The 144,179-nt window shown below is 38.7% G+C and overlaps 5 protein-coding genes across 5 annotated transcripts; 2 read left to right on the top strand and 3 right to left on the bottom strand.

The window, feature by feature from the left end:
* Nucleotides 1–2,695: 2,695 nt before the first annotated feature.
* On the bottom strand, nucleotides 2,696–10,489 carry LOC135462450 (procathepsin L-like). The gene is made up of 7 exons (XM_064739678.1): nucleotides 10,479–10,489; nucleotides 8,544–8,708; nucleotides 7,842–7,947; nucleotides 7,083–7,232; nucleotides 5,058–5,187; nucleotides 4,114–4,214; nucleotides 2,696–2,890 (listed from the first exon to the last, which is right to left on the bottom strand). The coding sequence occupies exons 2-7, from the start codon at nucleotides 8,684–8,686 to the stop codon at nucleotides 2,696–2,698; spliced, it is 825 nt and encodes a 274-aa protein (XP_064595748.1). The 5' UTR covers nucleotides 8,687–8,708; nucleotides 10,479–10,489.
* A 2,366-nt stretch (nucleotides 10,490–12,855) lies between these two features.
* LOC135462756 (procathepsin L-like) lies at nucleotides 12,856–23,487 on the bottom strand. Its single transcript, XM_064739998.1, has 9 exons — nucleotides 23,377–23,487; nucleotides 21,498–21,649; nucleotides 18,526–18,631; nucleotides 18,115–18,264; nucleotides 17,069–17,198; nucleotides 16,457–16,557; nucleotides 14,428–14,593; nucleotides 13,462–13,567; nucleotides 12,856–13,037 (listed from the first exon to the last, which is right to left on the bottom strand). Exons 2-9 carry the CDS (start codon nucleotides 21,638–21,640, stop codon nucleotides 12,926–12,928), a joined length of 1,014 nt encoding a protein of 337 aa, XP_064596068.1. The 5' UTR covers nucleotides 21,641–21,649; nucleotides 23,377–23,487; the 3' UTR covers nucleotides 12,856–12,925.
* A 2,113-nt stretch (nucleotides 23,488–25,600) lies between these two features.
* On the bottom strand, nucleotides 25,601–63,215 carry LOC135462877 (fasciclin-1-like). The gene is made up of 13 exons (XM_064740174.1): nucleotides 63,038–63,215; nucleotides 48,260–48,431; nucleotides 46,175–46,281; nucleotides 44,298–44,467; nucleotides 40,292–40,463; nucleotides 39,177–39,312; nucleotides 37,437–37,581; nucleotides 35,741–35,909; nucleotides 32,658–32,790; nucleotides 31,074–31,221; nucleotides 29,199–29,658; nucleotides 28,354–28,483; nucleotides 25,601–27,758 (listed from the first exon to the last, which is right to left on the bottom strand). Exons 1-13 carry the CDS (start codon nucleotides 63,158–63,160, stop codon nucleotides 27,559–27,561), a joined length of 2,265 nt encoding a protein of 754 aa, XP_064596244.1. The 5' UTR covers nucleotides 63,161–63,215; the 3' UTR covers nucleotides 25,601–27,558.
* A 15,172-nt stretch (nucleotides 63,216–78,387) lies between these two features.
* LOC135462451 (sodium-coupled monocarboxylate transporter 2-like) lies at nucleotides 78,388–96,371 on the top strand. Its single transcript, XM_064739679.1, has 16 exons — nucleotides 78,388–78,741; nucleotides 79,511–79,579; nucleotides 83,516–83,567; nucleotides 85,383–85,450; nucleotides 86,689–86,769; nucleotides 87,808–87,881; nucleotides 88,106–88,243; nucleotides 88,514–88,649; nucleotides 89,631–89,719; nucleotides 90,675–90,787; nucleotides 92,063–92,133; nucleotides 92,714–92,872; nucleotides 93,819–94,081; nucleotides 94,437–94,537; nucleotides 95,649–95,776; nucleotides 96,201–96,371. The coding sequence occupies exons 1-16, from the start codon at nucleotides 78,388–78,390 to the stop codon at nucleotides 96,369–96,371; spliced, it is 2,067 nt and encodes a 688-aa protein (XP_064595749.1).
* A 28,528-nt stretch (nucleotides 96,372–124,899) lies between these two features.
* LOC135462453 (sodium-coupled monocarboxylate transporter 2-like) lies at nucleotides 124,900–141,493 on the top strand. Its single transcript, XM_064739680.1, has 15 exons — nucleotides 124,900–125,253; nucleotides 126,369–126,437; nucleotides 127,635–127,686; nucleotides 128,513–128,580; nucleotides 128,753–128,833; nucleotides 129,524–129,597; nucleotides 130,517–130,654; nucleotides 131,964–132,099; nucleotides 133,344–133,432; nucleotides 133,798–133,910; nucleotides 134,324–134,394; nucleotides 137,542–137,804; nucleotides 138,375–138,475; nucleotides 139,511–139,638; nucleotides 141,329–141,493. Exons 1-15 carry the CDS (start codon nucleotides 124,900–124,902, stop codon nucleotides 141,491–141,493), a joined length of 1,902 nt encoding a protein of 633 aa, XP_064595750.1.
* Nucleotides 141,494–144,179: the final 2,686 nt, after the last annotated feature.

Below are 144,179 nucleotides of genomic sequence, written 5' to 3' on the forward strand. Positions count from 1 at the left end.
GGAGTACACCACCTCCCAGGTATTTAACACACTTTCTGGCAGTCACAGCCCAATTAGCGATAGATGGATTCGAACTCGCGAGATCAGTCATCACAGGCGGTTATACCATTGCTATATCAACAGTATAGTCGACTGCCACCGAAATGCTTGCCTCCGGTTATGCCAGTTCCCAAAGCATATGGGCCCTAACCACCGTCATATGGGTAAAGTACTTACATGTATTAGGGTGACACTTATCAACAACCAATGAATTAAATAAATAAATAATAAATAGATACAATAATTATCTTAAAAAATACTTTTTGCATAACCTACAAATCTGCAAAATGTCAGTAGTTGTTTTTCTCACCGAATAATTTAAGTGGGAAACAATTTATCAAAAAAAGTCTAAATAATTAATTCGTCTGATAAATACAGTACCAAAAACTAATTTGATGATATGATAGTCCACCATTTAAGATAATATAATATCTTATAAGATAATATAATATGAGATATTAATATAATTATATCTCAATTCTAAGAAGGGTTCCTTGGGCCCTGTGGGGTTTTTTTCAACCATCATGTAGGATGCCGTCGTATAAGTGAAATAATATTGATTACGACGTTAAGCACCAATCAAATAAATAAATACTATATAACAGTGGCATTGCTGTTCCATTTTTTTTTTAGAATTTAAAAAAGTGAAATTTTAATTTACACTTTCCAAAATACATTTAGAGCATTTTATATAATGCCAATGCTCGACAGGATTTTGCTGTTCTTCAGTATAAAATACATAAAATAATTTCACTTCATAAAATATCAGATTCATCCGTATACATTTTATAATTTATAAATTTCAAATCATTTTAACACCGTAAAAATAAAGGTAATGATATTTTCTGAACGGCAATGATTTGAATCATTTGTGATAAACAGAGAAGATGTTACATGATTGGCCAATATGGACTTTTGGCAAACATCTCCGGTGTAGCCATTCTTAACATGTGCATTTCTATCCATCTTACATGTACAACGGACCTTTTGCTTGAAATGTATTAGATGTAAAATCAAGCTCATATCGTATCGGGTCGCTGTGAGTTCAAGTCCAGCTCATGCTGGCTTCCTCTCCGGCCGTACATGGCAAGGTCTGTCAGAAACATGCGGACGGTCGAGGGTTTCCCCCGGGCTCTACCGGTTTCCCCCAAGCATAATGCTGGCTGTCGTCGTATAAATGATATATTCATGAGTACGGAGTAAAACGCAAATCAAATAAATATGTAAATAAAACATTAATCTAATAAATAAATAAACTTGAGTCAATCAATCAGTCAATCTGTCGCTTTCATACCTGTTTTTGACGATCCAGTATTTCTTGCCGTCCATCACACCATACCCCACAACCAAAGCAGCATGATCCAACTGATTTGGGGTACATTTTGGATCATCGTAAACACCTGAAAACGTCACCATCATTTTTTTTCTTATTAAACATCATTAAAGGCGAAGCCAAGAGAAATGAGCCTTCATCAGCATTCATACGCCCTACTGATTGAAAACTGTGTCTGAAAACATTTGCAATTATTGATTAAAATTCCCAGAAAAGAATTAAATGCATATCTATGTATTCTAACGTAGACAATCCTGATATACGAAAGGCTTCTTGTTCTGTTCGTATGGCTACTAACAATACTTGTCTGAAACAGATTTTTCCGTGTACAGAAATACACATAAATATTAATTTTGGTACATAATTTAAAGCGAAAAGGAGAAGGATGTGATGTCGTCTGGGCTCAATACACAATTAACGTGGCCTAAAAACCCATTTTAGAGTCCAAATCTTAAATGCATTTCATTCAATTCAAGAACGCATCTAAAAGAAATGTAATGATGCCAGATAATGGCGAGATTATTTGTATTTGTATCTTTCTCTTTAACTCATGTTACTTTCTCTACACGCTAGACTTGTTGGCATTTATTTCGACGCCGTGTTTCTGCCTACTCCACAAATTTCGTGTCTGCTCATTTTGATTCCAACACCTAATTACTAATTATATTACTGCCTACTCCTGTCTATTCCTTACCTCTGTACATTCACTCCACACCTCAATTCACTGTTCACCATTCTTCGCTCACAGCCAACCTCTCGCGATTCATCGCGCGATTACTTGTTACAGTGTATCCACGGCACATGCGTGGACAGCTGTGATTCTACCACACGATCAATTTGTGACACCTTCCTTTTCTCTTATCCTCATTTCTCTCTATTGCTCATTTCCGGCTACTTCTCATTTATCCCACTCAGGCCCTACAACTCCTTATTTGCTTCTGTTCCTTATTTCTCTCTATTACTTATTTCTGGCTACTTCTCTGTTCTCTCTTCAACTCATGCTTCTAATGTCCCCTCATTTCTCTACATTAAGCATTTCCGGCTACTTTTCATGTCTCCCTTCCACTCACGCCTCACAACACACTACTTGCCAATCTATCTCTCTCTCTTCCCCGTTTGTGACTAAATGTAGCTTTTTCCTCTCACCTTCTGTTCACTTGGTGGTTAACTCTGCTTCTCTTTATTACTTATTTCCGGCTACTTCTCATGTCTCCCTTCCACTCACGCCTCACAACACACTACTTGCCAAATTCTCTCTTCTATTCCCTGTTTGTGACTAAATGTAGCTTTTTCTGCTCATTGGGTGGATAACTCTGCTTCTCTTCATTGCCCTTTAACTTTGTACAACTTACCAGATTTGTAAAACTCGAAAGAGGGCACAGCGCTGTGAATACCCACTGCCACTGGTCCGCCCGTGAAGAGGATTATCTGTAAGGCGGTCTCGTTACCCTTGGGGAGATCCACACACCCCCGAATATCAGCTCCAATTGTGTTTGGGTTGAAGCGGCATTTGTCATCCTACATAACAGATAAATCCACATCCACGGTTAGAACGACTCTTTCAATTTTCGGTTACGACTACACGTCATTTATTTATTTATCTATCTAATTGATGCTTTATGCCGTACTCAAGGATGTTTCACTTAAACGACTTCGGGCAGGGTTATATCTACAAGTGATGTCCTTCGACTGAAAAAGGCAATGCTTAAACAACCCCCAAGCTTGTCACACACCTGATATCTACACGCAAAAACTGCAGGAGAGATACCACTGAATTCTGTATTTAAAAATACTTTTACCTATTCTTCGTAGATATTTTCACTGGATTAAATGAGATGTCCGATTGCAAGCTGTCGAATTGTAATGTAAGATATCGAATTGTAACGTAAGGTGTCGAATTGTAATGTAAGGTGTCGAATTGTAAAATGTCCAATTGTAAGGAGTCCGACTGTAATGTAAGGTGTCCAATAGCAAGGCTTCCAATTGTATTTATTTATTTATTTATTTATTTATTTATTTATTTATTTATTTATTTATTTATTTATTTATTTATTTATCTATTTATTTATTTATTTATCTATTTGATTGATTGATTGATGTTTTACGCCGTACTCAAAAATATTTCACTTATACGACAGCGGCCAACATCATGGTGGAAGGTAACCGGGCAGAGCCCGGGGGAAACCCGCGACCATCCGTAGGTTGCTGTCAGTCCTTCCCACATACGGCCGGAGAGGATGTCCAATTGTAAGGTGTTCAATTGTAATGTAAGGTGTCCAATCGTAATGTGTTAAATTGTGATATAAGGTGTCCAATCGTAATGTGGTAAATTGTAATGTAAGGTGTCCAATTGTAAAGTGGAGTTTATGAACCATGTTGATGTCGCCAATAGAAATGTTTGCAAAGGTAAGTTTTAACTAGCACGGACTGGTTTACATCAAATGGTTACAAAAAAAACGGACCTCTAGGAGGAACTATGCATTTTCACTTTTTCTGTGCTCTGAAACGAACCAAAAACTCTAACAGTAAATCTGGAAAAATTTCTGATAATGACACACCCAGGCAAGCCCAGAACCAACAGAAGCTTTTCCTACAGTATGGCCGAAAATTTCTTCGTGAAACCATCACCAAGAAATCCGCTCTTTTTTGTGTAGTTTCAAACTATGGGGAGACAACTGCACATGGTGACGGAAACAAGCTTACACTAACGTCACCGAAGCTTCAAAGACAGAGTTACTTACCTTTCCCTCATATGGATAGGACGCCCCGGTGTCAACTCCACCGTTGTCCATGATGTAACCATAGGACGAATCCATAAGACCGCCATTACAGCCGTAATTACCTAAGAACAAAACAAAGAACCAATTCTAATTACCATGGCAACATATCAGACAAACTTGTAGATGTTAACATTTGACTGATAGGTCAGAAATTTGGAATCTTAAATAGTGATAGTAAAAAATATATATCCATTTATTTTTTCGGTTAAATGGTGCCTCATGTCATTCTCAAGACGCCACAGAAATTCCACGATTCACTCAGATTTTAACCCGCAGAATAACGTCAAACGGTAATTCGGACGGCATGTGCTTTCCTTGGAGCTTCTTTTAAAACGACGCCAGGCTTGATCGACGCTGTGCACCAAAGAAGCCGGTAGGGTAAGGCGAAGAATCGACCCCAGGGAGGTATAATAAGAAGGCACAAATCTCAAAACCCCAGCACAATCCTGCAAATTCCCTAATCATAAGTATAAACTTTGGTCGAAACACCCATAAAAGTTATACAGCCATAAAATGAACGAATGAATGAATGAATGAATGATTATGTCTTAACGCCACATCGGCAATATTTCAGCCATATTGTGGCGAGAACAAAGTCTATACCCATAGAACAGATGGTTGTTTAGTAATAACCCACTCTCGATTTAAAAAAAAAAAGGAAACCTCATTTTTTCGTTTAAATCAAGCACTGTGTTTTCAGTTTGAAAATCAACATTAACCAGAAAAATATTTTTATTGGAAGTGTCATGTGTGAATTTCTATGTGATCAGATTTGTCATATGTTTGCAAGTTTAGAATTCGTATTTCTGCTATGGTTTGTAAGGCATCCGTCATAATACAGTGGATTAGCTCAGATAATTCTGTTGACCATCATAACCAACAAAACATATGTCGATCTAACTTACCATATTTGCCAGAACAGTCTACCAGGTTTTGTTCTGAGAGTGAAACAAGTTGATGAGGAGAACAGTATATAGCATTCCGGGACTCGATTGCTCCTATGGCGGCAAACGCCCAAGGGGAGCCGCACATACCCTAAAATGGGCGAAGACAAATATGTTTTACTTTCCAAGTATTTATTTTGATCTTGACTCAACTGCAAGAGTAAAGCAGACACATTCGAACAGCTTCAGAGTGCCTATTCTTCAGTTAGCTGCTTTTGGTTTCATTATGAAATTTCTCTGAAACATGTTGCAAGCAAAGCAACAAGTAACAAACTGTTATTTGATATATGGATTAGTTACACTCAAAGAATTAATCTGCTATTTTAACAGAAAATATGATGTCTGAGTAGTGCTAGAATGTATTGTGTTATTACAACACTATATTGTGCCATATTCAACATAATATACGGTTAGTCTCATAGAATATTGAAGTAATAGAACATGTGTGTTATATTTAACAGGGGGCCTCGGTGGCTCACTTGTTTAGCGCGCCAGCGCGGCGTAATGACCCAGAAGCCGCTCACCAATGCGGACGCTGTAAGTTCAAGTCCAGCTCATGCTGGCTTCCTCTCCGGGCGTACTTGTGAAGGTCTGACAGCAACCTGCGGATGGACGTGGGTTTCCCCAGGGCTCTGCCCGTTTTACACCACCATAATGCTAGCCGCTGTCGTATAAGTGAAATATTCTTGCGTATGGAGTAAAACACCGATCAAATGAATAAATATATAAACTTTTATTTAACAGTTCGATCTTCTACAATAACATAATAGTATGCGATTATCACTCAGGCAACAGATTTTCCGTTAAAATTAACACATTACTTTTTTGTGTGTATTTCATATAAATGAGCTAGATGAATTAATATCCAATAGCTTGGTGCTGGTGGGCGTGTAATTTCACACTACTTAAGGCGTTACATGAACAGATAAAATAAATACTTAACTTAGACGCAGCCTAACTATCGCACTGTCCTCGGCGCTCTGGTTTTACTCGCTGTGTAAATAATTTATATTCTTTTTGATAAATAACGTATATAAAAAAAACACTGCTTCATACCTCATGAAGAGAAGGGCATACTTATAGGCGAGTTCTGTTCATGATTTGATCAGCCAGTTGTCTGGAAAGTGTACATTTCAATGCAAAGTTTCGAAATGGCTATGCATTATGCTGTCCTAATTTCGTACTTTATGTACTTCCTTGGTTATTTCAGTGGTGGATTCTGTCCTTATGGGAATTAACCTTGTCATTATTGACCTGGGAAGTCCATATTGGTTGACCCCTGGAACACGAATGTCTGTTTTGAGGCACAGGTTCCTAACCAGGTCGACTTAACCGTCTTGTAAAACCCCTGCATGGGATTTGGTGTGTTTTAATACTTACCATGGCACAGCATAAACTGTCCTTATTCATTTACATTTATTCAGACGTACTGAGAAACATTTAAGAAACACGAGCTGCAAAATCCACAACTATTGTGAGTATTTATTCATTTATTTACTTATTTATTTACTTATTAATTTATCTCATTGGGGTTTTACGCGGAAATCATTATGGTGAAAGAAACCGGGCATAGCCCGGTGGAAACCCACGACCATATGCAGGTTGTTGGAAGACCTCCTGACGTACGGCCGGAGAGGAAGCCAACATGAGGTGGACTTGACCTCAGAGTGGCCTCACTGGTGAGAGGCTCCTCCGGCATTGCCCCGCGCTGGCGTGCTAACCCTCTTGTACACGTAGGCCCTCATCTCCATCCTACTATATTGAAGAAGAGTATAAAAAACCAAAGCATATTATATGTATTCATTATTTAATCTCTCTTGAGTATACGTTGAAGGTGCTTTGGCCAACCCAGATGAGAATGAGCCTTTGTCTACAACCTGGGTCCTTCTTGACAACGTTTCTATTTGTAGAGGAGCATAACACAACATGCCAAATTCCCTTATGCTCCCACCATCATGTGTAATCAATCATGGTAAAGATTCTTACCTGACTTTTTACTGGTGTGACAAATCCGAAGCTCCTCCAATCCATGCTCTCCGGAAGTTTACCATGACGGTAATCAGGTTTTCCTTTACAGTAATCCGCAGCCTCAGATAGTTCTCCATTTCTTAAGAGAATGTCACGCTCTTTCCTGGTCTAGTAAAAGAAAAAAGTGATTTATTCCATAAATTTAGCAAGTAAATAATGTGGTTAATATGCAGTCAGGTGTTACAAAAATTACCCCGAAAGAACAGCAAGACTATCCCCCAGGTAAGAAAAAAAATCCCCCCTCCGCCCCTCTCCACACACACACCCGCCGTCCACACACACAGACGTTAAGAATGCTGATGAGGTAAGTTTAAGGCAGAATGAATTGTTTTGACATTTCAGTATCTTCTGGAACAGGTAGACCTACTAACAGGTATCAGATTGAGAATAATTATAACCTCTTCAGTACCAAATCCATCACACCGATGTGTTACAAAAAGTTAAGTTCCAGCTACAACTACACAAGCCACAAAAATCCTCCATCACCTGCATCAAACGGGTAACAAATAAAATCTATCACTTAATCAAAATATGCGCGATATTCAACAACAGTTCCAATCCATGTAATTGTATCCAATCTTTTTACAATGTACCCTCGTTGGTCCATTGTGGTGGGTGCTGTGCACTTTGTTTCCCAGCTTTGGACTTTTCTTACAGGTAATGAAACATCCCTTCCGTAAAATACTTTTTGAGTACATATATAGCGTCGTTTCATACCATGTCAGCATATGTGTTCACTCCCAGGCGGTATGAGTGACGCCCCTTGTCTGCCTCTTTGTTGTGACGGTTGATATACGCCAGATTCGTCTTCCAAATCTGGTGCCTTTGGGAAAAACGTAATGACAAAGTATTTACGAAATGTATAAGAGATAACCGCGAACAGAAAAATCTATGATTGAAAATAAAAATAAAAATTATTGTGTGAGTGCTGTTTACAAAATGTTCCATGTAGGACTGACCTGTCAAAGGTGGGCCAACAATCTATTCTTCTTTTGAAAAGATCTAGAGCTTTTCTACTACAATAGAAATACTTCTTGAATGCGGATTAGTCCAGCTCATGATGACTTCCTCTTCCGTTGTACGTGGGAAGGGCTACAGCAACAGTCGAGGGTTTTCCCCAGGCTGGGCTCGATTTCCTTCCACCATAGTGCTGACTGCCGTCATATAAGTGAAATACTCTTGGGTTCTATGTAAACACCAGTCAAATAGATAAATATATCAAGAAACATGGAAAAACGGCTTGGTTAGTGTAATAATTTAATACCTTAAGCTATTATTGAGACAACTTTTCACATGCTAATAAACATTAAAATGTTTGTATCAAGAGAAGGTATAGCTCAGAACCTTGTCGGAATTGTTTTTTTTTTTAATATTTCCCAATACAGCCAACCACAGAGTTTTCAACCAATACACAGTTACCTTTTATCGTCTTCGGTTCCTATGTACACTTTTCCGTAGTTTGCTTTGAACTTCTCCCATTCTTCTTCTTGTGAATCTCCGACCACGTGACCAAGACACTGAACCAATAGCAAGGCCCCACAGAAAGCCACAAGTTCCTTCATCACCAGGGGTATTTCAGGTTTTCTTAATCACGAGACATGTAAAACTGGTTACTGACTGGTAGCAAGACAAACTAAATCATGAATCTGTCTGTAACAGAACTTAGTCCCGCAAAATGTTTCGCAGCACATGGCGGGCTGAATAGTGAAAATAATTGATAAATCAATTCTGCATCTCCTGTCCAGTTGGTTCTCTGCTGTATGACAGGCGCTCAGGCGAACTGTTGTTCTTAGCGAACAGTATATATATAAATTCACGAGAGGAAATCAGGTAGCAAATTAGACTTCACTAACATCATCGTTTTAACACCCTAACGCAAAATGCTGCGGCCACTGAAATATCATACCGAAGACTCAATGCACAGGTAGATCTATTTTTTATTCATGGATTTCTTTATTTACTTTTTTGAATGCTGTTTAACACCAAAATAAACGATTTTTGAATCATTCATACTACAGTAGGTAGTTTTATTGGTACTGGAGAGCCAGGTTTAAACCAACCACCTCTGGCAAGTAGCTAGCGGACATTCTAACATTTTACGTGCAGTTGTGCACACCATATTGGTGGAAAACAATTGATGTTCAGTGAATCTTAGATCGCGCAAACAGCCACACGTGCGCTGTAGACCGCTTTTTGTGGCAAAGGACGCATGAACCGACTTATATACTTACTTACTTTGTTCGTTATATGGGTTGAAGTTGCATTGCACAGTATTTTGAACATAGTACGTGGGTGTGTCAAAGGTGCAGAAATACAACTGGTGACGTCACACTAGCATGCAATGCTAAAGACACCAGTTACTACGTATGACTGATCACAGTGTCATCTTGCACTGACCCTAGGTTCAACACTACTTGTTCTCATTGTAGACAGTCATTGTAGAACTGAAAATGTATTGGATATTGTATGCTTAAACAAGTGTCAAATGAAAAAAAAAGCAGCCAAGGAACGGCCCCTCCGCCAGGGAGTTCTCCAGACGCTCTATCAAACTCTTGTAAACTGTGTGGTACCAGGGATGCTCTGCAACTTGATCTGACATAGACTTAAATTGTTCTTACAGTATATTTATTGGTGTGAGATTTATAATGTCAAAGCAAGTGGGTGGGTAGATACCGGTGAGTGATCTTATCAGAATGTTAAGATCTAGGTTCAATTTTGACAAGTGTCAAAAATAAGATTTTAAAATTGGCAATCAAATAAATTGGTAGTTTTTTTTTACTTGGCGCCCAACAAGTAGTGTTGAACCTAGGGTCAGTGCAAGATGACACTGTGATCAGTCATACATGGTAACTGGTGTCTTTAGCATACTAGTGTGACGTCACCAGTTGTATTTCTGCACCTTCGACACACCCACGTACTATGTTCAAATACTGCGCAATGCAACTTCAACCCATATAACGAACAAAGTAAGTAAGTCTATAAGTCGGTTCATGCGTCCTTTGCCACAAAAAGCGGTCTACAGCGCACGTGTGGCTGTTTGCGCGATCTAAGATTCACTGAACACCAATTGTTTTCCACCAATATGGTGTGCACAACTGCACGTAAAATGTTAGAATGTCCGCTAACAACTTGCCAGAGGTAGTTGGTTTAAACCTGACTCTCCAGTACCAATAAAACTACCTGCTATAGTATGAATGATTCAAAAGTCGTTTACTTTGGTGTTAAACAGCATTCAAATAAATAAATAAAGAAATCCATAAATAAAAAAATAGACCTAGCTGTGCTTTGTTACAGTTTCATATATATATATATATGTTATGGCGCTTATTCTGTGTATCAACTTACATATCTTACCTGTATGTTATCGGTTTATAGGTGTGAACTTAGTGGTAGCAAGTGTATAGCCCTGAGTGATAACGTAAGCACCTATTCGGACACGCCCACTATCACATGACTCAAACCACGTGGTCCTGATACTTATGACCTATAACAGGACGATGCAAAGTATTGTTTATAAGGTTTAGTTTAATATATGTTTGGAGTTTATCAGCGTATTCATAACATTTTCAATGATATGAATATGGTGAGATTTATGGCTCTAAGAAATCGTCGTGCCTGTCTGGGGTAGGCAAAACAGCACGCTTTTTAATAATCATAGTGCCGGTTAAAACCCTTCGTTAAGGGGCGAAACTTGGAGCAATAATTTTATAAAGTGTGCAGTATTAGGGGTCAACTATTTTTGTCGTTCGGATTATTTTTTTTTATAAATGTTGTGAGCCAGCTACAGCCCGACCATTTAAGGGATTGACGTAACATTCTGCAGCAATGTTCCCGTGGTCTTGAACGAGCGAGGAGCAGTTCAGATTTATTAAAGTCAAGTGGTTTGGCGGTTATATTAAATTTTAAGGAAGAAACTTTTCCGTCTTTTTCTATAAAACGAACAAACGAATAGTTGCAAGACTTAAAATGCATGTAGGCCAACCCTAGTTTCAACCAGTGTGTTAATACCATTGACTTCGTTAGAAAGTTTTGGAGCTCGCTATTGGTCGAAATTAGTTTGTACTAAACTGCAGGCCAGGGTATTCTCTGTCTGCGGGTGTAGAGCGGTTTGATATATGAGCAATGGCTTTCTCGCTTATGGCGTTTAAATGACGCCACCATTTCTTCAGAGATACACATGATAGATGTTTAAACCCATTGATTTAACATTTCAATAGAGAGTATATGGATAGATATATGCTCTTTTTACTTCCTGAAACGGCTGACGACGCCTGTGTGGACATTTGTGCAGCCCCGCGTTCGTTGATCACCATCGGTTTCCCTCAAATATGACGTGTTTTCCTATATATCAAGTGCTCGTTGTAAAAGGGGGCCTCGCTGGCTCAGACACCTTAAGCATCGGGGAGCGGCCCTTGACCAGTGCAATGGCTTTGTTTGAATCCAATTCTCGCTGTTTCAATTTCGACTAAAACGTCTGGGGGTATGTCGGGTTGTGGGTCTGACCTATTTTGCAGAAATAGGTTATACTAAAAGCAAAAGCTAACGTGTTGAGCAAATACCTAAGGTTTGTGTGAACGGCAGTATATTTTAGTGCAACTACGCTACGAATACGGCGGAATTGGAGCCAAGCTTTCCGGGCTACGTTTTGACGCACATGCATCTACATTATGCCAAAGTGCTTTCGAGAGAAAAGAACTCGTCAAAGTAGTGCTTTATAATATTGCCCGGTTTCTCGCATTCTATAGTCCTCGACTCCTGTCATTAAAGCTGCTGTTAGGACGAACAAAAGCTGCGCGATTTTTTTACGAAAACAACAGCGCCCTTTTCGTTCATTTGTTTAATTACTTTATTGGTGTTTTACGCCGTACTCAAGAATTTTTCGCTTATACGACAGCATTATGATGGGTGGAATCGGGCAGAGCCCGGTGAAAACCCACGGCCATCCGCATATTGCCCCAAGAGCTTTACATATACGGCCGGAAAGTAAGCCGGCATGAGCTGGATCGCATTAGTATCTATGCAGGCTTGGGATTTAACGTCGCCGCATTGTTGAGAGTCTCCTGTGTCACTGCGTCGTGCTGGCACGATAAGCACCTAGGCGGGTTTTGTTTATCTCCCCTCTCGAATTCTCACCCACGCGTATTGAAATACGCGGTTCCAGGACACCTGTGACCTCATCCGGCTTACATAACTTAAAACTCAAGAACGATAGTGAGTGAGTGAGTAAGTGCTTGGGGTTTAACGTCGTACTCAACAATTTTTCAGTCACGTAACAACGAAGGAATCCTTAGGGTGTATGTGATATGCCTTCTTGTTGCAGGGTGGATTTCCACCGCTCTTTTATCTAGTGCTGCTTCACTGAGACGACTTACCGAAGGCAAGTAAGCCGCCCCGCACAAGTCATTACACTGGTACGTGTCAACCAACTGTTGCACTATCCCTTTCATTCTCAACGCCAAGCGAGGAAGTTACAACTCTCTTTTTTAAAGTCTTAGGTGTGACTCGACCCAGGATTGATCCTGGATCTACCGCTCCTGCAAAGAACGATAATCTTTCAAAGAGATATCAGAGGTCGAAGGTTTATTAACCGATAAACCTGACAGCCATTATCCAAGTGAAACATTCTTGAGTCACAGGAAGTCATACCAAATTATGGGCATTTTTTTTAACTCGTCATAAAACCAAAGCCTTCCAGTACATACATGAGTTATTTTATTTTTCAATATACCTGTACAAGGGAGAATGCCATTCATAAATACATAATTTAAAACAGTTCACTATTTTACAGAGCAACCACCATTTTAGAAATCGCACAACATCTCGGGATAACTCGCGAGGCTTGCCACTCCACATAGGTTACCGTGGTCACGCGCTATGAGGATGTACCCCTTCATGCCCCAGCCAGTACCCCAGCTAAAAGACAAGAAAATTAGTGTTAAGGATACAGCAAATTAATTTAGATGGATGTTTGTTATTTTTTATTATTGAATAATATGAAGTAGAGCCCACTGTGTAAGAGTAAGACTTCACAGCTGACAGACGTGAGGTGCATTTCACTAGTGCTGTTATCGTGGAGATGAATTATTAATTCATTATTCATATGAATTATATGAATTAAGAAGTTAAACAAGAGCAACTTGCAAATAGCTCCATCATCCACCAAAAATTCAATGTCGCCTTGCACTAAGACCTGTCGTTAAGCGAATGATCATCTTTAAACACGACATAAAACTGTGACCGACGGTCAAACCTACCGACCGACAGACAGACGAAGAAACTTACAGATCTGATTGTCACAGCTAGGGAAGGAAATACACGCAAAGAAAGAAACAAATACCTATTTTTGACAATCCAGTATTTCTTGCCGTCCATTACTCCGTAGCCAACGACCAAGGCCGCATGATTGATGTCCGTCGAGGTACACTGTGGATCGTCGTATATACCTGGAAATGCAGGCGGCATTTACAGCATTGAAGGTGCTTACCTTCCAACTGTCGGGGCCCATTTATTTAACAAACGACTTAACACTTAAGTCAGAAATTTAAACACAGCTGCAATTAAAATAATTTCCTTTGGGATGTGTATAAAATTGCACACGGATGATGTACAAACAAAACGAACGTACCATTCACAATTTAAGTTGTTTTCTGAGTGGTTGAGTTTAAAAGCAATTAATGAATAATATTAATGGTTAGACTAAAACTCTAACTGAGGTAAGTTGACAAAGAAAACGTATTTCACCGCTAACGTGTGACCATTTGCCATCAATCAGAGCCGTCCATGCTGCTCTGGTTTTACTCTCTGTGCTGTACGTCTTGATTATATTAAATACTGGTTTGCTTAGTAAATACCAGAATTGCGCGGTGCCAGTTCAAACCCGGCGTTGAACGGGGAGCTTGTGTCCCATACCCTTCACTTGTCATTGTTCGCGAGGTCTTTGTGGCACCGCTCATTGAAGACCACTTATCTTCCACCAATCACGTCTGCATATCTATACATGCAGGCCTACGTTACACGGAGTCAATTTTGTCACTAACATGCCGAAAGTCAGTGGTTTATTCCCGGAATACATTGCCTTCTCCACCAATAAAATTTCCGCCGGTAGTAAAAGTGAAAAAGTCTGGAACTAATGCTTAAACAACAATTAAAAAAAAATTAAATAAATGAAGAAAGACTGATAGATTCTGCATATATGTGGTTTTCAGATTTTTCATAAAATATTCATTTTTCAAAAAGGGTTCGAGTAAAAGTTATGCATGATCTAACAAGTGGACATGTTGTTCATTTTATACGGACGACTTACCCGACTTGTAGAACTCCATCGAAGGAGCGCCAGCGTTCATACCGATGGTCACTGGGCCGTTCGTGTAGACAATGATCTGTAGAGCGGTCTCGTTGCCCTTGGGCAAGTCCACACATCCGCGAATTTTAGCCCCGATAGTATTAGGGTTGAATCGACATTTGCCATCCTAATAAAGATGTCGAGAACAACACTTTATCGTCTGTAGAAGGTTTAACTATGGAAGCCGATAGAGGACATGTCGTTACCATGCTACCACGACCTTTCTAATATAGGGTTCCTTCGCATCGCTACCTCGCTACCTCGCTGCTTCGCGAGGTAGCAAGACAGAGGGTAACGAGGTTATTATAATCACCTTAGTGTCAGGCTGAGTCATACACCACACAGTTGGATTCTTGCACCTTGGTGCCTTATTAAGTTTTACATCACTCAACATTACGTCACTCAAATTTCAGCGATCGAGAAGGTTGGCGCGCTAGTGTGGCGTAATGACTCATTTCTCCAATGCGGTCACTGTGAGTTTAAGACTAACTCTGACCTGCCTCCACTCTGGTTGTACACAGAAAATTCTTTCAGCAACTTACGGGTGGTCGTAGGTTTTCATCGGGCTCTGCTTGGTTTCCTCCCACCATAATGTTGGCTACCGTCGTATAGGTGAAAAATTCTTGAGTACGGCGTTCCAATCGGAAGTATACAACCTGGTTGAATCATCCTTACGTATTATATGACCATAAAAGATATGGATGCGTAGTAACAACCCGGCTAAACCACGCTCTCTCGATCAAAAACGCCAAATGTCACTCTGCAGTTGTCACTCACATCTATAGTCATTTTTGCTTCTTCAGGTGCACTCAGACCAGTTGCCCGTCTTACCATCCGAGATCCTTTATTTTGGAAATCAAATTTCAGATTCAAACCACCAACCAACTGAAATATGGCGTTGTCAAGATTAATAGGACGGACAATGATGGAAGGAAAATGGATCCGTATATATTCCCCCCCCCCACCCAAACAAAAAATCCCCTCGCTACCTGACTACCTCGCATCGCTACCTTGCCACTTCGTTACCTCGTTACCTCGCTGCCCTCGCCCTCTACTAGAAAGGTCCAGGTGGCCAGGTAGCGAGATGTCCTCTATCGGCTTCCATAGTTAACGGTATTTTAGGATGATCATTAGCAGCACTGAGAAGGCTGACTGCGGTCGATGTAAGTTCAAATCTATAGCTCATGCTGGCTTCCTCTCCGGTAGTACGAGGGAAAGTCTGTCAGCAACCCGCGGATGGGCGTGGATTTAGCCCGGTTTCTTCACACCATAAAGATGGCCGCCGTCGTATAAGTGAAGAAGTCTTGGGTACGCTTAAATTCAGTTAAATATAAAAAATTAAAACATATCAACAAATAAGAAGCTGGACTTATTGGAAAACTGTGTAAATGCTAAGCACTATCGCTGGGAATGTTTCTTTTTCTTTCTTTTCTATTTCTTGTTCTCATGTCAAAGCATGCATGATTTCGACATCGGTGTTTTCCGTTCGGAATTTTCATCGCCCATTTTGTATGAATTTTGTGTGTATGAATACAATCTTTAACAGCTTTTACAGTTAAATGTCAATTTCAATGTATATACTAATCAGTCAGTGTTAAATTAGGGGGGGAAATATCTATCTGCATTACGTTACAAATATTGCAGCCTCGTGTCTTCAGAATTGTATTATATAGGGGTGTTTTGAATGTGATTTTCCAAACTTATCAGGCTCCTATATTTGACCACATTTACTATATAAAATGTAATTAGTGTATACCTATGATAACGAAAATCAAGGAGCTGTAATTTAGTGAACTTAGACAGTTGCTGAAGGAACGAGGTGTCATTTCTGCCTGGGGCACACAGCGAGAGACGTGGTCTGTAAACCAATGTCAACAAGGGCTGTCGTAATATTTTAACCATCCACATAATACAGAAGAACAGTTCTTTCTTCTGGGGACAAAAAGTTCAAACTTGAAACTCATCTATTTTCAAAATCCAAGATACTAACCTTTGCTTCGTAAGGATACGACGCCTCCGTATCTATACCACCGTTTTCCCTGATGTATTCAAATGAGGTGTCCATATACCCACCATTACAACCGTAATTACCTGTCAACATATTTGTTGTTTTTTTTTTTTAATTGTGACTGCGGGGACAGACGATGACTTCGGTCATTGTTTATCTGGGACAGACGGTAACATTTTACGTGTAGTTATCGTGACGTGCAATGACACAAATAAACTTTGAATTAAAAAGAAACCGAATCGCCATTTATTCGCTTACAGATGAGATAGGATTTCTTGGGTTAAAACCTACAAAAAGGCTTGAATACTGTAAATGTGCCATACCTAAAGCTCAGCCTAGGAATAGCTACCGTATAGACTTTCCTGTCTCTCAGATCAGCCAGTTAGCGTCCACTCCGTATCCCTTTAAGCAAATTCTAGTATAATGTATTAACAAGTTCAAAAGGCCATTGCTGTCTTGTACTTAGACTCATAGTCAAGCCAACTACTCATATTAAAAAATGGCCATACACACAGACAGAACAACTTCCACGGCTATTTGTCGGAGATAATTTGCCTTCATTTCGAACTAGCTTCAAGTAAACAAAAGACTCACCATACTTGTCGGAACAGTCCATCAGGTTTTGCTCTGAAAGAGACACGAGTTGATGTGGGGAGCAGTACATGGCGTGTCTAGCCTCGACTGACCCGGTTACCGCAAATGCCCAAGGGGAGCCACACTGGCCCTGTGTATGTTAAAGAAATAGTTTCAATGAAATTGTTTATGTATTCTATATACATGTAACCCTGCTAATACAGCAGCATATGAAACAATTTTTAGCCAAATTTAGTCAATCTGTTCTTCATAGAAAATATTTTTGCCCAATACAATTACTTTTTTTATTCAAACGGAGCGTTTTTTTTTTCGCATGACAAATCTTATTTTAACGAGAACAATTATAACATTGTTTAAATATATCCAGCGCAGTGGAAATGTTGTCTCTTGACTGTTGGTGACAGTCAAGACCCAAAGGATGCAACACTAGTCTTTATATAGTGAAGAAATGTGGACCTAAGTTACAGTGGGTTATTATTCACCTGCGATTTGATTTTTCATGTTTTCTATATACCTCATTGTATCCATGTTCGTCAATAGTTCGTCAATAGATTTTTTTATTTTAAATTTTTTTGCTCACAAAGGAGAATATATTTTACAAACAGAATTGCTCACAGATTTATGAGTTATACCTAATAGTATCTATGCTTATTAAAAAATTCGTCGAAAAAGTCATTCAATAGATTTGTTTTGTTTACAAAGGAAAACATATTTTACAAACAAAATTGTTTACAAATTTATTAGTTATACCTTATAATGTCTATGCTTATTAAATAATTCGTCGACAAAGTTATTCAACAGATTTTTTTATTCACATGGGAAGATATATTTTGCACATAGAATTGTTTCTAAATTCTTGAGACGAGGAAACCGGTGATCCCTGAGTAAACAGCCGCCCTTTGTAAGATACCTGGCAATCTTCAACACTCAAACCTGAAGCCGAAGCACTGAGAGATGGATTCGAGCACACGACCTCATCGGCCAAGGGCCTGATCTATTTTCATCGTGCCAGCGACGTCACCACCTCAGCCAGAGAAGGTCTTTACCTGGTTTTTCACTGGTGTAATGAAGCCCAAACTGCGCCAGTCCATGCTCTCGGGAAGTTTGCCATGACGGTAATCAGGCTTCCCTTTACAGAAATGCTGCGCGTTCGATAGATCTCCATATCGTAAAAGACGTTTGTGCTCCTTCCGCGTCTGGATGTAGGGCGTGAATGAATAATTGAATAAATCAGTGAAAAAATGTTTAAATACCTTTTTTTGCAATATATATATATACAATATATATTTCTTTATCACTGCATTACAAGGTGAACTATTTTCACAATCTACACCTTATTGATCCGTGTAAAAGCCAGGTGAACTTTGCTCATGTAATATACACAAATAAGCAAATCTGACATTAAATAGCGATCAAGTTTTTTAACCTGTTCAGTTTCCATCGTGTAAGTCAATTACCATATCAGCGAAAGCGTTGACCCCCAGTCTGTACGAGTGACGTCCCTTATCGGCTTCACTGTTGTGTTGGTTAATAAACGCTACATTTTGCTTCCAGATTTGATACCTGTGAGAAAAATATTTTAAAAAATCAAAACAGTCGTACTTACAGGATACGAGTCACATAATATAACAAACACCTAATATAAACCATAGGGCTATCACAAAACTTGTACCTGTATGCCAGTTGAAAAGATTGGGTTTGTCCTTTTGTTCGTCAGTGGGCCCCTTCCCGGAGTGCTTGGAGTTTTAACGTCGTACTCAACAATTTTTCAGTCATATGACGACCAAGGAATCCTTAGGGTGCCTACAATGTGCCCCTTGTAACTGGACAGATTTTCACCGTTCTTTTATCTAGTGCTGCTTCAGTGAGACGACTTACCGAAGGCAAATAAGTCGCTCCGCCCGAGCCATTATACCGATACGTGTCAAGCAGTCGTTGCACTATCCCCTTCATGCTGGACGCCAAGCGAGGAAGTTACAATTTCTTCTTTCAAAGTTTTAGGTGTGACTTGACCCAGGACTTACCCTGGATCTACCGCTCGCGAAGTGGACGCTCTACCAACTGTGCTGTAAGGAGGGATCCCCTAAGAAGCTCATTGTGAAAAGCTGGTTATTCACTGAATTGAGGTCACATTCATAGCAGGTGTTACAAATTTCCACAGGTTACAAATTTCCACAGGTTACAAATTTCCACAGGTTACAAATTTCCACATGTATGTGTTATTCTGTCCTAAGTTTGATACATTTAGGTCAGTCGCATTTTTCTGCTTACAGTTTGCTGGGTTGCTCTCGGCCATTTAATGTAACAACAACAACAACAACACAAGTATAAGATTTTTCTGTACTCTTATTCACCTTTTTTTGCCCTGATCTGTAAGCTGGAAAACATCTTGATGACATTGACAGGTTTACATTTACATCTTCCATAACTCATGGTTAGCAATTAAACCTACGCATGTGACTTATTCGCCGTACAAGAGGACAGATCTTGTTGACGTAAGGTGTGACACCTACATGTATGTCTTCATCTCCACATGTATTTAGCCCAATCAAATTCTTTTCAGGGGACCTCCGTGCCCGGCACCAATGCTGTCGTTGTCAGGTCAAATCCAGCTCATGCTGGCTTCTTCGCCGGCTGTAGCCTACGTGGACAGGTCTGTCAGCAACCTGCGGACAGTCGTGGGTTTCCCCCCGGGCTGTGCCTGGTTTCCTCCCACCATAATGCTGGCCGCCGTGGTATAAGTGAAATATTCTTGAGTACGGCGTAAAACACCAATGAAATAACTAAATACATCTTTTTCAGAAATATGGGAAGTGAGAACAGCTACCTGATTGGCCCCTTTGTGTATTGCTTAACGACAATTCCGTTTGGTGCTAACATTTCACCTCATCTCCAGCCAATTAAGATGAGGTGTTTCACCGGATCTAGCATGTCTAGTTATAGGGGTAAAAATCAGAACAAAAAGCCACACCCAGGTAAGACCTTAGTTAAATCGGCCAATCGCCGCTGTAAATCCAAATAAACCAACCGAATATAAGTGCCAGTCGAAATACTACTTCGATCATTTACGAAACAAAATTTGTTGACGACCGACATATTACTCCAACCAGGGGCAGGTTTGGTGGGCGTGGTTATCACTGCACGGTGTGTCAATCACCCCGTTTAACTAAAATGTGATGCAACCGGAAATGTTTTCATTGAGAGTAAAGAATGCGCATGTGCTTGTGGCAAAGGTCATATTTTTACAAATGGAAAGCAAACCATAGTTTTCAAGGAAGATGACATTTACCATCCAAAGTAAATACATATTGTAAGAAAAAATAGTAGACTGCAAATCTTTAAAGGAAAAGGAGTATGGAATGTGAAGTAAGCATCACCAAAGACCATAATATTTTTTGGTATAAAATACATTTACGTATTTTATACACTGAATGGAATGGAGTTCAAGATTTCTGACTGTGAGATAGGCTTTTCAGACCACAATGATAATGAGATCACACAATTCTGTTCCACACATTTGTCTTCCGGTTTGAATGACATTCTTCTGAAGTGTTTGTGGGAAAGTTTGTCAGCAGCCTGCAAAAAGTTGCGGGTTTCCGCAGGTTTCCTGCTATCATAATTCGAACTAGTCTCCGTCGTATAAGTAAAATATTCTTGAGTACAGCGTGAAACACTAATCAAAAAAAAATGCGTTAAGTTACTGTGTGCCTCTGCACGAAAATAAAAAAGCTTCCAACTCTGAATTCGTGTTTTAGGGATATAGAAGAGTCGGTGTGACGTCATTGACGACATGTATTACAAAGTGTATAAAGTCCACCTTACAAATCAACCATTTGACTTCCATTGTCATTCAGTGAAAAAAAGAAGCAGTTGAAAATATTTTAACTGTACTGATGCTAACTTCAGGTTTAATGTTCTTTTCCTTTTAAACATCATAGCGAAACATGACAAAAGAGTTTAATGCCAACAGCCAAAAACATTCACAAGTGTCTCAAAAGATGGAGCAATTTTATTTCTCTAAACCGGTACATTGACATGCATGTACATGTACGCGTCACAACGGTATTTTGCGTTACCTTGCAATGTATGCAACTTGAGGTCTCATATTTTACTTCAGATGGAACAAAAATCGTAGGAGGTATATTACGAGGTGTTTGATTAAAATAATAAATCAATACTATCTTGCACAAGGGCAAAATTCTTTACTGTTGAAGCATGGTCGCAACAGTTTCTCTGCCCCCATGCATAGGTAAGTGGCACGTACAAGATACATATTTTTAGATGTGTTTTTGGAATATTGTCCTGTGATGTTATTTTTCAAGTTTCGATTCTATATATAGTTATCAAAACTGTCACCGACTAAAACATCAAGTCGTACCTAAATTTCACAAATCAACTCTCCTATTTTTTTTCACACTTTTGAAATTACCTTTTGTCGTCCTCTGATCCTTCGTACACCTTTCCGTAGTTTGTTTTGAACGTCTTCCATTCGTCCACTGGTGATGTACTTATCACGTGACCGAAGGATTCGGCCAATACTAGGGCCCCACACAACGCAACGAGCACCTTCATCTTTTTGAGCTGTTGGTTGAATACATATATATATATATATATATATATATATATATATATATATATATATATATATATATACATAAACTACAGAACCATATTATTTTTTCCAAGAGCGCATGTGGAATACTAACTTCAGTCACAATCAAGATTTTTGTTGTTGGCAGGCAACAAACTGGTAGGCAGAAGCAGACATACGTGTTGTTGAAGTTTAGTAGAATAAACCCGTCACAGAGAGGTAACATGAGCAAGTCATCTAAAAAAGGAAACACTCGATAGCACAGTTTAGGGTCAATGTCGATTACAACGGTATATGCTCTTGTCAACATATAACGGTCTCTTCTACAAGAAAGCTGTCCACACAGTTTTATTTTGATTATATCAATACTTAATCGTCTATTTGATTCATGTTTTAATTTTTTTTTCCATTTATATAACATTGGTCAAGGCTGGGGATGGAGGAAACCCGAGTGCCCGAACAAAACCACCGACCTTGACCGGGTACCTGATAAACCTTCTGACTTAAACCCGCAGCTGAAACAGCTAGAGCTGGATTTGATCACGCGAAATGAAATCCATAGTGTTCATTTTCAGTATACGCAAACACAGGAAATCCACTGAAACAGTCACGTTTCACAACTACGTGTACCTGCTAAACAAACATCCAGATTTATTTATTTATTTTTTTATTTGGTGTTTTACGCCTTACTCAGAATGCTTCTCTTATATGCATTATTTTGGGAGGAAAAAGAGTCCGGGGGAAACCCACGATCATCCGCAGGTTGCTGGAGGATCTTAACACTGAGGGCCGGAGCATCCAGATTTACTTATTAATTTGGTGTTTCACGCAGCACTCAAAAATATTTTACTTATACGACAACAGCCAGCATTATCGTGGGAGGAAACCGAGTAGATCTGAACACATACGTCTGGACCCTCTTTATGTAAAGCCGCAGCACATTGCTGAAATCTAGAATCTGTCACGCAAATTTGGCAAGGTACTTACGAACTTTTCCTTGTATACGTCATATGCTTAATGTTTGAGTCATATGACGACAAAAAGGCCCAATTTGTATGCACATCTATACTGTCTTTTGTGGCAAGGCGAGTCTATGCTGCCACACCATACCAGCCATGCAGTGGTGTTTCTTTGCTCTAGCCTCTCGGTACTGAGCGCCAGCCGAGACAGCGACAAGTACCATTAGCTGTAGGTTTTGGTTATCCGTGTATGTATGTATGTATGTAGGTATGTATGCAAGTATGCTTGAGGTTTTACTTCATGCTTAACAAATTTTCAGTCAGCACATTATGTCTTCTAGTGGGAGTGCAAGTTCATGCGCTAAATTGCTGCTGTCACTGAAGTATTATGCTGGAGACACCAGACATGACATCCTACTTAGCCACTTAATACCGACACCGGGCCAACCAGTCTTGTTTCCTTGCTCTAGCCTCTAAGTGCTGAGGGAACGTTGAGAGCGGGTCCGGAAATACAAAAATACATGGTCCAAGACTAGAATTGAACCTGCATTCCTTGAGTGCACCGTGGTTGGGCCTCGCACACCCATCACTCTATGAATCACGTCCCGCTCACTATTGTCTAATGCGTCATTGTCATATTTGCTGCTTATGCTTAGGAATTAATAAATAAGTGATTATGGCTTAACGACACATCGGCAATGTTTCAACCATATCATGGCGAAATCTGTAGCCTATAAAGGGATAGGCGAGAAACTTACCTGTGGCTGAGCTGAACCTAGCTACGTGTATAAACGTGTCCCGACGTACATGTATATGTGTATGATAATAAGAGTAATATAATATTTAGACACACCTCCCTGCCACGTGACTAAAGCACGTGCATAGATACCATGTGAATCTTATTATGACCTTGACATGAGGTTAAGACCTATGGAAGGTCTGTATAGATTTTCTTATGCCCGTGTTCCATTATATTGCATTGTAGACACTAAAAAAAACCATCCTACAAGAACCGTAGATTTCCATGACCAACGATTTTTTTGTTGTTGTGGGGGGAGGGGGGGGCGGAAGGGGTTATAGTATCTACAAAATTTTCTCTCACGGCCGGGATTGATCCCTCGTTTCTCTCACCGAGCCAAGTCACTCTCCAACACAAGTATTCAAGCAGACTTGCAAGTGCTGTAAATTCCTTGACAACAAAACGTGACAACAAAATTCCTAAGCAATTGCACCTGACACACTGTAGATACTTGCAGGCTCCTGTACATACAGATCATGCGTTTTCCGAGATTGTCCGTTTTAATTTTAGTCATCGAAAACGGCGAAGCGAATTGAAACTATCGGGAATTAATGCTTTGTGGACACTGACGTACAAATAAGAACGGACACTTAAATGTAACACAGCATTGAATCGGCTCAACTCAATATCTTGAATTCAATCTCTATAGAACCTCGGTTTTATGAAGTCACATTATAGACATAAGAGATCCCTCTTTTAACAAAACACACCGATAATATACTCATATTTTACAAAGATCAGTTTTTGGTGCTGCTTCGCATACCGGCTCATGGCTTATTGAGTGTGAGCCAAGAACAAGATTGTCAGTCTATCTTAATCCCAGGTCTTAGTAATTTAAAGGATAGCCTTTATTACAGAAAAAAAATTCGATGTTTTAAAACAATGGGTATTGCAGAGAATAATTGAATTCACGTCCTTAAATTACAATATAAGAGTTCGTCATAACGAACTGCGGACGACCTGGAAATAGGTGTTACGGTTGACGTATTCACAGAGTGTATATGTCCTTATACGTGTGGAATAAGGACCGGCTACAAGGCTGAACTGAACATCATTTACATTGGTTTTACTACTGGCTTGCACTAAGCGACAAGTTAGTTGGCCTAATCGGTGATAATTGTTGTTAACAGACAAAAAAAACAGTGATTTACGAAAAAGACTCGATTTTATTCGACGATGTCCATGACATATAAATATGTTGCAGAGCTCCAGTTTGTGAGGCCAAGTACTGTACCAAAACTAAACCACAGACTACAATCTGGCGAGAAGATGGCCAACTCATAAGATAGTTCTATATGTATAGTTCATAGCTAGCATCGTCCATTAACTCTGTACATATGTAACAAGACCTACTGATTCGTGTCTACTATCAACAATTCCTTAACCACACAAGACAGTTCTTTAACATATACCGTAACAAATATACCAAAACACTATCAAAACGCACCTTCACTGTACAATCTGTGCTGCCTAACATGACACAAACCAAGAGGTATAACTTTAGGTCAGGAATGTATTTAGTGCAACCTTAACACAACTGTGGAATTCGTCACTATCTTATATTTTGGTGATTAACACCAAACCAAAATATTTTCGGACACAATACAGTATTTAACTGTTTTCAGAGTTTGTACATGAACTTGTGACAGTTATATATTAAAACGTCACTGTTTTAGTTTACCTCACATACACATTTACACTATGTGAAAGAAATACACGGCGAAGATTATTATTGTAATAATAATAATAATAATAATAATAATAATAATTGTGAGGGACGTTTGAGGTGAAACAAATTCCATTTGTTTTTTGGCCAAAAATTTGTTAAAATGATGTTCAGCAAAGAGTTCGTAGAGGTAAAGCAGGTGTCGGACGCCTGACAAACCTCCTGTAAAGCCGTTTCACATGCAGGTTGATCTTTTCATTTGCACAATTCAAGAAAACAAGAGTACAAGTGATACGAAATATATTTTCCTGAATCCTCTTCCGGCAAGCCGCATTGGGGGTGCGTCTGATGTCAAAGTGACAAACTGATCGGTGGAAGAGGAATGTTAGCTTCACAATCACAGTATATGTGCCTATAGAAAGATGGAATTTAAACAGCAAAATGACAATGAAGGCTGTAATCGAGCTGCCAATTCACTGGTGAGACACCAATGCTACAAGCATTTGGTGTTGCATACTTTTAAGACTATAAATCCACATGCATTTCACAAACAAAGAGGGAATTTAAACAGCGAATGATGAAAACGACTGTTAAATTCCAACTGCTTCTGTTCACAAAAACAAGTCTGCACCAATAAGAGTAAACCCACCATAGGACAATTTCCATCCAATAATGAAATATCAATTTTCAAAACTCCGAGCAGCCAATATGAGCTGATCTTTGACACAATGGTACAAGACATAAAGATCTACACTAATATTTATTCAGCTGACACGTGCGTATAATGTTTATAAAGATGCAAACGAAATATACAATGTTCAATGGTGCATATATAATTATGTGTGTACCACTATTTCAGTTGCATCTGAACTGGAATAAAAGCTATGTAACGTCAGCTGAAGCGATTTAAAAGCGTACAAGTGCAATGGTAAAATACACACAAAATGTACGTATGAACAGTATTGTACAGATCAATGCTAAGCTAAATTCGAGATACACGCGTATAATATTAGCTTAAGTATATAACATAGTTTTACTAACGGTACCTTAAATAAATAATAAAGGTAGTTTGCCTATTAACATACAATAATGTAGAATATAAAATTCATAACAAGTTGTCAAATGACTTTTAAAAGCAGGTTATATCCTATAAAATCAAACTTTTACATCCAAATCTTAATTCTGTTGACCTGAGTTATGAAAAGGAGTTTTTCAGGGCTAAGGTGGCTTGTTTATAATGATTGAGTGATCCCTTGATTGTTGTTTGAAGCCATACTTTAAAACTTTTCACTTAAATAATGGCTACGAATTTTATGGGTGGATGAAAACAGAGCGAACAGGGAAATCCACTGACATTCGGTAGGTTACTGATGCGCTTCCCCACTTGTGCCGTACACATTTGTTCGCCTTGTTATGGACGACATGATGCTTTAAGCAAACGTTAGACACACAATGGCGACACAAGCGTAGCCAACTCTTTCTCACCAAGGTCTTACAAACGTTCAGAGTGGCGGAAACCGCAAAGTCCCTCTCCTTGGCTGGGTTTGAACCCACACACCTTTACCGCCATAGCTATCTACACTAAAGTAGGCATTTCAAACTATGCCCGGGATCACGCCCTACTTCTTTCAGTACATCAGGGATGAATACATACCGTGCCTAAGTACATCAGGAACTGATCAACGCTATGCATGATTCTGAATATGTTGGGAATCAACTACAATTCAGCATGTTTAAAAAAAATTCACCAAAAATGTATTTGTGGAGAGAAAAAATCAAACTTGATATGCACAAATCAATAAAAATATTTACTGCATGTAATAGCACTTATATGTGTATTTGTGATATGTATACATATACAAGGTTGAGTCGCGTACAGGGAATGTCAAATTCCCCAAAGTATGACCGAGTTTTACCACGTTTTAAATGGATTTTAACTGAATACCATATTGGTGAAAGGTAGGTGAACTATAAACTTCATGTACGACGACATATTTATTTATTTTTACTCAACTGATGTTCTATGCCGTACTCAAGAACATTTCACTGTGCAGAGCTCACAGGAAACGCATGACCATTTGCACACTGATGGCGACCTTCGCACATACGGCTGTAGAGGCACGTTCTATGTATGTTAATGCATACAGTGATGTTTACATGTAATAAAGTCTTTAATGGGGCTATCATGAAAAATGGGAAGAACATTTCTCCCTAGCATATCATGAATAGAGCAGTAAGAGTTAAAAACTGAAGAGCAGAGATGACGAAATTATGTTCACAGAACAACAATTCTTGATTAATATGAATCAAAGTAATCTACAAAACTGATTTAAAATTGGATAAAATTTAAGATAGTTACCAAGATGTATCAAAAATAAAAATACAAAGGAGATATTTACACCATTTCATCGCTCAGAGTTCACTCTCTAGATAAAGTCCCAATGAAAAAAGCAGCAATCTGTATCAATGGAGAGATCATAAGAGTTTGACAACAGCTGTTACTAGGAAGAGAACAACTACAGAAACTGCACTAGGTCTGCTACCGTAAGACACCGCCCTTGTCCTGTCTTCCTCCACTGCTAGGATATCACGGACGATGTGGACTACGCCATTGGTCGCTCCCAAATCCATGTGAATGACTTGTGTGCGCTTTCTACCAAATACAATCTCCACATCTGTAAACATAACCAAAAGAAGAAAAATCTATGAATTTAACAGAATTTCAGCAATGAGCTGCTGGCATTTGCAACCTTTGTTTGGTGACAAGAGTAAAACGATACCGAACGTTCGCAGCATGGCCTTGTATGATTTCTTCCTTCTATCCGGTAATTAATACTTTGAACAGAGTTAATTTACATTTCTTTACTTCCAAAAATTCTACACGTGCAACTGCTTTCTTAGATGAGGTTTTGAGATCACACACGTATTTCCGTTTTTTACATTATTTAAGCATAAAAAAAACTTTAAAAGACCAGTCCTACTGTAATTCATCAGATATGATTTCACAGAAATAAAAAAAAACTATTTTCAAAAATGTTTGTTCGACAAATAGGGCAAACATTTTCTCAAGAACCTGATGTGATCCCCACATGCCTTAAATATTGTCCGAAAAGGCCACTGTACATGTATTTTGTCCAAATTTCAATGACTTGTACAGTAATAATTATGTAACAGAAAAAAATGACATAGTTTTGAGGGCAAGTGTATCCAGCACTATGAATAGCACCAACTTTGTCTAATCATTTACCGTTCACATTGTACTGAACTTACATGCACGGATACCGTATCCATTCTTCTTCAGGACAATTTCCTCGCCGTTATCTGTTCTAAATATGTGGTTACCTTCAGGAAGTTTGTCCATGTGGATTGTGCGGTAAGGTATGACATGACGCCGCATGATCTGTAAGAGAGAAGGACAAATCATGAAAAGGTTTATTTATTTCATTACCTGATTGTTGTTTTAAGCCCTACTCAAAACACATTTCACTTATACAGTCAGCATTATGATGGAGGAAAACCAGGCACAGCCCATGGTAAGCCACGAGGATCCACAGTTTGCTGTCAGGCCTTCTCACGTAGATCTGGTGAGTAAGCCAGCCAGCATGAGCTGAACTTGAACTTAAACTCAATGCGCCACGCTGACAGACTAATTACTTGGTCACACAGGCCCAGATCATGACAAAAAAACCCCCAAAAAACAAAACAAAGTATTGTTTGGTGGGTAAAAATCTACTTTCGGAACCACACAAAAGCTTGAAGCATACGTAACATTTAATTGTTATAGAGGCCTCCGTGGCTCAGTTGGTTAGCACGCTAGCACAGCGTAATGACCTATAAGCCTCTCTCACCAATGTGTTAAGTTTCTCTCCGGCTGTACGTGGAAGGTCTGTCAGGCACCTGCGGATGGTCGTGGGTTTGCCCAGGCTTTGCCCGGTTTCCTCCCACCATAATAAGTGAAATATTCTTGAGTACGGCGTAAAATACCAATCAAATAAATAAATAAATTTAATTGACCCTCAACTCTTGTTTCCTTGCAGTTGCCAACTTCTCAAAGCTATGCCGGTGGAATCTGGATTTCGAGGTATAAAGGTAGATAACTCATTTTCAGAACGCACCCATCTGTATCTAATTGGATCCTGCATGATCGTCCGGCCAAGGTTGGTCTCCTCAAAGTACTCCATTGCACTTCCATTGACAACAAACACAGTGAACTCCTGAGGGACATCCTGATAGTCCACGTATGAGTTCCCATAGCGGTTGTTTTGACCGTAGTTGTTCTGGTTTTGATTGTTGTTGTTCTGGTTTTGGTTGTAATTGTTCTGGTTTTGGTTGTAATTGTTCTGGTTTTGGTTGTAGTTGTTTTGGTTTTGGTTGTAGGTGTTTTGGTTGTAGCGGCTGGTTGAGGTCCTGTAGTTGTTTTGGTTGTAGTTGTTCTGGTTGTAGTTGTTCTGGTTGTATCGGTTATTGTAGTAACTACTTGGCACAACACAGGTACGTCCAGGTGAACCTTGTGTCAGTCCACGATCTCTAAGATACTCTCCTAAAGTCAGTCCATTCATCACCAGGTAAGTTTTACTGAAAACAAATAACAAAAAACAGTCAGTCCACAATCTCTCAGGTAGGCCTACTCCCTTAAAGTGAGCCGGTAAGTTTTACTAAAAACAGATTATACAAAACAGGCAGTCCACATTTCACAGGTAGGCCTACTATCCTAAAGTCAGTCCATTCATCACCAGGTAAGTTTTACTGAAAATAAAGAGTCAATCCACTCTATCTGAGATTTTCAGATAATCTCATGAAGTCAGGAAAAAAGTCCACCCAGTCATCAACAGGTAAGTTTCATGGTCAGTCCACAATCTCTCAGTTACTTTTCTAAAGTTTGCCCAGTCATCAACAGGTAAGTTTCACTGCCAGTCCATAATCTCTCAATTACTTTTCCAAAGTCTGCCCAGTCATCAACAGGTAAGTTTCACTGTCAGTCCATAATCTCTCAGTTACTTTTCTAAAGTCTGCCCAGTCATCAACAGGTAAGTTTCACTGCCAGGCCACAATCTCTCAGTTACTTTTCTAAAGTCTGCCCAGTCATCAACAGGTAAGTTTCACTGCCAGTCCATAATCTCTCAGTTACTTTTCTAAAGTCTGTCCAGTCATCAACAGGTAAGTTTCACTGTCAGTCCACAATCTCTCAGTTACTTTTCCAAAGTCTGCCCAGTCATCAACAGGTAAGTTTCACTGTCAGGTCACAATCTCTCAGTTACTCTTGTAAAGTCCACCCAGTCATCAACAGGTAAGTTTCACTGTCAGTCCATAATCTCTCAGTTACTTTTCTAAAGTCTGCCCAGCCATCAACAGGTAAGTTTCACTGTCAGTCCACAATCTCTCAGTTACTTTTCTAAAGTCTGCCTAGTCATCAACAGGTAAGTTTCACTGTCAGTCCACAATCTCTCAGTTACTTTTCCAAAGTCTGCCCAGTCATCAACAGGTAAGTTTCACTGTCAGGCCACAATCTCTCAGTTACTCTTCTAAAGTCCACCCAGTCATCAACAGGTAAGTTTCACTGTCAGTCCACAATCTCTCAGTTATTTTTCTAGTCTGCCCAGTCATCACTAAGAAAGTTCTACAGAAAACACACTAAAATACAGTCCACAACTTTTAATCCACACAGATAATCTCTCCAGGTTTTGAATTACTTGGGAAGAACAGCAGTTAAATAAATAAATGAATTTAACTATGGAACATAAAGGTGCAAATCGAAAGAATGTGACACGTACACTTCTAATTCCAATTTCTACCTAAAATACCATGTTTCCACTGCAATCTTTGGAGCAAATTAAAGAACAATTTATGCACACTTAGAAATTTGATTTTGGAGACAATACTAAATTGGTTGGATTGGCCAGATTCAGTTGAGGGCTTCAGAATATGCTTAAATAAACCCCTCGCAAAAAGCGAAAAGATCGAACGATTCCAGTATGCAAATATGCACTTACTACAGCCAGGCGTCTTCACAGATTGTTGTTGGAATGTCCTTGGGAGGAATGCCAAACACACGATCGATGTACTGTACATAACCATTGGTTACTCCAACATCTGGGCGTACAACTCTGGCTCGCACGTACCCTGCCTCCACGTAAGTGTCTGAAAAAACATAAAGTCCAAAAATAATGTGAGCTTCAAAATGAAAAGCAAAAGGAAATTTTAACTGTGGGCAGAACTACTTAAAAAAAGAAAAGATAATAGATGCTGGCTGGTGGACAGCTGAGAAAGGCTTGCCTGGCAGCAATGGGTGAGTGAGTGAGTGAGTGAGCGCTTGGGGTACTTAACAATTTTTCAGTCATATGACAACGAAGGAATCCTTAGTGCATGTAATGTGCCTCCTTATTGCAGGATGGATTTCCAGCGCTCTTTTATCTAGTGCTGCTTCACTGAGATGACTTACCAAAGGCAGGTAAGCCACCCCGCCCGAGCCATCATACTGATACGGGTCAATCAGTTGTTGCACTAGCTCTTTCATGCTGAACGCCAAGCAAGGAAGTTACAACTTCCTCTTTTAAAGTCTTAGGTGTGACTAGACCCAGGACTGACGCTGGATCTACCGCTCCCAATGCGGACATTCGACCAACTGTGCTATCGGGGCCGGTTGGCAGCATTGGTCACGCTTGAATAAATTTGCACATACCATACATTTACCTTACCTTGACAACAGCCAATCAGGATTGATTCTGTATCCCTTTAAGTTATTTATTTTATATTGGTTTTTCTTTACAAGAAAAGCCATTATCGTATCAGGTACATTTTTGAGCCCATACTTTCCCACAAGTACAGGTATTTCAGAACAATTTGCATGACAGCCCTGACTTAGTACCACATCACGACAGTTCACCTCATGAAACAAATATTTAAACACACCAATCTCCCTAGTGACATTAAAGTACTGCTACACATGTGTAGCTTACACAAGATTTCAGACAGTGTACATCCTTCCCCATTATAACATGCCTCAACTACAATTTATTTATTTCACTGTCATTTAACTCAAGAATCACCAATGCTCTCGCTGTGCGTTCAAATCCAACTAATGTTGGCTTCCTCTCCGGCCGTGCTTGGGAAGTTCTTCCAGCAACATGGGCATGGCTGTGGGTTTCCCCTGGGCTCTGCTCGGTTTCCTCCCACCATAATGCTGGGTGCCGTCGTATAAGTGAAATATTCTTGAGTACGGCATAAAACACTAATCAAATAAATAAATAAATTTAACTCAAGAATTCTCCACTTCTTACATGACAGCAGTAAGGATTAAGGGAGAAGGAAACCTGAGAGCCTGGGTAAACTATACCAACCCTTGACAGCTAACTGTTCAGCCCCATGACTGAAACAGAGCTGGTCAGGGTTGCTTTGATTATAACAAAAAATTGAGCACAACACAGTCATAGTCCCAATCTTTTCCAAGTGAATCAGTTGTTCCATTACATACTTTTAAAACCTTTCGAGTCTGTATGTTTATCACACTCATTTTTATGACAGCCATTCTCCTACTTTGGCTTCAGAATTCAGTTTTGAAGGCAATATTTCCATACCATTAAATCTCTGATAGATAGACACACTCTGTCCCTGATACATGGTCCTTCTCGTCTCGCGTCCCTCGTACTGCTTGTTCACATCCATCACAACCAGGGCGTTCCCGACCTCTAGAATGTGGTAACGGATAACCTGAAACAACCCAACACATAAAACAAACAGTCAGGTATCACATATTTAATCAGTTACTTAATCAGGTAACCTGATTATAACCGGTAACAACACAGTTTTCAGTTTCTTAATCAGATAACCTGAAACAACACATACCTAATCAGTTACCCAATCAGACAACCTGAAACAACTTGCATTTATTCAGTTACTTAATCAGATAACCTGAAACAACTTGCATTTAATCAGTTACTTATTCAGACAACCTGAAACAACTTGCATTTAATCAGTTACTTAATCAGACAACCTGAAACAACTTGCCTTTAATCAGTTACTTAATCAGACAACCTGAAACAACTTGCCTTTAATCAGTTACTTAATCAGACAACCTGAAACAGCTTGTCTTTAATCAGTTACTTAATCAGACAACCTGAAACAACTTGCATTTAACCAGTTACTTAATCAAACAACCTGAAACAACTTGCCTTTAATCAGTTACTTAATCAGACAACCTGAAACAACTTGCCTTTAATCAGTTACTTAATCAGACAACTTGAAACAACTTGCCTTTAATCAGTTACTTAATTAGACAACCTGAAACAACTTGCATTTAATCAGTTACTTAATCAGACAACCTGAAACAACTTGCATTTAATCAGTTACTTAATCAAACAACTTGAAAGAACTCAAATTTAATCAGTTACTTAATCAGATAACCTGATTATAACCCGAAACAACACACATTTCGGTATCTTAATCATATAAGCTAAAACAACACATACTTAATCAGATAGTTAATCGAATAACCTGTCATAACAAAGAGTCAGTCACTTAGTTTGTTAAACAATGAATAATTTTATTGATTTATTTTGATTGTTATTTAAGCCTCAAGAATTCCTGACTTTAATACTTGTATCATCCTGAAATTTCCCACCTGAACAGACACAGTCTGCCTTAGTTTGAACCTTTCACTGATCTTTATGGAAATTAATATATGGAGAAATACATGTACAGCATGTGTGATAGCCGGCAAATGGTTACATGTGACCGCGGAAATATAGTCTCATGTCGATTTACTTAAGTTTTATTCTAACTGTTCATGTATATGCATAAAAAGTAGCAAATTACTTGTTCTCTAGCGAGAATGGCTCGTAAGAAGAATTAGACAAAAAAAGAAGAAAAAAAAAACACACACACACAAACAAACAAACAAACATGCAATGAGGGTAATGGCAACTTGTTCGACATTACTGCTCTAGATTTACTCAAAATCCTGGGTTGTCTTGGGTGATTTGAGGGAGTGAGTGAGTGCTTGGGGTTTGACGTCATACTTAACAATTTTTAAGTCATTTGATGGCGAGGGAGTGCATGTAATGTGCCTCCTTGATGCAGGACAGATTTCCAGCACTCTTTTATCTAGTGCTGCTTCACTGAAACGACTTACCGAAGGCAAGTAAGCCGCCTCACCTGAGCCATTATACTGAAACGAGTCAACCAGTCACTGCACTATCTTCCTTAAGCTGAACGCCAAACGAGGAAGTTACAACTTCCTCTTTAAAAGGCCTTAAGTGTTACCTGGCCAGGATTGAGCCTGGGTCTCTCACCCCTGAAGTGGACACTCTACAAAATGAGCTATTGGGGACGGTTCTTAAGGTGATTTGAGGATTTGTTTGGACAACCATACACCAAACCTAATCTTTCAAGACATTTACTTGCCTATATAAATGCACTTTTGGAACAAATTCAGATCACATTTTGCCGAACTTCTTCCAGTGATATCATTTTTGATTCAGATTTAATACCATGCACTCAAAAATATTTTGTTGATGGTGTCACACTAACTATCACCAATAAGCTGGACAGAATGCTCAGTAATTTCATGTAGGCTCATTTGATCATGTTTATAGTGTTGGCTTACAATACCATCATGCCAAAGACACTAGACATAACATTCCACCCAGATATAAAATGGAAAATTTTCAGTAACTTATCAAAAGGTTCAGTGGTTTGTGCTCGTCACGATGTCTCTCAGATACTGCAGATGTGGCATTAATTCAGCCATATTCAACCATTCATTGATTCATTGATTCACTGAGTGGTTTATTTCACTGTTGTAGAAGTTCTCTTCATCAACAGGCGAGTTTCGAGTTTGAATTCTTTTATCACCAAAGGTAAAAACAAGTTCTACTGTATCATGTCATCTGTCAAAACTTATATCCTCTCTGGCCATAAGTGGGAAGGTGTGGCAGCAACCTGCGGATGGTAGTGGGTTTCCCCCGGGCTCTGCATGGTTTCCTCCCACTATAATGCTGGCCCCCATCACATAAGTGGAATATTCTTGAGTACAGCATAAAACACCAATCAAATAAATAAATAAACAAATAAAAAAACAAATAAATCAAAACTGTTATTTGTGGGTTCACATTTACTATAACATGGGAATCTGATAAAAGTTTTGCACAAATTTTTTTACAGCAGCCAAATAATGGGAAAAAATGGAGGACCAATCCCCAGGACCATGAAGTGATCTTGCACATAAGTCAAATTTTGTTACGTTCCTGTCCCTTATTTTAGCTGAAATCTGTTGTACAATAACTTACCCACAATTCACATTATCAAGCAATACCTTGACCTTCTTAACAGATCAGAAATAAGTTTTTAAATTTTTTTAAATTTTGAGATTTTGACTTAAGTCTAAGATTGCTTAGTGATCCCGGGGCCAGATCATTTGTGAACTTTATAAAGCAAAGAGGTGTCATATGTGACTCTGGATCAAGGTGAGACAAGTCAGCGGGAAATTGATGCCATCAAAGGTTGCCTAACATTGTCACATGTGTCACATAATACAGGAAGATTGTTTTTATCTTCAACGACAAAAGAGTTCAAACGTGAAACCCACCGATTCTTCAGTATAGTAAAAAAATAGCATTAAAAGTTGGACTGGGTTGTTACAGGATCGCTATATAACACGTACCATGTCTGTGAGAGTCCTGTTGCCCACAAAGTCGACCCCAGGGAGACTGTTTATATTGGCCATGGCTTCGTTGGTGGGTACAAAGAGGGTGACCTGCTGACTGCCCATCTGGTCCCTAAGGGTGTTCTGAATCTCTGCAGAGGCTTGACGAAGTACGGCGGCAAAGGAACTGCAATCAGCAGCAAAGCCAAAGGCCTTGATTATTACACTGAGAGGTGACTCAAAAGGATACTTGAACTTTTCTTTTTTTTCTTCACTTTTCTCCCATTTTTTCATATATTTACTTTATTTATTTATTGATTTGAATTGTGTTTTACGCCGTACTCAAGAATATTTCACTTATACGACAATGGCCAGCATTGTGGAGGGTGGAAACCGGGCAGAGCCCGGGGGAAACCCACGACCATCTACAAGTTGCTGCAGGACCTTCCCACGTACGGCCGGAAAGGAAGCCAGCATGAGCTGGGCTTGAACTCACTGGGACCGCATTGGTGAGAGGCTCCATAGTAACTTTTCATGTATGGTATCATTTAAACTCTGCGAATGAAAGAAATCTGCATGAAAACCAATTGCTTCCTTGTTAAAACAAATATAACAGCGTGGGAGCCCAATCTTTGTGAGCAATTAAAGCAATAATACATATACTGACCTGACTATTTATTTTTTTTTTGGATTAATTTTTTTCGTTCTCATGTTTAAAAAATAATTATGGGCCGGAAGACCAGTGCCAACAACAATATATTTATGTACATCCCCTTAGTGTACATGCCTTATTGAATACTGTAGCAAAACTATTACTGGCCGAATGATAATAATAACAGCAATATTTACCTCCCCTTACATGCTTCAATATTGAACAACAAAACTATTTTGAGTCTGCTTAACAACACAAGGATTTACCTCCCCTTAAATGCTTTATTTATTTATTCGATTGGTGTTTCACCACCACACTCAACTATATTTCACTTATAAAACAGCCGCCGGCACTATGGTGGGAGGAAACCCGGCAGAGCCCAGGGAAATTCACAACCATCTGCAGCTTGATGGCAGATCTTTCCACCATGCTGGCCGGAGAGGAAGCCAGTATGAGCTGGACTTGAACTCACAGCGACTGCATTAGTGAAAGGCACCTGGGTCAATGTGCCATGTTGGTGTGCTATCCCCCTCAGCCAAGGAGAAGCCAAGTTAAAATCTGTTAGCATAATGTAATAGAGTACAATTTAATGACATTACTGTATTACTGTAATGTTATAATGCAATGTACATTCAGTTAGTACAATTTAATTACACAATATAGTTTCTGTTACTATAATGTAATAACGTAATTTATCCCATAATTTACTGGCAGCCAGCATTATGGTAGGAGGACACCCAGCAAGCCTAAAACAAACCCACGACCATCGCTGGCAGACCTTCCCAGGTATGGCTGGTACATTAAGAAGAGGATACCATTGTATTGGTAAACCCCAGAGCATTGTAGGTTTTGACCTGAGCTGACACAACATTGAATTTTAAGCAAACTAGGCACAAAAATGATTCACTGCAAGTGTTGGGGCACAACTTATCATAGTTTTTCTACTACATATACATGTATGGCAAATTATTCAGGAAGAAGTATACCCCAGGGCACAGCAGGTCTTCGAAAATGTACGCAATGTTGAATTTCAAGCAAGTAGAATAAAAACTGATGGCCCACCTCACAGTACTGTCTGATTCCACCTGCTGTAGGGCCGAGTTGTACCTGTACCCCAGGATGCTGTCCACAACATGCAGAACCCCATTGGCCACTGTGATGTTCCCAAACGTGATCTCTGCATTCACACCCTCTGACATCACATAGACTGTAAAGACATCACATAGATCGTAAAGACATCGCATAGACTATAAAGACATCATATAGACTGTAAAGATATCACACAGACTATAAAAACATCACAGACATGTAAAGATATCATAACATGGACAATTACCATAGCATTCACACCCTCTGACATCACACAGACTGTAAAGAGATCACATAGACTGTAAAGAGATCACATAGATTGTAAAGACATTATTACATGGACGGTTAACATAGCGTTCACGCAATCTGACATCACATAGACTGTAAAGACATTACCCAGACTGTAAAGAACTCATAACATGGATGGTTAACACGGTGTTCACACCCTCTGACATTACAAAGACTGTACAGACATCACACAGACTATAAAGACATCACAGACTTTAAGACATCACAGACTGTATAGACATCACACAGACTACAAAGACATCACAGAGGGGAAGACATCATAACATGGATGGTTAACATAGCGTTCATACCCTCTGACATCACATTGTGTGAAGACTGTAAAGAAATCACATGGACTATAAAGACATCACATAGACTGTAAAGACATCGCAACATGGTCAGTTAACGTACCGTAATTAATAAAGAATATGACGACATTGGAACAAAATAACAAGGACTATAAATACATTGGGACATCATACCAAGGACTATAAAGGTATACAGGCCTAATAATGAGGACTGTGAAGACATGCATGAAAATGTAGGGACATAAAATTGGTGGAAAAGACAGTGGGACAAAATAATAAGAACTCTAACGACATTGGGACAAAACAAGGACTGCAAAGACATTTCAACATAATATCAAGGATTGTAAAGAAATAGAGACATAATAATGAAGAGTGTAAAGACAAAGGGGCATAATAATAAGGACTGTTAAGACATAGAGACATAATAATAAAGACAGAGGGTCATAATATCAAGGATTATGAAGAACTGAAGAAACAGAGACATAATAATGAAGAGTGTTAAGACAAAGGGACATAATAATGACTGTTAAGAAATGGAGACATAATAATAAAGACATAGGGTCATAATATCAAGGATTATAAAGAAATGAAGAAATATAGACATAATAGTGAAGACTGTAAAGACATAGAGGCATAATAATAATGATTAAAGGCATAGGGTCATAATATCAAGGATTATAAAGAAATACAGACATAATAATGAGGACTGTAAAGACATGGTGACATAACAATAAGGACTATTAAGAAATACAGACATAATAATAAAGACTGTAAAGACACTGGGGCATATCAAGGACTGAAAAGACAATGGAACATAACACCAAGGCCTATAAACGCTGGGACATAATAATAAAGAAAACCAAAGTCACCACGAAATACATCATGTCCATGTCTGTAATGAGAGGAATGTGGCAAATATGCAAGTCATATCTCAAGAAGTCCATTAAAAACAGTTGACAAATTCACATAGTGATAGATTTCTAAATGTCTACATTTGACAATCTTTGACAAATTGTTGACAATGGCTCCGCTCCCAGTCTATCACTTGGTCACTAGATTTTTACAACATATGGAGATTTTGCCATACTAGTTGAAACTGAAATCTATGGGAACCCACCTCTTTCTGGGAAGTTATCTGTCTTAATTTTCCTGAAGGTAATTTTCTCGTTAGGCAGCTCAGTCTGGAACTCTTGTCTGTGCACCACCCAGGATGTGTGAATCGCCTGTTTGAGGATGTAGTGACGCTTGATGACCTTAAATGGAACAAAAGTAAAAAATTATAATATCCTCTCATTTTAACTGCAAGGCGAAATAATTTATAACACTAATCCAGGAAATGGATTAAAATTAAAACAGAAAAAAAATCCACCCAAAGTTTTCATTTTGTCTAATCCTGATGTTCTCTTTAATACCTGACTATTTTCCAAAGCTTTTGAATCAAGTAATTATGTCGGAGGCAAGAAATATCATTGAGACTGTCCCCTTGTCCACGAAAAAAATTTCAGTTTATTTTTACACATCCAACTCTCCAAATTCTGTATTTGTGAAAGATATGGATGTATCTCCCTTGGCAAGAATTTACCTTCCTTGATGGCAGATATCAGTTCAATTACCCAATGCTGTTAGCATTTACAAGTAACAATGTGAAGGTATTTAAGCAACAAGAGTGATTACTTGTAACTTTTTAATCATTGAAATTTGTTTTTGAGCACTGAAAAACGGACAAAGTAAATGGCAACATTTTCCACTGACTCGTATATGAATCACTCTAATTCTTCTAACTGATTGGATATCTGGCCTGCTCTATTTTGGTAATATAAATGTATTTGAATATCAGGAATATTCAGTTCGTTTTGCACATGGTGAGTAAATCTAATTAACGACATATTCATATCTTTATTCTTCCAAGAAAAAAAAACTGGGAGAAAAATGCAAATATTTGCTTTGAGCACTAATAATATGCGTCCGAAAAATTAAGAGAATTACTTGGTAGGGTAAGGCGGAATGAAGGATAGATACGTGTTGTTCGTCAAGGGAGCTAAATACCTGCCAAGGGAAGCAACCTATGCTTTCCTCAAAATACAGAATAGAGCTTACAGAGTTAAGTTCTTCAGGAGCAGTAGATTGACACTTACTATAATTTTCCATTTTTAAAAGCACTACAGCAAAGTACAATCTTAATCATTATTTCATTAAATCTGGAGAAAAAAAAAACTTGTTTATGTCTCCAACCTGATTTAATTTCACAGCATCTGCCCTCAGTTCTGAAAGTTTACTCGCTGGAACTTTTGCCATGGCTTCGTCCGATGGAACAAAGAGCGTCATTTTCTCAGCGGTCTTGAAAACTGGAATGGTGTCGTAGTCGGTTTCGGGGAGGTAAAACAACAGGTCATTGAAAAACCGCCTGAAAACGAAAGTGTTAAAACGAAAGCGTTAAGGGGTTAATCAAGTACAAGCACGTGACATGTTTTTTCACCTACATATATTCTTCACATCATCATAATACAGTTGCAATTTTGCTCAAGAAGAGTTAAGCCATAATAATCATTCATTATTTCTGCATAGACTTATCTTCTGCCAGGTCTGCTACCGAAACTGCATAGGCCTATTATTTCACCATAAACACAGACTGGGCCAAAATCGCATAATGACAGGAAGAATTCCTGCTGTTCCCCCCCACCCCCCCCCCCATTTTTGCTTTCTATTTCGTCCCAGGAAATGGCAAAACTGTACACCAATAGCTACATGTAGGGCCTATCTCTTCACGAATCAGTAGGCTATTTCAAGTAAAGGACAGGGCTAATGAATTTAGACTGGGTTTCAGTTGTTTCTCGATGGCTTTTTCATGAACATTACTTAAATCAGTTTTAATATAGCCGATTATTTTAATTATTCCTAAAACGAAAGCGACGCATGTGGTGCATATCGACAACAACAACATCACTATTCTGTCAGCATGGAGGCACTTTCTTCTTATATAATGCTGCTCTGTGTTGTAGCTATTTGCCAAAACATACATGTATCGGTCACATAAAAGACTTGTTCCCAACACTTACATCATTCATCGGCTGTATTCTAGGTGGGGGTAGTGTTGTTAACATGTTAACCTGCATAAGTCAACATCTTGCCCTGGATGGACTCCTCTATAAGCATTTAGGCTTATTGACATACATGGGGTCCAAACACTGGGACAGACAGCATTTCACTTCCTGGCTGTTTACATCCACATTATAAATCGTTTGGTGTATGGCACGGTACTTTATGCTGGGCTGTATTTCATTGGTGCACATCAAACCTAGCTTGTAGCTCAAACCTAGTTGTAGACTTTGGTCTCAGGTCTTCCCACTAGCAAGTGCACTTGGTGGACATCTTACGAACTGAAGTGACAAACCCATTTCCAGAGGGTTTGAAATTTGTGATTTATTAGTGGTGGGGTGGTAAGCGTGGTTTTTAGAGTTTGATTTTTTGGTACTCGAACGTATAAAAGGAAATGTTATGTAATATAACGGTTTTTATATATATTATCCCCCATCTTTTGGACATTTCACTTCCGCTTCGCTCTATCATTTCATATTTGTTCATCTGATCATGAGTTACATGTACCCTATATCCTTAAAACAAATCGTGGGGAAAATCGTAATTTAAAAACAAAACATCGCAGTAAAGTGACTATAACCCTGTCTCACAGTGATTGAGAAATAGTAGCCCGTATATTGAGCAATGTAAACCATATAGAGTTTCCGCTAGCAAAAATAATCAGCTATCATAAAACACTACAATGTACACGACTGTAGCTGTATGCACAGATTGGTTACACGTAATGAGCAAGGTCATGAGATGTGAATTTATGCAGGTTGATATAAATAACAATTAATCTACTATTTTAAGTAGACACCCAACAATTTATTGATTTATTTATTTGATTGGAGTTTTACGTCGTACTCAAGAATATTTCACTTATACGAAGGCGGCCAGCATTATGGTGGGAGGAAACCCTGGGTACAGCCCGGCGGAAACCCACAACCATCTGCAGGTTGCTAGCAGACCCTCTCACTTAATTATGGAAGGAGAGGAAGCCAGCATGACATCCCACAATGGATGTACTTGTAAATATATAAGTAAATGTTTGATATAAGGGACGCATACATAATTAAGCAAATAGCTGCATCACAGCTCGACCTTATTGCCTACGTGTGTGTGCCGAATAATGGTGAGCTATTATTTACATTGTTGCTGCACTGCGTATATGCACCACATGCGTCACTTCCGTTTTAGAGTTAATTAATTAATCCCATATATCAAAAACTGATTTACATGAGCGCGAGTCTTACGTTCATGAAAAAGCATCTAGAAAAAAACTGAAACCCAGTCGAAATGTGTTGGTCTTGGTCCTAATGAAAGTTGCCTGGGACGTAAACCCAAGTGGTTTCCAAATGTGTACTTATAGCAAAGTTATTATCACATGATATTAAAGAATGGTTTTAATCAATGTACATGATAATGTCAGGAGAAATTTCACATGAGCTGTACACATTTAATGGGCACAACTGGTCAGTAGGTTTATCAAGTGGTGTTAAAGATCATGTCAAAACTTCAATCACCAGAAAAAAATGTACATCTCAGAGCTGATAAGCAAATCCTTAGGAAGGCATTCAGAGAAAACCCGTAGCTCACCTGACTGCGCAGGTTGTAAAACTGTATAATGTTCAAGTCATGTGATACATTCAAACTCTGACCTCTAAACCAAATGAAAGCAGAATGATTGTCACTGTCATACAGAGATATTAATGTCTAATTATACAGAGCTAAGATCTTTCCATTAAATCAACGAGAAAGGTCAAACTGATCATACTGTCACAACTATCACTGTTTATCGTATGTGTAAGGATTGCAGAGCAGTGACTTCATATGTCATGGGTCCTCAAGCAACCTGCAGATGGTCATGGGTTTCCCTCGGGGCTCTGCCCTGTTTCCACCCACCATAATGCTGGCCACTGTCGTATAAGTGAAATATTCTTGAGCATGGCGTAAAACACCAATTAAATAAATAAAATAAATATCATATTTTTGTGGAGTTGTAAATCATTGTGGTCGTAAAAGACATTGTGTAGGGAGTGAGAGCACCACTGCTGTCTTTAAAATCTGAGGTTCTGTCGAGGTTCTGTCGAGGTTCTGGGGGGGTGTAATTTGTTACTATTTATGCAGTGGCATGAACAGTTAGAAAAAAACCTGACTGAGGTAAACTGACAAGAGATCGGATTTCATTGGTTACGTGTGACCATTTGCCATCTATCACAATGTCGTCGCTGCTCTGGCTTTACTCTCTATGCTGTACGACTATCACAATGCCGTCGCTGCTCTGGATTTACTCTCTATGCTGTACATCTATCACACTGACATCACTGCTCTGGTTTTACTATCTGTGCTGTATGCCTGTCACACTGTCGCCACTACTCTGGCTTTACTCTCGATGCTGTATGACTATCACACTGTCGCCACTACTCTGGCTTTACTCTCTATGCTGTACGACTATCACAATGTCGCCACTACTCTGGCTTTACTCTCTATGCTGTATGACTATCACAATGTCGCCACTACTCTGGTTTTACTCTCCATGATGTATGTCTGTCACACTGTCGCCACTACTCTGGTTTTACTCTCCATGATGTATGACTATCACACTGTCGCCACTACTCTGGTTTTACTCTCCACGCTGTATGACTATCACAATGTCGCCACTACTCTGGTTTTACTCTCTATGCTGTATGACTATCACAATGTCACCACTACTCTGGTTTTACTCTCTATGCTGTATGACTATCACAATGTCGCCACTACTCTGGTTTTACTCTCTATGCTGTATGACTATCACAATGTCACCACTACTCTGGATTTACTCTCTATGCTGTATGACTATCACACCGTCGCCACTACTCTGGTTTTACTCTCTATGCTGTATGACTATCACACTGTCGCCACTACTCTGGATTTACTCTCTATGCTGTATGACTATCACACTGTCGCCACTACTCTGGTTTTACTCTCTATGCTGTACGCCTGTCACACTGTCGCCACTACTCTGGATTTACTCTCTATGCTGTATGACTATCACACCGTCGCCACTACTCTGGTTTTACTCTCTATGCTGTATGGCTACCACACTGTCGCCACTACTCTGGCTTTACTCTCCATGATGTATGTCTTTAATTTTTACGAAGTAAACTGTAGAGCATCTTACGTGATTCTGAGTGAGGGCAGATCAGGGTTTTGAAGATAACTGTACATGAACTTGTTGCTGACTGGTTCCGGAATGTAATTGATTATATGCAAGATCCCGTTGGAGCAGTGAATATCACCATTAACAATTCGGGCCCCGTTAACATAATACTGATATACTCCAGCCTGGCCCTGAAAATATATAAACAGCAAGATAAGATCTAATATCACCAAACACACACTTACTAGAATACTGTTGAGCTGGTCTAATACTAGCTTCATTTAGCCTGACCAACAGTCTTGGTACAAATTTTAGCTGAATAATTTGTAGAGTGCAGTTGAAAAGAAATTAATGCAATGATCTGATCAAAAGACAACTACATGTAGGTCATGAACAAAATTGTCATGAAGGTCATGTGTGCTGCTTAATGCAGACTTGGTACTACACCTAGACCAAAAGTCATAAATGATACACATTTTGGCTGGATGATTTTTTTTAGAGTGCAGTTGAAATAAAAACATAAATACATGTACAAGTGGGTCCCAAACAAAACTGCCATGAAGGCACTTGTCTTGTTTGCATGCAAATTATTTTCATGAGGTACTTACTGAACAATACTTTGATGGATGTTCATAAGGGAGAGATGAACAACTTAGAAGACAAAGATGCCTATGTATATATTTATTTATTTGATTGGTGTTTTACGCCGTACTCAAGAATATTTCACTTATACGATGGCGGTCAGAATTATGGTGGGTGGTAACCGGGAAGAACCTGGGGGAAACCCATGGCCATCTGCAGGTTGCTGACAGACCTTCCCATGTATGGCCGGAGAGGGAGCCAGCATGAGCTGGACTTGAACTCACAGTGACCGCATTGGTAAGAGACGCCTGGGTCATTACGTTGTGCTAGAGCCCTAACCAACTGGACCACGGAGACCCCACCAATGTATATAACATTTCAAAAAGAGTACGAGTCAAGATGAAATTTACACAGATTTATGACAATGGTCATTGTTTTCATTATATTTAGGAAATTTTCTACGATACTGTCATGTATTTCACCCAAAAAGTAGATGTAAAAATGTGCTTTCAGGACCATATAAAGGCCTTGAAATGATACCATTGAGTGAGACAGTGCCTGGGGTTTAAAATCATCCTTAACAATTTTTTTAGTCATATGACGACGAAGGAATCCTTAGAGTGCGTGTAATGCGCCTCCTTGTTGCAGGACGGATTTTCAGTGCTCTTTTATCTAGTGCTGCTTCACTGAGACGACTTACCGAAGGTAAGTAAGTTGCCCAGCCTGAGCCATTGTACTGATCAGTACAGTACTGGGTCAACCAGTCGTTGCACTATCCCCTTCATGCTGAACGCCAAGCAAGGAAAATACAGCTTCCTCTTTTAAAGTCTTAGGTGTGACTCAACCCAGACTCAACTTTAGGTGAAATACACTATGTCCTCAGGCTTTAAAATACTTAGATAATGCTAAACAACTGCGAAGAAAAACGTCAATGAGAGCAGAATTGACATGGCATATTTTTTGTTTCTCTCTGTACCCTCTCATCTTGTTAACCTTTTTCATCTCTTGTATGCACATATAGGCCTACATCATATGTATACCGTTGTAAAAGAAATGTTTCTTTTTGTACAGAGGTCTGCCAGCAACCTGTGGATGGTCGTGGGTTTTCCCGGGCTCAGCCAAATTTCCTCACAATTTTATGCTGGGTGCTGTCGTATAAGTGAAATATTCTTGACTATGGTGTAAAACACCAATGAAACAAATAAATTTTGTGCAGTGTATTTCTCTACACCCCTTATTTCTCCCAGAATGCTTTAAAATATTGGTTGCAGAACCGATTGAAAAGGTTGACGATTCAAACATGCTGATGGACTTACCCCTACAGATGGCTTGACAGCTATGAACAGCTTCTCCTGGTTGCCACCATGGCTTCTCTGTACAGAGTCATCCTGCATGCTGTTTGTCTGGAGCGTTGTGCCAAAAACTGGGCAAAACAAATGACATTAATTTACCCTTTTGTTCACAGTCCGCACAAATTTATTGTTTTTTGTTCACAGTCCACATTAATTTACAGTTTTGTTCACAATCCACTTTAGTTGACTGTTTTTGTTCACAGTCCGCATTCATTTGCTGTTTTTTTGTTCACAGTCCACACTAATTTACTGTTTTCTCCACAATCCACACTAGTTTACTGTTTTTGTTCACAGTCTACATTAATTTAATGTTTTTTGTTCATAGTTCACATTGCTGTTTTTTATTCTGGTTTCAATTAATGCTCCAAGAATAGATTTATCCAATTATATCCATTCTCTAGCTTGTTCATATTGGATGATCGACCAGAGATTTCACGTTCACCATGATTTTCATGTTCACTTTGACCATGATCACTTGGACACTGCCAGGTGATTTTATGATCACTTTGGACAGCAAGCTGCAAAGTGCTTTCCTGATCACCTTGGGCATACTGCAACTGTGTAGACCTTTCCTGATCACTGTAAGCAGCTGTTACACGCCTTATCCCAATCACTTTGGACAACTGTCAAAAGGTTTGTTTACTTTGGACAACTGTGTAGATCTTTCCTAATTACTTTGGACAGCTGGTAAGCACTTTACCTGGACCACTGTGGACAGCTGTCAAAAGGTTTGACAAATCAGTCTGGTCAACTGTCAAAATGTTTGATGAATCAGTGAGGACAATTGTCAAAAGGTTTGATGATCAGTGTGGACAACTGTCAAAAGGTTTGATGATCAGTGTGGACAATTATCAAAAGGTTTGATGATCAGTGTGGACAATTGTCAAAAGGTTTCATGATTAGTGTGGACAACTGTAAAAAGGTTTGATGATCAGTTTGGACAAGTAAGTGGAGCTTTTCTGATCTCTTTGGTCAAATGTCAAGACGACCCATTGTCAATGTTAGACACCAAACTAGATCAAGAGCTTCTGTGATCATTTTGGACACTGTCAAATGTCTTCTTGTCACTTTGGAGAACAGTCATTTATGTGATTATGTCATTAGACAACAATCGAAGGCCTTATTAATCACTTTCTATGCCATTAGGCTGTTTCATGAAGACTTAAGTCAATATCTGAGAGTTTTTGTGATCATTGTAGACAATTCTGGACAACTGCCAGGTGCTGGGAAATTCATAATCAACTGGACAACTGTAAAGGTCTTTCATGATCACCTTGTATACCACCATCAGCTTCCAATAAAAGTTGCAATCAAAGCACAACTGATTAACCAATTTGATGAACAACAACTTATAAACTACATGTAATATGTTACATGATTTGGACTCTAATAAATTTGAATGGAACATTCCTTGCTTCATTCCATCCAAACTGACACCATCCATTTGCATCAATCTGTCTTCATTTATAACTGTACATCATTTCTTAAGTTTTTGGATGTCGGTGTTGAATTTTGTTTTGGAAATTAGAAATCTTCCTGTCAGTGACTGGGAACATCCATTCTGGTGTACAAATATCTCCTTATGATTGCTGGGTCCTAGGGTGTTCACTGTGATGATACAAATACCTCGTTCACAAATGTACACCAAATGTGATAAGTGTAGATTAATTTTATGTGCAGTACATGACCATTTAACCCATGATTTCACTTTTACTACAAATACGTCTATATAAGACACAGGTTCACTGTGATGTCTTATATGTATATACAAGGTTTTATTGTCATAATCCTTTGACAGAATCAAAATGAAAGTTCCCATAAGTTTGCTCTGCAGGAACCCATCAAGATCTAGGTAAACTCTAGTACCTCAAAGTATGCAGTTATTTCAAGTGAAGGGGTTTAATACGTGGTAAGCATATGTAAAACTAAACAGCTTTGGGGATTCCCATAAATTTGTTCTTACGGGAAAGAACAAGAATCAGATACCTGGATTCCCATTAAATCATGTAAATCATTAAAATTAAAATTAAATCATGTATGCGGTCTTACTTGCTAGAGACCACACGTAGTTGGCAATTTCTGTTCGGAGCATACGTTCAAATCGCAATCGTTTCTCGGCGCTCATCTGCTGGAACGCTGTGTTGTTTGGTGCAAAAACAGTGTAACGATTGTTACCCTGGAAGTTAGGCTCCAGCTGGGCACGTGTCAGCCATGATCTGTACTGTGAACAGAAAATGAAACACAAACATTCAGAAATAATCCTGACACTAATGTGAATTGAAAATGAAAATTCACAAATTGTTCTTTCATGTACTGTGAAAAGAAATTGAAAATAAAAAACGAATTTTATTCACAAGTTATTCTGCCATAAATTGTCAACAGAATTTGAAAAAGGAAAGTCACAAACAGTCCTGAATGAAAACAGAAAAAATAAAACTTTGAAATTCCAATGGATGACTTGATGACTTTATTTACTTGATTGGTGTTTCATGCTGTACTCAAGAATATTTCACTTTTACAGTGCCGCCCAGCACTATGGTAGGAGGAAAACGGACAGAGCCCGGGGGAAACCCACGACCATCTACAGGTTGCAGGCAGACCTTCCCACTTACAGCCAGATAGGAAGCCTGGATAAGCTAGACTTGAAATCACAGCTACTGCATTGGTGAGAGGCTTCTGGGCGATTACGCTGTGCTAGCGAGCTAACCAATTGAGCCAAAACCACAAGTTTGAATCAGATGTAAATGTGGTGATACTGCTATGACTTAGGTGTCAAGGCTTGTGATAAGTATCTACCACGAGTAAACCTGCCACAGTATATGAAAAAAAATATATATTATTGCAAATTGTGTAAATAGCAATCAAAGAAATCAAAAAAATAATTATTCTGAAGTGCAAATTCCTCCGATTTTCACGCTTACTTCGGGAAAATGTTTTGGATTTTCTTGCTAATCACTTTAATTAGGAAAGTATAATGCCATATCCCAAAATTTAATGGTCAATGACCAGGTAACAAGGTGGTGGATCTATATGTAATACAAGTGAAGAAACCTGCCCTAGAATATACACAACCATTGAAGTATAATTAGGCGATGAACCTTGTCCCTGTGTTTAATTTGCTATGCTGGTGGAAATCTCACTACAGTTTGAGTCAACTTAATCAATAATCATTGATAACTGAAAAAAGTATAGACTCTGACTGCAGCGCTATAGGGCAAGACTGACTTGGTCTGAGGTGTGAGACATGACTTTTTTTTATTTGCGTGACTCCTTTTTTTACGTTGAACTCAAGATTATTTCGTTTGTACAATTTACATAAACCCAGAAAAACCTACAACCATATGCAAGATCACTACAAGCAGACCAAAATGTATTCATGTGTATAAGAGAACAAGTTGTATTCATGTACATGTAAGAGGACATAAACAAGTGTACACTATCTAACACCACATGGCTGGGAAAGCTCTAGCATTGAGCTTCAAGTGCCATATAAGAGACTCCTAAATCAGCCAACAGTATGGTCAGTGACTGGAGGTACCTTGCACATCAGCTATCAGTCTGACAGTCACAGAAAGTAAAATCAAGCCACAGTTACATGCAGTGGACAGGTATAGCACAAGAGAATGTTAAGAATTTTAGACCAGGTCAGTCTCCACATAAGGCATGAAGTTGTTTGTCCAGGGTAGTACTCATCCGATTTTCATTTTCTTTCCTCATACATTTGTATTTCATTTCAATAACATCTGCCACAAATGGAATTCAACAAATGGGTACGGTAATGTATTTATTTATTTGATTGGTGTTTTACGCCGTACTCAAGAATATTTCACTGATACGACGGCAGCCAGCACTATGGTGGGTGGAAACCGGGCTTAGCCCGGGGGAAACCCACGACAATCCGCAGGTTGCTGACAAACCTTCCCACGTACGGCCGGAGAGGAAGCCAGCATGAGCTGGTCTTGAACTCACAGCGACCGCATTGGTGAGAGGCTCCTGGGTCATTACGCTGCGCTAGCGCGCTAACCGACTGAGCCACGCAGGCCCCATGGGGAATGTAAATCTGAATTATTTTATTAATTTACTGGAAAGTTAATCTGAAGGATTACAAAAAATCCTCTGAACAAGAAGCATAGGAATAACTTTTCCATTTGACAGTCCCCAGTCATGTCTGCATTCATTTATCTATTTGATTGGAGTATCTACTGAAAATTTAACTCAAGAATATTTCACTTATAAAACAGCGGCCAGCTGTATTGTGGAGGGAAACTGAACCAAACTAATCAAACCCACGACCAACTGCAGGTTACTGGCAGACTTTCCCATATAAGACAGCATGTCTAGAGCGCATTGTTCAGGAAACAAAATAAGACATAAAATGAGCCAGCCCACCTATGAATTTTTTACCTATAAGACAGCTGCCAGCATTATTGTGTGACAAAACCAAGCTAATCAAACCCATGACCAACTGCAGGTTGCTGACAGACCTTCTCACCTAAGATAGCATGTCTAGAACGCATTGTTGAGAAAACAAAATAAGGCGTAACATTAGCCAGCCCACCTAAGAATTTTTTACCTATAAAGACAGCTGCCAGCATTATTGTGTGAGTAACCCGAGGTAATCAAATCCACAACAAACTGCAGGTTGCTGCCAGGCTTTCACACCTGAGACAACATGTCTAGAACGCATTGTTGAGAAAACAAAATAAGGCGTAACATTAGCCAACCCACCTAAGAATTTTTTACCTATAAAGACAGCTGCCAGCATTATTGTGTGAGTAACCCGAGGTAATCAAATCCACAACAAACTGCAGGTTGCTGCCAGGCTTTCACACCTGAGACAACATGTCTAGAACGCATTGTTGAGAAAACAAAATAAGGCGTAACATTAGCCAACCCACCTAAGAATTTTTTACCTATAAAACAGCTGACAGCATTATTGTGTGAGAAAACCAAGCTAATCAAATCCACAACAAACTGCAGGTTACTGGCAGACTTTCCCACATAAAAACCAGAAGGCATTGTTCAGAAAACAAAATAAAGCATAACATTAGCCAACCCACTTACCCATCATTTTACAAATTCAGCGCATTATATAAAGACAGATTTTTCTGTGATTTTTCTTTGTGCAATACAAATGTATGTGCATTCAGTGTTGTAAATAACTCACTAAGCAGGTGCCCTAAATGACATAAAATATCCTCCATGACTAACTTGACCATTTTTCTGAATTCTGAGACTTCTCTTAATTTTAGAAAGGCTTTTTGAGGTTTGCTTGGGACATGGGATGATATTCTATTGAAAATTTGTCTTCTTCGGCACCGAAAACAGTATTTTTTAACATTTTCGTGCCTTTAAAAATGCACTTATGTGTGCCAAATTTTAGGTCAGTTAAGGTATATCTGTGTGACACACATGACGGTTGTTTGCACATTTATATATAACCTAAATTATAATCTTATCTTTTTTATCTGATTCATGTTTAATGAGGTACATCAATAAAGACATCTGTTTCCTTGTTGAATTAATACTTCATTCCCTTTCTAAATAAAGTCTCAGTTTGTTATGAAGCATCAACTATCAATATCACAAATTCACAGCCATCTTGAAACTAAAAACACCTGTGAAAACTTACAATCCCTGAATTGACACATGCAGTTTTCTTTTTGTGTTATGCAAAAAAAAAAAGTAAAAATACATACATAGCAAATGAGTAATTTTTAGAAAAAATATAATGTGAGTAATTGAATGATTAATAAGGAAGTGAAGATTAAATGATATGATACAGATTCACGAGGCATGCCAAAAATGAACACAAGGTAGCAGTGTGTGGCTACGTGATTATGACTGGTGCTTTATCAGACAATCCCGTCATTATCTTTAATAGAAACAGACATTTCAATAATTGATTATGCATACCTATAGTAACCCACAAAACAATGAGTTATTCCCTATTAACACTGGTCATAGATATCTTGAGGATCTACATGGCCCAGTGGTTAGCGCAATAACTCTGAAGCCCCTTCACCAATGTGATCACTGTGAGTTCAAGTCCAACTCATGCTCACTTCCTCTCATGCCAAGGAAAGTCCAGTGGCAACCCCCGGATGGTTGTGGGTTTTCCCTGGCTTGGCATGGTTTTCTTTCGCCATAACTTAATGCTGGCCGCCATTGAATAAGAGAAATATTCTTGAGTTTACAGCGTAAAACACCAATTAAAAAAATAAATAAAATGCAGCTGTATCTGTATGCTAATGCACCCACAAAATCAAATTTCATTGCATCTGCTGAAGCCTACAGCTACAAAAAAAGCATTCCTTGAATTTTTTTCGATGCAACAAAAATAGTGTCAAAGTTTAAACAGTAAACCAAATTTTGCATGACAGTTGAAATACCATAATTTTAATACGACAGGTGAAAATGGCAATGAAAATACTCCTGGTCTTCAAAGTTCACGGTGCCCTATAACTTAATACTACGAAATCAATACCAAAAATAAAAAAAAAAAATAAAAACCTATTGCAATTAAAGTTTGAATTTCATCTGAAATTTTAGGTTCTTTAAAGGACAAGACAAGCATCTGGCTAAAACATATTTCAGTCGAAAGCAGGATAGTCAAGCTTTCTAAAAAGTATCATATTTTACTATTGAAATGAGATGTCATTGAATATCATGTGAACAAAATGACAATACTGCCCCATGAAGTGACATATGATAACTTGAAAAAAAATGCATGACATCATTTTGAGATTGTTTACAACAATTTATTTATGTGTCACCTAAGGGCCATTTCACACAGTGTTGTGGGACAGGTCTGTATCATTTACAGACAACCACAGGCGTAAACCCAGTTGATTTTAATATAAACCATGCAGTATTCAACAACTGTGTCACAAATTATGTCAGACAGTAGCATAGCGTCACGGCCCAAGCTGCATTCATCTCCACAGTAAACCTTTGGCCTACTTAGACACGCTGTTCAAATTATACAGATACATTTTTTTGTCATTCATGTTAGTGTTTAGTCAGCATGCAGTTACTAAATAACAAATACCAGAGTCAGTGAGAAATTCATTAGGGATGCCGAAGATTTATGGGAATGACAAAATGGCACCTCATCAAACAATGATCAAATTAATTAAATCTTATGATAACATTTGTTTTTTTTCTCTGAATTTATTAGAACGGAAGAATTTAAATTTTGTCCTTTTTCTTTTTCGCATACAAGGGATGGTTTTTTCTGTTTTCTTTTATAGAGTACACTAAAATTTTAATATTGAAATCCCGTGTTTAAGCTGGGATGCTTTCTCTGACAACCGCTAGTACTACATATACATGCAGGTCAGCACTGCTCTCATCTTTGAAGCCACCATTACAAACCTGAAGCATAAAATCCAGCAACAGACAAATTGAAACCACCATTACAAACCTGAAGCATAAAATCCAGCAACAGACAAATTGAAACCACCATTACAAACCTGAAGCATAAAATCCAGCAACAGACAAATGCCTTGATCAGCCTCAGTGGTGCTTGAATTTATTTCCATTTTTACCAGAACTGAGCATGAATCTAGTTGTATAACAATCCTATTGTAATTTTGTAAACATTTTATAGGGGGTCAGAAGTACCGGTGCCAGACCAACCCCTCTAGAGGCAATGACCTTACCCAGGAATACCCTGGCCGTGAATCTGCAGGCTACTCATAAGATGTATAAAAGATATAGTAGACCTACTGTATGAACAGCTCAAGCAACGGAAGAAATATCCTTCCAGTATGTCCAATTTCCGAGAAAGCTATTTATCACTTGGTCCTTCATCGTCCAACTTTACCACTTTAATCTGTCATAGGCTTCTGTTTAGACCATTATATGAGAAATATCTTCAACCTTAAAGAGCTAAAGTAATTGTGACGTCACCTTGCTCCCGATAATGGAGACGTGCTGAAGCTGTCAGGACAAAGTTTCACACTAAACTTTTACTGGGTTCAAAAAAATGTTTTAAGAATATTTAATGCCTATTTAAGATACTTTGAATGGTAATCTTTCAGAGGACATAAACATTAGTCAGGTGCTGTCTTTCTCTTTAAGCAAAAAAGTGCTTCTGTTATGAATGACCCAAGAACACCATATCCAGAACACTGTACCTCCATACGGGTGCGTCTTCTATTTTTTATTTTTGATAAGTGTTTTATACTGTACTCAAGAATACTTCATTTATACGAAGGCAGCCAGCATTATGCTGGAAGGAAACTGGGTCCAAAACCCACAGCCTTTCTCAGGTTGCTAAAGAAATTCACTCATACAACCGGAGACAAAGCCAGTTTGAATTGGATTTGAACTCCCAAATATCACATTGGTGAGAGGCTCCTGGCTCACTGATCACTGTGCTAGCATGCTAACCACTAAGCCATGGATGCCCTAATATGTCATTCATTGCACTATAAAGATCAGCATGCAACCGTACAACCTATACAGATAGAGAAATGTAACCCAATACACCTGTATGTATACATGATCATCCACCATAATGCCAATTGTTAGAAACTTGTCTGTCATAACAGGATATCACAAACTGATATCAACAGCCACATTGTTGCTGTTCATTGGTGTGTAAACTAAACCGGGGCGGCAACATTTTTAATGCATGTGGTAATATGATGCAGAATGTGGCAAATGTAAATCATTGTGTCATTAGATGTATGTGTATGGTGATTCAGCTAGCCATCAATGCATTACAGTTCATAATCATAGGGATATACTGTCTGAGGGCCATACCTACAGTTCATAATCAAGGGGATATACTGTCTGAGGGCCATACCTACAGTTCATAATCATGGGGATATACTGTCTGAGGGCCATACCTACAGTTCATAATCATGGGGATATACGGTCTGAGGACCATACCTACAGTTCATAACCATGGGGATATACTGCCTGAGGACCATACCTACAGTTCATAAACATGGGGATATACTGTCTGAGGGCCATACCTACAGTTCATAATCATGGGGATATACTGTCTGAGGGCAATACCTACAGTTCATAATCATGGGGATGTACTGTCTGAGGGCCATACCTACAGTTCATAATCATGGGGATTTATTGTCTGAGGGCCATACCTACAGTTCATAATCATGGGGATATACTGTCTGAGGGCAATACCTACAGTTCATAATCATGGGGATATACTGTCTGAGGGCCATACCTAGAAAAACATTAAAAGTTCTGACCTCAAACTTAAATTGTGAGATCATGACTGTGCAAAAAATATTCCAATAATGCAACTCAAAATGATACTTTCTAAAAGGTTTAGTCGATAAATGAAGGAAATTTGAATGAAAACATTTTACTGGTAAATCATCACATTCCTGTTTAATCTAGTTGTTAGTATTACTACAGTTTGTTTAGTTTGGGCAGACAGCAGTTTGGGAGCCCAAGCATTTTCCAGAACTGAAGTGACTCTAGGTATGGCGTTGACTGTCTTTATGAAAAACATATGGTGCACCAGAATAAAAATATGCATAGTTTAAAAGTTATTGGTGTTCTCACTCAATACAGTTATTATTTCTTTTTTCAGTTTTTTTGTTTAGTCAGTAGTATCAGGGACAACCAAGCTGTATAAACTGCAAGGTTCTCAGTAATGAATTAATTGCCTATTGATACATTGCACAAGGACTTTGGCCAAACATTACGATATTGGTACAAAAAGCAATCTATTTATTTAACCATAAGAATTACTATTCACCAAGGAACCTGCTGACATGACAAACAGTTAAAACAAGGACACCTCCCCAAGGTTGGGTTTTTACATGTACAGGGCTGGGTTTTACATACCCACGGTTGGGTTTTTACATGTACAGGGCTGGGTTTTACATACCCAAGATTGGGTTTTTACATGTACAGGGCTGGGTTTTACATACCCAAGGTTGGGTTTTTACATGTACAGGGCTGGGTTTTACATACCCAAGATTGGGTTTTTACATGTACAGGGCTGGGTTTTACATACCCAAGGTTGGGTTTTTACATGTACAGGGCTGGGTTTTACATACCCACGGTTGGGTTTTTACATGTACAGGGCTGGGTTTTACATACCCAAGATTGGGTTTTTACATGTACAGGGCTGGGTTTTACATACCCAAGGTTGGGTTTTTACATGTACAGGGCTGGGTTTTACATACCCACGGTTGGGTTTTTACATGTACAGGGCTGGGTTTTACATACCCAAGATTGGGTTTTTACATGTACAGGGCTGGGTTTTACATACCCACGGTTGGGTTTTTACATGTACAGGGCTGGGTTTTACATACCCAAGATTGGGTTTTTACATGTACAGGGCTGGGTTTTACATACCCAAGGTTGGGTTTTTACATGTACAGGGCTGGGTTTTACATACCCACGGTTGGGTTTTAACCTGGCCAAGGCTGGGTTTTTACATGCACAAGGTTGGGTTTTCACATGCACAAGGTTGGGTTTTTACATACCCAAGGCTGGGCTTTCACATGCACAAGGTTGGGTTTTTACATGCACAAGGTTGGGTTTTAACCTGGCCAAGGCTGGGTTTTCACATGCACAAGGTTGGGTTTTCACATGCACAAGGTTGGGTTTTTACATGCACAAGGTTGGGTTTTTACATGCACAAGGTTGGGTTTTAACCTGGCCAAGGCTGGGTTTTTACATGCACAAGGTTGGGTTTTTACATGCACAAGGTTGGGTTTTAACCTGGCCAAGGTTGGGTTTTTACATGCACAAGGTTGAGTTTTTACATGCACAAGGTTGGGTTTTAACCTGGCCAAGGTTGGGTTTTTACATGCACAAGGTTGGGTTTTAACCTGGCCAAGGCTGGGTTTTCACATGCACAAGGTTGGGTTTTTACATGCACAAGGCTGGGTTTTCACATGCACAAAGTTGGGTTTTTACATGCACAAGGTTGGGTTTTAACCTGGCCAAGGCTGGGTTTTTACATGCACAAGGTTGGGTTTTCACATGCACAAGGCTGGGTTTTTACATGCACAAGGCTGGGTTTTTACATGCACAAGGTTGGGTTTTCACATGCACAAGGTTGGGTTTTTACATGCACAAGGTTGCGTTTTTACATGCACAAGGTTGAGTTTTAACCTGGCCAAGGCTGGGTTTTTACATGCACAACGCTGGGTTTTCACATTCACAAGGTAGGGTTTTCACATGCACAAGGTTAGGTTTTTACATGCACAAGGTTGAGTTTTTACATGCACAAGGTTGGATTTTCACATGCACAAGGTTGAGTTTTAACATGCACAAGGTTGAGTTTTTACATGCACAAGGTTGAGTTTTTACATGTACAAGGTTGGGTTTTTACATGCACAAGGTTGAGTTTTTACATGCACAAGGTTGGGTTTTAACCTGGCCAAGGCTGGGTTTTCACATGCACAAGGTTCGGTTTTTACATGCACAAGGTTGGGTTTTAATTTGGCCAAGGCTGGATTTTCACATGCACAAGGTTGGGTTTTTACATACCAAAGGCTGGGTTTTTACATGCACAAGATTGTGGTTTTACATGCACAAGGCTGGGTTTTTAGATGCACAAGGTTGGGTTTTTACATGCACAACGTTGGGTTTTCACATGCACAAGGTTCGGTTTTTACATACCCTAGGCTGGGTTTTTACATGCACAAGGTTGGGTTTTTACATGCACAACGTTGGGTTTTCACATGCACAAGGTTCGGTTTTTACATGCACAATGTTGGGTTTTAGTCTGTACTGCTGCCCTGTAATTGTCCTGTCAAGTGGAAAGGAGCTATTAACCTGCCCAAGGTTGGGTTTTAACCAGCCCAAGATTGCATTATAACCAGCCCAAGGTTGGGTTTTAACACACCCAAAGTTGGGTTTTTATATGCCCAAGGTTGGATTTTTACATGCTCAAGGTTAGATTTTACATGCGTTCTTGCGTTTTGGGGTTTTAGTCTGTACTGCTGCCCTGTAATTTAGCCTACACTGCTGCCCTGCAATTGACCTCGAAAATGGAAAGGAGCTGACCATGGTAAAGTGGTAATTAGGTGTTTGCCTTCCAGTGAGAATAACACTCACATAATCAACATGATCTATAAGGTGGACATTGATCAGTGGATGTGAAAAAAAATCATTTTTCAATGATCAATTTCTCTAATTTTAACACATATCATTGAATGACCTTGATCAAAGGGTATTTTTTCAATTAAAATACTTACATGCCCTAATGTTTCAACCTTTTCCAAACCACCTCTGTGACAAATATTTTGAAACAGTCTGAGAGAACTATGGGGTGTAGAGATATAATTAGTTTTAACAGGGATATATCTCAGATTTTATGCAGCTTCGTGCCTGTTTACCGATGTATATGAATCATTTCAGCGTCATTTCCATAATAATTGTATGCTTAAATTCCAATGAACAAAGTGCATCAGTGGTTGAAAGGGTTGAAGATTTACAGTATATACTTCTCTCCATAACTGTCTACATAAAACGACTCATTTGGCAAAAGCATTGGTACATGTATATCTATGTATTTACAGTAAATTTATAGCCAAACATTTATTTATTTGTTTGATTGGCGTTTTACGCCGTACTCAAAAATAATTCACTTATATGACGGCGGAAAGTGTTATGCTGGACGGAAATTGGGTAGAGCCCAGGGGAAACCCGCGCAGGTTGCTGGCCGACCTTCCCACTTACAGCCGGAGAGGAAGCCAGCATGAGCTGGACTTGAACTCACAGCGACCGCATTGGTGAGAGGTTTCTGGGTCATTACACTGTGCTAGTGCGCTAACTATCTGAGCCACAGAGGCCCCTATAGCCATATATGCTAGGACAATCAGGTTCAAATCCAGTGGAAGCAAATAAACAAAAAACGCATACAAATACAACAACTAGCTAATTCTCCTTCTGACCTTGCATCTCTTTGTGTACATATATATTTATGGCCTCAGGATTATTCGGCCTGCATATGTCTCAGGCCAGCCGACATCAGTTATAAAGAACTACACCTATATTTATGCCATCTCTATCTGCTATAAGTCATCAGCACAACAAAGCCTCTGTTATTTTACACAGGTAAATGTATACAGGTGTGTGTCTGTGTACAGCGTGCAGATGTCTAAAAACGTAATGTGAAAAAATTGTGGACCATAATTAATACAGTGACAGTGCACAAGTATTACTGTGTCTACATGGATCACATTAATACTGCATGGAATTCTGTTTACTGGGCACCACCTGTTCTTACAAGCTATGTCAGTGCATACATTACAGTAATTGATGGAGACAAGTTAATCTTACTTCATATCCCTATATAGACACTATACCCTGAATGACCCTAAATTTCGTCCATGACTAACTTGCCCATTTTTCCTGATTTTGAGAGTTCCATTGATTTTAGGACGGTGTTTTGAGGTATGCTTGAAACATGGGATGATGTTCCAATAGAAAATTGTAACCTTCAGCATCCAAAATAATATTTTGTGACATTTATTTGCCTCTAAAAATGCACTTTTATGGGTGACATTTTATGTTATGTAGAGTATGTCTGGAATGAATATTATATTTATTTATTTATTTATTCATTTATTTATCTATTTTGATTGGCGTTTGATCGTACTCAAGAAAATCTGACTTATACGACGGTGGCCAGCATCAAGGTGGGAGGAAACCGGTCAGAGCACAGGGGAAACTCACGACCATCCACAGGTTGCTGGCAGACCTTCCCACGTACAGCCGGAGCGGAAGTCAGGAATGAATATTATAACAATATAATCTGTATTGGCTCCAGGTATTGGGACCAACATATGGTTGGTCCCTAGGCATCAATTCTGGCTTTCATTCTGCTTTTCATTTCCTTAACATTCATTTCCTTAACATTTCTTACTGTTCCTTATCCACCAAGTACACACTACCCATTCCAGAGTATCATGATAAAAGGAGTCTGTCTAGACCCATCACTCTCAACTTAAAAATAACATTAACACATTTTTCTTTTTTATTCCATTACCTATGTGATCTCTTAAAATCACAAATATCAACAATGTGTGTGTCATTCAGATAAATTTTAATTTATAAATAATTTATAAATAATTAGTCCATCATGCTTTCAGATGTATTTGTAGTATGCTTTCTGTCAATAAGTCTATGTAATGTCTCTATGTGACTAAGCAGTGTTATTTTGTAATTAAAATATGTTTATAAAAAGTGTAAATATAGAAATGTAAACCTGCTTATAAACACCAATGTAAATACACAAAAAACAGCACCATTGTCTTTCACTAAAATCACAAACAGGTTTTGAAGACATGGGAAAAGAAGTTTTTGTCCACATAATTATTTTTTTTTAACTTGTAACAGTTTGTTAACCTGTAGGTTCATCAGTGAGAAAAACTTAATAGTGTTATCATATTTATAATGTTTATTTACCTGTACCTAATTGGTGTTTTATGCCATACTCAAGAATATTTCACTTAAACAACAGTGGTTAGCATCATCAGATCATCGTGAGGGGGAAAGTAGGCAGAGCCCAGGTGAAACCCAAGGCCATCCGTTGGTAGCTGGAAGACCTTCTTACAATCAACTGGAGAGGAAACCCAATGAGTATGAGCTGGACTTGAATTCACAGCATTCACATTTGCTCCCCTCCCTCCCCCCCCCCCCCCCACACACACTCCCTCCCACACTGTGTCATATTGACAGACAGGCTTATTAAACACGATTAATGTAAATATGACCTCAGAATATGTGGGAAATTATCCTGATTAAAGACAAAATATATGACAGTATTATTTCCCTGATTTTATAAACCACACATTATTTAATGGCCTTGATCAATCAATGCACATGTTTAAAAGTCCACATTCTTCTACCTTTTCAACTTCCTCCATGACCAATATTTAAAAAAAAAATCTGAGACAACTAATAGGTGTACAGAAATAATATGCACAGTTTTAGGAAGCTTGTCAGTTTACTCACACAAATAAATAATTTTTGTGTCATTTTCATACTAATTATATGCATAAATTCCACTGCAAAAGATAGAGGTCGAAAAGGCTGAAGAAAATCGACGGTATTTGTCATGGCCATGGGCTGGGCACGAAACACATTTATTCACGGAGAGTAGACCAATTAATAGCATTATAATCAAGGTCAAGGCTTTAGACTAGACTAGACAATTCCAAGAGAGCAAAGGGTGTTCCCATAACATTAAAGCGATTAAATTAGGATGGAATATCTAAAGTTAATCCTAATATTCATTTGAAATTAACATGACATATTAATTTCTCTAACTAAAGCTGATGAGATATGACAACATGAATTTAGACTGATCAAGTTAATCTATGGATATGCCTTTAAATTCTGGACACACTCTGAAATTAAGACCAAAATTTATTCTGTGCAGTGTGAGCCCAAATCACCCTAATCGAAAGTGTTGCAAAGTGGTTAACTGTAGACTCAACATCAGAAAGCTAATGACGTGTCAGCCGCAGACATAGCCCCAAAAGGCTCCAACTCTTTTTCTTACACTGGCCTAGCGTCATTGGAGTCTCGGCGCCAACAGAATTAATTTCATAAGCAACCAAGGTCCAGGCCAATTTTCTTTGTTATCCAACGAGTCTCGTTCAAATAAAAGAAACCAACCTAAAGACCTTCCAATGTGCGAGCCACCTTCATACAACTCCACCTAGTACGAAGCAGGACATGCGATGAGGCCTACATGTTGCTGTTCAACATGGCGGCCATGACTGAGGACCACTTACTGAGGATTTATTTATTTATTCGATTGGTGTTTTACACCGTACTCAAGAATGTTTCACTTATACGACGGCATTATGGTGGGTGGAAACCGGGCATAGCCCGGGGGAAACCAACGACCATCCGCAGGTTGCTGTCAGACCTTCCCACGTACAGACTTACTGTGGAAGCCTAAAATAAATCTATTCTAGAGCGAGTAGGGATATACGGTGGCCGTGTGTTGGGTTCAGAAAGCAGATCTTTAGGTTGGTGTCTTTTATTTGCACGAGACTTGTTCTATAGCAAAGAGAGCCAGCCTGGACCTTCACTGAGTACGAAATTAACGCTGTTTGCGTCAAGACTCCAGAGATGCTACGCCAATATAAGAAAAGGAGTTGGAGTCTTTCGGCTGCTACTACTGAGGAGTCAGTGACATGAGTTTGTCAGTGACATGGCAAGTTAAAAAACCTTTAATGTACTTCAGTTTTACACTGACCATGTTGACCTAACACTGCTACTGTGCTAGTCAGTAGCATGTACACTGTAGTAGGCCTACATATCTGTACACAAGCCTACATGTTTTAGACCTATAAATAAACTCAAATCCAAGGCCTACAATATGTACATGCACAATATACATATATTCACTCACCAGGTGTGAACATATATATGTACACTTTTGTGTCACAAGGAGTATTCAGAGATATATTAAAATGTATGTTGAGAACACATAGGTTAAAATAACAATTCATAACGAGGTATAATTTTAAGGCCTGCAAATGGCATGAATTGTGAAATTATCGAATCAAACTATCCGCCATGGCTTACAAAACCGTACCTCATAACTTTCAAAATTTTGAATCCATATAATGAAATATAAATTTTAACCATAAAACGCATTTTATAGTACAGTATAAAATGGTTTCGTTTTGAGCAATAAACATGGATGGTACTTTAATTGTTAACTGAACAGTTTACGGTACTGAGTCACTAGCAAAATACGTGCTGTTGTTGTAAAGACAGTTTTAGGTCAAACATTTCCGCCGTCGCAGTTAAAGTCAACGAACTCTAAAACGATTCCTCGATCCATCGATAGCGACTTACCTGTGAAAGCTCTGGTCGTTTGGCGATCTCCTGGAACAAAGATAGACCGGAAACCTGTCCAAACACCATCTGAGGTATACTGGCCACGACGATTGCCGCTAAAACCAAACATTTCGGCGTCATTTTGAATACTTCTCTCTCTCAGGCCTCCTGTTCCGTACCCGTACAAGGTACGCCGAATGAAGGTTGACAGGGGAGATAATTTATTCAACTCACCTGTCGTGACCTACTTAGAACCGAGTCCTGGCGTTTACCTGAGTCCTGGATTCGCCCATGGCGCTACAAAAATGGGTCACGCAGAGTTGCGTTCTCGCCTACGTTGTTGGTGTTTTCTTGTTCGGGGTGAAGCTCGGACATCATTGGGAACCAGGTACACCACGGTGATCTCGAAGGGGAGGCGGAAGCGTCGAGTTTACTTTACGTTTGTCATGGACAATTCAGTATCAAATTACTACAAAGGATCGCTGTTTTTTTACTTTCACAAAACAGTGTAAACTTAACGAAGAATTCCTTTCAAAGCTGGCTCTTTCTTCGTGATCATGAGGGAACCACCTTCCGGTGTATACACCTTCCCTTGTGGAACCTCATAAGTGTAATCGTAAAGATAAGATTAATTTATTTATTTATTTATTTGATCGATGTTTTACGCCGTACTCAAGAATATTTCACTTATACGACGGCGGCCAGCATTATGGTGGGTGGATAAGATTAATGAAAAGAGTACAAAACACCTACTGGCATTACATGCTTATGACGTGGTCATGTTACTACGCTGTGCTTGAGCTATACATACGTTTGTTGAAATACGAAAAGTGTAATTTGTCGTACGCAGTGTTGATTGGTGATGTGTAGTACACCTGTCATATGGGACTACACAACAGGGCATATTTTGTTAACTGCCTCCATTTATCGTAGCAGAGTACACATGTAACATTGGATGCTAACGGATGCGACAAAAGATGTACTGCTAAGATGGATATGTTGAGGTCGATTATGGTAATTAATTGTTGTTTATGAGTTTACGATGAATCTGATGATTTTATGACTGAGGGATGATAGATTTTGTATTAATTCTGTATTAAATTATCATACTGTGGATTGATTGTATGATTGCGTGACTTCAATATTATTTAGGGTTATATATTTTTTTTTTTTTTTTACTTTATGTGTAATTGGCAGATTGATCAGACGGTTGATTTGCTTTTATGATAAGTTTTCGATGTTGTTATCTGAGATTGATTTTAAGAATGAATGAACAGATAAGCAGCAGAAAACTACAACAACAACAACAAAGAAAACCAGTATGCCCCTACTTATACGAAGCGATATTTAACCCACATAATACACCTGACAGGTGTTTAACGAACGACTCTAGATTTTGTCAATCACATGACAGCGATCCGGTTTACGGGTGGAGAAAACTGGAGGGCCCGGAGTAAATCATGCACCGATCATATACCTGACAAACCTCCAGCCTTCTTTACTTATTTATTTATTTATTTGATTGGTTTTTTACGCTGTACTCAAGAGTAGTTCGCGGCCAGCAATATGGTGGAAGGAAACAAAACAGAGTCAGGGAGAAACCCACGACCATCCGCAGGCTGCTGAAAACCTTCTCATGTATGGTGGGAGAGGAAACCGGCATGAACTGGACTCGAACTCACCGGAACCGCAGTGATGGGAACCTCTTGGCTTTTAGCGGCAAGCGAAACCGGGCGAGTTGAATTCGGGCAAACGATATGTATGGATTTATTCGACTGGTGTTTTATGAAGTAGTCAAGAAACATAAGACCATCCATAAGTTGCTGGCAGACCGCCCCACGTACGTAATATATGATGTAATTGGTCAAGGGCGTTGTATATATTGTTACAATGACCCACCGCTAACTTTACCATCTGAATCCCAAGTACCGGCCTGTATGAAGATATGCAATCGCTCAAGCATTTTCAGGGAGCGGGCGATTTAGCGGCTAAAGCTGGTTGACTTTCTGTCGATTGGAAATGAAATATTCCTGAGTACAATGTAAAACATAAATCAAATAAATAAATAAATGTATTCAGTCGATAGGACACATGCATGTACAAGGTGGGGAATCAAACCCGAGAAATGGGCATTTGTAGATTTTCCTGCACTCACTCTTTGTGGGTCCTGATAGTGGCAATAAAGTCTCGCCGGCTCACGTGTTGTTGTTCGCGAAGTGCAACGTCCTTTGAAACTCACCAATATAGCGTGTACGTAGCGTGTATGTGGAATGTGGGAAAGTTCATCAATCAAACGTCGGTGGTTTACTCTTGGAACGCTGGATCAATACTAATGACCGCCATCGTAAAAGTGAAAAATTCCTTAAGAGCCGCGTTAAACAACAATCAAATAAATAAATAAATAAATAAATAAACATGAATTTTGACTTAGTCGGTGGAGATTATTAGTTTGTACTCCTGAGAAAAGCAAAAGTGGAGCAGGGTACTACGGGGAATAACCTGCACCTCGCCAAGTGTACTTCACAAACCATCTGAAGCAGGATTCGAACCCGCGACCAGACTGAGCAGAGGTCATATGCTCATATGCTCATATGCATACATAACGAGGGACAACAGGTCCATTCTGAACACTCACTGTGATTATATATATATATATATATATATATATATATATATATATATATATATATATATATATATATATATATATATATATATATATACATGTGTCATGCCATTCTACATGTTAGATCGACACACACACTGTGATGCTCTGTTACGCCTTGGTTTCAACAAACGTTGCATCTAATCTACAATCTATCCAGCGAAGGACAATCGTATTTATCGGTATAGACTCGCGTGTAATTGTACGCCATTTTTACGTATTTGTGAATCTGTCAGCTATAAAACTCAAAGGCATATTGAGGCAGAACAGGAGAATTCTGGGTTAATAATCAATACGTATAATAGGTATGTCACTATATCTGTATAGCAGAAACATTAAACATCAAACGTTCCGGTTTGTCTGCTCTGAAAACACACTTTTTTTCAAAATGTCTTCCAATTGTTTCCAAGACAAAACCGGAGCTCGCGACACAATCTTTTACGAAAGAAGTCACGATCCATCATATCAAGGGCGTACACGACGCGCTGAATACTAGCTAGAGGAATGCTTTTTATGCGCACAAAGCACAGGCTTAGCGGTGGCTCAGTCAAGCGGGGTCATTCACCGCAACCTCACGTTTAGTGCATATTTACACGATGACTACTCGTCAAATTATTTGTGTAATTCTCCGCGAACATGTATGCCTTCATAACGATGAAAGAGCCTCGTGCATGTATATATACATACTAGTATACGACCCATTTAGATCAAGTGTCAAATAAACTCCTACTGTAGGAATACCTTTATCTGTCCATACTTCATCTTCTCCGGCCGTACCTTGGGAAGGTCTGACAGCAGCGTGCGGATGGTCGTGGGTTTCCTCCCGCCATCCTGGTGGCCACCGTCATTGTTTCCTTGGCATGGTTTCCTTCAATCATAACTTCATGCTGGCCACCATTGAATAAGTGAAATGTTCTTGAGTACGGCGTAAAACACCAATCAAATAAATAAATGAATATTCATACTTCTGAATGAATATGGCTTAGGAAATATTGCACAGAATATGTTTAAACCACGAGAAAGTACTCAGTATCAGGCTTTCCAGAATCTGAGTTTTTCCCAAGAAGCAGATGTGAAATAAGATGGTTTACAAATTAGCATATTTATTTATTTGATTGGTACTTTACGCCATTCTCAAAAAATATTTCACTTATGCGACGGCCGCCAGCATTGTAGCTGTCATATTTGAGGGCCAGTCATACTCTGGATACTATCCAGAAAGAAATTGTCTGACCTAAATTAAAGCTTTAAATTTTCATTTCCATGGTAAAATTTTATTCAAAGCCTATATCGGCCAGGTTAAATTCTTTATTCACACCGCCATTTGTGTCCTCACGTGACCTAAGAGAGTGCTGATCATTGGCTACGAGCAGTTAAGACTTTATCACTAATGTATACATGTAGGCTTACCGTAAAACTACACTAATGACCATATCGTTTAGGTAAAGACGACTTACCCGTGACCACTGAGGCCCCGGGTTCGATTCTAGGACCGCACCGACCGCAGTCGTTGCCTTCTGTCAATATGCAATGCCAGTCGTTGGAAAGTTCGGCAGTATCTAGCCAAACGTAAGAGGTTTATCCCGTGCAGTTCTTTCCTTTCGTTAGTACAACTGACCACCAACACTAACGTATAAGTTCTTGAGTATGAATGCTATTAAAGACGAAACCGGAGCCCGTGACACAAAAAAGTCAAATTAACTGAGAAGTCATACTTGTGTACCATATTCACAATGCAAGACTTGAATGTAAGCAAATGTCCTCCTTCTCAAATTAAATGTAAGCATTTGTCATATATGTACACACAATGTCAAAATGACCGCCCCTGTGAGGCCTGATACATGTGGCATCACGTATACATTCATACTGAGATGATCGTGGGAAGCGTGACAGCAAATAAGAGCATTAATTATATGCGACTCACGAAATGTAACCTTCAACATTCCAAAATTATGACAACCCTTCAAAATATTGTCAGTTATTTATTATCATAAAGTTATTTCTCATAACAGAATTGCATATCCTATTTATCCCGTCATTTTTAGGTGGTTGATAGAGAAGACAACGTTAATGCAGTGCCTACTGATATCAACATACGTGAAATGCGTTGAACCGAAACACATTTCAGTAAATATAGTTCTTTGGAAAACATTGAGGAAATCTGTGATTTCTATGAGCAGAAAACATAACACAGTCCATTAGTGTGCGATAAGATGACGAACTTTAATTTTTTCCAAAATATTAGCATTCATAACTGCTCATTTATCGAAACATTTGCCTCCAAAGTCGGGACCATGGTACGTTACATTATAACAACTGATGTCACTCGGTGACCTGCGTGATGCGAGGAGTGGTGATTTCGTAAATCATACAGAACGAAATAGGTCTATTCAAATTTAGGCTTTGAACGCGAACAATTCATCTCAAAACTTATTTGCTGGTCTTACCTACCCTCATAAAACTTGGAGAATGCAACAAAACAGTGCCTACAATGTTTCAAGGGCTTTGATTTTAGTTCTGTTTTGGATTTTCCGTGTGACGATATACGTGACGTTGAATGAAAGGGTTACAGTGGGACCAATTATCGTGTTGGATGTGGCACATAGAATGGACTAGATCTAAGAATAACCTTGAGGTACATTAGTTGTAGACAAGTTCATACACACGAGGCACCTTGGCGCTCTACAAAGTAGTAAGGTAACTTTGGGGGTGTTTAATTTCTGGAAAATCTGATACCGATACATGCTGTTGTCGTTGAGGGTTGAACCTGCGTTTTAATTGAGTACCATGTTTTAGGCGTACAGCGTCAAACGCTTCATGTTCTTTCACCAACCTTTTCTATTTTGCACATTTCATAAAGGTAAATTTTATGCCTATTCAGCGTCCAAAATCTTAACCGTTTGGTATCAAAAAAAGGATGCCACGGTGTAGTAAGTGATCGCTAGCCTGACTTTTTCCTCTCAAGGCAACAAACAATAGAAATAGCTCGGTATGCAGTAGTACTTTTTCATTGGATAAGCTTGTCAATGAAAGTTCAGGTGACCGATCCAAATTACGGTTTATTTATGCAAGGAGTGGAATAGTGAAAAGGACTCATTGCAAATGGATAGGAAACCGCCCCAATTCGGTGCAGCGGTGTACTTTTTTTTCATGCAGAAACAAGTTAAACTTACCTGGACACGAAGAACAATTACTGCAGAACATACGAGTGAAAAATTGGAGTGATGCGATTCATACCTTTAGTTTTATCCGAAGGCAAAGTAGAGTCAAAAGCAGATTTTGCTATTTTGAGGCGTTTTCCTGAGGGAATTCCATTTATAATAAAAATATGAATACGTGAACCAAAATTATTTCCACATATTTGGTGTCTAGTTAGAGAGTAATAAGCTGTAACGACGTGAACATGTACATTCTTACATGTATGTAATATTTACATACATTTTTACATATATGTAATATTTACATACATTTTAGTTAGAGAGTAATAAGCTGTAATGAAGTGAACATGTACACTCTTACATGTATCTAATATTTACATACATTTTTACATATATGTAATATTTACATACAGTTTAGTTAGAGAGTAATAAGCTGTAATGAAGTGAACATGTACACTCTTACATGTATCTAATATTTACATACATTTTTACATATATGTAATATTTACATACAGTTTAGTTAGAGAGTAATAAGCTGTAATGAAGTGAACATGTACACTCTTACATGTATCTAATATTTACATACATTTTTACATATATGTAATATTTACATACATTTTTACATATATGTAATATTTACATACATTTTTACATATATGTAATATTTGAATACATTTTTACATATATGTAATATTTACATACATTTTTACATATATGTAATATTTACATACATTTTTACATATATATAATAATGATATACATTAGTGCTTAACAAAGTGAGATAACAGTCAGGGGAGATGAATTTGAACCACACTAGGAGTTCATTTTTTTATATATATTTCTTCGTATAACGTCAAGTTATACATTAAATACGGTAAGTTTAATTATATTATTGTAAATCTATGCAGCTTATGTACAGTATTCTTCCAATAAAAGCTCAACGCTATTTACTTCAGCTGACAGCATATCAAAAAATTACTTCGAAAAATTGTCAAGCACGCCGATAAACCCCAAGCACGCATAAAATTACATTGAGAATGGGGGCACCTGTTGAAGAGTTTAGCTTCATAATAAATGTCTGTTCAAGACACTGTCATGTGTTTAGGGTATAATTTGTAAGGAAAAACTTGTTTTAAATAATTGTCTGTAACACTTGTCATTGTGATAAATTCGTTATTATATCAGCGTATTGCATGGGTATACGGTTGATATTTGGCCGCCTGAAAATAGTTATCTTCTGGACGAAATATCATCACCGCATACCCACTCAGCACGCTGGTATAATTTTACCTATACCAACTCTCCAAGAAGTCCACATTACCAAAGGTACTGTTGAAACCTTTAGCATACATTTGCCTCTTGAGAATTTCGTGGAGCATTTACTGGCCCCGATAGCACAGTTGGTAGAGCGTCTGCATCGGCAGCGGTAGATCCAGGGTCAAGTCTGGATAAGACCTTGAAAATGGAGGTTGTAACTGGCAGCCGTCATATATGTGAAATGTTCTTGAGTATGGCGATAGTGCAACGACTGATTGAACCTGTATCAGTATAATAGCTCGGACGGGCCGGCTTACTTGCCTTCGGTAAGTCGTCTCAGTGAAGCAGCACTGGATAAAAGAGCGGTGGAATTCCGTCCTGCAACAAGTAGGCACATTGCATGCACTCTATAGACGCCTTCATCGTCATATAACTGAAGAATTGTTAAGCCCTCACTCACTCCAGGGACAGTTTATCAATTTCTGCATATTTATCCCGTTTTTAATGATTGCTCACGTTAACAATTTATTTCTCAATGATATATTTATTTATTTTTATATTTGATTTGTGTTTACGCCTTACTCAAGAATGTTTAACATATACGGCGGCAGCCATGATTATGGTGGGTGGAAACCGGGTTAATGACATAGCCATTCAGCATGTTACTAAAGCCTCCATCTGTACACTCTGTCTTTTAAAGCTGTCAACTTTAGTTCTATCGTCACGTTCATGATATAAATGGCAAAGAGATTCTTAACAAAATGAAACCATAATTTGTTTTGATTTAATGATGCTAGGTTGATTCTAGCACTTAGAATAGGATTAAGCTAGGGTTAGTTTTCAACTGTTGACTGTGTGAATGTCGCCGACAAAACACCGCCAGTCCGCTTTCCTCCATGCTGCCCTCTGCCAAGTTTGAGCCTGATCGGTAATTGTTTTCGAACAGAAGGAATTCGATTCATCAGAATTATAGGGTCTAAACAGGTGTTTCCTGTGTTCAAAATAAGTAAGCAGCTCGTAATATTAGCCGATCTTGTGGTCAGATCCTCCCCCGTGGCACTTTCAGTAATTATCGAAAAAAGGGGCGCAGGGAGATGTAGAGCCAGTGTTGTAACATTAATCAGAAAGTAGGTTCAGTCCAAGGAAAGGGTTGTTTTGTTAGCAGTTGTCATCGACAGATTTTGAATAGTGCGGTCTTTGTATTTAAGTGTACCAAAAATGGAGACGTAAACAATAAATGAACATACATTTGCGAAAGCTGATAAACCATCACAGGTTTTAGTACCTTCCGCTAGTAAATGAGCGTAGGCCTATAGCAGGTGCAGACAAAACATGGGAAATTCTGTAATTTCAGACATTGGTAAGCTTGACCAAGTTAGAAACATGAAGATAGCCCAGACGGTTACCCCACAGATTCAAGGCAGGTAAAGAATGAATATCCTCATCGGTTGAGAATAACCTATAGTGCTGCAGGTCAGTGGTCGAGCCACGGCATAAATCAGCCAGACCAACAGTATACGCAGCCTGTGCACAGAAGAAAAATAAACCAATTGTAGCATAAACTCAAAGAAGAAATACATCAGGCGAAATAATGTCCACACTCATGTTTATGACTGCAGTAAAGAAATAGGGATCTAACGCCACGGGGAGTGGGAAGGTCATATTTGCTATCGCCAGGGTGATGATTAGCCGTTTCGCTTTCAGTTCAGAGTTGTCGAACCCTTGTTATCACCCCCAATAGAAAAAAATTGGCGAAGACGGACGCACATGCTATAGCAATGTTAACAGAAGAAATAATTGATGAAGCGAGGCTAAAACGGAACGCGAAGACAGCTGAGCCCGGTGAGGCTGGCCCAAAGAAGTCACTACAACAGGAGACGTTGTTGTTGGAGTTGTTAGAAAAGAACCAAAAGTATATGACGTGTTAGCCACATCTGTTTAAGCCATTGTGTGAACCTGTCAATAGAAGAGAGTAGAAGAGTTAAAGGACAAAAAAATATAACAATGATGCCATCATCAGGTAAAAGAGCGTGAAAACGTAGTTGTAAATATGTTTTTTTCGATTTTGTCTTTCAGGAGAGAAACGGTTATTGGAAATATTTTTGAATTGTGAGTATTTGGCGGCCACCTATTGGTAGGCCTATATTTTGTTTTTGCATAATAATGTTCTAAATAAGGATGTGATGCATGTCTAATAAATTTATTTAAATCTAAGTTTATTGTTTCTATCCAAACATATGAATTTAAGTTATGATAATATTTATGAGTATATTCAAAATATAAATATGATCAAACTCTGAACACATTTCTTAGCTGAAAGGACCAAATTCTAGTGCAATTGTCTCCAGTATACATATGTTATGCCCTCATTTATAGCATTGTTTCGCAAAACCAATGAACACAAAGAGCTGGTTACAAATACCCACCATGCAGAAAAAAAATTTAAATTGTTTTTCTCTTCAAAGAAAAATTGAAAAAAAATATTTAAGACCACATTAACAACTAACTTTTCGCAAGCTTTCATCTGAACTTAATGCCATTGTTTTTTTGTTTACTCTTGGCTTCATTATAGAAGAGCTGTTCTTTACTGTTATCCAGTGTATGTGACGAAAAAACGTTTAGCGTCTAAATGTATGATTCCTCAGGTTAGATGACTAAGGTACGTCTCCTTTGTGGATGTCTAGGGCTAAAATTAATGATAGCTGTTATAAGATATTAATTTCCGTCTACGACAAATATCACACTGAGAGAAAAATATTTTCTCTCAAAGCTGTGGTCTCTCATATTTGAAAATACAAATTTACGATGCTGTTAACAAATTTACATCAGGTACGTGTAGTAATAATTACTGATGTTTCAGTTTGTGGTTTTAGTTAACATGCTTCGGGGTTTCTTTTAGGGAAATGTTTGAGTTCTTGTGCCCTTGACTTTCCAGACTGTGAAACACTGAGAACAAGGCAGACATGTTCAGAGAACAAACATTTAACAAAATCAACAAAGCACTGTGCCCAAGTACCTGCTACTCCTAAATACCATACAATCATATGTTTATACTAGCGTTGACAAAAGTGTAGTAGCAGATGATGGTGAGCATTATAAATGACATTAAACATTACTTAGTACTTTCAGGAGTGCGTTAAATTTTGCCTCGGGGGCCTCCGTGGCGTTAGCGCGCTTGCTGGCTTCCTCTCCGGCCGTACGTGGGAATATCTGCCTGCAACCTGCGGATGGTCGTGGGTTTGCCCCGGGATCCGCCCGGTTTCCTCCCACCATAATGCTGGCTGCCGTCGTATAAGTGAAATATTATGTACGGAGTACGCCGTAAAGTATCAATCAAATAAATAAAATGAATGCATTTTGCCTCCAAGGCATGCGCACTGTCGTGCATCATGTCTGTTATGCCAGTAAGGTGTAGGATGATACTTGTGAGTTTGCTATATTTATTTATTTAATTGGTGTTTTACGCCACCTTCAGGAATATTTCACTTATACGACGGCGGTCAGTATTGGCCGCCGTTTATGGTCTAGTATTACTTCTGAGTAAACGTGTGGTACAATCATATATCACATGTGTCTCTTTCAGTATGTTCATGAAAATGCAAATAGACAAAATGGTGTGAAGCGTTTAGTTTTACACATTTAGACAGTGAAAAGATGGACGTCGATAAACTCGCATCGATCACCAACAACTATCATTCAACATTGGATTTAAATACTCATAACATGATACCTGTACAGTGATAAATTTCTGTGTGTGGAATTAAACAACAATCAGATTAATAAATCATGGCAGGTGTATATAATTATCAAAATGTAATGAGGATGAGCTTCTTCCGTGCAGGATTCATTTCTAAAAACTCAACACAAAACAAGACTTACTATACAGAATACCCATTTTTAACTCTAATTTATTTAAAACATTGCTGCAACAGCAATCAGCCGGTAGTTCGTTGATACTGGCTGAAAAGACTTACTTTTTTCAACTCATTTGTTTAAAGTTTTCATATCAGACAAAAGTTCTTACTTCGGTATGCTGGTCAAACTCACCTAAAGACCAACGACTCTTCAGATTGAAGAGCTTATGCTAGATGGGTACACAGTATACCGTGCTCACGCCATTTAAGGTACATGTATTTATTCATTCGAAGAATTAGACCATAAATATCAAACATAAATTCGTCAAAATATGGTACGGTATAACTGTTGAAAATGAAGTGCTTCCAGTTGTACAATCAACAGGGCTAATACCTCTGGGTGCCATACTTCCAATGCGGGAAATCATTCCCAACTCAATTAAAACTGAACAAATTAGATCTCTGATAAACTGTACTTATCCGAGGCTGTGAACGATTCATGCGGTACACCTAGCTGTTTGCTAAATGCCTTTCTGCAACGAAATAATTATTAGTTCGATGTTGGTGATTCTCTTGATATTTTTTCAAAAAAGCTAATAATGTGTTAACTAGAATACTTTGAACACGCCATCTCTTTGTGATAAGGTAGACTTTTAATACAGGAAATAATTTACATAGTATTATAATAAACAATCATAAACACACTGGCACTTGGGTTGCATCGGAATTCAGTTAATAGCTTTATATTTTTTGTTAATTTCTTAACTTGAAATCAAAGTATTGTATTCATGCAATAGCTTTAGGCATGGTGCATGCTATTGAAACTGAATTATTTAGTGTTATTTGAACAACTGCCGTCAGCTTCTAAATTATAGCTTGCCACTGTTTACATATGCTGAGTTCAGGGCCTACTGTCTGCCTCTGCCTTAGAATGTTCCGGAATACGCTCAGTTCGGGGCCTGTTTATTTACAAGTGTTTAAGAATTTTCTTATTCTAGAAAATTCCACCAGTCTATATAAGACCTATGAAAGCAGGTCAAAAGGGGAAAAAGGGAGAAAGGAGAATTATTGAGAGTTTTGGATGCTTTCGCTGTGTGTTACTTTAGTAGGCCTTTTGTGCTGAATTTTGGTGTCTTTATAGCCTCTGGCTTTGTTATATCATATCTCCACCGATCACTTGTTTTAGTCTGAACTTGTATATTTAATTTGTGCTCCTGTGTACACAGTGCTTATTAGTACACGGACCCTGTCTGTGGAATTTTGTGTATATTTCGTCATACACTCAGTTATACTGTGGACATTCCCTCTTGTGAATATTGCCTCTGTGCATTTTTAAGCATTGTGGAGTATATGCGTTCGTTTGGACATGACACCGTTGTACATGTAAGTACTTTAGTATTTGTATAGATACTGCTATCCTTTCTTGTTAAACTTAAGTACTTTAGTAGTTGAATAAGTCTTGTTATCTGTTCTTGTTAAACCTAATAAATTGTTGAAAAATAAAATCTGCAGGTTTTGGTTACTTGTTTGTGCAGCTAAACTGTCTTGTATTTCGAACAAACCATCTCTTTATAATACAGACAGTTTGTATCGTAACAATATAATATAATAAAGTTCGAACTTGCCAGGGGGATTAGATCATCTTCCGATGTTTTTTTCTGTTAAGTTCAGATTTAAACTTTTGAATGAAGTACTGTTCTTTGATTCCTCTGGTTTGAGCTTTATTCACCGATAATTTAAAGAAGGGCATTATGTGGAACTTAGGCCCACTGTGTAGGTTACGGGTACCTGATGCGATAATTTGTTGCCTATTTGTTGCCTACATGTAATTCATTCCTTAATGAATCAATGAAGACAGACAGTAGATTTTGGGAATTACAGTTCTTATTACCGTTAATACGGAAGATAAAATTGGTAACATGAAACAAAAAATGAATGCCTGTTATTAAATGTTGACATCATCTGCATCGTGGGTCTCCACACTTATTTTCTTTTCACTCAAAGAATTAATCTGTTAATTTTAAGTGCGTTGTTTGAGTTATGTCAGAATGCATTCTGTTATTATCCTGTTAGTTTGATAGAATCTTCGTGTTGAATTAATAGAATATGTGTTTTATATTTAACAGAATAGTCTGTCGCAATAGCAGAATACATCTGAGCATCACTCAGACAACAGACTTTCTTTTAAAATAAACAGATTTATTTTTGGAGTGTTTGCGATAGCTATCAGTTTTATGAGTCGAAGGTGACCTACGCGTCAAGCAGTCGTTGCATTATCCCTTTCATGCTGAAAGCCAAACAAGGAAGATACAACTTCCTCTTTTAAGGCCTTAGGTGTGACTCTACCCATTATTGGCCCTGGATCTACTGTTTCCCGAAGACCTTAAAAGAGAAAGTTTTAGCTTCCTTGCTCGGTATGCAGCATCAAGGGGTTACTCTGACGACTGGCTCACCCGTATCAGTATAATGGCAGTATGTAAGTCGTCTCAGTGAAGCAGCACTAAATAAAGAGCAGTGAAAACCCGCTCTGTAGCAAGGAGGCACATTACACATACCTACACTTCTAAGGACGTCATCATATGGCTGAAAACTTGTTACGTACGATGTTGTAAAACGTCGTTTTAGCAATCGACCTTTTCGATTATTCAGCTAGAACGTCCATATTGGTGGGCAGCTGGTATACGAATGCCACTTTGGACGCATAGAATCCAAACTTATCTAATGAACCGCCTGTGATCCAAACATATTTGCGGTAAAATTGGTAGAGGCAGGGGTTGTTGCTAAAAGGCAACGATCTAACCCCTTAAATTCAGTACTACCGGACGAAAAGTAAAGGTAAGGCGTAACAAAGTGTTGGTGTGGCCATGTAGGTGATCGATAAGTTACTCGTTTGCTTATAATATTTGACGGGTGTTTTTACGGTGTATTCAAGAATGTTTAACCCATATAACTGGGGCCTCCGTGACCCAGTTCGTAAGCGCGCTGGCGCACCGCAATTACCCAGGTGTCTCTCACCAATGCGGTCGTTGTCAGTTCAAGTCCAGCCGTACATGGGGAGGTCTTGCATCAACCTGCGGATGGTCGTGCGTTTTCCCCGCGTTGTGCCCGATTTCCCCTCACCATAATGCTGGCCGCCGTCTTATAAGTGAAATATTCTTTAGTACGGCGTAAAACATCAATCAAATAAATAAAGAAATTAACCCATACAACTGGGATCAGGTGTATGCGGGATTTTTCAGGAATCTTTATAATCGTCCTGACGTAAAGCCGCACTTGACTTTTAAAGGCGCGATATAAATGGTCAAAAGAATAAAAGTTGCTGCTCCACATTTCTTCGGTATGTTAGGCCGAGAGTACAAAATAAGTACATTGCAGATATTAGTTTCCTAGTTACGGCATAAAAAAAATCGCGGCATAAAAAGGTCGCGGCAGAACTGGAAAGCTCTGGGGTCTTATGCGCCTCACGCCTTTTCATGATCGTCCTTTTAGCAACAGATGTATAAGATGTGAAAGATATAAGCACTCCGACCTGGATAATATTTTCACAAACAACAAAATGATCTGGCCCACCTGGCTTCCGAAAAGAAGTTGTATCTGTAACGAAATTCCTAGTCACGCTAAGATGGTAATGTGAACATGCTGCGTCATTTCGGGGTGCCTGTACTTGGACGATTTTTCATCTGTGTCATTATAGAGGGCGCTGTCTTTCTAACAACCTCAGGTAAGACGTAGTCTTAAATCTGCAATACTCAAATTCATTTTCTAGTTCAGGTAAGGTTTCTTTAAAATGATACCCTAACAATATATTTTTTGCTGGAAAACTAAATAAGAGTTAGAAACTGCTTTAAGATAACCTAAATACACTACATTTGATGGGGTTTTTTTAACACAAACATACTCTGCATTTTCAGTGTGCATATAGTTGCATGAATATATACAACGATGTGATAAACGCACATTTCTATAGAACTTCTTAAATCCATCCTCTAGAAACTGTGTTAGAAAGAACGTTGTTTACAGATTTTAATGTCAATAGGTGTTTAATTTCCAATAAAAAGTTACGAAATATATAGTTGCAAACTTTTGAAAGTAGACAAAATATAGTTAATTTGCCCTGTTTTCACCGAAACACTCTAGAATGGCGTAACATCATTTCGTGTTTATTGTTTCAGTCATAGTTTTTCAGTCACTCAGTCATAATGCTTCTCTGATCATTTTTTTTCTAAATGTGTGGGAAGATTTAAACAGTTTTACTGCACAAGCCTATATTAAACACATTACTTCAGTTTTCAATTAAAATAAGATCAACCTATAATGGAGACGCTATTAGTTACAGTTTCGGTGTTTTGGGCAAATGTGGATACCGTTTGAAAAACCGAAATGCTTTCAGCCTACAGTTTGTTTCCTTTCGCTACTGTGGAAGCAGAAACCAAGATGGCGGACTCAGACTACGTCCCAAGAGGCTTCCACTGGGCCGATTATGTCATCTTCGGTGCAACAATCGTAATGTCGTCTGCTATCGGCGTGTTCTTCGCTTGCTCGGGCGGGAAACAGAAAACGACCGCTGAATACCTCCTCGGGAATCGGAAACAGAAAGTAGGCCCGGTTGCCATGTCACTGATTGTATCTTTCGAATCGTCCATTATGATGTTAGGCTTTCCAGCAGAAATGTACGCATACGGCACACACTACTGGATGGGTCTCATTGGGTATTTCTTCTGTTGTCTCATCATCTCCCAGACGTTTGTTCCCCTTCTTCATCCATTGAAACTAACCAGTTCATATGAGGTGAGTTCTTCACAATCGGTTGGCCTGATGTATACAAACGATATGTTTGAAATGAATTTGGCTTCGACCGTATATCTGACAGATGGGCTGTCTGTTCCTAGGAGTGTTAATAATGACCTTTCTGTCTTGCTCTTGCAATAGAGGAATCGCTAGCTCAGAACTTTGAACCTTTAGTTGACATCATCTATCAGGCCATTGTTGTCACCCAGCTCTAGTAGACCCGCCATAGCAAAAAAGAAATATTCTTGAGTACCGCATAAAACACCAATCAAATAAATAAATAAATAACGTAATTTTACACAATCTAGATATCGCTGATCAAAGCAAGCAAATCACGATCACTGAGAAAATCAAAAGAGCCGCCATGTTATCAATTTTATCCAATCAAGGGCGTCCTCTTTCTGCAACTCGGGCACCTGTTTCCGCTGACGTCATCTGGAAACTGTTTTGTCTTTCAGCAATATCAGCGTGGGATACGAGTCTCGCAAAATCGTGTTTTGCTAACGTAGCGTATTACATAGCCTAATAAGAAATTTAGACTCTTTGTTTTACATGTCGGCTGACTTTTATTCTCTGTTCTAGGATTATCCTCAATTTAATTGACTTTCTGGGTTTGTTATTTGTAAACAGGTGCTCAATAAATTAATGTTAAAAAAGTTGTATAACATTTTTGACAAGTCACAAGATACAGATGTAATACTATTTTCTTTAACGAGAAACAATACAGAACTCTAAACCTTCCTTATGCTTCTGTCTTTTTATATTTCAGTATCTTGATATGAGGTTCAACTCCCGTCCTGTCAGACTTGTAGCCTCCGTTCTAGGTGTTATAAATTATGTGAGTATTTTAATAATTATGTTCAGATTATGAAACACTCACTGTTTACTTTACATTGTTTTACATATACTAACATTAAAGAACACACAAGATGGTAAAGCCAGAAAAAAGTTGTGCGAAGGACGAGGGGTTGCATAGCGATAATACGTTATGATGCAAAGCCTCGTAAAAATTCCACAATAAAATTTGACAGACAAGAGTTGTCATGTTAAGCCGCTTACTGTCTATTTCCACACCTCATCTGAAATAACAAAAGTTCTTTTGTTCATTTTTTTCTTTACTGGATTCTTGTTTTACGCCAAACTCAAGAAGTCTTCACACATACGATAGGGAGTGTCGTAGACATCTGCAGATTATGTTGATGGAAGTCAAGCAGTCTTCAGCGAACGTTACATCGCACAAACGGGCCGCACAAGCTGTCGTAGACCTCTTATTGCCGCCAAGGCCTGGAGAATGCACAAATTGCTGTCCAAAGTCAGGTTCTACCACGCATCTCGCAAAGTGGGATATCTTTCACTCGTGTATCATATTTCGTTGCCAGGCGCATGCGCTATTACAGACAACTAGTTCCTGATAACCTGGTTTTATTGAAATTCAAAAGTACAGGGAGAGAAAAAAGTGCAATGTATTCCTGACGATGATTTAATAATGTTGATAGCAAGCGCTATAAAAAGGCACTAGCCCAACGCATGGCATAAAAAAAACTGCAAAACCGCCTGCCGAGAAGTAACAAACTATCTTTACACATATGTAGGCCTACACTCAAAAAATGAATCTCTTAATAATAATAGAACGTCTGTTGTCTGAGTGATGCTAGAATGTATTCTACCATTACAACACAATGATATGTTAAATGTAACACACATAATTTTTTTTTCATTTAACATAAAGATTCCATTGGACTAACGAGGTATTGTTGAATATGACAGAATATTAGGTTAGAACAACAGAGTACATTCCAGCATCACTGAAACAACAGACTTTCTGTAGAACTTAAAAGATTACTTTTTTTAGTGTAACGCCTGTTCTAATGGCGACATTTGGCTCTTATGGACAGTCCGGTTTGACAAGAGTTATTTATGCAAAATCAGGCTGTCGTGTATGAAGACGAATATGTCAGCTGATTTAACGATGACTTATGTAAACTTCACACCGGGACTCGAAGTCTCAGTATTTTCACTGTCCCCTATTAAATATTATTGGACTTTAATTGTGAGACCGTTTGCGCCACCGTCTTACGTCACATTCAAATGATACTCGATGATTGATTTGGATGCTGGATTTAACCAAGTAGACATACTATATCAAAACATATGACCCCAACGCTGCCATATTGGTTTCCGTGACAACTAACTGTATATTGTATACAAAACTATAACCTGATATAAGAGTTGCTAGCATGCATAAATGTGGACAAGGACTATTTATTGAATAGAACAATATGACATCTTATTCTCAAAAGATTACTCTGTGAACTTTTACATAAAGTGTGTTGTTTTAGTGATGCTAGAAGGTATTGTCTTATTATCGCACAATACTGTGTCATATTCAAAATAGCATCCTGTTAGTCAAATAGAATGGTTATGCTGAATTAACAGAATATGTGCGTTATATTATACAGAATAGTCTGCTGCAATAACAGAATAAATTCTAGTTTTACCCAGACAACAAACTTTCTGTTACACTTTACAGAATATTTTTTTTGAGAGTACGTCCGTTGAATATTACTTATCTTTAGCCAATATAGCCAACGAGACTGTAAGTGTCGAAACAAGTGGAAATGTTCGTCCGTGTCTGGTCAGATATCCGAGCTTTTCTTTTTGCCACAGTTGTCCTTCTTTTATAGAATTGGTTATCATCATAAAAATGAGAAATTATTGAGCATACAGCAGTAAAGAAATCAGTGAAATAAAATATATTTATATAAGACACAGTATGAGGTACAAGATTTTCGTAACTGTCGACATGCAGTAAAGCTAAAAAATATTAACAGCACTACAACTAAATTCAGTCAACCCAAAAGGCGTTTATTTATTTATTTTACTACATGAGATGTCACGTCCTCAACGCAAGAGTTGACGGTGGTTCAGATTTCGTTAGTGAAAGAATTGTGAATGCGGCCTGCCGAAACCCCAACACAGTACACATCCTAAAATTATCACCATAAAACAAGTTTCCCTCGTCTCACCTGTCACACTGTCGTCGCTGCTGTCATTTTTTTAATTTATTTATTTGATTGGTGGTTTACGCCCTTCTCAAGAATATTTCTCTTATTCAACGGTGGCCACCATTATGGTGGGAAGAGACCGGGGTAAACCTACGACCATCCGCGGGTTCTTGGCAGACCTTTCCACGTACGGCCGGAGAAAAAGACAGCTGGACTTGAACTCACAGCGACTGCATTGGTGAGAGGCGCTGGCATGCTAACAACTTCGGCCACGGAATCCCCTATCTAATTTTATATGTACATGTATTACATCAGGTTCTGCTGATAGACGAAGCACCGTCCAGGCTAGTTCTTTTGCATTGTTTTAATCTCAGTGTTTATCAAATGTGATGACAACATCATATTGGTGTACTTTATACATACATAGATTTTTTTACATCGTAACTCCATTACGTGAAATGATTTGCACCAAGATGTGTTTCAGATATTCAGGTATTTCTAATCCACAAGGATGAATTCATAGAGAACTATTGGCATAATGCTTCGGCTTAAAATATGTGGACCCTACATGAATAATTCCTCACAGGTTGAAAAAATAAACAACCCAAGAATCTGCATGATCAGGAAAAAACGTTAGTCTCGGAGCGGTGTACTGCGGACACATGAGTAAAACATGATGGAAGGTCTCCTCGGCCTAACACACATTACACAGATCTGAATCGCTCGAAGTTCAATCTTGTTAGGTAGTTCGATCTTGTTAAGTAGTTCGATCTTGTTAAGTAGCTATTTACTGGACAATATTCTGACCTAAGTCGGAAACACAAGATAACTGTTCTTCTGCTAGAATAGGAGAAACGAAGGCAGTTATGAAGCTTTACAACAGGGTTAAAGAAGTTATGAAAACGACTTTTTATGAAGTGTCTCACTAATTTTACCATACTTTAAGTAATAGTGACCTAAATTCATTCAGAGTTGCGGATATGGACAGTTTGGGATCAGACATGGAAGAACTGCTATACTAAAAGACGTCTAATGAGTTACAATTAATATCACTGTTCTAGTTTTTGTACGTAATTCCGCTTAAGCCATGATTCTATCGGCCCGGTACATAAATTATTCTTATTTAACCACGGGGGCCTCCGTGGTTCAGTTGGTTAGCACGCTAGCAAAGCGTAATGACCCAGGAGCCCTTAAAAAAACACCTTAAAAAAGAAGGTTGTAACTGGCAGCCGCCGTATATGTGAAATATTCTTTAGTTATGGTGATAGTGCAACGACTGGTTGACCAGTATGAGTATAATGGCTCGGGCGGGGTGGCTTACTTACGGTTGGGGTCCTCCGTGGTTCAGTTGATTAGCGCGCTAGCAAAGCGTAATGACCCAGGAGCCTCTCACCAATGCGGTCACTGTGAGTTCAAATCCAGCTCATGCTGTCTTAATCTCCGGCCGTACGTAGGCAGGACTGATCAGCAACCTGCGGATGGTCGTGGGTTTCCCCCGGGCTGTGCCCGGTTTCCACCCACCATAATGCTGGCCGCCGTCGTATAAGTGAAATATTCTTAAGTACGGCGTAAAACACCAATCAAAAAAAAAAAAAAAATGCTGGCCGCTGTCGTGTAAGTGAAATACGCATGAGTATGGCGTAAAACACCAATCAAGTAAATAAATAAATTCAACCACGAATAGTTGGAATAAAACCGTAACGGAAGGAAATAGACGAGAGATCGGAATATTTACTCTCTATACTATAGTCTGTTATATTATGTTACAGTCATGGTATATGGGGATTGTTTTGTTTGGTCCGGCTACAGCATTGGAAGCAGGTATGGATGGCTCTTCTCTTTTACACCTTCTTTGTTTTGTTTTAGTATTGATTTTGATAACAGAACGTTGTCTGAAGGGCTAGGAAAGGGACATAATTTTATAATTCTTATTTTTGCGCCGTCGAAAAACGAGAGGGAAAAAACAGTTCTGCTAACACAAGGAAAGTACTTTCCTCGGACTTAACCAACATATCAAAATGTTGATATTCGAAATAATATCTTCTCATTGAAAATTACTTTCTCCCGAGTTAACTCATTTAATTTCTTTATTCTCTTTTTTCCGACGGCCAATAAAAAAACAGAATCTATTTACTAATTTTTTTTCACGGGGAAAATACTTTGTCCCGAGTTAGCTGATTTAATTTCTTTATTCTCTTTTTTTCTGACAGCCAGAAAAAAGAGGATTTATTTTCTTAATATTTTTCAAGGGTGGGAGGGGGGGGGGTGCTAGTGATCCAGTCAAACGTGCCGTTATTTAGAATGCAGCATGCCGGTTGATTCACTGTCGGGGTAAAGTACTTTCCCCAGAGTTAGCTAGCCAATGGCTTGCAATCACCGCTTGTTTTAGGACCGAGAATAGCTTTCATTGTCCTTACGTTATTTTTGTAAGATGGGTATTAACACAGATGAGCTAATTCATATGTATGTTGACTTTGGGCAAGCGAACAAAAACACTGTGGCCATACTGGTCGAAAACCGCGGAATTATAATGAGTGAGAGACACCTTCAGAGCGGCCTGTTGTAACAATTGTTGTTTAAAACACCTGTGATTGGCAGGCTAACTCGAGGATAAGTCTGCTAATTGGGTGGATAATACCGCGACTTAGTGAACCAATTAGCACGCTGCATTCTAAATAACGGCACTTCCGATTGGATCATTAAACACCGCAGAAAGTCCTCCCCCCTGTGATAAAAAAATGAAGTAAATAAATTATCTTTTATTTATTTTTTTTTTGGTCATCGAAAAATAAAGAAACTAAATCAGCTAACTCCGTTCAAAGTACTTTCCTCCAACTTAGTGGCCAATGGGAAACTATTATTTCATATATTAGCATTTTGATTGGTTGGTTAGGTCTTTCTTCTCTTTTTTTTTCGACGGGAAAATGTCGGTTCCGTAGAAAAACAGATTAAAGCAGACGTTCTTATAACTATTTACAACAGAAACTGGGGGTAGGCCCATACATAGGCTTGGATACGTTAAAGTTCAAATTGCATGCAAAAAGAAGCGAGACTTAATAAGTAATGGAGGTCAACACTGGCTGGGACCACAATAGCGGTGAATTGCTTTCGAATGCCAGGGTGTTAGCGATATACAAAAACACTTGTGTTGTATGAACACAAACTTGTGTTCTTTCCAACGAAAGACTTGTGTCATATTTGAACAACTTTATCTTACGCTGAATTAAGAAAAGGTCTTGTGTAGAAAGAATTGAAGACAAGATGTGTTGGATGGTACAAACATTACTTGCATGTTTTTGTTTCATTTCATAACTTACCTCGTTTTGGTTCAACACAAGTTTGTGTTATATCATTTTGTAACCCAAACATGTGTTCTCCACATTTATTTAACACATGTTTGTGTTAGGATAACACATTTCTGTGTTGATTGAATGAAAATAACATTTGTTGTGTTAGATTAAACAAAAAGGTATTTTTTTGTATGCAGCCGATTCGAATGCAGCTCCCTCTGCTTCGATTGCGGTTTTCGGCCAGTTTGTGACAGTTCATGTATGTAGCGAAAATAGAAGGCAAGAAAGAAAATTCTTGGCCCAAACACTGTTTATCATTTAGTCATGCGATCGGTTTTGTTTTCAGTGACGGGTTTTCCGATCGTCTACTCTGTGATACTCGTCACCATTGCAGCTGTATTTTACACCACCATCGTAAGCACAACATAATACTTAAAAGAGAGGTTAAGATACTTCTCCACGGGATACGAGTACGATTTGTGTGCGTGAGTTTAGGCGAACTCGTGTCGCTACAGCGGGGAAATGTTAAGCTACTCGAATTTCACGATTTGTGTTCTGCAAATAAATTATTTATTTATTTGATTGGTCTTTTACGCCGTACTCAAGAGTATTTCACTTATACGACGTCGGCCAGCATTATGATGGGTGGAAATCGGGCCCGGGGGAAACCCACAACCATCCGCAGGTTGCTGACAGACCTTCCCAGGGGCAAATAAATTAGACAAACTCTCCATTTTCATGAAGTCACTGGTGATATATATTAAGAATGGCGCACAGCTGAATAATGTTTACATGTTTACAGCATGGAAAAAGCTTGAAAACTGCGGGACGTACGCTATATGATATATCGCTATCGCACAAGGCTACATGCATAAAATACATACAGTGGAAAAATTACATTTTCTTAGCTTAACTTCCACATGTTGGAAGTAAAATTCAATACTTTCGACAGCCTATTGCTTCATGAGTATGTTGTTTTCACTTTTATTTCACGCTCAATCAGATAAAACCCCCCAATATTGACTCGGAAATGCAGTACGAGTAAGTATCGTTCAGCTCGTAAAAAAAAGAGCAGATCGTGTGACCTAGATTTGCCAAACCTGACGTCGTACACAGATAACTACGAGGTCACTCGTTACTCGTAGGTCGTTTAGGTGTATCTTAACCTCTTTAATATCTACTAAATATCAGCGAATTCATATTATGTAAGGTTTTTCCACCTTGCACCACTGGGAAGACATTTATAAAACCTCTTAAATAATATCGCTTCGGTGGCTTAATGGTTTAAGCGTTCGCCTCGAAGTAGGAAGACCTCTTGATCAAACCCGTCTCGCCCTGCCAAAGGAAGGTACAGTATATGTACACGCACGTAATGGCTCCTCGTCGTCATATGGCTGAAAAACTGTACACTTAAGTCATATTTATCGCAAACGATGTTTACTAGGTTAGAGTGGTGTAATTTTTGAGAAAAGTTAAGAAAAATCGATTGATCCTTCCGTCCCTACTCCCCTCCACCCCCCACCCATCGAAAGGTCGGCAGATTTGACGCCACAATGGGGATTTGCTATATTTGTGTTCTTTGGTCAGTGATCGAAATGCATGCATATAATAGTTCATAAGTGCATTTTGAGTGAATGTTTTCTTTTTATCAGGGAGGGATAAAAGCTGTGATATGGTCAGATGCTCTACAATTCATCATTATGCTGATGGGCATAATGGCCGTCGTCATAGCGGTGAGTAGCACATTTCAAGGTCGACATCAGCATCTATCTGTACCCCTCATATTGTGCAAGGAGGCATCAGAATATATCAGCACTGCTCCTGTAGCATAAGCAGACATCAAAATCTATCTGTGCCACTTCTGTAGCAGAAACATATGTCAGAATCTCTCTGTTTCACTCCTGTAGCATAAGCAGACATCCGAATCTATCAGTATCGCCCCTGTGGCATAAGCAAACATCAGAATCTTTCTGTTTCACTCCTGTGGCGTAAGCAGACATTTGACTCTAACTGTATCACGTCTGTAGCAGAAACTTACGTTGGAATCTCTCTATATCTATCCTCTACTAGGGTAAGCAGACATCCAAATCTATATGTATCACCACTGTAACATAAGCAAACATCAGAATCTCTCTGTATCACTCCTGTAGCGCAAACAGACATCAGAATCTACCTGTACTACATCTGTAGCGTAGTCAGACGTCAGAATCTCTCCGTATCACTCCAGCCGTGTACTCGGGCATCTCTCTGTTCCACATCACTAGTGTAAGCAGAGACCAGACATCAGGATCTACGTCTACCACTCCTGTAGCGTAATCAGACATCAGAATCGCCCCGTATCACTCCTTTAGTTTAAGCAGTCATAAAAAGTCATTAAAAACACCATCAAAAACGTCCACCGTAAGCAGACTTCACAATCCACGTATCTCTTTGCGGTATATAACATGTTGTCACTCTGCATGTCAAGATGTGTGACATTTGAAAACTGACATCTGCGTAAGATCTTTGATATAACTATCTTAAGAAAACATAAAGCGATGATCAATTTTTACATCTTGATTTTCATTCAGAGGAATTATTATACGTTGCTTTAAGGCACAGTATCAAAAAGCATGAGATAAATTGTTACATAAGCAAAGGATAGTTACGGACAGATACGATTTTGAACACAGTGTTATTCCAGCATCTGAAGGAAGGTGGCTAGAATATTGTAAGACATTGGAGGTTTTGCTACAATCGCTTCCATTCTGAACACTCACTTTTTTGCGTAGGGTATAATTGCTGTTGGTGGAGTGGGATCTTTTCTTCATTATCTGGAGAAAGGTGGCCGGATAAAATTATACGAGTAAGTAGATGCCTACATCATTTTGCGTTTATTTTGCCCTGGTCAGTAACTAAGCGAGTTAATCTGTAAATTGGCTCACAAAGTCATAAATTCCTAAATCACAGTTTCCGCCTGCATATGTGTACACAAACATAGCTAAAAACTCTTCCCTTTTTTCAGCTGCTTTACAACATGTGTTAAGCTGCCGTAATTAATTACCTTCATCACTCAATTTTTTGTTACAGTTTCAATCCTGATCCGCGCACGAGGCACACCTTCTGGAACCTCATTGTAGGAGGCTCCATACGGGCGCTTGGGCTGGGAATAAACCAATCGTCTGTTCAGCGTATCTCATCTATGAAGACATTGACCGGAGCTAAAGTGTAAGTCAGGATGGCCGATATACACTTTAAGTTTTATTCTAGTGCTGTCTCACTGAATGGCCGTACAGAATACACCAGATATGACACCTTTCTAAGAAACAGTAACCTGAAACTGGCATTTGAAAAAAGGCAAAAAATACTGGCTACCGTCATATACAATTTATGCCACGTGAAATATATCGGTGTCAAATAAGAATTTTTACATGTAGACCCTAAATGGAGTGGATAAATCAATCACTCAATCAATTAATCTTGTTCATGTACCCACAGGGTGATGTTGTTGACGTTTCCTGGGTTCTTCTTGTTCTCTTCTTTGGCGTACTTAGAGGGACTCATCGCCTACTCGTATTTCGCCCACACCCACTGCGATCCCCTCGGGGCCAAACTAGTGACTAACCCAAATCAGGTTAGCTGTACATGTATATATTGCATGATTAAATCTGTCATTTTGCAAAAACGTTTTAAGCGTTAAACGTTTACTTTACACATCCATTATTTATTGGATGTTTGACATCCGGGTCCATGCTAGTAATAAATATTATGAATATTTAGACACATGCAGTTACATGTTACACAGTTACAATATGACAAAATGACAGCAGGCCTTGTTCCACAGGCTGCCTGTGGTCATTTGCCAATTATCACACTGTCGTCAGTGTTCTTGTTTAACCCTTCGTAGTAGTCTTTCATATTGCAAACGTTTATGCTAATCTGACATCGGATATTCTCAACTATGCACGGTCTTTCAGCACCCTGCAGGTGGTCATGGGTTTCCCCCACGCTCGGTTCCTTACTTGCCATCGGTAAATCGTCTCAGTGAGGTAGCACTAGATAAAAGAGCGGTGGAAATATGTCCTGCAACAAGGAGGTACACGTTCATGCTCTCTAGGGGCTCTTTCGTCGTCATATTACTGAAAAATTGCTAAGTACGACGTTAAACGTCAAGCACTCACTCACTCACTCATGAAAGGCAAAAGCTTTGAAACGAAAGGGACTGTTTAGCTGAATGCATTTAGCTGACTGATTTATGAAAGAGCGGTGGAAATCCGTCCTGCAACAAGGAGGTACACGTTCATGCTCTCTAAGGGCTCTTTCGTCGTCATATTACTGAAAAATTGTTAAGTACGACGTTAAACGTCAAACACTTACTCAATCACTCATAAAAGGCAAAAGCTTTGAAACGAGAGTGACTGTTTAGCTGAATGCATTTAGCCGACTGATTTAATAAAGTCTCATCAATAAAGCCCCATTATGTAGAATGAAACACTGTTTTAAGATCATATATGTCTTGATGTCATATAACATGTTACTGACTCCAAATTTGAGTTACCTTCCCTTTCTGATTTTAGAAATAATTAATTTGACATTTTTTTTGTTTTCTTTCCAGATTCTGCCTTACTTTGTGATGGAATTGTTTAGAAAACAGCCGGGTTTGCCGGGACTTTTCTTAGCGTCATTGTTCAGCGCGTCTCTAAGGTAAGAATGTGTACGATTAATGAGTCATGCGCCCTCAAACATTACTCAAACATGGCGGAGTGTGAATGCTGTGCGCAGACTTTGAATAAGATTCTACACAATTCATTCTATTTCTCAATCGATAGTGTCTATGGTAAAATGGTTAGAACGCCGGGAAACCTGACATCAAACCTGTGTTGGATCCTTCCAGGGGTGTTTGGTGCTCAACACTGAGAGGTCAGAGCAGGGAAGTAGGACTTGTTGGCCCAGTGTTAGTGCAATATAACTGAGGCGTGCTGTCATGTGGTGTTTTCGGCATGATATTCCAGTAGCGGCAACATGGACTCGCCTTGTCACAAGAACACAAAGTATATATCCACACACCTAATGACTTGTCGTCAAATGACTGAAAAATTGTTAAATATAAGCGTCATGTCCGACATTCGTATACCATTTGTAGTCCGTAAAGGGCGTTCCAAGTCGATAATCGCAAGATCCATATCCAAAACAACGTTTAACACTAACTCCGAAAGACAAAGGTATGTAAGAAATTATACCAATAAGAAATACGCAGCAAATGTTCTCAGCCAGTGAATGGAATCAGTATGCAAATCGCGTAGTGTATAGGTTGTCCGTAATCAATATACGTCTCTCAGCTGCGCTCTGATTACAACTGTACATATATCCCACGTGGCTATCAAATTCAACGCGATGAATATACAGTCGCTGCTCCGTGTTAAGCGGAATTCGACACAGTTGTAAGGCAAAAGTGCCAGATTACTTACAAGAAAACTTACAGATGTAACATTAAAGAAACTAAGAGCGAATGTTTTAGAGTGTTGGAGTATTCTTAACACAGAAGGCCGGCTGCCATGTATTGCATATAAAACGATAATAGATTACGTACATATCCGATGAAGGAAATGGCATTCTCTTGTACAATAATTGACCTAAACACAGCTTTCGCTGTTTTCAGCACACTTTCTTCCGGATTCAGCGCCATGTCTGCCATTCTCTGGAGCGACTTTCTAAAACCTTGCTTTCCTAAGGTCTCCGAGCTGACAGCGACGCTGATAACAAAAAGCACAGGTATATCCGTATCTGAAATGAAAGCGTAATTGGCAAAACTTAATATTGGAATGTAATATTTGTTTGTCCTGCCCTTACCGTTATCCCAGCGCCAATAACTCATTTATTCACTGATTTTTCACAGCTGAAATCATGGTGCTCGGATGCGAGTAATAAACTACTATTTAAGGATTTACACGAACAATTAGAAGCAAAATAAGCTAACTAAGGTAATGTGACAAAGGGCCGTATTTTACCGGTTATGCGGAACTATTTGCCAGCTATCACACTCTCGTCGCTGTTCTGGTTTTACTGCCCTGTGCTGTAAGTGTTTTGTTACATGTATATTAAACAATAAAAAGACAAGCTGTAATACTTCGGCGATAGTAGTTTTTACATTACTGTAAGCTACATTACAGCCATATGGTTAAAAGTGTTCGCCGTCATATAAGTCAAAACGTCTTAAGCACGGTGTCAATCACCAATTGGCTAATGAATGAATTAGTATGCAAGATCACTTTTAACATTAAGGAAATAACTGAGAGGCAGTGGGCACTGTCGTTTTGTCAGTCACAAGGATAACTTCTTCTCAGAGGATCAGCCATTTTCAAAAATAACGTTTTTTTTCTAACAATATACCTGTACTGGATGAAGGCTTCCGACTTCCATAAAGCTGACCATCGTATAAGTTAAAAATTCTTGAGTATTTTCAGAAGTCCATGACCTAGAAGAATGCAAACATTTATTTAGCTTGTCTTCACGGTATTTTACACTTTTCTTGGATCTTTAGCACATTATGTGATCTATCTGTGCAGCCATGTATTTTTCTTTCTCTCTGATGCACGGGAAACGTTTGAGAAACGGCTGATTCTGGACCAAACACGGATGTGTTGAAATAGACTTAAGAAAAATTACAACGGAATGTTTGTAAAAGGACAACAGTGATAGCAATTGTTTTATAGTTGCGTGGAAATATAAAAATAGTCACTGGGTTCTTAACTGCATAGCAACAATGATCAACGAAATCGCAGTTTTTTCATAAGGAGTATCGGTTTCAAAGTGTGGCCAATTCTTGTATCAGGCGTTTATATTAAGATTTCCCATGATGCAGTTCACAATTTCCACCCAAGAGGTTGGCATATTTCTCCACCAGTTAGCGTGCTATGGTGACGAGCTATAGGGATGTTGCATACTTTTAGGAAATGGACTTCTGCCATTGTGTTAATCGGCTATCGAGTAAATCAAATGGACATAGCTTAGGTTTAGATTTTTCTTGAATATGTTTGTCGTTTGCAGTGCTATTTCTGGGCTGTCTGGCTATTGGAATAGCATTCCTTGTCATGCAGATTGGAGGGCCTTTAAATCAGGTAAAACTGACACGTTACCTTTTCAGGCCTGGTTTCTTCCCTATATGTATACATACTATATAGCGTGTCGACTATCATAAAAGAAAGGGGCCAGCGTGCACAGCGTGCTGACGCACCACGATCACCCAGGAACCTCTGACCAATGTGGTCGCTCTGAGTTCAAGTCCAGCTCACGTTTTGTCCAGTTCTATCCGGAAAAGTCTGGTAACAACTGGTCGTGAATTTCTCACGAACCCTATCCGGTTTCCTGCACCACCCCACCCCACCCCCACCCACCATTCCTATAACGTCCGGCGTTGCAAAGTGAATTATTACTGATTACAGTGGAGACCAGCAAATCAAAAAAGTAAATAAATTCATAAACCATATCAGCAAAATGTTCTTGAGTTCCTTGAACATGAATTAAATGTAGAACCCTTTTCCCCGGTGGTTAAATTCCCGTTAGAGAGAAGCCTTATATTCATCCATAAGGTGAAACAACAAGGCTATAGGGCTCTGGACTAGAGAGAGCACAATGGGACCAACTAAGGTTACGTACTTGTATAATGTATGTATGGTTTTATTTTTCTGTGTTAAACAGATTTCTGGGACAATTCTTGGATCGATGGGTGGACCACTAACTGGCCTCTTTGTCCTCGGAGCACTTTTCCCATCAGCAACAGCTAAGGTCGTTCTTTTGTCGTTGTTGTTGTTGTTACAACCAGATAATTTGGAAGAATATTTTAGTTGTACGGTGGCGGTCAGTATAATATTGGTGGAAGGAAGAGGACTACGTAACGACAAGAAGTCATTAGTTGTGTACATATACTGTCTTCTTGTGGCAAGGTGAGCCCATGCCGCCAAAGCGATGCCACCACTGCCGTGTCATGCAGAAGACGACAGCCGTGAAAACCTCACCCAGTTATAATACACACTTGCACTTTGCCAAGCAGTTCTGTTTCAGTGCTCTATCCGCTCGGTGTTTAGCCCAAAACGAGGCTTGGTTAAAAACAGGGGCGTTGTCTAACACGCTTTGAGCGATGATAAAGAATTGAATATAAAGCATACAACGATCAGTATACATTTGTCTTGTTTGCCCCCACCTTTGTAGGTACCCATAAAGAATCACGTTTTTTACTTATGCGCGTATCAATTAGTCTATTTTATAGCTCTAAAATCCGGGTGTCTTGACTTCTACAGCCTTGATTGTGGCGCGCGTGCCTGTTTCTTTCAGCTGGGCTAACATGAATGGGTTGGCAGCTGGTAATTGGGGTTCTGTCGAATCTCGCGCATTTGTAATGTTTTTTCAGTTCAACACCAAACAGTGCTGCAGTTCCGCAGTACAACTTTCGAGAACAGGTTATTGTTTCTGGTTGTGAAGAAGGTAGATATATAAAGGGTCGTTGTTCTAATATAATTTGAAACTATTTTGACCTGATATGTGATGGAATTGTGTATTGGGGGAGACCATAGTAGAGACTTATAACCGTTGTTTACCTCTTTGTTGGAGTCAATTCTGACACTTCCTCTGTTGAAAAAAAAAACATGCGCTGGTATACGATATTAATCCAAGACGACTACAAACAAAACAAAAAAAATACCCTATGCAAAAGTGTGTTATTGGTATATAATGCATCAATTTCAATGTAATCCAAACTACACTGTCACTTAAAGGGTATCCAACTTGTATTAAATGATTATTCCAGGGAGCCATCTCCGGGTCCATTGGTGCTTTCGCTTTGGTTTTCTGGATTGCTATGGGTTCCAGTTTTTCACCGCTGACTGTCAAGACCCCATACCTTCCTGCTGCGCCGATTGACCAATGTCCCGGTTATAACAACTCTGCAGGCAATCTAACAATGGCTGCCTGGAATGCCAGCGACTATATGTCCACGGGAGTGCCCGTAGCGGAGAATGACATATCCGTGGAACTGCCTGAAAAGATATACAGGGAATACTCAGGCATTGAGTAAGTATGATATGGCATGTGTGCTGGACGGGAATATGAGGTCCTTAGTATTTCTCTTAAGCATAGAGAATGTATCTAACTCAAAGAAAGGTATAGAGAATGCATTAAAAATTTACAAGACCGGGTGTTGGTTTCCGGTTGAAATTGCCCTGTCGAAATATGATGTTATATGCAGGCTTTTAGGAGGCTATATACCAGTCGTCAGCATCGTGATTTGCACACCAGGACAACTATTGACTCCCATGAAAAGTGTTTAAATTTTTTATCCAAGGTGTTAACTGAGATTACCATAAACGTATGTTGACATGAATCCAATTTACGTCATTCTAATGTAGCTTTCTATTTCTGATTCCAGCTCCTTCCTGTCCTACCTTTACTCACTCTCCTACATGTGGTACTCTCTAATAGGGATGATTTTGACAGTGGCGTTTGGTCTGATTGTTAGCCATGCAACAGGTGAGGGAGAATCGTTTCCAAGAAGTTCTTTACATGTCAAATGTCCGATCGACCATAACTAATGTGTAGATTTACTTGTAGGAAACATAAAGTGATGAGGCTAAAATCGCTCTACTGTATCCATTTTTGCGTAACTTCCTGTACGTAAAGTTGATTTATCAGATGTATTTGGCAAATGGCAGAGTAGATGAAAAATTATTACAGTGCGGCGCAAGTTCTGTATAATATTTAGTTTACTGTATTTTGTCCCACAAAATTTGTCCATCTTTGATTCGCTAAAGCGTAGTTCTCATGTGATATCACACCCTTCGGTCCAGAATTGGATGGTTCAATTTAAAAAGCAGATAATATATTTTGAGTTAGGAAGAGCGGTGGAATCACACTTAAACTTTAGTTTTTGACGTGGTTGGTAACTTAATGACTTAAAAGATAGACCTTTAATGAAAAAATCTTCCTGTACCATGAATTGGGTGATGTTAAAGCAGCAGAAAGCCCAATATCGCGGTAATCGTACCACTCATATATGCACATCAGCTTAAAAGGCAAAACGGTGTTCGGGTGGCAAGCGGAAACAGTTAATACTTGGGGTTATAGAAATAACTCACACCTGACCGGATAACACTAATAACATGGCGGCGCATTCGATTGTCTCAATATGCGCGATTTAGTTTACTTTGAACAGCGATATCTCGGTTGTGCAACATTACACACACAATAAAAAAATTATTTTAAGGTATCCACGTTGATACGTCCCTTATGGTACTGGTGGTTTTCTTCATAGGACTCTGGTTCGTATCAGTAAAAATCATAGAATATGGCGTAACACAACAATCCAATACATAAATATATGTATAATGAGGGTGAGTTTTTTTTTTAAACAAGACGTTGTAAGGGAAGAAGATCGCGGTTAAAATTTAAAAAAAAGGCGATTAATGGAGATCAAAGAAAAAAGAGGCACATGAAGGTGAAACAACCTCACGAAGAAATGTATATCGATAAGCATATTTATGGAAACAAGTAAATATTGTACATGTTATAGTTGTTATATTATTATAGCCAGCCTCCCTCAGGGCAATCCCGTATGTCCTTTGACACATTTTCATTCCTACAGGTGCCAACCCGCCAGGAACAATTGATCCGAAGTATATCATACCAATATTCGACCAGCTTTTCTGCTATTTACCAAGTTCTGTCCGGGATAAACTTCGATACGGCAAAGACTTTATACCAAAAGATGAGGTAAAATACAGAAGGCTTAAGCTCCCCCCACGATCCTTGGATTCTTGCCGTAATGGTAGATTTCAGTATTATTTCACGCCTATCAAAGCAGCTGAATATCCCGTATTTGTTAATTTATTTATTTATTTGATTGGTGTTTTACGCCGTGCTCAAGAATATTTCATTTATATGACGGCGGCCAGCATTACGGTTAGATGAAAGTCGGTAGAGCCCGGAGGAAACCCCGTAATTGTTTTTGGGCTTTAGAAAAATGGGAGAAGATCAAAATTTTGCTGCCACTGTTTTAATCAACAAGAGCTGATAAATTTTCCTGTGTTTGTTGGAGGAGGTAGAGGAATTTGATCTAATTTTTTAAAAATGTGTTTGCGTTTGCTACATGACGTAAAAGAAGAACCGATTAAAACTCTTGTCCCCTTTGTTGTAGGACGTGAAGGAAGAGGAGTTGATTAAAGTCACTGATGACGGAGATATGTATCTTATAGTGGAGCCCGAGCCGGTCGTGGAAACAGACTTACCTAACGACACCAAATCCTTAGTGGATGAACAGAGATCTGCACTCCTGGAGCAAAGGATTATTAATGGCAAAATAGAATAAAGGTTTTCCCATGCCTCATGCTTATATACAAACATGTTGTCCAGCTGTCTTAAAGGGATAAGGAATTGACGCTAATTGGCTGGCAGTAGAGATAGGGTTTCCTGGGTAAAATTTTGCAGCCACGGTCTGACTTAAATCAATGTACCATACATAGAATTCAGTTCAGGCAAGTCATACCCTGGACCTGTCTGTTTCTCAAATAAGCCAGTCAGAATCGATCCTGTATCCCTTTAAACGCAATTTATATATACCTTACATTTCGTTCAGAAAGTAATTGTCACATTTTAAACCGCCATCTTGTCGAGATGTTTTCTAAAATGCCACCCGTAGTCATCTATCTATCTATCTATCTATCTATCTATATATATATATATATATATATATATATATATATATATATATATATATATATATATATATATCGTCAAAGTTGCACAGAGCATGGGCCTGTATGGTTATATTCAACGAAAACATAATCTTCACAGTACATGTATGGTATCTTGTACATACACTGCTTTAAACACTCGCTTCACATCACGCTCACTAATACAGAATTTTGATCTTAGACATACTTTAATAAAATAGAGTGGATAAGTACGACGTATCAGTAGAAGGTTTTAAATATTGTTTTCTTACCGTGAAGCCGTATGGCTTAGCACTGTTGAAGAGTTTCATACAAATTTGCCAATGCATGGTGTGAGTGATGTAAAGTAAAGGTAGAGGTAGCCTCAGGAGTATGTACTCGAAAATTGCATTCGTTCAAGCCTGCATTACGAGAAGTGTCCAAAACAGTTGTCTCCTGGAGACTGGATGAAACCTGCACTACGAGGAGTATGGAACTGTGGCCCAAACTTACAGTTGTCTCTGGACCGTGTATCTGTACTACGAGATGTATGAAACTGTGTCAAAAACTCGCAGTTGTCTCATGGACAGTGGAGGAAACCGGCACTAGGAGGAATCTGGAACTGTGTCCAAAGGTGCAGATGTCTGTTAGACATTGCATGGAACCTGCACCACGAGGAGTATGGAACTGTTTCCAAGACTCGAAGTTGTCTCGTGAATAGTGGGTGAAACCTGTAATGAATCTGAAACTCTGTCTAAAACTCTAGAATCCACACATTCCCTGTCCAAGACCTGGTTTGATCCCGCACCAGATGTGTCACCAATGCATGGTAATAATAAAAACTTTAACAACGAATATTAGCAATAGATCTTCGAGAATAACACGATTGTCTGTGAAAACCATTTTGGTAACAGACGCCATCTCACCGTTTGCAACCTGTTAAAAGCAGCTTTGAAACTTGGAAATATTGTCAGAGGAAAGAAATGCAATCTCCCATATCTTTAATCTAAATGATATACCTTGGGTACAGTATATAATATCGTACAATAACATAATGTACAAAATTTCTGACATTTAAAATGAAATTTATTGATTGCGTGATAACTGATTGTATGTTTGTACTTTGAGAGTTGTATATATTTTACATATAGCTGTATATACGTAAGCCGTCGACTTCTCGGTTGAGAGCTGATAAAGTTGAAAACAGAAATTCAAGAATTTGAACAATTCCTGTACATAAAACTGTATGATTTACTTTTTTATCTGATTTCTGTTTTGCGCCGTACGCCACATTTGTTCTCTTACACGATGATGGTCTGATTTATGGCGAGAGGAAGCAGACTGTCCGGGGCAAAACCACCTACCTCTGAGAAATTTCTGACAAACTGTTTCACGTGTGACGTACTGATATGCTCTTCGTAATAGTGGAAGATAAATGGTGTACAACAAAAGCTACTACAGTCTATTTCTTTTAGCCAGTCGCCTATATTCAGTTGTCTGTAAAATCAGTCATACATCTAGGCTCACAAAATTGCCTTTAGTCAGTTCTTTAAATAATTATGACGTCACAGCGAGTTCTTCCCGTCGTAATCGAGCTTATGGAGTATAGCATCATCAGTTGGAAAAAAAAAGTGTCCTAACTTCATCTTCTTTGCGAGAATATAGAATTCCAACATGCCCACGTGTAGAACATGTGTTCTTACGCGTCGCTGACTAAAGACAATTTTGGTAGAGAGTACCACTGATTTTACAGACAGTTGAATATAGACGATATAGAAACAGACTATAACTGTTACTCAAATTTTCCTCCGTGTCCTCCGCCGGGTATTGTCAGCCAGGTCCGAAAACAGAGACTAGGGAAATCTGTAAGTTTCCTGTGTAATTAGAGACGGGACACTCATGTTACGATCTATGCTAGGTATCTTGCTTAAAATCACAATGGAAGCAGTGACACCTCGGTTCAAACACGCGTCCTCATTCTTCAAGAGCGTGACAGAAACAGCGCGCCAGCGCTTTAATCTTGTGTGCCGGCAGAGCTGAATGAGTAGAAATTCTTCGAAAGAAAAGTCGGCGTGACGTTTGTGGTGGGCAGGAATAGGATTATTCATAGACCTTCATTGATTTGAATGTTGTTTTATACGCCGTAGAATATTTCACTTATACCACGGCGGCCTGCATTATGATGGGGATACTCCTTACAACGCATGCGTCGCTCACTTTCACTTTACACCTCTGCCACCACTAGGAAATTTTCTACAGCAATCTTGAACAACGCCGAGGTCACTGCTGTCATGGTGACGAGACAGAAAGTAATGTCAGAAAACACAAACAATCCGCCTCAACCTTTGTCTCTAACAATACTTTATACACATGCATTCTCTTTATCTAGAGTATGTACAACATGATTCTAACCAAAACCTAAAATAATTTTATTGATAAATGCTGATGAGGCTAAGTCTAAACAAGGCCACGTGCGTTACACAGGCTCCAAAGGTAAAGCTTGTCTAGTAGTGGCAGTGATGTAAAGTGCAAGGTAGATAGCATGCGCTGTATGGAGTATGTAAGGTGGGAGGAAACCGGGCAGGACTCGGTAAAAACGCACGACTATCCGCAAGTTGGACTTGAACTCACAACGGATGCATTGATGACAGGTTCCGACTATCTGGGCCATGGAGGCTCCTATATTAAAATGGATATACGGCACATATTTTAATAGGAATTACACCAAATTAGGTAAAGAAAATACAGCGGCAGGTTTTTAAAATTCTTGATTATTATTCCCCTCACGTTGAATCATGATTATACATTTCGACCTGGATTTTAACTTGAAAGAGATTTTTCGCAAACCCCTCGGATAAACACAAAACGAGCTTGCTTTCGAACATTATCTTATTACGGGACACATTACTTATTACACCTCATTGCTGTTTACCCTGTGATAGAAGTATCAACATATGTAGAGTCATTTCTAGGTATCCTGCAGTGGGTAACATTTTATTTGTGTCATTGTAGAGGGCGCTGTTTGAAACACAACACTATTCACAGACTGATTTTTCAGTTTGAGTGAATTTGTTTAAACCCCGAAACAATTTAACATCATAACTAAAACGACTTAAATTGAACACTGAAAACACAAGTATTAAGTGTGTATTTTGTCAAAGACACCGCCTCAAAACAAAAGAAAAAAAAACAAATAAAAAACAACAACAACGATGCTTTCTTGTACCAGGTGTTTAAAATGTTCCATGACCAGACCGGGAGTCAGGTTGACTATTTTAATGATAAATTCCTGTTTAGGTTTTAATGCTAAGTGTGATTCACAAAGAAAATTAGGGAAGCTTGTGTTCACAAACTTTGTTAAACTGAAACAAAAATATAGTAACTACATTCTTTTTACGTTGAAGTCCTTGTGAACTTTCTATTTTCTGTACTCTAGTCCGTACAGAAACAGTGACATAATACAGTAAAATGTGCAAAAGAATTTATGGACTATTGGCTCGGCCTACACTTATGTTCCCCATTTTGTGCGCATCTGCTATATTCAATGATTTAATTCTAACACTTTATTGTCTAGATATTTTGTACGTTTTAAGACTTTCGCAGATTTCAGGAATTTTAAACATATTATTGAGGTTTTCAAATAAAACCCTTGAAGCTTAATGTGTGACTAAACACAGTTTGTGACAGTTTCGTTTTTTGATTGCTGCATTTATTTATCAGCACAAACCATCATAAACATTTCGAAAGCTAAAAATGTTTTTAGTATCGATTTTGTTTTCAATCGTTTACAGACATAGCATCCAAGATGGCGGACACAGATTACGTTCCGAGAGGTTTCCACTGGGCCGATTACGTCATCTTCGGTGCAACAATCGTATTGTCGTCTGCTATCGGCGTTTTCTTTGCTTGCTCGGGCGGGAAACAGAAAACGATCGCCGAATACCTCCTCGGAAATTGAAAACAGAAAATAGGTCCTGTTGCCATGTCACTGATTGTGTCTTTCGAATCGTCCATTATGATGTTAGGCTTTCCAACAGAAATGTACGTGTACGGCACTCACTACTGGACTCAGACGTTTGTCCCCCTTCTCCACTCCCTGAGACTAACCAGTTCATGAGGTGAGTCCCTTTCACAATCGGTTGGCTTGATGCATATACAACATATATCTGAAATGAGGTTTCATTTTGACATGAGCTGAAATGTGGCCTCTCTACGGAGTTTTAAAATTTAAAAACTACATGTTTAGATGAAAAAGTACGAAAGTTAATTGCTAATGTGGTGTTCTGTTTTTTTGTTCTTCGATATTTTTTTGAAGATAAAAAAACACAAAAATAATTTTTGTATGGTAGGTATTTGGGATCATTTATTGGTATACAAAGTCTTTGTGTAATCATGTTATAAATGAGGATGTAGCACATCTTTAAAAAATATATTTGTACCAGAATTTGTGCTTTTCAGCTAACAAATGTGTTCAACTTGGATTTTTATATCATATTTGTATTTTTATTGTATTCATAAATGTTATCATAAATCAGATTAAATGCATACCGGTATGTTTGAATATGAACAACAAATTTACATCCAAACAAACGTTTTACCTTTCTTACTTAGGATATTATTATGCAAAGGCAATATATGCTAAATTGTAGTCCCAAATACCCACCATACAATTTTTTTTGGATACCATTCACCTCTGAAAGAAAATGTCCAAAAAAAATATTAGGCCACTTTTGCAAATAAAACTCCTTTTCATCCTTTACATTATTATGCAAAGGCGATATATACCAAATTGTAGTCCCAAATACCCACCATACAATTTTTTTTTTGGATACCATTCACCTCTGAAAGAAAATGTCCAAAAAAATATTAGACCATTTTTGCAAATAAAACGCCTTTTCGTCCTTTACATTATTATGCAAAGGCGATATATACCAAATTGTATTCCCAAATACCCACCATACATTTTTTTTGGGATACCATTCACCTCTGAAAGAAAATGTCCAAAAAAATATTAGACCATTTTTGCAAACAAAACACTTTTCATCCTTTACATTATTATGCAAAGGCGATATACACCAAATTGTAGTCCCAAATACCCACCATACAATTTTTTTTGGATACCATTCACCTCTGAAAGAAAATGTCCAAAAAAAAATATTAGGCCACTTTTGCAAATAAAACGCCTTTTCATCCTTTATGTTTGTTTTCTTCTCCTTTAATAAACGATATTTTGTCCTCTGAATGCAACTGGGGCATCGCGAGCTCAGATTTTTTAAATTTTGGCTGACGGCAACTAGCGGGCCCTTGTTATAATCCAGCTTTGGCTGTTTTAGAATCGGCTTTATGTCAGCAGGTTTGCCAGCATCCTGACGAAGGTTGGTGGTTTATTCCGGGAATTCTGGTTTCCAGCACCCATATACCTGGCCGCCCTCATACAGGTGAAAAATTATATAGCTTAATATAGTAGTATACGGAGTTAGAGAGGGATAGTTTCAAATTTGACATTGTAAATTATCCTTACTTGGACACCAAGGGCCCTAGATCCTTTATGTTTCTCTGACGATTACAGCCAACGTCACATGACAGTACTACAATAACTAGTGTGTCAAGGTTATTCCATAAAACGCCTACACTGGATTTCTGAACTTTTACAATGATATAATTGTCTTGTACATGTAGGTAAATAGGTACAGAGTGCCCAGAACCTCTGAATGTAACTATTTTATTAGAGATAACTTTTGTACCAGCACACGGCTTGAATGCTGATTTAATACTTTGCGCCTTTCCAACACAAATGACTATTGTTGACTGCTTCTCTTTGCATGATTCCATCTTATTTTCGTACTTTATATACTTTATTAGTTATGTGGTAGTTTGTGTTAGACATCGTTTTGGAAATTAGCCTTGCGATTATTGACCTGGAACGTCCATCTTGGTCCACCGGCGATATACGAACGTATTTTTTGACGCACAGAATAAATACCAGATAAATATATAACCATAGCTTTATCCGGAAATATGTGCGCATACAGGTGATCTGTAAATTAATATTAACAAACGTTGCCTAACATCTTGGACAAATTATGTGATACAGAAGTACTCTTTATTTCATTTAACGAGACACAATTCAGAACTCAAGTCCTCCTACTATGATTCTTTATGTTTTAGTATCTTGATATGAGGTTCAACTCCCGTCCTGTCAGACTTGTCGCCTTCGTTCTAGGTGTTATAAGTTATGTAAGTATTTTGATTATTATGTTAAACCGTGACATATTCCCACTCATTCTGTGCCAGATCTTCAGTTATTTAGCTGGAAAACATTCCCGTTCCATTTTACAATATAGATGTATCGTGGGGTTAAAAGTTTGTAGCTTAATCTTAAATAAGCTCTTAAATAGATTTGTATGAATCGGCCAAGTGAAAGTAAATATATAATCAACCCAAAGCATGTGGCATCGCGATGTATCCAGATGATGAGGACAGATTTTCAGCACGTCACTTAGCCGAATGCCTATGTTTTAGCCAGCTGCATACTGACTGATCTATAAAGTACAAGAGGGCCTCCGTGGTTCAGTTGGTTAGCGCGCTAGCGCAGCGTAATGACCCAGGAGCCTCTCACTAATGCGGTCGCTTTGAGTTCAAGTCCAGCTCATGCTGGCTTCCTTTCCTGCCGTAAGTGGGAAGTTCTGCCAACAACCTGCGGATGAAATATTCTTGAGTACGGCGTAAAACACCAATCAAATAAATAAATAAATAAATAAAAATTACATGCACAGTGACCCAACATGTCAGACTCGGTCTCTTTCATGACTACAGAATTATTGATTTGCTTGTCGAAGTCTGCAAATTAGCAACAGGAATTTTTTTAATTTTGTTATTTTCAAGGTAAACTTTTCTTCCCAACAAAAAATCTGTGTGCCTTCCATAAATATGTATGACAGTAATACCCTTTGTGCGTACATGTGATCACTTACTACCGGGTTGGCGTTGTTATATACATGCGCATGCGCTAGCAATATTATATAGTATGTAGAACACGCAAGTATGTACACACAAAAACGGAAAGGCGTGAAAGATTGGGGTTTACATAGCGCTGATGCGTTTGGTCCAAAATTCCCTACCTATTGGTTGTTGGTTTATCTACAAAAAGTAAAAACCAAAACTAGATGAAATGTTTATATGCGTCGATAAAGTACACCACATTAAAGTTTAAAAAGCATATTTTTAAAAATTTTTGTGGTATTACATAGGGAAAATCGAAGGCGCCATCCTGTTATCAATTTTAACCAATCAGACGCAAGCTATTATTATAGCCCAATAGCGACGATGTTTCTGCTTACGTCACCTGAATTTTGTTTTGCGTTTTGGCCGTGAAAGTGGGATACGAGTGACGCAACGTCGTTTGGATACGAGTGACGCAACGTCGTTTTTCTGATATCTCTAACATGGCATACCCCATGGCCTTGTAAGGATTACACAGTAAATGTTGATTGTTAGAGTGATCATGGACGCCAAAACAAAAAGACTGCGGTCCTTTGGTTTTTTTTTCCGAAATACCAACTGTTATATTATACGTCGTCTTTTCATTTACACAGGCTATACCTATATTTTCGGCAAAATTCCATATTCAAATTTAATGTATTTATCAAGAATAGTTCTAATTAGTGCCTTCCTGTAAACATTGCCGACAGAAATCGGCTCAGCCCGATTGCCAACCTGCTCTCAGTGACAGATTCTCTGCCAAAAGACGCATTTATGATAATATGATTGCGTGAACGAATATAATAGTTCGTTATAGCTTACAAGTCCCGTGTTAGAGATAAAATATGTAGAAATCACGCAATCGTATTTTTATTATGAAGGGAATTCCCCCGGGAAAACACGATAAAATAGCAAAATCTGTTTTTGACACTACTTTTGTCTTCTGATAAATATAATTATAAATAGCATTACTCCAATGTTTTTCTACATGAGAAATATACCCCTCTCTTCTTCACCGGAGTAGGACGATTCCCTATCTAGTTTTTAAGAACCTTATTTACCGAATTTAAACGGTCAAATTTTCACAGACAAGGATGTTATATTGTGATAGTTTACTATTTAGGCAATTCTAAAATAATAACAAAAACTCAATTTCATTTGCAGTCATGGGTTGTTGTTTTTTGTTTTGTTTTCTCTTCCAAAAAAAAAAATTTTTTTTTTAGTACATAGCCTCTTGAAGTCAGAAATCTTTGTTTATTGCCCGTATTTATCAAGCCGCTTAAGACTAAGTCATAGATAAGAGGTTCTCAGAACAGGAAAGGACTCAAATTGAAGTTAGTACATTGTTCTGCAGTAAAGAATTAGCTTGCACATTTTAAACATCTAGATTCAAACACTTAGGCTAACTGTAGCTGTGTTTGAATTTTTGCCTTATTTTTTAAGATGGCCTAGGACTGATTCTACAGAAACTATTTTGGATTGACGTCAAAACATAAAACCTCGCCAAAATGATTAGTTTTTAGTACCGAAAGTTCAAATTTTCATACATTTGTCTTAGGGTCAAATTCATGACGTGGTCTAACTCTCAATTTCAAGGGTCCTAAAATAATCTCTAAAATCGAATTTAAAATTTTGAAGTCAGAAATGGCTTTGTAGAATCGGACAGTCATCATTAATGTAAATATTTCTTAACTTCATCGTTAAAAGGCATTGATATAAAGATACAAATTCAAAATATCAATCCTTAAAATCTATCATACTTCAACTAATGTCTTACAGCTTTGCATTAAATTAAGCATTCCACCTCACGTTGTTGACCTGGCGATTTTGACCCATTCTTTAATATGGGGCGTGTAGGTTTGCTGCTACTGGAGCGTTCAGAGGAAAAGTTATATTATAACTTTATAACCGCATCAGGAGACGGTATTTCACCAGTTTTTGTCTGACCATTTGTCAAATATCACACCATCGTGCTCTAGATTTACTCTCTATGCTTTAGGTCTTATATATTGTTTTGCAGACCTGGGATATGGGGATTGTTTTGTTTGGTCCCGGCTACAGCGTTGGAAGCCGGTATGGATTGATCTACGTTTACACATACTAGTACATTTTCTTTTGGTATTTTATTGATTTCTAATAATAACTCATAGTCTTGGGGGCCCACTTTTAACAGAAAAATGAAGGCACATATATGTATGCCTTTGTTAAACGTCGAACTGATGCAAAAAGAGGCCAGACTGAATACGTAATGGCGCGCACACTGGCTTGGGGAACTAAAATGGTGGCTCGCTACGAATGCTAAGCCTTAGCCAGCAGATTTGCGCGTGTTCCAATCCAGCCCTCTCTTATTTGGCAGTTTGCCAAGTACCTTGCAAAAGTTGAAGACTAGAAACAAATTTATTTACTTCAGTCACCAACCAAGGAATCGTTGAAGTAAATATATCAGCTAGTCCAGCAATCGGTTTTGTTTTCAGTGACCGGTTTTCTTATCGTCTACTCAGTGATACTCGTCACCATTGCAGCAGTTTTCTACACAGCCATTGTAAGTTGTAAATAACACCGAATGTCTACTTAATATCAGACCACGCGGAAAACGGGATCGATAATAATGACTTTTGATAGTGGTAGCAACAAAAGCACCAACCTCCCCCCCCCCCCTCACCCCCACCGCCCCACACACACTTCACCGCTGATCTCAGGGATAACATCTACGAATCAATATTATTTTTCCACTCTACAACACCTACAGGTAAGTTAAAAAAACTATGTAAATCATAATGCATTACTCTGAAATGACGCTGTTTGGGTCATACTGGCATAATGTGTAATCAAATTTGCGAAAAATTGAATATTTTTTCATGTTTTTTTTATTTACACCGTACTCACGAATATTTCACTAATACAATGGCGGCCAGCATTATGGTGAACTAGGCCAGTCAGAACCAACAGGTTGGAGGCAGACCTTCTCACGTACGAGTGGAGAGGAAGCCAGAATGAGCTGGACTTGAACTCACAGCGACCGTATCAATTTTATGAGAGGCTCCAATACCCTTAATGTGCTCAAGCAAGCTACCTCCGGAATGATTAACAAAGTTTTGAGAAAGGGAGGCCTAAAATCCTCCAAAAACCTGCCAGTTTTATGTCACAATGGGGCTTTTTAAGATGTCAGAAATTTTGTATTCAGGGTATTATACCAATGGTCAAAGTACAAGAATGTAACTACGAAGGCTCCGTTGAAAATGATTGACAGAAGTCAAATCCTTTCGGTACCATATATCTAGCGTAGACCTATCTATACCCTATGTATAGCGTAAGCAGACATCAGAACCTATCTGCACCATACTTATGACGGAAGCAGACATCAAACCCTTTTGTACCATATATCTAGCGTAAACAGACATAAAAAAACTTTCTGTACCATATATCTAGCGTAAGCAGACATCAGAACCTAATCTGTACCAGATATCTAGCGTAAGCAGACATAAGAACGTTTCTGTACCATATATCTAGCTTAAGTAGACTTTAGAACCTATCTGTACCATATATCTAGCGTAAGCAGACATCAGAACCTATATGTACCATGTATCTGGCATAAGCAGACATCAAAACCTTTTGTATCATATCTAGCGTAAGCAAACATCAGAAAATTTCTGTATCATGTATCTAGCGTGACCAGACATCAGAGCTTTTGTGTACTACATATCTAGCGTAAGCAGACATAAGAACGTTTCTGTACCATATATCTAGCGTAAGCAGACATTAGAACCTATCTGTACCATATATCTAGCGTAAGCAGACATCAGAAACTATCTGTACCATATATCTAGCGTAAGCCGACATCAGAAACTTTCTGTACCATATATCTATCGTAAGCAGACATCAGAATCTATCTGTACCATACATCTAGCGTAAGCAGACATCAGAAACTTTCTGTACCATATATCTAGCGTAAGCAGACATCAGAACCTATCTGTACCATATATATAGTGTAAGCAGATATAGAACCTTTCTGTACCATAAAGGCCTGTACATGTAGCGTGACATCGACATCTCTCTGCCCCACACATATGACATCGGATAAGGAGATCCGAGAATTTCTCTGTATCACAAATAAAGCGCAACTAGCTTTCAGAATCTCTGAGTCACAAACAGAAATATTTGATTTATTTGTTTGGTTTTTTTCGCCTCACTATAGAATATTTCACTTTTACGACGGCGCCAAGCATAATGGAGGGATAAAAACGTGCAGACCCCGGGGAAAACCAACGTCCACTTGCAGGTTGCTGTCAGACATTCCCACGCACATCTGGAGAGGAAGCCAGAATGATCTGGACTTGAGCTCACAGCGATCGCCTTGGTGAGAGCCTCATGAGAACGCTTACCATATCTACGTAATAGGTGTACCTACCATACTAAGTGTGTTTTATGAGACCATCGAGTAAACAGTATGGTATAGTCCAATATCTAGATTCTTGTTACCTCCCTTGATATGACAACCGAGGGTTTATTGCTGGCTACCTCCATTGCGTAACTTACCATTGTTTCATTGGCTGAGATATTCTCAGGGTAGTGGCCCTGAATTCAAAAGTAAATACTGCCAGGGAGAGCGGGATCGCTGGAGAATTCTCCTGACAGAAGCTTTACTGCGCTGTAATACCACCTCTGCAAGGAGCGTTCTTCTCGATTCTACAGTGAAGAAATCCCCTTTTGGTTTGACATATGTTACGGATATGTAGGTCTACGTGAACATGACGGGCAACACAACCATGGCAACCCCACGCAATGGGACTGAGCCAGTTCTTCCTTCTTCAAGTAGGAATAATTTGGAAAATGAGAGTTTTTCCGTATCCCGGCCGTACGGCGCCCTGTTATCCACACCATGGAGAATTCTACCTCCGCGTCCAAACACACCTTCAGACAATCCTCCCGTGTGGGTTTCTTACTTTGTTAATGCACGACCGATTTATTTTAGTGTTTAAGGCAGATGTTAGGCCACGGGTGGGTGAACCCTAATAAGGATGCTACCAATACGTAGCCGTACGCCATACGGCCATGTTAGTGAGGGATTTCCCTAAGCCTTGATTCATAAATAGCTGACCTGTTTGCAAAAACGAGGCTGTCATTATTAAACAGAGATTTGGAAAGAGCAATCAGAATGCCACCTCGAAGTAATGGCGGTGGTGTGTACTTGACCTAGATGTCAGTAGGGTCAAGTGTCTGTACTACAGTATTGCATTCCAGCGTGTGAAGGGAGGTAACTAGGATATCATAAGGCACTGGAGTGGATACTCTCACCATATGCAGAAGCGTGGGTACTTACCATAAGTTATACATAATATACTAAAATGAAACAGAGTATAGAAGCACATTGTACATGGACCTGTTTTAAGGACATTTGAAGTTTTACATCTTTAGCTTTACAACTGCTAGACTGGCCCTACGAGTCTCAATTGGAATTGTTTCATTTTCCTGAATGTATGTACTGTTAATCTCGAATAGTATCCCTGTACATAACTCCAAAAACTGTAACATTGAAACATTGCATTAAGATGCTGCAATCTGTATTTGCGTTTATCGCGAATGTTATTTTTGTGCGTAGGGTACAATGGCTGTTGGAGGGATGGAAACTCGTTTTGATTATCTCCAGAAAGGTGGCCGCATAAAATTATACGAGTAAGTAGATTGCCCACATTTTGTTGCGTTTACTTTCTGTTGGTTATTACATGTAGCCTGAGTTTGTTCATCTCTGAATCGGCTCTCTAAGTTGTCACATTTTCCTTCTGCATATTGATACCCAGACATGTAGTTAGACATAAGTTGTTCAGCTTTATTCTGTTGCTTTGTAACATTGAGTTATTGAAGTCATCGCTTCATCGCACATCTTTCGATACAGATCCACGTACGAGGCACACCTTCTGGAACCTCATTCTTGGAGGCACCCTACGGGCCCTTGGGTGTGGAATCAACCAATCCTCTGTCCAGCGTATCTCATCTATGAAGACTTTGTCCGGGGCTAAAGTGTAAGTCAAGGATAACGTCTGTCCAGTTTATATTCTATACCAGTGCTATCTCACAGTACACTATCTAGTACATCTATGCTGAGAACTGTTTGGACACGCCCTATCCTGAGGGCTTGTCATTTCCCAAAGTGGTGGAGAACTCATTCCTGCGAATAAGCATTCCACATACCTCCAGCTCGTCAAATAGACTTTATACCACCCTCCCTGTTCATAGCTGCACACAATTTTGTAATGTTAGGGTGTCGAGTATGAATTCTGAGGAAAAGCATCCAGGCTTTACCGAACCATCGTGCTTTCAAGACGGCCGCCAGAATTAAACACCGTGTGAGTTCATCGCCTACTCGTATTTCGCCCACACCCACTGCTATCCCCTCCAAGCCAAACTAATGACAAACCCTAATCAGGTTTGTTAAAAGATCATTTTTCGGGCGGGCCATAAAAATAATAACACTGTTAAACACGTAATTATGTAATTTAAGATATTCATGTTGTTTACACTTTATTTAACGGATGCTTAACATTCACCTGCGTGCGTGTGTGACAGGGCGAGATATATTACTATCGCACGATCAGTAAGTATAAATCGCTAACCAAGGTTATATTGACAAAAAACCCCGACTGTCCTTGGTTACGTGTGACCAACTATCACACTTTCGCCACTACTCTAGTTTTCTCTTTATGTTACAGTCTTACCATATCCCAAACGCTTGGTGTGAGTTGGTCTGACATTGTGTATTTCAGACATGCACTTAAAAGAGTTATTTTACTGCTCTAATACTATTACATCTATGATGCTGGAAAACGCATCAGTGCTAAAACTATTATGGATGTTTATATTTTTATTTATTTGATTGGTGATTTACGCCGTGCTCGAACTGATGAGAGGTTCCTGCTTATTGCGATGCACGACAACCACTAGGCCACGAAGCACTCGAGTGACTATTTAAAAAAATGAACGGTCTACTATTATAAACTCGGTGCTATAACTGTTTCCCAGAAGTACCTAACTCACCAGGGATAGCCTCAGTAGCAAAGTCCCAATAGGTCAAATGAATTATTATCTATAAAAAGTGCGCCTGTAGCATATGAGCCAAAACATAATACTGATTCCAAGTTTGAGTTACTCAGCCTATCTGAGTTTTGAATAGAAAATATTTTGCCTTTTCTTCTTCTGTTTTCTTTTACTTCCAGATTCTACCTTACTTTGTGATGGAATTGTTTCAAAAACAGCCGGGATTGCCTGGAATTTTCTGGCGTCACTGTTCTGCGCATATCTCAGGTCTTCACATATATACATGGTTGATGTCCAATATGGCATCGAGCATTAGTGTGACTGATTGTGCATGCTCTGCCCAGAATTTGGGAAAGAGTGTGACTGATACACAGTTCATTCTTTTCGTCAACGATTTCACATCATCACTGGTCATTCTGTAATTGTCTATCTTCATCTCATGCCATGCAGCCATCTACTAGCATATACTGAGATTTGTATATCATATTCTTATACATTTGAAAACTTTAATTTAATTTTCAAATTTTGATTGTCAGGTTTACATTGTTACAAGCGTTTTGCTGTTAGATGGTATCATTTTCATGTCATAAGCCATAACTGTTTTCTGGTTTCCTCACATGTCTCAGAACGACATGAATGAAATATACTGTCAATGCCCATTGATTTATTTGATATATTTGATTGGTGTTTTACGCCGTACTCAAGAATATCTCACTTATACGACGGCGGCCAGCATTATGGTGAGAGGAAACCGGGCACAGCCTGGGGGAAACCCACGACCATCCGCAGGTTGCTGACAGACCTTCCCACTTACGATCGGAGAGGAAGCCAGCCTGAGCTGGACTTGAACTCACACTGATGAGAGATCATTGCCCATTGAGCTAAACGATGTGTTATACCAGGAAAGAGTGATCCACATACTATAGCGAAAATTCAGGTCATATGGACATGTACCAATTCCCAGGCGGCGTTGATCACAAACCACCAAAGAATCAAGAAAGAGCGTGAAGTATTTATTTATTTATTTGATTGGTGTTTTACGCCGTCCTCAAGAATATTTCACTTATACGACGGCGGCCAGCATTATGGTGGGTGGAAACCGGGCACAGACCGGCGGAAACCCACGACCACCCTCAGGTTGCCGGCAGACCTTACCACGTACGGCCTGAGAGAAAGCCAGCATGAGCTGGACTTGAACTCACAGCGACCGCATTGGTGAAAGACTCCTGGGATACTACGTTGCGCTAGCGCGCTAACCAACTGAGCCACGGAGGCCCCGAGGGTGAAGTAAGAAAGTTGGACGAACTTATGCAAAGAAAAACAGTTGTTACTCACCTAATTGATTTATTTGCCATGCGTTGCCCTTAAATGGCTCTTCATATGATGTAGGCAACAAAATAGACATTCGTGTAACAGCCATCAGCCAAAATGGACCTTCTGGGTCAGAAAACGTAGCATCAATTGCTAAACAGCGCATACCACCAAGAGCTATAAAAGTAGTCTATATATAGTCTGTATACTATATACAGAGAAAGAAACTGGGATGGACCTATGCAAAGAGAAGCGGTAAACAGTGTTCAGTGGTGATTGAAATACACAATTACTGTTTTAGGCGAATGGATCAAATTAGTATCGCCACGATATGGCTGAAAGATTGCCGATGTGGCTTAAAGCCATAATCATTCATTAAATCAGTATCTGACCAGTGTATTATACTTGTGCACGTATATATTATGACAATGAAATCGTGTGTCTCACTTCAGCTTTTATTGCAATTATTCGTCGATCTCCACGTGGCGATCTAATTCAACATGACGAAGCTCCTTTTCACGGATTATGCGGAATTAGACACAGTTAGGAAGGAGAGTGCCAGAAATCCTGGACACTCCGTCGATATTTACATGTACTTTGAAGAAAACTGTACTGAGTGTAAAATTTAAGAAGCTTAGAGGGAAGACGTTTGCTGGAATTAGCGGTAATATATCACACACAAAATTAGGTGAAGAGAATGATTATTTCTTAAACTTGATTGTTACAATGAATGATTTGCAAACATTAAGCACTGCACACGCATCGTTCTGTTTTCAGCACACTTTCTTCCGGATTCAGGGCAACAGAGCTGACAGCAACGCTCGTATCAAAAAAGCACAGATATATATGCAAATTTTAAGACGTATTTGAAAACGTATTTGGCAGATCTTACAGTTTTCGCAACATGTATGTCTTTTATTGTACCTTGTAATATTTATTTGCTCTGCCCGGTTTGCCACTCACCATACTGCTGGGCGCCGTCGTATAAGTGAAATATTCTTGAGTACGGCGTAAAACACCAATCAAATAAATAAATAAATAAATAATATTTATTTGTTCTACATTCACTGTTATTCGAATACCAGTCTCAATGTAAGCTACCACATTTATGCGCCAGGAGAAGTTAAGATACTATAAACCACCTAGCGGTTAAGATTGGCTCTCTACAAAGGGAAGTAACTCTGTCTACTTGGATTATTTACAAGCAGCTCTCGTCGATTCGGTATCGGATTTGAGCCAATCAATCTGTCAGCCCAGTCTCCTCCATCCGCAAACCTGTTCACCTTCACAGAGGGGAAAATGTCTGGAGCACTATGTTTAACACCAATCAGTCAGTCAATCATCAGTGTAATTAGCATTCATGATTACTCGTTATGTTAAGTAAGTGGTAGACAGGGGTCACTAATGTTTCGTCAATTGCAAAACTGACTTCCCCTTTCAAAGGGTTTTGCGTCTAATTTTGTGCTTGTCTGGATCAGGTAGAGACTTCCACCTTCTGTAAGGCGCTGACCACCATCGTATATGTTAAAACCGTTTCGTTTGGTGTTGAACAACAAACAGTCAAATCAAGCCTGAACAAGATGAACGTATGTTTGATTTGTGCTTACATATGGTTTTCGTTTACAGTGCTATTGTTGGGCTGTCTGTCTGTTGTAATAGCATTCCTCGTCATGCAAATTCCAGGGCCATTGAATCAGGTAAAAACCAGGACATCATTAACTGATATACTTTACTTCGGGTACTCAACTTAATTCTGCCTGATCACACCTGGCGCTGGTCGCCACTTCACTTCTGATACCCTAGTTACTAAGACAAATTAATTCTTGCTGATCACACCCTTCGCTGGTTGCCACTTGATTTCAGATACTCTATTTTGCTGAACCAATCTAATTCTCGCCGATTATGGCGCTTGTAGCCACTTTACTTCGGATATTCCTCTTAGTGAAACAACTTAGTTCTCTCTCGCCATTTCAGTTCGGGCACCCTGTTTACTAAGACAACTTAGATTAAACCTGAAGCAGGTTGCGTCTTAACTTCGGCTTCTCGGGTTACAAAAACAGCTTAATTCTTCCTTAATATTAATTACTAAATTACTTCGGGATACTGCGGTTTGTCTGACCAATAAACCTAACCTCCTTTGTGCAAGCCATAAATGTCGAGAACGCCAATTTCCACCACAGCTAAATGCATAGAGGCCTTCACTACAAACAAAGGGAGAATACTCTGCTTTTGTATTCGGTGCTGGAATGGTAACCACTCAAACATTCATAAAATCAGATCCACTTATCAGTATCATCACCAAAAATGTCATGGGTTGGTGCTTGACTCATTGCCAAACTTCACACAAAATGTCATGGGTTGGTACTTGACTCAGCGCCAAACTTCACACAAAATGTCATGGGTTGGTGCTTGACTCAGTGCCAAACTTCACACAAAATATCATGGGTTGGTGCTTGACTCAGCGCCAAACTTCACACCAAATGTCATGGGTTGGTTCTTGACTCAGTGCCAAACTTCACACAAAATGTCATTGGTTGCTGCTTGACTCAGAGTCAAACTTCACACCAAATGTCATGGGTTGGTGCTTGACTCAGCGCCAAACCTCACACCAAATGTCATGGGTTGCTGCTTGACTCAGTGCCAAAGTTCACACAAAATGTCACTGGTTGCTGTTTGACTCAGCGTCAAACTTCACACCAAATGTCATGGGTTGGTGCTTGATTCAGCGCCAAACTTCACACAAACCAAACTAATTTTGAACTTTTCCTGTAAAGTTGCTGAAAGATAGACAAATAAATGCCGGTTAAAACATGACCTCCTTATCAGAGGTAATAAACAATTTGCGTATGAATGCTTAATATTCTACGGTGTAGGCTGCTTTATTATGTATTTTCGAAAACTCGGGTCAGTCTTTGTTTGAATGGGTGGACTCCTCACAGGACGGACACTTCCCCTGACGACAGCAGCCAAGGTAGTATGTCTATATAATATATGTCTGGTTTCGGGTTTTGTGCATGCAGATTGCTGGTACAATTCTTGGATCAATGGGTGGACCCCTGACAGGCCTCTTCCTCTTCGGAGCAGTTTTTCCCTCAGCAACAGCTAAGGTAGTTTTTGTTGTTGTTGTTTAGTCAATGCTGAAAGATTCACCAACACCTTCCGGAATGTTTCGTTTGTAGAATGCCGGCTTGTATATTATGAGGGAATTAAACTGGTTTGCTGGGAGTAATCCACTGACCGCACCAAAAAAAATAAATAAATAAATACTCCATCGCTTTGAACCGGCTGCTAAAAAATCTTTCTTTGAATCACGAGAGCCTGGTTTTCGCAGACGCATGTTCTATTTTTAAACGAAGACTATAGGGAAGCCCTTGCTACCTTAACAGCTGAATATCTATCAGTGTTATGATTATGAAACATGCGTCCTTTGTCTTGGGCCGAAATTTGTCCTTAAAACAGAAACGTAGGTCGTGCAGGGCGTGTGTGGTGGAGTTTCTAAACTAGATTGAGGGCATATTCTTCCTGTGCACACACAGATCACTCTCCTGGCATGTTTATTGAGCAATGCATCGACGCGGAGATTCGCTCTGTCTACAAGTTCCTAAATTATTTTATCAAGAAGCTGGATCAGCCAATAAAACATGAAGGTGAACAGCGCAGTTCGAACCATTAGGCTATGATAAATTGCCATTAACATAATAGCAGTTTTCTGTGACCACATTCTTCTTAAGTCATTTTGCTAGGGTGCTTTTCATTTGTTACTATCTGAGTATTTATATTAGCATTTAGAACATGTATCATTTTGTCGTCGCTCTTCTTGTGTTACTCGTTATTTTGTAATCTTTTATACTATACTTGTAAATTCCATACTAGTACCAACTAAAGTGTCAACTAAAGTGTTAACTAAAGTGTAAACTAAATCGTCAACTAAAGATTTACCAATCTGCATTAAATGATCATTCCAGGGAGCCATCTCCGGGTCCATTGGTGCTTTCGCTTTGGTGTTCTGGATTGCTATGGGTTCCAATTTTTCACCGCTGATTGTCAAGACTCCATACCTTCCTGCTCCGCCGATTGACCAGTGTCCCGGTTATAACACTTCTACCAGCAATCTCACAATGGCATCCTGGAATGCCAGCGACTATATGTCAACCGGAGTGCCATTTGTGGAGACTGACATTCCATTTGAACTGCCCGAAAAGATATACAGGGAATACTCAGGCGTTGAGCTGGGCAAGAATACATGTATTTAATAAAAATAAGAATAAGGAATATGTCTAACTCATATAAGTGCAGACACCATGTATTAAAGACTACAAGACGCAATATCGGCTCCTGCTTAACATTGTAATTGTTGAAATGCTCTAAATATATGATTTCTACAAGTTATGAGGAGCATAGTACCGAATATTGTAAATTTTTCTGGTGTTGAGAAGGGTGAACGCAAGAGAGAAAACGTCAGAGGAGTGCGAAGTTTTCAAATGACAACAAACCCATCTCCATGTTGTGATATATGGTCCCTATTTTATCCCTCTCTGTGTGCCTACAAGAATCCATTTTAGTAAGATGAATTAACGAAATCGAAATGGGTACACGTGTACGTCCTAAAAATCAAGGGAGATAAGTCACTAAATCACACCCATGCAGAATTCGTGAGAGCTGAGTCATCAGTATCTCTCCACCCTCCACCCTCCGAGCAGGAATTAAAACTTTTTACAATCCTGGTCTGGTTTTGTACATTAGCATACATGTATATATCGATATTTAAATCCTTCTGCATGTAACTGGCCGTCTGATACAGGCACAAATCCCATTTATGTAAACCTTTTCTGTCGTTTTATTTCTGCTTTCAGTTCTTTCTTCTCATACCTTTACTCAATCTCCTTCATGTGGTACTCCCCAATGGGGATGATTTTGACAGTGGTATTTGGTCTGATTGCTAGCCATGCAACAGGTGAGGGAGAATCACTTCCACAATGTTCTTTAGACGTTGATGGCCCGAAAGGCCATTCCTAGGGCCCAACTGCAGTACTGGGAAATTTAAAATGATGAAACTAAAATCTTTCTACTATATCCATTCAATATAACCTGCTGTAGATAAAGTTGCTTTATTAAGATTTTAGCAAAGGGCAATGGTTGATATTTACATCGTCACAATATGGCTACAACATTGCCGGTGTGGCCTTTAGTCGTAATCATTTATTTATAATTATATAAAAACTATTGAGGACGTTGTAAAATACCTATCAAACAAAAAAAAATAAAGTTTGTGCATAGTCATTATTTTCCGTATTTCTTCACAAAGGTTAAATATATAGCTGGTTTTTAATATTTTTTAAAATTCTTTTAATGAGTAAAAGACATTTCTATGGCGGATATTTGGGACACCTGTTTGTATATATTTTCTCTGCATGACAATGTTCTAACTGAGGATGTAACTCATATTTAATAAATATTTTTGCATTAGAATTTGGTCTTTTCAGCTAACAAATATGTTCAACCTAAGTTTTAATCATATCTATGTTTTAAATAAATTCATAAATAGTATCATAATATAAACTGTGGACACAAACAAAAAATTATACTGAAATAAATTTATTAAACAAGCATCACATTGTTGTTTAGAACATTATTATTCTAAGACTACATATACCAGGAGGTGATCCAAAAAGATGTTCAAATCCAAATGTTTTCTTATGCCTTTGCGCCTAAAATTGCCATATTTGCAAAAATAAATGTTCACTATCTTTCATGTATTATACTTATATTTTCCTCTCTGTTAAAGAAGTCATATTCACAACTATATATATATATATGTGAGCTCAAGGGCGAATTTTCTTGAAAACTATGCGCCATCAGGGAGGTAAAGTGGGAGGTTTAGCGTCGTACTCAACAATTTTTCAGTCATATGACGAGGTAAAATTAAGACAGACATAAGGCAGTTTAAAGAAAAAACAGATGTATGGGAAACAATTTGGTTGATATGAATGTAGATTGGTAAACATATTTATTTGAAAGAAATTCTCACTCTGACCATTACAAATGCCAGCTAAATCCAAGCCAACCTTATACATGTACATGTATGCGCTTTACATATTTTCGATCTGACAGGCGCCGACCCTCCAGGCACTGTTGACCCGAAGTATATCGTACCGATATTTGACCGGCTTTTCTGCTATTTACCAAGTTCTGTCCTGGACAAACTTTGCTACGGCAAAGACTTCATACCCTGAGAGGAGGTAATATATAGAACTGCAAGAATTGGGCCCCTTGTTTTACTTAGATTCCTGCTTTAATGGCTTAAATTCACTGTTATTTAATCTGTAATTTGGATTTCAAGGCGTGGTGTTAGAAGCTAGGGATGACAGCAGTAACAAGTGAAAATCTTATGTTTACTGAAAGATGTAATCAGGATATTGATAAAAAAAATCTTGCTGTATTTCTTTCAGGACGTCATAAAATTGTGGATGAAAATCCTGTGTGTGTGTGTCCTGTGTTTGTTTCAGATGTTAAGAAACAGAGCATATAAAATCTTGGTGTGTTTGTTTCACATGTTAAGAAACAAGGCATATAAAATCTTGCTGTGTTTGTTTCACATGTTAAGAAACAGAGCATATAAAATCTTGCTGTGTTTGTTTCAAATGTTAAGAAACAGGGCATATAAAAATCTTGCTGTGTTTGTTTCACATGTTAAGAAACGGCATATAAAATCTTGTCGTGTTTGCTTCAGATGTTAAGAAACAGAGCATATAAAATCTTGCAGTGTTTGTTTCAGATGTTAAGAAACAGGGCATATAAAATATTGTAATGTTTGTTGCAGATGTTAAGAAACAGAGCATATAAAATCCTGTTGTGTTTGTTGCAGATGTTAAGAAACAGAGCACATAAAATATTGTTGTGTTTGTTTCAGATGTTAAGAAACAGGGCATACAAAATATTGTAATGTTTGTTGCAGATGTTAAGAAACAGAGCATATAAAATCCTGTTGTGTTTGTTGCAGATGTTAAGAAACAGAGCACATACAATATTGTTGTGTTTGTTTCAGATGTTAAGAAACAGAGCATATAAAATCTCGCTGTGTTTGTTAAGAAGCAGGGTAAATAAAATCTTGCTGTGTTAGTTGCAGATGTCAAGAAAAGGTGCTAAAAAATCTTTCTGTGTTGCTGTTGTAAAGAAACAGGGTATATAAATTCTTGCTTTGTTTGTAGCAGTCAAGAAAAGGTGCTAGGAAAGTCTTGTGTTTGTTGCAGTTGTTAAGAAACAGGACTCATAAAATCGTTTGTTATACCCGTAACAGTAGGGAAACCGATTAAATATCTTGCTGTGCTTGTTACAAGACGTGAAAGAAGAATAAATGATTATGGCTTAAGACCACATCGGCAATATTTCAGTCAAGAAGATCTGATTATGAATACTATTGTGTTTGTTGAAGACCGCAAAAGAAAAATAGCCGGTTCAAATTCTTGTTTTGTTTGTTGGCAGGGCGTAAAGGAAGAGGAGCTGATTAACGTCACCGATGACGGAGATATGTATCTAGTAGTGGAGCCTGAACTAGTCGTGGACAGCGGCTTGCCCAGCAATGCCAAATCCCTACTGGTTGAACAGAATTCTCCGCTCCTAGAGAAAAAACTGTCGATGGCAAGACAGAAGATTTTCCAGGGCCTCATATACATGTATAATAACACTTGGTGTCCGGCGACGAAAAACTTGATTTGTTGTTCAAAGGGTGGTCCTGGATATTTTTGGCCCTCTGTCTAATCGAACAGTTTCCGGAAATGACCCGCAGTCATCTACATGTATAGCTGTAAAAAAAAAAAGAGTGAATGATTGGGTTTAATGTCCTTAGAGTGTAATGTGCTTCCTTGATGTAAGATGGACTTACCGAAGGCAAGTAATCGGCCCTGCTCGAGCCATTATACTGATCAACAATTATACTGATACGGCTTCACACGCATATATATATATATATATATATATATATATATATATATATATATATATATATATATATATATTTATATATATATATATGCGTGTGAAGCCGCACTGACCTATATGCCGATATACGCTTTCAACACTCGCTTTACATATCTGCCACTAAAACAGATAATTCCCCTCACCCCTACTCTCCATGCTTGTTTGTCCATTGTAACAATATATTTATTTATTTATTTGATTGGTGTTTTACACTGTATGATCACGACGTATTGCCTTGCGTAATTCTAGACCTTACAATTGGGCTTAATGCATTGGAATTAACTTGTCATTTTTCGCTGTAATTCAAATTAAATTTTATTTATTTATTTTTTGGTGTTTTACGCCGTACTCAAGAATATTTCACTTATATGACGGCAGTCAGCGATAGGGCGGGAGGAAACCGGGCGGAGCCGGGCACAAACCCACGACCATCCGCAGGTCGTTGACAGATCCTCTCACGCACGGTTGGAGAGGAAGACAGCATGAGCTGTGTAACAATATAGAGTCGACGGTATCCGTAAACTCGTATGCACAGTCTTTGCATGAGTTGAATTCCAACGGTCTTATTTCGACAAAAAATATTTTACGTATATGTGTATGACTTATAGTCAGAGAGGAAGGAGGTAGAAGAAGATGCATTGCTGTTAAAAAACCACCATCCTTTGAGAAGATAATGACCAGCTTTCTAACGTATGAAGTATATATTTGCACGCAACATTCGTCCTCAAGGAACATGAGACTTCGCAAACTGCCAAAACAACAGCGTCGTTCTTGTGTTGTTAACAAAGCCCAATAAAAATGGGAGAATGGGCACACAAATCCCCTGTCCAAGACCGGGTTTGAACCCTCAACTTGTGTGTCGGAGACGGAAAATTGTTCAGTTTAGTTCTTATCGAAGTCTTTGTCCTGTATTGAAAGACTAGCCTCACATTTTTTATCGCGTAATTGTGTAACATTATTAGCAACATTATCAACAGCTCTTAGCAATCCAGAATAACACGACTGTCTGTAAAGAATGATTTTGGTCATAGACGCTTTATCACCATACATGTACACAACTCGCTGAACGTATCTTGAGATACAGATGCGCAAATCTATGGCAAATGTACTCAACATTAAAATTAGAACTATCTCTTGTCCGAGGAAAGTAATAACTCTTTTAATGTATATCTTTCATTTAATTTATGTGTTGTAATTGTCATATACACTATTAAATCAGTGAGGTTACATGGTAGAGGGGGGAGGGGGGGTCCTTGGCCGAAGTGATCAGCGTGCCACCGTGGGGCAATGACCCAGGTACATCTCGCCTATACGATCAGTGTTTAGGCTGGCGTCGTATCCGTACGTGGGAAGGTCTGTCAGTAACCTGCGGATGGTTGTGGGTTTCCCCGGGCTCTATCAGGCGTCCTCCTATCATAATGCTGGCCTTTATAGTGTACGTGAAATATTCTTGAATACGGCGTAAAACACTATTCAGATTAATAAAATATTACAAAAGTATAATTTACAAAATGTAATTTTTTCATTGCGGGATAGCTGATCGTATGTGTATAGTTTCTGAGTTGTTTAGGCCTGTAGCCGCAGGTTTACTCAACCTCTGCTGAAAGGCCTGCACATAAGGCATGTGCCGTAAACATAGCTATATAAAATATTCCTGCCCGACCAATCGAAACGATCGTACTATCTCTTGGCCCGAAGTGGTAAACAGTAATTGACATATTACATGTGCAGCGTCCATAGCTTTCGACAATGATGTGATTCGATGTCCACGACAAAAAAAAAACAACAAATGGAAACATTCTTTCGATTTCAAGGCATACTGTAAAATCTGTTTAGCGCAAATAGTATCAAAAGTGAACAATCATGTGGTAGCTCAGAGGTGTGATTTGACGACGGAAAGCAATATATCTACTGGAGCTCTTGGAGGCTTTCCATTTGGTCTTCCGCTGGCGTTCTTGTTGCCAAAGGAGAGAGTATAACCGCATGCCATGTTCTGTGCAAATGACTAAACTGTGAAAGGCTATGTGGAAAGAGGAAACTTGGATACGGGAGAGGAAGAATATTTTCAAGGACATCAAAAAGCCATGGGAAAAAAGGAAGCAGAGAGAGGCCGTCGATCGGAAGTCTTTCTCCCCGGATGTTTGTTTCTTGATGTAATTACACATACTACATACAGTAGATGACAGAATGGCATCAGAATAGTTTAAAATGCCATGTACGTATCTTATATCAGCGACAGGTTGATCTTGATCTGTTTTAAAATGTTCAGTCCTGGAATATGGCTTGTTTAACATATACACATTTGTTCTGAACAAAAAACACAACAGGAGAGTTCCTTAACGTGAAAGCAATGCATTGATGCATCTAGTGGTATATACAGATTTGACCTCTTTTCTTATGTGGTAAACCAAATGTTACCAAAGTAAATCCATTTCATCAAATATATAAAAGATCAAATATATGTGTCTGTGTTTATTGTTCATCTAACATTTCCATTTTGTTAAATCAGATATTTGATTTAAGATCATGTGTGTAAACATATATTTTCTCACATTACCTTATGGACAGTCGTTATGAAGAGATTTTTGTTTTTAGCTTGAATCAGAGCCTTTACTCCCTGCACATATGGGTGAACATAAAACGTGGTGTACATTTCCCTTCTCTCACGGTATGTGCTTATATGATCGGTTGCGCAGTCAAATGAAGTCCATTCTTTTCTTAATATATAATCTAAACGGTGTGCATGTCATAGTGTCAAACGTGGGAAAGTTCATCTGCAACTAAATTAATGATGAATATTAATGAAGGCATAACCCCCACTTCAACTAATGAAAATTTGTAATCTTTTGTGAAGGTTTTTTTTTTCTCGTACGGGAGCGTTCATTGGCTAACACGGATTACACCATTGCCTACTTGTATCAGAGTATGGAGGGGTATTTCAACAGATCGAACAACCGCCGGCAGTTTAGAACGGTCTGGCGTAAGATATTAGTAAACGGCCTACTCACAGCAAGTTATCGATAATTTTTTTCACAGGTGATGTAAAGATATGCAATACATATTAGTGGAAAAAATCTTCAAAAACTTCACATGGAGCAAATGGTCACACGGGTGTTTCATCTTTCGTTCACCAATCCTCCTGTAGCAGATGACAGACTCTCTGTACAAGGTGTGGGAACTGGCATGCATGAATTTATATGATGACACTTTTGCCAGCTACTTTTACAATCCACTTGGGGTAATATCGCATTCCAGTTGGTGAGATCTAAGATCAAAACCGGATCGGGTCATACCAAAGAAAAAGTCGTACTTCTTGTTGCCTGGTTTGCAGCTCAGCACCGAAAAATTAGAGGAAGGAATCACGACTGGTTGGTTCGGTGTCATCATATAGAATGTGAATGGGTAGGGGTATCATGCCTACTGTCTTCGACACGATAACTCAGTGGCGGAAGCACTTGATCGGCATTGACTTCCGAAAGAAGACACAGTATTTACGTGGATCTAATGACTCCTTTTTAAAATACGAGGTAAATACAAAGAATGCATGCCTTAAAATGCCGTCAAAATAGTAAAAGATGGATATGAACACGGGTGTCAACATGACTGAATGAAAAACAGTCCACCACGAGAAAAGTCACTGTATAATTTGTTATGGACAGACACGGGGTTAAGATAAGGCCTGTGGTGCAATTAATGTACTACACGTATTAATATGCAAATAAAGGTCAAGAAAAGGTGGCGGCAGATGTTTCAAAGCTCGCCGCAAGCTGAATCATGATCGCCCTTTAACTACACAAGACGACCATAACGATTCCGTCCTGGGCAAGATTTCAACAAGCCCTTGGGTTAAACACAACATGAGCTTGCTATCGAATATATTCGAATATATTACGCACGCAATATTCATGTTCACGCCTTGATAGAACTATGAATATGCGGAATGATTTCGACTTATCATGCAGTGTATCATTTTTCGCCTGTGTCATTAAAGACGGTGCTGTTTGGAACACAAGCAAAGGTAAGCTATTGTCTGCTATCTGCTACTCACGGATTGATTTTCTAGCTCAGGTAAAAACAAGGTGTTACATGTTTACTATAGCAAACATCTTTTAATGATTATGAGCTTTTACGCTTAATGAAACAAAGTCAAGATTGATGGACTCTTTGTTTTTTATTAATAAACGCAGTCTTTTTGAATAAACACGAATACGCGTTGAATTACACTGAACAAAAATATAAACCCACGAAGCATCTTTGTATTGTTTTCTGTCAATATTAAACAACGTGTTAACTCAACAATTAGGGTACATATTCATTATCAATTGTGGCTTAAATTTCCACCAGATTTTTACATTTTAGGGCAATAATCTTGTAACTATGGCAGCGTAAAAACATTGTGGTCGGCCATCACAGTGCACAGGGTCCGGTTTCAATAAGCTAACTTAGTGTTAAGTAGCCCTTAGCTAAGTGCACTTTATATCTGCACAACATACGTTGTCATGGTAGTTAAGGGCTTACTTAGCTAAGTGAGCTTTATTAAACCGGCCCCAACTCTCAATACCGTGACCAGTAACTGTGATCACTGTGATACCGACCACTCAGTTTATACGCTAGCATAGCACATGATTTGAACGTTGACTTCACTCAGTAGTCTAAAACCACCTTGTTTCTTTCCAACATCATTGAAAGCTGTTGATTTCTTCTATTGGGATGATTCCGTCCTAGTTTCGTAGTTTATGTACTTACTTTGTTCTTTGGTCATTTGTGTTAAACGTCGTTTCAAGCAGATTCAAGTAAAATGCTGAACCCTTAATGCAAAGACTGCTTGTGACATTTTCTAAACATTCATTTTGTTTTTAAACGTTTACAGATAAAAAATCCAAGATGGCGGACACAGATTACATTCCGAGAGGTTTCCACTGGGCCGATTACGTCATCTTCGGAGCAACAATCGTAATGTCGTCTGCTATTGGCGTTTTCTTTGCTTGCTCCGGTGGAAAACAGAAAACGACCGCTGAATACCTCCTCGGGAATCGGAAACAGAAAGTAGGCCCGGTTGCCATGTCACTAATTGTGTCTTTCGAATCGTCCATTATGATGTTAGGCTTTCCAGCAGAAATGTACGCATACGGTACTCACTACTGGATGAGCTTAGTGGGATACTTCTTCTGCATAATCATCATCTCCCAGACTTTTGTTCCCCTGCTCCATCCTCTGAAACTTACCAGCTCGTATGAGGTGCGTTCTTTAATAATTTGTCGTATTTCGAGTATGTGGTGAATGGGATTGAAGTTTTACGCCGTACTATTTGAATTTTTCACAGGTACTACCGAGCGCAGCATTATGACGACAAACCCACTACCATCCGCAGGTTGCATGACACCACGGGAATAATGGAAAATTTATCCGAAAGGATGCGTACGCAATTAATCAAAATAGTTTACGTGATTTTATTAGAAAAAATTTCAAGACGTTGACTTACAAATCTCAGGTTATTCAGTTAGCCACATAAAGAAGAAAATAAACCACCCAGGACAAGTTCTCGTTTACATGACTCTCGCCACTAGAAAATTTAGTACAGAAATGTTGGAAGACGCCGAAGTCACTGGGCACACGGTTATGACCACACCACAGTCACACTAGGGAACCCGAGGTTTTCTAAAGGCGACAAGTCTTCCACCAGGTGGCGACAAAATCTGTATACGTCACATGGGGAAAACTTTGTCAGTAATTTACCTTAGGTCGATGATTTATCACGAGCACGCCGGTTGTCTCCTGCTCCCTCCAAACTGACCACTCTTGTGTAACTGAAAAAATTCTTGAATGTGGTGTTAAGTACCAATCAAGGAAATAAATACAATGGTTACCAACAAGTTTCAAATTTTAAAAGAACACTGTTCTTAAAGAAAGTTCGAGGCATATTTAGGCGCAGTTAATCATATTGGCAGGGTAATTCATTTAAAATTCATTTAAACCTTGTTCAGAATTAAACACTATACTAAATGTATAGTCACGCCACCTAAACGTTTTGTTCACAGTATTTGTCCGCGTGTGGATTTCCGTAAAAAAAAACCGCTTTGGTTACATCATTTAATGTCATTTTCTATTATAGGCACAATGGCACTTTAAAAGTGGCGTACAAAATACCGTAAGACAAAGGTGAAATGACAAATATGTTGTACACCGTTTTTTTTTAAACTGGGCTCTGAAGCAGATCAGTCACTATATATTTAAAGTTTTGGACTTGGTTACACGTACCTAATATTGAGCAATGCATTGACAGTCTCTATTGTTGTGTATATGCGAATTTTTATTTATCAGAAGATAATAATCTTACTGTTTTGATACTGCAGTACCTGAATATGAGGTTTAATTCCCGGGGCGTCAGACTGCTGGCCTCAGTTCTGGGTATTATTAATTATGTAAGTATATGTAATCCTTGTATTCATTTGTGAACCCAGTACACTGTGATATATGACAGAATGATAAATATACTCAAAAAATAATCTGTTGATTTTAAATATAACACACATATTCTATTAAGTCAACATAAACGTTCTGTTAGACTAACAGGATGTTGTGTTGAATATGACAAAGAATTATGTTATATTAACAGAATACATTATAGCGTCACTCAGATAACAGGCTTTCTGTTAAAACTAACAGACATTAATTTTTTTAATGTATTAGATTTTTTATCTACTCTTACTCTAAAATTTTACGACATTTCTGTTGAAATTCTACTTCAATGGTTATCTGTTTGAAAAATAAATCAACCATGTACTTATGCATTTATTTATTGGACACTAAATATAAAAACAGTTGGTCTTCTTCTACTTGCAATGACCTGATTAGAGAAGAACAGAAAGAGGTAAAAAAAATAGCTAGAAATGAAACGTAAATTGTAGACCATATCATACCGATTTACGCCCCAACTAGAGCTGTGATTAACAGTTTTATCTCTAATAGCGTTTTAGGTGGTACCACCAACTATATCAAAGATATATTTATTCATTTGCTTCCAGCTCATGTAGTCTTCCGTATTCAGATTACTGAAATTAAGTTAACAAAATTATTCTATATTCTGTCTCATGATGACAGCTTTCTGCTTGTCTTCCAACCTCTTCTTTATCACGCTTCTCATAGATACTGACTGTAGAACACGTGCCACTCAATATTTTGTGTTGCGTTCGAGAGACCAAGACAAATCCACATTCGCTGTGAGTTAGCCCCGTTCATTCTGGCTTCCTCTCCGATAAAAGCTCTGCAGTAACATGCGTCGTTGGTTTCCCTCGGGCTCTGCCCGGTTTCATTCTACCACAATACTGGTGTAAGTAAAATATTTTCAAGTGCGTCATAAAACACCAAATGAATTAAAAAAGTATTTAATTATTTATTTATTTATTTATTTATTTGATTGGTGTTTTACGCCGTACTCAAAAATATTTCACTTATACGACGGCGGCCAATCTAACGCTGGTTTAGAATCTCACGATACCGGTACCTATAAAACAGACCGCCGTTACACAAGTGAAAAACTATCGAATATGGCGTTAAACTAAGAAAAGTGTCAGCCCATTATTCAATCAACCGTTATCGATTTTCCTTCTCCTTTTCAGTCCTGGTATATGGGTATAGTCTTGTTTGGACCAGCAACAGCATTGGAAGCAGGTAAGGGTATTCGGCTAGAATAATGCTTATTTGTTTTATTATTTCAACACTGATCTGTTCTTATTTGTGCCAATAAAAGTTTCAGGAGTCTAATAACCAATAAATTGATTGAAAAAAAAGTTCTCAGGCCTCCGCTCATATTGGTAAAAGTAGTTTTAAACACTCCTTGATCGGGATCCGAAATTAGATCTGCAGCCTTGACTATTTGCTTAGTGTTTACCCCCGTGTTCAAGAATTTCCGCCTTGTATGACCAGGTGTTTATGGTATGTTCAGGTTTATGGGTGGAGGAAACCAGAGTACCCGAAATAAACCACCGACCTCTGGCCATGCACGTGACAAACCTCTTGACGCAAAGCTTCGCTCTGCCTCTGTTCGATTTCCTCTCACCAAACCATATAATGCTGGAAAATATTCTTCAATACTGCTTCAAACACCAATGAAATAAATGAAACAATTCTCAGCTGTACCTTTAGCCACAGCTGAAATTTCCAAGACTGGATTCGAACGCGAGGCATCAATGATCAAAATGGTCAAAGCGTCAGGCCAGCGCTAAGATCACAATCAAAGCTTCATTGATCATGTAAGATTTATCTATAATATTTTATCTAACAGAGGCAAATAACTCAGTACGAAACAAAAACTCCATTGGGCAGTTACTGGTTGATATTGATCGGTAAATGAACCAAGAATATAAAATCATAGAATATGCTCCACTGAATGCATAAATCAACCAAGGAATGGTTGAGGGCAATATACCAGCCAACTGACACGAACCAACTAGCTGAACAGATCAACCACTAAGCAACCAATAACCTTTGTTTTCAGTGCTTGGTTTCCCGATCGTCTACTCAGTGATACTCGTTACTGTTGCCGCAGTTTTCTACACAACAATTGTAAGTACATTTAATATCAGATCTTCAAATCAAATAAATAAATAAAATAAATAAAAATTTCAGGTCAGTAGTTGGCAGGATTTTTGAAAGAGTATCCGTCGTTAAGTAAGGTATTAAACACTTGAAGTGCAGCCGCTAAATGGGTTTTTGCTTTGTTTTCTTTCTTCGACAGGGTGGTATCAAAGCTGTGATATGGTCAGATGCTCTGCAGTTCATTATAATGCTTATGGGTATATTGGCCGTCGTGATAGGGGTGAGTTTGTTGACGATGAAGCCAATGTTTAAAAAGAGACACCCGCAACAACAAAAGCGATATCCATAAACTGTGTGAAATATCACATTGATGACTGGGGAAATTTACAATATTTCGCCGGTGTATAGATCATAAAAGCAAATCTAACAAGTAAACAAACTCAAATCCTATTATTTGCGAAAATAAACAGCATGAAAGGATATCATTTTGAAGAGTCGGGGCGTGGGTGGGCGGTGAGAGGATGTGGGAGGAAATACGCGCCCCAACGTAAAGTTGCTTGAAAAGGTCTTTGCAATTTAATATGTTTATTTATATGAATACGACCCGCAACGAACAGTGGGGTAGAATAGAATATTTACACAACATGGGTCGGAGACCAACTTTTTTAAGTGTTGTAATAAATCTAGGATTTTAAGTTCTATAGGCTAGGTGACCGAGATGGTTAGCACGCCAGCGCGGCCCAGTGAGTTTCGTTAGTCCATTTCATACTCCCTCTCCGGCCGTGTTGTGGGAAGGTATCATAGCGACCTGCGGATCGTCGTGTGTTTTGGCGAGCTTACCCGAGTTCCTCCCACCATAGTGCTGGCCGCCGTCGTGTCAGTGAAATATTCCTGAATACGGCGTAAAACACCAATGGAATAAATATATAAGCTGTGCTTGCTTTTGTTTTGTATGTTTGTTTTGATGTAGGGAACAATTGCTGTAGGAGGAGTGGGGCCTGCTTTCCATTATCTTGAAAAAGGTGGCCGGATAAAATTATACGAGTAAGTAGATTTACATATCCCCTTTACGTTCTTTGTGTCTGCCAACCCGTTATCAACTGAACTGCTTACCAGTGTAAATTTTTCACAAACTTCAAAATACTTCAAAAACTTCGAAATACTCAACGAAAATATAAACGCAGGAAGCAATTTTACTTTGTTTTGTTTTTTTCTCAGTATTAAATAAAGTAATATTTTAACATTTATGGTTGGCATAAGTATTCCTTATCAATTTTGACTTCAATTTCCATAAGATTTTCACATTCTAGGGCAATAAGCCAGGAGTGAGATCGCTAACCACAGTTCACGCTCTTCGTGACGCTAACTGTGGACATACTCGACACTGAGTGCCGTGAATGGTGTTTTCTGCTTCGTTCGATTATATTTTTGTTGAGTGTATGTATTTTACTTGACAAGAGGAAACTAACCAGGTACCTGACCGATCAAACCTAAAGCCACAGATCGGCGAGAAATGTATATCAGTCTGTGACCTATGAGGTAAATCAATGCTTTGGATGAGACCTTTTCTTCTTTATGGCCACCGTCTGTAGTTACATGTAAACCATGTTACAGGTGTATTTTGGATTCGTGTTTCTTGATAAATAATGCTCAGTCATAAGTACCAGTGCTTCAAAACTTTACTCTGCGCCCTTTGGACGCCGTTGCAGGCTTTATCATTTTCATTAAATTATGTCGTGCATGACATACACGTGTACATATTAATATTTTTATCTGTGTAAAAGTGTACATTTTAGAAGATTAATGGTGTTTATGTAGGGTTCTATTGCACTTTTGGCTGCGTTTTGGGGTAACATTTCACTCTTGATACCTCTGAGTATCTTTCGCCTTGGCTTTTGTTACAGCTTTTTGGGGTAACATTTCACTCTTGGTTCCTCTGATCTCGCCGTGGCTTTTGTTACAGTTTCAACCCTGATCCGCGAACGAGGCACACCTTCTGGAACCTCATTCTCGGGGGCACCATACGGGCGCTGGGTCTTGGAATCAACCAATCCTCTGTCCAGCGTATCTCATCGATGAAGACATTGTCCGGGGCTAAAGTGTAAGTGAGGATGACATTCGCAATCTATTAATGAAAACATCTGTTTTAAGCATTGAGTGCGAGTGAGTGCTTGGGGTTTAACGTCGTACTCAACAATTTTTCAGTCATATGACGCTGAAGGAATCCTTAGGGCGCATGTACGTGTAATGTGCTTCCTTGTTGCAGGGCGGATTTCCACCTCTCTTTTATTTAGTGCTGCTTCGCCCCGCCCGAGGCATTATACTGATACGGGTCAACCACCTCCTTGCACTATCCTCTTCATGCTGAACGCCAAGCGAGAAAGTTAAAACTTCCTGTTTTAAAGTCTTAGGTATGACTCGATCAAGGATTGATCCTGGATCTACCGGTCCCGAAGCGGACGCTCTACCAACTGTGCTATCCGGGCCGGTTTTTAAGCACTGAATGTTGTCGCATTACTGCTGCATGTGTTGGCCGTCAGACCGCCGTAGGCAAATTTGGATGATACACTGGCTCAAATTATAACTCTTGGGTAATAACCGGACAAATAAACCCATATAATGTTGATATAAATTTATCTATAGCTACCATCCGCAGGTTGTTGCAAGACCTTCAAATGTACGGCCGGAGAGGTGTCGGTATTAAAGCTGATGATATCTACATTCAAAATTTTTCATTTAAAACATTTACAAACAACCGTGGCAAGTTGATCAAAAGACGCCAACGTTTCATTCAGTAAATCAAGCATTCAATAAACCAATTAAATACCAATCGATGAATTATTTAAGAAATAAATGTGTCGAAATTGTGTAAGAGTTGAGATAACTAGTTCTACTGGACATCTCCCAGCAGAGCTTGAGGGAGCTGATAATACTTACATGTATCACATCAAATGATTAACTTCAAAGAAGACACCAAAATCAGGTATAAAACAGAGGAAAGACCATTTAACACTGTCCACGAAAATAGTTTGATTTTTCTGTTAAAATTTTTTTAGAATTTTTCTACACTGGTTTTAGAACCTCAGAATCTACCTTGGGCTATAGTGACTCAGAAGGTCACCTGACGTCACATACATATTTTTGGCCTGACGTCACATACATATTTTTGGCCTGACGTCACATATATATTTTTGGGCGGAAGCAGTTCGTTTCAAGCACCATTCGGCCAATGCAATCACAAATATCAATATTGAATGATGAGATTTAGCAGTCTACGCATGCTTGTTTATTGCATGGACAGTGTTTAATGGTATTTCATCTTACATATAGTTTAGTTGTTCCTTTGCCTTTAAACAGTTTGTCAACAAACTCTTCCCTTAATCAAATGATCAGTTATTTTTCATTCACAGAGTGATGTTGCTGACGTTTCCCGGATTCTTCCTCTTTTCGTCTCTGGCCTTCGTACAAGGCCTCCTCGCCTACTCGTATTTCGCTCACACTCACTGCGATCCACTTGGAGCCAGTCTGGTGACTAACCCAAATCAGGTTTGTTAATTATAGACAGCTTCGTTGGCTTAATAGTTAGAGAGTCCGCCTCGAGCCGAGAGACATGGTGTCAAACCTGGGTCGGTTCATAGCAAATACTTAATAATGGTATTTGTTGCTGCTTCGCTTGGCGCTCAGCAGTAACAAGGAAACTGGAGTGGAGGTTCCGGTGTCAGTGTAATGTGATTGGGAGGGGTGTCATGTCTGGTGTCTTGGGCATGATACTTCAGTACCTACAGTATAGATATAAACACACGCAATGACTCCTCGACGTCGTATGACTGAAATATTGCTAAGTACGACGTTAAACCCAAGCATACGTATGTGCTAATTGCCAGTGTTGTTTTCATTGATTAATTCGTCCATTGCTTCCAAAAGCGTTACCAAATAAACAATAAACGGGTCCAATCTACGTTTCAGTCATAAAGCATAAAGGATGCTTTGCAATGTTTAATGGATCTTGAACAGGTATGGGTATCAGTGAATGTATATTTATTTGAACTGTCTGGTTTTTCGGGCCGTATCCCAGAATATTTCACCTATACCTCAGTGACCAGCATTATGGTGGGAGGAAACCATGTAGAGCCCGGCGGAAACTCACGGGCATCCACAGGTTTTTGGAAAACCTTTCCACGTACCTTAGGAGAAATATAATTAAATAAATCAATCATTGTGTTGCACATGTATTTTTGTCATCTCCCATGTTTATAATGGCACCACAGCAAAAAGTGCTTAATGGCATCAATACACCAAGACGTCCTTAATGGCATCAATGCAACAAGAAGTGCTTAATGGCATCATTACAGCAAGAAGTGAGTAGTGGCATCAATACAGCAAGAAGTGTTTAATGGCGTAAATACAGCAAGAAGTCTTAAATGGCATCAATACAGGAATAAGTGCTTACTGACATCAACACAGCGTCATTTGTGATTTACGTCGGCCATAAGTGACGTCATGACCTCCTGCGCCATGTAGTACATGTACACAATTGGAGGGTCACAAAAGTTTGCTTACATATCACTATTTAAAGGCAATTTTATTCTGCAAATGTATCATAATTTAGAAAACCCATCCAGATTACATGGACTCCTCTTATACAACTGTTTACCTCCAACGGTATTATTTAGCTAATGACAACTCAATCGGCTCTTCTCAAGAAGCCCACATGGCCGCGTGGTAATCTAAAAAATTCCCTGTCCAAGAATGATATTAATTCAATCTACTTTTTTTCTTTTTCTTTCCAGATTCTGCCTTACTTTGTGATGCAATTGTTTAAAAAACAACCGGGTTTGCCGGGACTTTTCTTGGCATCATTGTTTAGCGCATCTCTTAGGTAAGTCTGTGTGATATTATGAGGATTAGCCCTAATATTTTAAAACATTTATCTCCTAAATGAACACAATTACTGCCTGTACATCAGTCATCATGGCAAAGACGCCACGTCATAAAGAAATGTAGAGGCGTATTTATAACTACAGCATGTTATATTCGCCTAAGTTTATGACCTTCTGTACGTAATCTACATTTGATAAATTCCCCATTTATTAATCTAGTGATATAAAATATTTTTAACACGTATTGTAGCAACACCTATTGAATGATCTACATCTTTTTTAAAAGTAGTGTTATTTGGAAATACAATAACAAATTCTACTGAAGTAAAATTAATTTTTTTTATACTTCAATCTCTGTTTTCAGCACACTTTCTTCTGGATTCAGCGCCATGTCGGCCATTCTCTGGAGTGATTTTCTAAAACCTTGTTTTCCTAAGGTTTCAGAGCTAACAGCGACGTTTATAACAAAAAGCACAGGTATGTGTTCTTTTTTTATTTATTTCATTTGTTTGGTGTTATACGAAAATTTCACTTATATGATTTCGGCCGTCATCATGGTGGGCGGAAAATTGGTAAAGCCCTGAGGAACCCACGACCATGAACAAGTTTTTGACAGACCTTCCCACGTACAACCGGAGATGAAGCCAGCATGAGCTGGATTTGAACTCACAGGGACCTCATGGATGAGTGGCTCCTGGGTAACTGTGCTCCACCCACACGCTAACCACTTGGCGACGGAGCTCCCTGTTTTACAAGTAAACTCGTAAATATTAACGGCCATACACAATCTATGATTTTATAAATGATCACAAGAAGAATGAGAGCTGGTGGTCAATATTGTTTAACGCACGTTTGATTACATTGTGTTTAAATGTGTTTGTCATTCACAGTTTTATTCCTTGGTGGTCTTGCTATTGGAATAGCATTCCTTGTCATGCAGATTGGAGGGCCTTTGAATCAGGTGAAAAATTATTTGTTTTATCCTCTGTCTGGTGTCTTGCTTTATTATTTCACGACTGGAAATATAAGCGGGTGTTCAAATTCATTTTGATATTTCTTGAAAATGTATAAATATAATTTAATACGTTAAGGAATATTGTATAGAATTTTGCTGTTCACAACTTTGCGCAATAATATTTGAAACACCCCAACAATACACGAAGTATCCAATTCATGCCATCAACCCTTGAAACAAAATCCATAGTCAAATTTCCACAAAGACATTTCTCACTTATATCAAAATTTAAAACGTTGTCACAATGCTTAGATTTTGGTTTTAAAAGTTGAAATTTTAAGAAAAGTTAAGATAACACTGATGAGGTGGTCAAGATTTTAATTTACCTGGCTTGAAATTAAGATCTAAAATTATTTTTCAAATTTTGATTTTGTTACGACCCAAACTGTCTGTATTATAACGACATGGCTTGTTCGAAATACACGACAGTTTTAGCCGCACAAAAAAGTAACCAAAACCAGCAGATTTTATTTTACAACAATTTATTAGCTTTAACAAGACCAGATAATAAGACTTATACAAATACTAAAGTACTTAAGTTTAACAAGAAAGGATAGCAGTATCTATACAAATACTAAAGTACTTACGGTGCCAAGTCCAAACGGACGCATATATTCCACAATATATACCATACAGGCATAAATGCTCAGAGGCAAATTCACAAGAGGGAAAATCCACAGTATAACTGAGTGTATGACGAAATATACACAAAATTCCACAGACAGGGTCCGTGTACTAATAAGCACTGTGTACACAAGAGCACGAATCAAATATACAAGTTCGGACTGAACAAGTGCTCGGTGGAGATATAACAAAGGCAGAGGCTATAAAGACACCAAAATTCAGCACAAAAGGCCTACTAAAGTAATACACAGCGAAAGCATCCAAAACTCTCAATAATTCTCCGTTCTCCTTTTTTGACCTGCTTTCATAGGTCTTATATAGCCTGGTGGAATTGTCTAGAATAAGAAAATTCCTGAACACTTGATGTGAACAAACAGGCACCGAACTGTGCGCATTCTGGAATATTCTAAGGTAGAGGCAGACAACAGGCGCAGTGGTAAGCTAAATTTAGAAGCTGACGGCAGTCGTGCACATAACAATTTAAGTCAAAACTGGCTTGTTGGGCTTGTACATATACTGTGTCTTCTTGTAGCAGAGCGACTCCATGCCGCCGTTACTGAAGTATCATACCAAAGACACCAGACATGACACCCAGTCAATCACATTAGAATGACACCAGGCCAACCAGTCATGTTTCCATGCTCTAACCTTTTAGCGTTGGGCGCTAAGCGAGTCAGTATTATATACTGTATTATATTTAAAATCTCTGTTATGTCCTGATCTGTGTTTGACCCCGGGGTCTCCAGACTTCCCAAGCTAAAATGGAGTCATATTTGTTTACAAGATTGTGGGTAGGTATGATATTAAACTGTCCACGCACTCAGCAAAAAGATGTGCTATGTATGAAAGGCATGCAAACAAATCTAAGAAATGCCAGCACAAATCTAAAAACAAACAGCAATGCTGAGGGCTAGATTTACCATCTGGTCCCCATTTTATGATTAAAGGCTAGTAACTGTCGATATAATTCAACTATTCAGGTTTTTTAGCAATCCAAATAGCACATGTCCATGTTTACATACTACACATGTCTATGCCATGAATTTTCATTAAAATGTAGTCATATCTGTAGGAGGAAATGCGTTGACAAGGACTATCGTTGGGTTGATAGAATATAAAACATAAGACTGACCGGCATTTGGCTTTTATTTTATTTTATTTATGTTATTTTGTTGTTGTTTTTTTTGTTTTGTTTTTTTGTTTGTTTGTTTTTTTTTGTTTTTTTTTTTTGGTTTTGCTTTGTTTTGTCTTTTGCACATATTTAATGTTCCGCACGTGTTTGTCTTGTTTCGTACGATCAGATAGCCGGGACGATCCTGGGTGCGATGGGCGGACCACTTACTGGGCTTTTTCTTCTAGGAGCGCTCTTCCCAACGGCTACGGCTAAGGTAGTACATCTGGATAGACTTCGGTTTAGCTATCGGGTCGTTTGGGGATTAAATATATCATAGTGACTTCATCAGTGCCTGACTAATAGGATCAAGGCTCGGAATCAGATGCGGACGTCTGCTGGGTACATCAAAACAAATGGGGGTAGTTTGTTTCTTGTTCTCTGGTGTCCTTCTTCCATAGACCTACACGCTGTCGTCTAAGCGAAAATTCCTCATAATTGGCTGCCTTAACACAGCGTTGTTTGGAGACTGGTCATACCTTAATACATGCTCACTTCCGCCCAAATCACAGGGACTTAGATCAGATGCGCCATTTACATGGGTACAGAGATAATAGATCATATACATGACAAGAAGGTCAAGGGGGTAAGCAAGGATTGCCAACATACGTCTTTCCCGGTCTCCTATTTGAGTAAAACTTTACCCATTTCACTAAACTTACAGTTTACAGCAACCTGCGGATGGTTGTGGGTTTCCCCCGGGCTCTGTCCGGTTTCCTCTCATCATAATGCTGGGCGCTGTCATATAAGTGAAATATTCTTGAGTACGGCATAAAACACCAATCAAATAAATAAATAAATAAATAAAAACTTACATCATCTTCATTATTAAGAATTAGGCTTTCTAATGAATGAATGATTATGGCTTAACGCCACATCGGCAATTTTGCGGCCATATCGTGGCGAAACTTTCCAGTGCATAGTACATTTAACAGCATTTCCAGCCCGAATTAGTTTTGTTATATACACAACAACGGCCGTGTGTGTGGGTGTGATTGGTGCCTCGCCAGTAGAACTTTCGGCTGGGCAATCCGCTGGCGCCCCTTAATGTGCGCAATTGTTAGTGAATAACGGTTATTTTTTTATTTATTTATTATTGTTTTTTTGTTGTTGTTGTTTTTTTGAAAGATCGGAAAAGTCAGGTGTTATGGGCGCAGTGGCATTCCTCGTTTTTTCACTTAATCGTTCTTGCCATGTACATCACGCATCGAAATTACAGAAAAAAACGGTGCCAAGTTACTATCCATGCTTGTCTCTATCGTGATCTCATCATTGTTTCTTTTTGACAATCATTGCAGGGAGCCATCTCGGGATCCATTGCTGCTTTCGCTTTCGTTTTCTGGATTGCCATGGGTTCCAGTTTTTCACCTCTGACGATCCGGACACCCTTTCTCCCCTCTGCACCTGTTGACCGATGTCCCGTCTATAACACCACTGCCGGCAATCTAACAATGGCCGCCTGGAATGCCAGCGACTATATGTCCACCGGAGTGCCCGTTGCGGAGATTGACATTCCCTTGGAACTGCCCGAAAAGATATACAGGGAATACTCAGGCGTTGAGTAAATATAGCATTTATCTCTCCTGAGTTCTTATACTTTGTATGACGAATACTTTGGATTCATACACGTATAAGGGCACCGGTACTATATTCAATTATACGAAATTTAGGAATTGTTTCCATTTGTAGGAATTCTAAACATTACCTTCGCAAGTTAGATTATGTTTTTGCCGGCCTTTATTGGTCAATCTGTGAATGAAAATTGGATATCCATTCGGATCTTTTGGTTTTGTCAACTATTATTTGTCATTGTCAAATGTCTGCTAGAAACTTTAAAAATAAACATAAAATGCACGGATTTTGAAGAAGCTTTGTGCACATGTAGCAATGGGTTATATTTTGGTACTAATCCAGATATGAACCGGCTCCAGGAATGTTTTAAGTGATTCTTTACCATCGTGAGGAACAACGTAACTTGCAGAGTATTGCCCCTGTGTCTGTAGTGTGGTAATTTGTAAATTTTGCTGCGGAGTCGAAGCGTTTTTAGTTTGTGCAAGTTTCGGTTTCATAGTATTGTATATATGTGTGTGCCTAAATGCACAGTAATCTAAAGTTTTATGTCTGTTTGCAGCTCTTTCCTATCATACCTTTACTCACTCTCCTACATGTGGTACTCTCCAATGGGGATGATTTTGACAGTGGTATTTGGTCTGATTGTTAGCCATGCAACAGGTGAGGGAGAATTGCCTCCCAGAAGGCTGATGGACTTTAAATTGTCGAATGATTATTCTTAATCAGTTAGTTTTACATGCATAAAAATGAAAATAATGAAACAACAACGTTTTCAGTGAATCCTATTGTCGTTCTCTGCTTTAAAAATTGTATTAACTAACTAAGTATTAGCCTCTCAAGGTTCTTTCATTTTTTATTCGACCTTGTAAAGTGTAGATCGAGTTGATCTATGATGGTTTAGCACTCGTTGTATTGTCTCTGGCCTTATGTTAGGAGGTTCTTCTGGTACATGGAGAGGTGCGATGGTTACCCAGTTACTCAGGTTACTCAAGTCGCCCCGGTTTTCTCCGTCTATAACTCTGACCAACATGGTGTACATGAAGAATTCTTGAGAACGTTATTAAACATTGATCAGGTTTTAAACAAAAAGCGCTCTGTTCTCTCGAGAGTTTTTCGTTTAAAAAGACGATATCATCATGGTGAGGAATGTTCTAGGGAAATTTTGAAATCAGAATAGAAGGAAAAAAGCGATAAAAACAAACAGCATATTAAATAACTTCACTGTAATTTAATAGTGAAAACTGCCACCAATTCTGTGACCAGTTCTTTTCACTGTAGATGTTCTGTATAACATTAACACCCAAAATAGTAGTATATTTCCATATATACCATTGTAAATAATCAGGTAACTCCATTGCAAATTAAGAAACTCTACATATTTACCCAGAAAACCAGTGTACATTTACAGCAAAGTGCACTGTAAATGGTCAAACCGCTACAGTTTTACAGACAATGGTGTAAATACACATCGACTATTACAGCAGAATTACACCACATATGTGCAGAATTGCGCTGGAAAATGGTGTAAAATATTTACAGCATTGTTTACTGTAACAATATACCTTGCTTCAGACTGTAAACTTGCTTTCAATTCTTACAGTGTAGTTTGATGAGAATATTCATTATTAAGCATTGGAATGACATTCCCACTCCATTGTGTCCGTATTGTCTCTTCACACATTTTCACTCCTACAGGCCCCAACCCTCCAGGCACAGTCGACCCGAAGTATATCGTACCTATATTTGACCGGCTTTTCTGCTATTTACCAAGCTCTGTCCTTGACAAACTTCGCTACGGCAAAGACTTCGTCCCAAAAGACGAGGTAAGATACAGAATTGCAATTTAGGCTTCGAAACAGACATTCGTACACCAGCAATCAACGTGTTTAAGGTCAATAATCGTAAGGCCAATTCCCAAAACAACGTATAACACAAATCCCCAGGTATATAAGTTACGAAAATAGAACGGAATCACGCATTTCTGAGGAACAGCCTTCCAAACACAATAAAAGTCTAGAAATGTCAGTTAGGGAGAGGTGACATGTGCTTTTTACCACGTTCACAAGCGTTTGCTTCCGTACAAGATTCAACTAACACTCGTTAAAAAAAAACTGACAGGAGCGAACTGTAAATTCGGCCTTTAGAAAATGACACCCAACAAACAGAACATAAATGAACAGAAAGCCAGCCCACAAATGGCCAAAATTAACGCTAAAATGGCTGGAACTACTTGGGTGGGAATATGGAGAGAGTAAAACCAATACAGTGACAGTGATTGGAGGAAAACGTGCTGTGAAATGTTATACAATGTACCAGTCCGGAGTTCTGTAAAGGCACTAGTGAATAAAGGTTATAGTTGAATGAGCAATTACGACTTGACCATGTAATATTCACAATACGCAACCGAAATCCTGTCGATTTACACCAGTTAAATTTCTCCAACTGTTCGTTTTTCGAATTTTCTTCAAAGCGGAAAAAATGCATTCCAAATATATATATATATATATATATATATATATATATATATATATATATATATATATATATATATATATATATATATATATATATATATATATTTGGAATATTTGGAATGCAAAAAAAAACTATTTGGAATAGTTTTGTAATTGTGGGTATTTGAGACAACCTCTTGGTATATTTTCTCTTTGCGTAAAAATGTTATAAACGAGGATGTACTTATGTTTTATAGGTATATTTGTACTAGAAATACGTCTTTTCAGCTAATAAATTGCGTTCTACCTGGAATTTGATCATATTTTGTGTTTAACATATTCATTAATATTATCATCATTCAGATTATGTTTATGTGTTTGATTTATTTTGGTTAATTGATTGGTGTTTTACGCCGTACACAAGAATATTTCACTTATACGACGACGGCCAGCATTTTGGTGGGAGAAAACCGGGAGAAATCCACGACCATCAGCAGGTTGCTGACAGACCTTACCACTCACGGTCGGAGAGGAAGCCAGTTTATGTGTTTGGATATAAATAATAAAATGACATTTAAATAAATTTATTAGACATGTATCATATTCTTATTTAAAACGTTATTGTGCAGTGACGATATGTACCAAGAGATGATTCCAAACACATTTTCAAATATTCTTTTCTGCTGAAAGGATAAAAACAAAGGATAACGTAAAGGCAAAAGGGTGATAAAAAATCTTGTATATTGTATATGAAAATCTTGCTTAGTTTGTTTCAGGGCGTAAAGGGGAAGGACTGTTGCAAATCTTGTTGCGTTTGCTTCATGACATAAATGGAAAGCAGCCGTTGGATATCATGTTACGTTTGTTTCAGGGCCTAAAGTGAAAAGAGCGATTGGAACCTATTTTTTTCTTTTTTTTTCTCTTTTTTTTTTGCAGGAGGGAAAATAGGAAGAGCTGTTTAAAGCGTAGTGTAGAGTTATAGAAAAGAGCTATAAAATCTTGTGTTTTTGCAGGACGTACTACAAAAAACATGGTAAAAATCGTATTGTATTCGTTTCAGGACGTTTGTGAGGAGCTTGTTAAAGTAACCGACGACGGAGATATGTACCTGGTGGTTGATTCCGATCCAGCCATGATAACGGTCATACCTAACTGCACCAAAAACTCACAGGCAAAACAGAACTCCGAGGTTGTTGAACGACAGACTCCTAATGGCCAAATATAATGAAATTATATAGCAACTAGTATGTATCAATTGCCTCTAGCACTTTAACATAGGATAAACCCTAAACGTCACTGAGGCGACGATCCTGACATTTAATACGGCCACTTTTTTTTTTCCTAGCTAGAAGTAGTACTTTCCCGTGGAGGGCGACGATGTGCGCTTCACATTTGTGCTTAAAAATTTGAAGTACGCCATCATGCATTTGACTGGTCTACCCAGACACTTGACCTAGTTCCTTCAGATGGGGATTCCTTACTGGATAGTTGCAATCACGATAGTCCTGTGTTTGCAAACAGATCACGTTTATGTAGGTCAAGGCTGAGGAAAATTCCTCACTAACATGACGGCCATACAAATATGTGTGTATCATTGCCAAAGATTCATTCATTCGTAATCTAACATTAAATTGTCCTCAAAATGAGAAGCGGCCATGAGTGAGTAGGCCTGGCAACAACCTGCGGATAGTCGTGGGTTTCCTCCAGGCTGCGCCCAGTTTCCTCCCACCATAATGCCCACTGCCGTCGTATAAGTGAAATAAAATCAAACAAATCAAAATGAAAACGTAGAATTTACTTTCTTTAAACTAGTACAGCTGGATAGCAATGTCTTTGTTGTATTGCAAACGAAATATGGAAAATTCAAACATTTATTGAATTTTGTCGAAATTTTGTCCTCTACCTGAACAAGGAAGTTAAATCTTCCCTGATGTTCATGACTGAGTTGCTCGCAATGTGTTTATGAGAGTCAACAACGTTTTTCAGGGGTGACAACATTTACTTGAATCAGGGATAGCGACAACCAATGCCATCACTGTGTGACAGTCAAAACAGTTGTGAAAGAGTGAAACAGTGCCTAGAGTAAACAGTGCCAGCCATAACGTACACAGAGGCAAATACGTACGTCTTACACTGAGTCAAGAGCAAATAAAAAAATATAATATAATATTTAAAGACGGGGTTCGTAACAGTATTGCGGAAATATCAATTCTCCTCTCAATATAATATACAAAGGAATAAAATACTTGTATACTACCAGATCCACGGCAAGCTCTGAGCGACTGGGGATGTTGTTGTTGTTGCCGAGAGTACCGTCGTGTTAGCCTGCCTCACATGTTGACTACTTGTCACTCCCGTTTTTTTGCATTACTTTTTCCTATTTAAAGTAAAAAAAGGTAAAATATGAAGTAAGGTTCATCATTCAGACCACTGAAACTATGTATAAATATACTTTCATTTTTTTTTTGTTTAAGAGTGTTGAAAGGCTTTCAAATATTTGAATTCTACGGTGGCCATACTGACCGTGTTTAGGAACTCTGACGTCACACCACATTTTTCCCAAATAACATTATTTTTGTAATCTTTTACTCATAAGTTAAAAGACTTATTACAACATCCAATGTCGTGATTAAAGTTGCAAAAATTTTCTGTGACGTCACAGGTCCTAAACATCATTCAACGGATTTAAAGGGTTTTAGCTCTCTTTACAAAAACGCTAAAAAAACGCTAAAAAAACAAAAAAAACAAATGAAAGTATATATATGCACAGTTTTAAGTAGTCTGTTTGATGAGCCTGAGTTTATATTTTAGCTTTCTTTTATTTTAACACTACTCCATCGTCGTCCGCTGAAATGCATGGGCTTGTCCTCATTCATTTTATTGGCTAAACTGCCTAATGTCACTGACCGAGCACTACGCGAACTTGGCAGCCTGAAGAAAATGGCTTGCGCTTTTCTTTCTGACAAGCTTTAATGAGGTCAAAGAGAGTATGTTACTGACTGAAAACTAGTTGGATTCGTGTGTATGCTCAATGATGAAGACTTTTGCATCGGTTTTCAAACCCTTCCCAAGCATCGTCAGTTTAGTTTATCAGATTATTTAACCTTGATGTATGTGTGGTTATTTTGGGCGTATTTATCTTGAGCACACCGTTAGTAGTCATAGGCAAGCTGTAATCTAAAGAACTCCAATATGGCTGACTGAATATTGTTCTCAGAGTAATGATGTCACATGCAGCACTTCTATATGACGGATGTCACGCTTACGAATGTAGGAAACTCAACAGAGCACCTGACAACAACCGCATTTGATAATGTACCTTATACGACTCCTAGCGCGAGGCAGAAGCTAGGCCATAGCCAATTTTTATTCAAAGTTTTGGAGGCATTAGCATGTGCCCACCCCTCAATTCCCAATAACCTCTTATCCAACATCCCCACCCCCCCTACCTTCATTCATTCCAAACGATCAACACACATCATCATACATCACTGCACTGCATTTCACTGCATAAGAAATCTATCAATCAATAATCACGTCACTTTTTATCGATTTATCTGTATGATTAATTTACCCCTTGTCTTCCACTAATATGGTGTGTGTAGTTGTACTTCACACGTTGAAGAGTTCTTTAGTAAGTAGCCAAAGGTATCCCGGAAACTGAACATCCATGGATTGTCGTGAATATTAATGAACTGGGCCACCTGATAAAGAGTACGAGCTCTTAATTGAGGGGAAAATCCACATAAAATGGGGTGAAATGTATTTGAAAAACCACAGATGTCATATAGGGAAAAACGTGGATACCGAAGACTTGGTTATGATTGGTAAATGGTCACGCATATTACCGGTGAAATTTAGTTCCTTGTCATTTTACCTGAGTTAGGGGTTTAGTCTAACTGTTCATGTAA

Source organism: Liolophura sinensis, chromosome 2, assembly GCF_032854445.1.
Source record: "Liolophura sinensis isolate JHLJ2023 chromosome 2, CUHK_Ljap_v2, whole genome shotgun sequence".
NCBI classification, from domain to species: domain Eukaryota; kingdom Metazoa; phylum Mollusca; class Polyplacophora; order Chitonida; family Chitonidae; genus Liolophura; species Liolophura sinensis.

What these genes read in the sequence shown, in the direction of transcription:
- LOC135462453 (XM_064739680.1), top strand. Translation starts at nt 124,900, where the DNA reads ATGGCGGACACAGATTACATTCCGAGAGGTTTCCACTGGGCCGATTAC. An exon ending in TTCTGGGTATTATTAATTAT is followed by an intron (nt 126,438 to 127,634) that starts GTAAGTATATGT and finishes TCTCCTTTTCAG; the next exon opens with TCCTGGTATATGGGTATAGT. An exon ending in AGGGAATACTCAGGCGTTGA is followed by an intron (nt 137,805 to 138,374) that starts GTAAATATAGCA and finishes GTCTGTTTGCAG; the next exon opens with CTCTTTCCTATCATACCTTT.
- LOC135462877 (XM_064740174.1), bottom strand. Translation starts at nt 63,160, where the DNA reads ATGACGCCGAAATGTTTGGTTTTAGCGGCAATCGTCGTGGCCAGTATA. An exon ending in GAATCAGACAGTACTGTGAG is followed by an intron (nt 35,910 to 37,436) that starts GTGGGCCATCAG and finishes TGCTGATTGCAG; the next exon opens with TTCCTTTGCCGCCGTACTTC. An exon ending in TGTGAAGACGCCTGGCTGTA is followed by an intron (nt 29,659 to 31,073) that starts GTAAGTGCATAT and finishes ATTTGTTTTCAG; the next exon opens with TAAAACTTACCTGGTGATGA.
- LOC135462450 (XM_064739678.1), bottom strand. Translation starts at nt 8,686, where the DNA reads ATGAAGGAACTTGTGGCTTTCTGTGGGGCCTTGCTATTGGTTCAGTGT. An exon ending in TGAACACATATGCTGACATG is followed by an intron (nt 7,233 to 7,841) that starts GTATGAAACGAC and finishes TTCTTTTACTAG; the next exon opens with ACCAGGAAAGAGCGTGACAT. An exon ending in AGACTGTTCTGGCAAATATG is followed by an intron (nt 4,215 to 5,057) that starts GTAAGTTAGATC and finishes TTTTGTTCTTAG; the next exon opens with GTAATTACGGCTGTAATGGC.
- LOC135462756 (XM_064739998.1), bottom strand. Translation starts at nt 21,640, where the DNA reads ATGAAGGTGCTCGTTGCGTTGTGTGGGGCCCTAGTATTGGCCGAATCC. An exon ending in GGATCAGAGGACGACAAAAG is followed by an intron (nt 18,632 to 21,497) that starts GTAATTTCAAAA and finishes TTTTTCTCACAG; the next exon opens with GTATCAAATCTGGAAGCAAA. An exon ending in TCAACGCTTTCGCTGATATG is followed by an intron (nt 18,265 to 18,525) that starts GTAATTGACTTA and finishes CCCTACATCCAG; the next exon opens with ACGCGGAAGGAGCACAAACG.
- LOC135462451 (XM_064739679.1), top strand. Translation starts at nt 78,388, where the DNA reads ATGGCGGACTCAGACTACGTCCCAAGAGGCTTCCACTGGGCCGATTAT. An exon ending in CTGTATTTTACACCACCATC is followed by an intron (nt 85,451 to 86,688) that starts GTAAGCACAACA and finishes TCTTTTTATCAG; the next exon opens with GGAGGGATAAAAGCTGTGAT. An exon ending in TTGTTCAGCGCGTCTCTAAG is followed by an intron (nt 89,720 to 90,674) that starts GTAAGAATGTGT and finishes CGCTGTTTTCAG; the next exon opens with CACACTTTCTTCCGGATTCA.